General features: G+C 37.3%; 10 protein-coding genes and 1 pseudogene across 12 annotated transcripts; 6 read left to right on the forward strand and 5 right to left on the reverse strand.

Moving 5' to 3' along the window:
• The first annotated feature begins 4,504 nt into the window (after nt 1-4,504).
• On the forward strand, nt 4,505-12,043 carry LOC126693816 (GDSL esterase/lipase At2g30220-like). Its single transcript, XM_050389958.1, has 4 exons — nt 4,505-5,119; nt 5,325-5,589; nt 5,669-5,853; nt 11,624-12,043. The coding sequence occupies exons 1-4, from the start codon at nt 4,505-4,507 to the stop codon at nt 12,041-12,043; spliced, it is 1,485 nt and encodes a 494-aa protein (XP_050245915.1).
• A 10,554-nt stretch (nt 12,044-22,597) lies between these two features.
• Nucleotides 22,598-23,390, forward strand: LOC126693948 (GDSL esterase/lipase At2g30220-like; annotated as a pseudogene).
• A 1,804-nt stretch (nt 23,391-25,194) lies between these two features.
• Nucleotides 25,195-27,683, reverse strand: LOC126727522 (exocyst complex component EXO70B1). The gene has a single exon (XM_050433210.1). It carries the CDS (start codon nt 27,413-27,415, stop codon nt 25,532-25,534), a length of 1,884 nt encoding a protein of 627 aa, XP_050289167.1. The 5' UTR covers nt 27,416-27,683; the 3' UTR covers nt 25,195-25,531.
• Nucleotides 27,684-45,303: 17,620 nt separating this feature from the next.
• On the forward strand, nt 45,304-46,607 carry LOC126727538 (PRA1 family protein B3-like). Its single transcript, XM_050433245.1, has one exon. The coding sequence runs from the start codon at nt 45,564-45,566 to the stop codon at nt 46,260-46,262; it is 699 nt and encodes a 232-aa protein (XP_050289202.1). The 5' UTR covers nt 45,304-45,563; the 3' UTR covers nt 46,263-46,607.
• A 248-nt stretch (nt 46,608-46,855) lies between these two features.
• Nucleotides 46,856-57,111, reverse strand: LOC126727527 (sorting nexin 2B-like). 2 transcript variants are annotated; one of them, XM_050433231.1, is made up of 6 exons: nt 55,689-57,111; nt 55,166-55,375; nt 54,666-54,926; nt 52,532-52,618; nt 47,219-47,277; nt 46,856-47,119 (listed from the first exon to the last, which is right to left on the reverse strand). In XM_050433231.1, the coding sequence occupies exons 1-6, from the start codon at nt 56,805-56,807 to the stop codon at nt 47,113-47,115; spliced, it is 1,743 nt and encodes a 580-aa protein (XP_050289188.1). In that variant the 5' UTR covers nt 56,808-57,111; the 3' UTR covers nt 46,856-47,112. The 2 variants fall into 2 exon arrangements, with proteins under 2 accessions (XP_050289188.1, XP_050289180.1); XM_050433223.1 differs by having other exon boundaries at nt 46,856-47,277; nt 55,689-57,102.
• An 11,696-nt stretch (nt 57,112-68,807) lies between these two features.
• Nucleotides 68,808-81,260, forward strand: LOC126727545 (N-terminal acetyltransferase B complex auxiliary subunit NAA25). The gene is made up of 19 exons (XM_050433257.1): nt 68,808-69,223; nt 69,554-69,710; nt 69,790-69,908; nt 70,000-70,074; nt 70,370-70,463; nt 70,553-70,671; nt 72,383-72,453; nt 73,292-73,433; nt 73,555-73,730; nt 75,377-75,579; nt 76,033-76,163; nt 76,832-76,908; nt 77,170-77,244; nt 77,425-77,617; nt 78,303-78,422; nt 78,511-78,649; nt 78,799-78,839; nt 78,979-79,233; nt 80,206-81,260. The coding sequence occupies exons 1-19, from the start codon at nt 69,077-69,079 to the stop codon at nt 80,905-80,907; spliced, it is 3,036 nt and encodes a 1,011-aa protein (XP_050289214.1). The 5' UTR covers nt 68,808-69,076; the 3' UTR covers nt 80,908-81,260.
• Nucleotides 81,261-85,285: 4,025 nt separating this feature from the next.
• On the forward strand, nt 85,286-88,410 carry LOC126727551 (laccase-13-like). Its single transcript, XM_050433269.1, has 6 exons — nt 85,286-85,462; nt 85,559-85,710; nt 85,950-86,194; nt 86,341-86,469; nt 86,958-87,914; nt 88,029-88,410. Exons 1-6 carry the CDS (start codon nt 85,343-85,345, stop codon nt 88,157-88,159), a joined length of 1,734 nt encoding a protein of 577 aa, XP_050289226.1. The 5' UTR covers nt 85,286-85,342; the 3' UTR covers nt 88,160-88,410.
• A 310-nt stretch (nt 88,411-88,720) lies between these two features.
• Nucleotides 88,721-91,053, reverse strand: LOC126727560 (SWR1 complex subunit 6). 2 transcript variants are annotated; one of them, XM_050433289.1, is made up of 5 exons: nt 90,829-91,053; nt 89,986-90,106; nt 89,739-89,841; nt 89,197-89,306; nt 88,721-89,121 (listed from the first exon to the last, which is right to left on the reverse strand). In XM_050433289.1, the coding sequence occupies exons 2-5, from the start codon at nt 90,088-90,090 to the stop codon at nt 88,918-88,920; spliced, it is 522 nt and encodes a 173-aa protein (XP_050289246.1). In that variant the 5' UTR covers nt 90,091-90,106; nt 90,829-91,053; the 3' UTR covers nt 88,721-88,917. The 2 variants fall into 2 exon arrangements, with proteins under 2 accessions (XP_050289246.1, XP_050289238.1); XM_050433281.1 differs by having other exon boundaries at nt 89,986-90,092; nt 90,829-91,042.
• Nucleotides 91,054-117,800: 26,747 nt separating this feature from the next.
• On the forward strand, nt 117,801-118,721 carry LOC126694184 (uncharacterized). The gene is made up of 2 exons (XM_050390290.1): nt 117,801-118,075; nt 118,176-118,721. The coding sequence occupies exon 2, from the start codon at nt 118,194-118,196 to the stop codon at nt 118,719-118,721; it is 528 nt and encodes a 175-aa protein (XP_050246247.1). The 5' UTR covers nt 117,801-118,075; nt 118,176-118,193.
• An 832-nt stretch (nt 118,722-119,553) lies between these two features.
• Nucleotides 119,554-120,798, reverse strand: LOC126694254 (uncharacterized). The gene is made up of 4 exons (XM_050390399.1): nt 120,399-120,798; nt 119,995-120,350; nt 119,673-119,900; nt 119,554-119,601 (listed from the first exon to the last, which is right to left on the reverse strand). The coding sequence occupies exons 1-4, from the start codon at nt 120,796-120,798 to the stop codon at nt 119,554-119,556; spliced, it is 1,032 nt and encodes a 343-aa protein (XP_050246356.1).
• A 4,318-nt stretch (nt 120,799-125,116) lies between these two features.
• LOC126727567 (cation/H(+) antiporter 24) lies at nt 125,117-128,822 on the reverse strand. Its single transcript, XM_050433303.1, has 3 exons — nt 128,278-128,822; nt 127,080-128,087; nt 125,117-126,596 (listed from the first exon to the last, which is right to left on the reverse strand). Exons 1-3 carry the CDS (start codon nt 128,584-128,586, stop codon nt 125,427-125,429), a joined length of 2,487 nt encoding a protein of 828 aa, XP_050289260.1. The 5' UTR covers nt 128,587-128,822; the 3' UTR covers nt 125,117-125,426.
• Between the last annotated feature and the right edge of the window lie 15,357 nt (nt 128,823-144,179).

Raw genomic sequence — 144,179 nt, forward strand, 5'->3', positions numbered from 1 at the left:
TTTGATCTTGCAATGCATAACTTGAGATCTTATTATAGTTTCTTATAAATAGCGTATGCTTTATCAAATATACATTTGAGTTGTGTAAGTCAAAGTTGATTTAAAGAAGGAAGACGATGATGATTGTAAAATTGTTTACAATCGTTACTCATGCTTAGCCCCATTTGGAGGAGGTTGTGCTCAATATTTCTGATCGTACTTGATGCCAATTCCAAATTAATTTAGGTGCAGGAGTATTGCAATCTTGAATCTATTCTAACACTGATAAATTCATAGATATACATTAATTTTATACAAGTATAAAACTAATAAATTTTATAGTCGAAAATAGTATCGAAATATCTGATAAGTCAAGTATGTATTAACCCCTTGTAATGAATTAATCAATTAATTTAGTCAAGTTAATTAATTAATCCAATTAATATGCAATAGTGTGGTAGCACAAGTAAATCACCAACTAAGTTAATATGCAGAGGAAAATAAAGTTAACACGGTAATTTGTTTACGAATGGGGAAAACTTATACAATAAAAACTTCACCGGGTAATTTTAAAGTCACTACTCCCGAGAATCCACTATTATCACAACAAACGGTTACAATTAAAGGAATTTCAATACCTTATACCAACCTACAGTTGAACCCTTACCCCAATACCCAATTAGACTTGTTCTGTAGTGACAATCTCTCTTTTCAATGCACGACTTCCAATACATGACTAACCAATCGATGCACGGATCCAAATATGTGAGTAACCACCAACTTGAGAAGGATATTAGCTACAAAGTTCTTCAGTTCATCACACGTTGAAAATCAAGAAACTTCTTGGTTACAAAACCCTACGACGTACAAACGCAACAGCTTCTTAAAGAGATATTAGCTACAAAGTTCTTCAGTTCATCACACGTTGAAAATCAAGAAACTTCTTGGTTACAAAACCCTACGACGTACAAATGCAACAGCTTCTTGAAGAGAAAGATGAATTAGGGCATATGTCTTCGATTCACAATATGCTTATAAAAAACCTTTGCAATAAGTTGTATCAGCTATGACGGCCCTTAAAACAATCTTTCTATATATTTAGAGTTGTGAGAAAAGAAAGTTCAAACATGTATACACGAATTGGAGTGAAATCAGATCTGGAAAACTAATTTTCTTAAATCTCGATAGATAAGTTATCTGTCGAGAGTTGTAGAGCATCGGGCCGAAATAGTTTTTTAAACATCAATAGATACTAGTTGTCGAGCTACCTGTCGAGTTTTAAAAACCAGCAGTTCTTCACTTGAATCTTGGACAAGTTTGCATGGTTTTAACACTTGAACTTGAAACCTTGTTCCTTGAAATACTAAATATCCTAGATATACCCAATTACAAGTAGAGCGCGTTTTGTCAAAAGATTAGCCAATTCTATAATGACATGTTCCTAACATAATTCACATATGTCCTAACAAGATCTTATCTGATACCTGGAAACATGAAGCAAACACATAACCTATAGTTTTAAACCGGTGGTTACAAATGATGTGCATGAGTTAAAGCTTAACTTTTTGTACCAACATGCAGAGGCATGCATATAAATAATAAAAATGAGACGGTATATCTCACCTACTATGGATTTTTTTCTCGGAAGATTTCATATAAAATATACAGCAATTCTGCAATTATCTTCGCAAGTTCAATTGCGTTGTCCCTTTTTCTGTAGATCCTTTAATTAAGTTCCAACATATATACTGGCAGGAAGGGTTGCGTGTTATTGTTGCGTAGGGTTTGTGTGTGTAGAAATTCCTATAGTTAAGAAGCTTGAAATAACAAAAGAAATTATTCTGTGCATATGACAGGAAGGGGTGCAGTGTTATTTGTTAGAAAACAAGTAGTTTTTTTTTTTTTTTTTTTAAGTGTCCCAATTTTTATTTTTCTAAGCTCTAATCTTTTGTGGAATGTCATGCATAAATGACCACTTTCTGTTGTATATAAACTTTAATATGCGATTGAAAAAAGTTTCCGAAAAAAGTTTCATATTTTATTAAAAATATAGCAATTTTATAAATATATTCAATTATAATGTACCTGCAAAACTTTTGAAATGTACAATTGACTCCTAATATTTCACCCCGATTACAATATGCTATCAATAGTTTGTATTGGTATTGGAGTAATGTAAGGTACACGTAATTTGACACAATTTTATTCTACAACTTGTCACGTGACAAGTTGTAATTGGTAAAAGTGTATCTCCACATAGTCCACCATCACACCTTAACCAATCATAACTCGCCACGTTGCAAGTTGTGGCACAAAATTGTACCAAATTATTCCTTATTCTTTAGCATTACTCATCAGTATTGAGATTGATGAAAACTATAAGAATGTTAAAGATAGAGATCATCAAAATTAAACAAATAATTTTGAGCATTGTATCCGCTACCGTTGTTGTATTCGTTACCATTGAGCGTTGTATTCATATATATGAACAAAATGTGTTAAGTTCTAAAGATTTAGGTTTAAATGTTTAGAATCATGTTTTTATTGTGTTGGCAAACCAAGAACAAAACATATCTAGTTCATGTATTAGGCAATGCTTAAAAGTGTTGGTTTCAAATTTCAAGTTCAGCTGACTGTAGAAAAAGGAAGAAAATTTTTGTCAAGCTCGACCGATCTAGAATTAGACTCGACCAATCAAAAATTGCAAGCATAGTTTTTTTGCAGAATTTTTGAACAGGTCCAAGCCCGCAAAAATGTTTAGGGTTTCATTTAAACCTCTCCACATATAAAAGGGAAACCCTAACTACGTTTTTCAGACTTTTGAGAAGATTTGTGTGTTACTCTTTGTGAGATCTAAGAGGTTTTATACCTTCTAACTACACAAGAATCTACCAAAGCCAGAAATACAATCAAGTGTTGGTAGAACATAGTTGATGCATCAAGACCATTACTGATGGTGATCTTAAACCTTTGAATGGAATCTCAAAATCACAAGCAAGGCAACTTGTGTTGGTGCAAATCCCAGAAGAGAAGGGGTCTGTGAATTCAGAGCTTGCACGTGGTCGTGTCAATAAGTTACTACATGAGGTAGCAATAGATTTAGAGTTAAATCTGATTGTAAAAACTTCAATTCTCTTATAGTGAATTTGTTTACCTTGAGGATAGTTAGGTCAAATCATCTCCAAGTTTTTCCCTTAAAACGGTTCATTTAATCGGTTTTCCTAGATCATCATATCATGGTGTTATTAACTTTTTCGCTGTTTTGCATGATATGATTTATTTGTGTTTAACCTAGATCTAAATAATTAATCTAAGTAATCACTTGGTTAATATAATAGGTTAAACAATTTGGTTTTAAGGGTCTAAACGAACAAACAAAATGAGTGGTAGAGATCATGAAAATTGGACAACTAATTTTGATTGTATCCATTGTCAAATTTGTAGTTTAAAAACCAAATTCATACTTGGTTTTTCTATTTATATTGACTACATTAGTTGATTTACAAAATACACATGTTAAACATGTTTTAAATTGTACAAGAAATTTTATAAAAAATAATTGTGCATGTCAAACACTAGAAAATGTTATCAAGCTCATTTTTAATGTCATTATCAAATATAGGAAAATGAGACAGTTTTCCAGAAAATAAGATAGTTTTCCAGAAAATTATCTATTTTCCAGAAAATGTTAATGCTAAAACAAACAAAGTGTAGCTCAGTTTCGCACCTCTAACAACACTTATATGGATACAAATATTGTGTAAGGAAAGAAATTCTATTGTGCCTCCAAGCCATTAAAATCTCCATATTGTTCATTAAATTTCCTTCTTTCTTTCATTTGTTACCCTTTATTCTCCAGCAATTTTACGTAATTTGACAACTTTGGTTTACAATAATCCGACAAATTAGTAATTCAATTCAGCACTCCTAACAATACTTATATGGAGACAAATATTGTCTAATGAAAGAAATTCAATTGTGTTTCCAATTCATTAAAATTTTCGTGAGTAATGCTACAGCCACAAACTATTTTACAACATTTTTACAAAATGTTGATGTAGTCAATCTCTTATTGGCTTTCATTTAAGCCCATCATTAATAACACATTTTCATTTACTAATAATCACTCACCATATTAGCAGTTTGTAAAAAAATTTGTAAAATAATTTGTATCTTTAACATTATTCAATTTTCATATTCGTCATTAAATTTTCTTATTTCTTTCATTGTTTATACATTTATTCTCCAGCAATGTTTCGTAATTTGACAATTTTTGGCTAACAATAATTTGTCAAGTTATTAACTACATTATACACCTCGATTAGAGATTAATTTCATTAAATCAACAAGATTAAATAACTTGATATCTATCAAGATTATGCACCTCATGGGGAGATTAATTTTCTTATTAACAAGATTTGACATCTGAATGTTTTCGCAACTTGAAAATGGCCATAAATTAAATGTTCCACTTTTATATATACTAAAGCTACTTTATAGGGTATAATGTAAACCACTCAAAAAAATGAAAATCTTACTACCACCTTTCTCCATCATCATATTCATTCATATTTTATCCATTAGTACCACCACAAGCAAATCCTTAACCTTGCCCAAATTCCAAGCCATTTTCATCTTTGGTGATTCAACCGTAGATACTGGGAATAACAACTACATTCATACCGTTTTGAAAGCCAATCATGCCCCATATGGTAAAGATAGTCAAGTTCCTACAGGAAGGTTTTCTAATGGGAAACTGATTCCTGACCTAGTAGCAAGCTTGCTAGGAATCAAAGATAATGTCCCTCCTTTTCTTGATCCAAACATAACAAATGATGAACTCCGCACTGGTGTTTGTTTTGCATCAGCTGGATCAGGTTATGATAATTGGACAGTTGACATATCAAAGGTCATCCCAGTGATGAAGCAAATTGACTACTTCAAAAATTATATGGAAAGGCTAAAAGGGTTTGTCGGGAATGACGAGGCTATGAAGATAATCAATGGTTCTTTGGTCCTTATTAGTGCGGGAACTAATGACTTTATCTTAAATTTCTATGATATACCCTCAAGGAGGCTAGAGTTCACCATTGATGAATACCAAGATTTTTTGCTGGAAGGGATGAAAAACTTTGTTGAGGTAAAACATGCATCTGTCCTTCCTCCTTGAATGTTGTACCTAAATAACATTTGTTTGCCAAATAAGTTTAGAGACACAACATTTTTCATAATTTTATTTCAAAACTACTGATATGCTATGTGCCTAGCATTAGGGTTATTTTTCCCCCATGATTATTATTCTGCTATTAAAGCATTACTCTCTTCTTTGTTTTGTATATCTATAGGAGCTATACAACCTGGGATTGCGAACTATGATTATAGCAGGGCTTCCTCCGATAGGTTGTCTGCCCATTCAAATGACTTCAAGATTTAAACTACTTCCGAATGATAGAAGATGTTTGGAGAGCGAAAATTTACATTCTCGAACTTATAATCAAAAGTTGGTGAAACTGTTGCCCAAATTGCAAGAATCCCTTCCGGGGACATTATTTGCATATGCAGATGTGTATGAGCCCCTAAATGACATGATCAACAATCCACAAAAATATGGTACGTAAGGCACCCTCTCAAAGTTTTCTTGATATTTACAATTGTGTAACTTAGGACTAATTTTTTTGTGGTCCAACAGGCTTTGTGCAGACTAATAGAGGCTGCTGCGGAACTGGGTTTGTGGAAACAGGTCCATTGTGTAATGAATATAGTGAATTATGTGCAAATGCTTCCCAGTACTTGTTTTGGGATTGCATACATCCAAGCCAAGCAGGGTACCAGTACCTTAGTAATGACCTGGTTAAGAAAATCCTTTTACATCTGGTTAAAAAACCATTCCCTTCCTATCAAACACCATAGCCGTTGATTTATTCAACCATAAAAATTTACACTATATATTATGGGAATCTAATCATTTATTTTGTATCAAATTTGTTAAAGCATACTTCACAGTCATGTTTAAGTTAAATTAAATATCATTGCCTATCATGTCAGACATTTATTGCGCTCGCAATGGGAAAGAAATCACGTCATCCTATAATTACCTCAATCTAACTTGTATTCACCAAGTAAGCAAAATCCGTAAAAAATAAATAATTTTTAATCAAATTTGGCACAAGATAATTGATATATATCCCAATGGTTCCGGATATTTTTCATTGCATATACAATTAGTTCTTAAAAGGTTAAAATCAGTCGGTTGTAATGGGAAATGGGTAGTTGTTTAAGAAACAAAAAATTCTTAACTTATCACAATCTGACACATCATACTACCAATTATTAACTTCACGTACTACTATTGGGTTCTACTGTCACTATTCAAAAACTAACAGAAATCTGTCAATTGTCACTGACATATGTTAGCAATGACATAAGTAATCCAATCAGGTGCTGACATGTGTTATCTTGAAAATAAAAACATTTCGCCAATTAAATTATGTCATGTGTCTTGTGAAAAAGTCTTAAAACTCCTCCATTTAGGTTGTGACATGTGTCACTAATCAGATTTCGCCATGCGTCACTCAATTATTACCCCCAAACTCCTATAAATAGAAGTCTTTCTAAGGCATTTCTACAGACCAAAACATCAAGGAAGACTCCACACCACAAGCAGCATCAATAAGATTCAAAAGTATAGAAATTGTGCTGGAATCAAGGCCTAAAGCCTCCCAAAACTTCAACTTTCGAATATGAAGAACATTTGAAGAAAAATTATCCAAATCATCTTCTTATATCTTAAAGTTCACTAGAATCAAACTTAAAAGTCTCCAAAAACTTCAAAAAACCACAAATAGGTGAAACTCGCTTCAAATTCAAGCCTCCAAAGCCCTAAAGAATTTCCACTACAAATCTTCAAAGACGAAAAACGCATGAAGAACACAAAGAACATGAAAAATAAAGGATTTCTAACAAGCTCATAGTCAGAAATTCATTGTAATTTTGTTTCAAAGATCTTTTACTTATTCCTCAAACAAATTGAAGGATATTAATTTGGTATTTGAATCAAAATCACATTATCACAATTCCAATCAACATATCTTTCAAAGAGATCAAATCATAAGATTACTCTTTTGTAATCATAGATAATTAGACTGCACATTAATCAATACAAATTCACATTTGCAAAGCTATTTTACTTGTTTAATTTTTTTTCAAACTCGAAATTTAGTCATTTACAGTTGTTACACGTACTTAAGTTGTATACCCCTTGTTAGTCCACTGTTTATTAAACCCAGTAGTAAGATAAACATTGTGGATCAACTAATTTTCTATTTCCTCGAGTCTTTGAGATCTACCAAAGTGTTTGTCTATAATCTAGCTCACATGTACTCGATATAGTGTGTCTTCAGTGACAACTTTAAATAGAACTTCTTTTATAAGTAAGCTAGTTGAAGGTTTGTGCCTTACAAGGTTTTAGTCATGAATCTACATAAAATATATAATATTATTTAAAAATTATTATTATTTTTATATAATTTAGAAATAATAATTAAATGAATGATTATTATGTAATTTATGTATCATCAATTCCAAATTTTTTGTCCGTGTTAAAAAAGACTTACCTAAAGGTCAGTGAAGGCGAGGTACTCATCCATGTCAACGTAGTTCTTATTAATGTCAGGCGTGATGAGAACTACTCAACTGCTAGGATTAGATTTTAGGTATATATAACTTTGGATAAGAATGAAATTAAACATTTTTATGAGTTGTAGTAACCTTATTGGATAGTTAACTAATTTAGTTTTATTCTTCTCTTTTTTTTCCTCTTTAATTACATGTGGCAATTAAATTCTATATATCTACTTGACACAAAGACGTTGCAATTATATAGGATATTTATTTGGAGCAACTATGACTTATTTGATCCATATTTTATATATATACTAGCATTATGCCCGTACTTAATCGAAATTCATATGTCAATATTTTTTTTAATTAATATACTTAAAATTTGATAATAGAATAGATAATAAAAATATATGAATATTTTATTTTTAAGTTATATAATGAATGCATATTGTGTGAAACTAAGGTATTATAAAATGCACACATATATATAAAATGTGCATGCACGCACGCACACACATATAGAGCTTTAAGGCTCAATTAATCACCAATGAAAATTTAATTTAATAATTAAAAACTATCCAAAACCATAATTGAAATCATATTTAAGTGGAAACCTCAATTCAATAATTAAGAATAATCTAAACTACTAAACATTTAAAATAATGACAAATTTTGCAAAAAAAAATTAATGACAAATTCAAATCCACATAAGTTTGAAGCAAAGCTTAAAAATTTTGCTTCATAATATTGGCAAAAAATAATATACGGAAAAAAAAAATCATCTTATGCATTCTAAAAACAATCATATTTATTGCACACTTTTAATAAGATATATATATATATATATATATAATGGTAAATATGTTTATATCACGAATAAGATATTTTATTTCTTATATATAATTTTTTAATTATTTATTAAAAATAATAAAAAGATTTAATTATCTTAACCCAACAAAAAAGTTACTAATTTTATTTCTTCAAGGTGGGCTTCAACCATCTTGGTTCTTCAATTTTACTATTTCTTTTTTATTTCTCAAAAATTTCTCTCTAATTTATATTCATAGAAGAATATATGTTACCGATTAAAACTCATAAAATACATATTGATAATCATAGTGAAATACCATATCAAACCCTCAGAAAAACAAAATAGCTATCATAAACTGTATCAAAAAACACATGCAATAAAATCAATGCCTTACAAAGAATAAGAAAATTAAATAAAAAAATATGTTAATTCACAAACCTAGTTTCAAATTATTGGGGAGACATCCTCTAGCCATATGTGCACATCATTTTCATCTTTATCAAATTTAGTTGGTACGTTTGCTACCTCAAGAACATGGGTTCAAATCCTATTACAAATATATATATATATAAATATATATATATATATATATATATATATATATATATATTAAAGCTATGCAATTTTTCATATAAAGAAAAAAGAGATTGAAAGATTAAACTTGCTTAATTACCCAAAAAGATCAACCAAATAAAAAGTAACTTGAATGAAGCATAAAAAAGAAAGAAATATAAATGAAAAAAGTAAATTAAATGAAGTATCGAAAAGAAAGAAATATAAATCAACATATAAACTCAAAGTTAAAAAGAAATTCCTATTAAAAAAGAAAGTTACAGAGAAGAAATTAAAAATAACAATTATGGAGAAGAAATTGAAAGAATGAAGTCTAATATATGTGCAATGTTAGCAAAAATAGTGAAGGAAAAAAACAAAAGATAACAATAACTAAGTTTTTGTATTTATCTAAAAAATTGATAGAGATGTATAGAAAAAATTTAATAAGAATAATTATAATTTTGTGTCTATCATGAGGTATTTTTAAAAAAATAATAATAAATAATTTTTTTTATAAGAAATTAAACATTGAAGAATTTGGATTTAATGTTAACTAAAAAACACGTAAGCCCAACTAAATGTTATAAGATTGTTATTTGAATTTTTTTTTTTTTTTTTTTTTTTGGTTATTTATTCCAAACGAAAAAATTTTGAGAAAAAAATAATACTTTTTAAATTTTTTTCTTTATTATTAAGAAAATAGATGATGTAGGATAAATGTTTATCCAAAAAAATAATAATAATAACGTCAACTAGTAAAATGTTACTTTATAAAAATTAAATAAATAATAAATAAATAATGTAAGGACTCAATTTGTAACGATCCAAAACTGATATTGGGTTCGTACGTTAAAGGTCCAAACAATAAAATTTGTAGAGAGTGGGCTGAAAGACTAGGCCTTGGTCACCGGACAGTGGTTAGTCATGGTGTTAATGGTGGACGCACAGAGGTAAAATAAGTTTATCCATGGACCTAGTCCATTGAGCTTAATGTTCTTCTTCTTCCTTTCCCTTTTTTTCAGGTCTTTTTTGGCGCATGAACCCTTACATTATATAGTCCTTCTCAGTTGATCCTGACCTTCCATCTGTCAATCAAGCAGGTAACTACTTGAGTGCCTATCCCATCAGCCGCCTCCCCCCACTTTCTGTTAGTTGTAATAATCGAAACCACACTATTCAAAGGTATTTTCCCATCAATGTGGTTAGGACGTTTGTTGGCACATTCACTGCGAAGGTGACGTCTTTTTCTTGAATCACTCCCACACTTTACCCCGTGCGAGTCCCATTCTACTCGCCTTTTCTTCTGGGAGCGTTCCTTTGACGACGTGTCATTCTTCCCTTTTAGGCCTTGGGATGCCGAGGACAGGCTCATCCTCGACTGCACCTCTAGGCCATTTGGGCTTTCGCTGCTTGTCCTCAGCAACTGCTCTCCTCGGTGCCGGCCTTGGGCCCTAAAGGAAAATGAGTCGAGACCACGAATTCTCTGGCCCCACAATAGCCCCTCAAAATCCTGCTGTCCGGATCCTCGGAAGGAGAGGAGGGTTTTGATGACATCAAGCCCCCTGTCAAAACTTGTCAATCCTTGTCATCTATCACTTCCAGAGACTCTTCGTCTGCCTGAGACATGTTCCTAGAGCCTTGGAAGGTGAAACGTGTCTTCATTAAATGCGGGTGGCTATGTGCTTCCCACTTTCAACGGCGCGATGGTAATCCAACAGTGGACTTTTATGGGCAGGAAAATTTGTGCAGTTACTGTCGATGGGAGGTATAAATAATTTCTAGAACTGATTTATCTCCTCACTTTTGCACATAAGAATTCTAGTGCACATATCCTGGGTTCAGTCAAACTGTTATCCAAGTTCAAGTCTATCTCCAGCATAAAAAGCCTGTCCGAGGAACCTTTCCTCTTTTCTATAAGTTCTCTGCCCTCACTAACTCATGCTTTTTCTTTTCTGAGTTTATTTTTCTCTCGTTCCTCCCCTTCTCCCGTTACCCCCCAAGCCTGTTTAGTAGTTCCTAGAGATGGTTAAATTGAAAAAGTTGGTTGAGACCGAAAAGGCGATAAAAAAGTTCATCGCTGACTATAGGATTCCTCCCAATGTAAGTTTGAGGCACTGCAAGGAAGGGGAATGGCATCTTAAGAGAAGGACGAGCGAGATGGTAATTCCCTTTCTCGCCTTCGTAAAGGGGGGTATGAGAATCCCCATGGGGCCGATAATAAGGAGTTACCTTAGGCATTTCCGATTAGCTCCCACCCAATGCGTTGCCAATATGTTTAGGATTCAGGGTTGCGTGGATGCCTTAAACGAAAAAATGGAGCTAACACTAACCCATCATGACGTAAATTGGTGCTACAATCTCCAAAATTTGAGGGGCAAATCCTACTACATGAAGACAAGAGACGATAGGGTTCGGCTAATCCAATGCCTCCTCGAGTCCAACAAATGGTTAAACAAGGACTTTCTTATTGTATCTGGGGAATAGCACGATGGACTTCCTTACCTAATTGTGGAGGGAGAACTAGGTGGGGTGTAGAGAGTAGGAAGGTGACAATCCTTTGCGCTATCTTAATTTGGTGTGGTTTGGTTACTAACCATGTACATGCCTTTTTTTGTAGATCCTCACGCCTTTCACCGACACTTTCATCTGGTCAACCAGGTGGATTTGGAGACTGTTCTTCAAGCGACGGTTTTTGTAAATGATGAGGATGGTCAAGTCAGAGCCGCTCACAAAATCTTAGGGTACGATCCCATCCAAAAGTCATTTGCCAACCCAAAGCACGTGATTAACGCTAACAATCCTCGACTTCCAAAAATTACTGTAGTCGAGCATGAGTTTTTGATCTCTGAAGGATCTCTTGTCCCGAAGGACATCCCATTGGCAGGGTCTTCCTCGTCTCACCAAGCAGCGCAGGACGAAGGTGATTTGGGTCTATCCGAGGAGGGATTTGGAGTATTTGACCAAGCTGACCCATCCAAGGATCCTCCTAGTGATTTGGGTCTTGTCCGAAGCGGAATTGTTGTCAGTGGGAACATCCTTTCGAGCCGAGATAGGTCTAAAGAGAAAGCCCCCAACTAGTTTATTCGACCTCATTGAGGGTTAGCCGGGGAAGGGTGCACAAGGAAAGCCGCAATCCAGTGTTCCAACTCCCCCACCCCAGCCCCAGCCTGTCTAGACTAAATCTTCCTCTTCCAAGTCGCAACCACAATCTCCCTGCTCAAAATTTCCTGCTCCTCCTCAATCAGCTCTGCCTCCTCGACCTGAGTCCACTGACTCAAAGAGAAAGATGAGTCCCAAGGGTAAGGAACCAATAGATGGGGGGAAATCTCAATCCTCTCAAGAGGGGGACGAAGCCCCACAAGCCCAAAAGCAGTTAAAGATCAGGCATTAGGGCCGGGAGAAAGGGATCAATGCCCAATCTGCGCCGAGTGCTTGGCTTCCTGCCCCAATACTCCACGTGAAGCCATTGTTGGAAGACGCATTCATGAGGAATCTTGGAGACGGCAAAGGTGGTTATGTGGCCAACGCGCTAGAGAAGGCCCTACTGCTTCCCACTGATATGGGAGAATCGAAGAATATGAGGATGCAGGAGGTTGCCCTCAACGTGAAGAGGTACCTAGGTATGGTAAGGCTCCTAGAACCTATAACTCTGTCGATTCTTGCTCCTAGATTCTCATTCATAACATGTTTGTCTCAATTGGCAGGCTATCCAGGCTACCTATAGGATGGAGGAAGAAGTTAAGGAGCAGAGTAAGACCGCAGAGTTTAAGCGCAATAAACGTGTAAATGCTACGCGAACCCTCAAAAATTCCGAGTCCAACCTCACGAAAGCCAAGGAGGACTTAAAGGAGGCAACCAGAGCCAGGGATAGTGTTGAGGCAAGTTTCACTGGTGCCCAAAAACAGACCGAGGAACAGACGAGGCGTCTACTTGTTGCCAAGGAGCAATTGGAGATTGCCAAGGAGCAATTGGAGATTGCCAAGGAGCAGAACAATGATTTAAAGAAGAAACTGATCGAGGCAGACAATGCTAAGGGCGTGGCGGAATTTGCCAGGGATGAAGTCATGAGGGCCAAGACGGAGGCTGAGTTTGCCAGGACTGAGGCCGAAAATGCTAAGGACAAGGCCGAGGAGGAGGGTTACGAGGTGAGGGTGGCTGAAACCCAGGCCCTCCTTAAAACTCAAATCCCTGGAGTATGCAGGCTATACTACTCCCAGGTTTGGGATAAGGCCTTCAAACGAGCTGGGGTGGAGGCTTCGTCCGACTTGTGGAAGGCGGAGAGCGTATTTTATCCTCCAGCCATCCGTGAAACTGCCTCTGCCAGTTTTGAGACTATGAGCGTTTCATAGGAGGTTGAGGCTGCTCAGTCAAAAGCTGCTCAAATCATTGTCATTCCTAGCGAGTCGACTGAGGGAGGAGAGCCTCATGAGGCCACAAAAGCACCTGGAGGTCTGAGTCTTGAGATGCCTCAAGAAGCTACCAAGTCTACAGTCAGTGTTCAGATCTCTGGTGCCGAGGAGCCAGCCATCTTTGTTCAGCCCTTTCAGGCCATTCCCCTTACTGATGTCTCTAAGGGCATCGAGGTTAATCATGCTCAGCCTTCCCAGGAAGGGGATGTCTCCCAGGATCCCGAGGCTAATCCTGCTCAGCCTTCCTAAGGTGTGGCCAAAACAAAATTGAAGAAGTAGAAGCGCTGGCCAACTTTTGTATTTGTTTCTAGTTTAACTGTTAATTAGTTTCCCTTTTGTTTTGAAGACCTTAGAGTTTGCTTGTAATTAAATACTTTGACCGCATGTATGAAATTCTTTTCTTCCTTTGTTCTTTAAATTACATGTTCGTTATCCTTGCCGATATTTATTATTGTTGCGAATCTCATGGTTTTTGAACTAGTTATCTTAATATGTCTAAATGGTCGTGCATATGATATATTCAGGACCACAACCCGGAAATTCTAACTTACCCGCGCCCATGGGGCGTTGAACTTGTATCTGAACATACTTCTAGGGAACTAAAGACATCATCCGAGGTGCCATGTGTGTTGTTAGGCCGGACCTGATACTTAGATTTTCTTAGAATATCTAGCTTCCCCATAGGTTTGAGTCCGATGACCATGCAAGACCTTGATTCTGTTCAAAACTCAGATTTTCTTAAAGTAGTTGATTTCCCCATAATTTTGAGTTCGAGGATCATGTAAGACCTTGATTCTGTTCAAAACTCAGATTTTCTTAAAGTAGTTGGTTTCCCCATATGTTTGAGTCCGAGGACCATGCAATACCTTGGTTCTGTCCAAAACTTAGATTTTCTTTAAGTAGTTGGTTTTCCCATAGGTTTGAGTCCGAGGACCATGCAATACATTGGTTCTGTCCAAAACTTATAGTTTTTTTAAGTAGTTGGTTTCCCCATAGGTTTGAGTCCGATGACCATGCAAGACCTTGGTTCTATCCAAAACTTAGATTTTCTTTAAGTAGTTGGTTTCCCTATAGGTTTGAGTCCGATGACCATGCAAGACCTTGGTTCTATCCAAAACTTAGATTTTCTTTAAGTAGTTGGTTTCCCTATAGGTTTGAGTCCGATGACCATACAATACCTTGGTTTTGTCCAAAACTTATAATTTCTTTAAGTAGTTAATTTCCCCATAGGTTTGAGTTCGAGGACCATGCAATACCTTGGTTCTGTCCAAAACTTATAGTTTCTTTAAGTAGTTGGTTTCCCCATAGGTTTGAGTCCAAGGACCATGCAATACATTGGTTCTGTCCAAAACTTAGATTTTCTTTAAGTTTCGAGGACTAGCCCCTCGACCAAGGTGTGAGGCATTGACTTGATGTTGGAAACCCTTAGAACTGCCCGTGCTACTGGCGCTTCAAAGCGTAGCCCCTAGTGAAACTTTATACTAAGGCAACAACAACGAGCTGCTGGAAATGATGGAGGGGCTTTGGCAGACCCTTATTAGACAGGGGCTTGATCCTACCACCGCCTGTGCCAACGCACAAACCTTCCCACAGACGGTGCCAATTGTAAGGACTCAATTTGTAACGATCCCAAACTGATATTGTATTCGTACGTTAAAGGCCCAAACAATAAAATTTGTAAAGAGTGGGTTGAAAGGCTAGACCTTGGTCACCGGACAATGGTTAGTCATGGTGTTAATGGTGGACGCATAGAGGTAAAATAAGTTTGTCCATGGATCTAGTCCATTGAGCTTAATGTTCTTCTTCTTCCTTTCCCTTTTTTTTCAGGTCTTTTTTGGCGCATGAACCCTTACATTATATAGCCCTTCTCAGTTGATCCTGACCTTCCATCTGTTAGTCAAGCAGGTAACTACTTGAGTGCTTATCCCATCAGTCGCCTCCCCCCACTTTCTGTTAGTTGCAATAATCGAAGCCACACTATTCAGGGGTCTTTTCCCATCAATGTGGCCAGGACGTTTGTTGGTGCATTCACTGCAAAGGTGACGTCTTTTTCTTGAACCACTCCCACACTTTACCCCAGTGCGAGTTCCATTCTACTCGCCTTTTCTTCTGGGAGCACTTTAGAGGCTGCCTTTGGCAACGTGTCATTCTTCCCTTTTAGGCCTTGGGATGCCAAGGACAAGCTCATCCTTAACTGCACCTCTAGGCCATTTGGGCTTTCGCTGCTTGTCCTCGGCAACTACTCTCCTCGGCGCGGGCCTTGGGCCCTAATGGAAAGTGGGCCGGGACCACGAATTCTCTGGCCCCACAAATAAAAAGTTCATTAGAACATTTATTGTTACTTTATCCAAATAAATTGATAAAGATTTAAAAAAAAAAACAAAAAATAAATAAAAAATAAAAAATAAAAAACTTTTTTGTTTTTATCTAAAAACTTAAGTGAATGAATTTATTTAAAAAATCTAAAATTCTAAAAAATTCTTAATTTGCTTACGATCCAAATTCTTTCAGTTGTGAAGATGTTAGATTTTTAATAAATTAGAAATTATAGATAATTTAATAATAAAATGATTAAATGAAGAATTTGGGTTGTATTTATTATTAGTATTATTATCTAATGGAGTATTTTTATTTAATTAAACTTGGATGGATTATTTGGTTTAGTTAAAAAATATTTGCTTGATAGATACTGTTCCTACTTCACCGTCCTTTTGCTTCTCATTCACAACTTTTATTACACTATTTGACTCATCCAATAATTTACTGCAAATAACGGACACAAAAGGGATTAGATGAAGAATTTGGGTTGTAAGCAAATTAAAATTTTTATCAACTTAGAAATTATAGGGGAAGAAGATAATGAAAAAATATATATTTATTTATTATTTAAAAAAATGTGACAAAATTTCTGTAATTTGGTTAAGTCACTTGGTATAATCACGACTTCTAAACCCAACTTTTATTATATATATTATATGATATATATATATATATATATATATATTTATATATTTTGTTGCTTTTTGAGATGCAAAATTACTAATAGAGTTTTTGTATTTAATTTTCCTAGCATCTTTTTCTCAACAACAACATCAACAAAAAAAAAGTTTTGCTAGCATCTCCTTTTGAATTTATATTAATCCCATTAATCTTCTTATGACATTATCAATTCTAAGATTTTATCAATTTTAATTTTGAAATAGTTTACTATTACAAGTATTTTCAGTAAAATTTTATAAACAATACATTGGTTTTTTTTCATATTTCTAATTGATTTTTTTTTTTTTTTTTTGCACATTTCATTCATTTAACTTTTATTATATTTTCAATTTAGCCATTTCGTTTAGGTCCAAATTGTGCCAATACCCCCTCCCCTCCCCCTCCCCCTCCCCTCTTTTTTCCCTTTTTTTAAGAAGGAGCGGATAAGCCCCTTTAAAACAACCTAGTTTAGGTTTTCTAAGTTTTCAATTTTTTTTTTTTTTTAAAAAATGTCTAAAGTTTACAAAAACAACTAACATCGTTGGTCCTTACCGTTTACTAAGGAAGCACTATTAGTTGCAAAAATTTCAAATGAGCACAAGATAAAATAGCATTCTGTTAGGTAAAAACAATCATGTTAGTAAATGAGTTAATGATGGTTGATGGTTTGCTTTTGTGTCTTACAAAAAAAAGAATACCATAAGAAAACTAAGAGAGAGAGAGAGAGAGAGAGAGAGAGAGAATATTTTAAAGTGTATTAGAGACTTAGAGTTCTTTTGGGAGACCTTATTTTCATTTTATTTGAATTATATATAAATTTTTAAAACTTTAATAATAAAAAATATATAATATAAATATAAAATAAAAAAACTCTTAATTGTAAGTCACCCCTTTTTTTTTAATTCAATATCCCAATGATAAATAAACACCCCTAAATCAATACTTAGTGTTCGTTTGGGACAAGCTGAAAATTTCAGTTTATTTGCAATTTCAACTTATTTTTGCTATTATTTATGGGTCCTACTACACTTTTTGGTACTATTCATGAGTCTCACTGTACTATTCAGCTAACTTTTACTTTTAACAAAAAGTTTTCAATTTCAACTAAATAAGTTGTTTCCAAATTGACACTTAATGTTAAAAGATTGAAGGTGGTAGTAAGTGAGAGATGAAGAAAAAGATTGAGTGTGTTGTGATGTTGAATGTGAGAGTGGAGGACCTTTAAGCCGCTAGACCAAAGTTACTAGTGTTTAATAGACTACACTTTCGGTAATAAAGAATGAAAAATTATACTACCACAATCAATTTCATACTCATTTTCACAACTATTTGATGTGGTTGGTTATGAGCGATGAAAAAAAAATAAAAAAAATAAAAAAGGTTGTAAACTCATAAGAAAATGATAGACAATCAGTAACATAGAATAGTTGTGTAAATTGGTGTAAAATTAGTTATAGTCCTAAAATACTCCCAAAGAATTTAGTAAGAAGTTGATATTTTCCTAGATTTTCCTAATGTTAGCATATGGGCTTGGGTTCATATTCTAGCTTGGAGCAATGCCCTTGCTAGGGCCATCCACCAGAAACTAAAAATGACCCACCCGCTCAAACCGTCCGAGCCGACCCAAAAACCAGCCGATCCGACGCCCGTGACGATCGGCGGCGGGTCTTTGCCATGAAGAACCGATTCAGGCAGGTCGGATGGCGGGTTTTCTTCTCCAAAACTCGATGAACCCGATCCGACCGCCGAATCCCATGAAAGAAGACCGAATCTACCTAGATCCACTCAGATCCAATGAAGATTTGGTAGTTTTTGGTTAGATCTGGTGATGAGATGGAAGTTTTCGCTCAAATCTGGGCTTGAGGTGGTGTTTTTTGCTTTGATCCCGTGGTTGTCACACAAATCCGAAGAAAAATCAACAGATTCGGCGAAAGTTTTCATTCAAATCTGGGCTTGAGGTGGTCTTTCTTGCTTCGATCTCATGGTTGTCGCACAAATCTGACGAAAAATCAACAAATCCGGCGAAGATCCAGAGAAGATTTGGCAAGATCCGTCAAAGATTTGGCGATTTCCAGCGAAGATCTGGAGGTTAAAACTCACTCCAACTTCGACCGACCCGACCATTGTCCACCGGAGCCCGATCCAACTCGACCCAAGGTTGCCAGTGGTCGGCAGAGGGTCATTCAACATCCCACCCGATGTGAGCAGGTCGATTCTGGGTTGGGCACAAACCCGACCGGGACCGACCCGTGGACACCCCTAGCCTTTACTGCGATTAGCTGTGAGTATCGCAATTGTTTGTGTGTTAATGCCATGTGGACCCAAGTAATCCATTAGCAAACGGCACATCCATATGTAACAATTGGGCCCTTAAAACCCAAGCCCTAGTTAACTTGGGCCATATTTGTATTTTAGTCCATGAGTTTCGGCATTTAAGACTTTAACGTAGTTACCATGTAGCCCAAGAAATTGTGTCCAAACAAAACTTAGAGAGTAAGAACTTTATTAAGTGTATGCATCATTGGATCGGAAAAAGATCCAATTCATTTTATTTGAAATGAAAAGAGTACGTTTTACTATTAGGTTTATTTCCTACCGTCAACATTATACAAGATGACAAGTCATTTGAAATCTTAAATGAAGTGATACTATATTTATTTTTATACTTATAATATTTAATCTAAATCATTGATCATCACTAAACTTTTGAAGGAAATTACACTTTACCACCCTAAATTATACTTTGCACACTAAACTATTCGGATACACAATTTGTACTCTAAACTATGACATTTGTTACACTTTACACCCCAGCGTTAGTTTTACAGTTAAGTTGAATGAAAATATGAAGTATGTGACTTGCACATGTGTATTGCTTAAGTGGGACAAACGTAAAAGACCAAAAAACCCCTCTTCCCAATCAATTAAAAAGAAAACTTTTTTTTCATCTCTCTCACATGCAACAGCTCCTTTCCTCAAATCAAAACTTTTTTTTCATCTCTCTCATGTGCAACAGCTCCTTTCCTCAAATCAAAATCCCTACAACCCTAAATTCCCAAAGCAAAATTGTCTTCGGCATCACCATTGTTCCACCACCACGATGAAATCCCTAAAACTATGTTTTTGTTCTTTATAAATCTTTGTAATAGGAGGTAGAATAATTGGAATCCACTCCAAAGTTGAAGATTGTTGTTGATCACCATCCCATTAGAAGTGCTAGACATCACGGTGATACAAAGGAACTTACAAAGTGGCTTGGTGGATATGAAAAAGCCGAGTAAGACTCACATAAGCAATTAAAATTTTAAAAAACCCAAAACAACATGTAGGTAATGTTCCATTTAAAATGAGACACACAAACCGTTCAAGGACCAATTTCAATTTTCATCGCTACAACAAGCGCCAACCAAAACAATAAGTGAACAAAGTATAGTTCCCCATAATAGGTCTTAAACCAAAATCCAATCCAATTACATAACACAATTTAGAGATCTTGCGAAGACTAACCCAATTTTATTCCCATCTCCTTGTGTAGACTACAGTCTAAAAATTTGTATATTCTTAATGAATTTACGGTGGTGTTGAGAGAGAGATGAAGGGAAAAAAATTGTTTTTAATTGATTGGGAAGAGGGTTTTTTGGTCTTTTACATTTGCCCCCACTTAAGCGAGTCACATGTGCAAAGTCACATGCTTCATATTTTCGTCTAACTTAACGGTAAAACTAACATTGAGGTACAAAGTGTAACAAGGGTTATAATTTAGGGTGTAAACTATGCATCCAAATAGTTTAAAGTACAAAGTGTAATCTGGAATATAGTTTAGAGTGGTAAAGTGTAATTTTCCCAAACTTTTGGCATAAGTGGTACTCGTTAAACCAAATTGAAAGGTATGGTTTGGCCTAAATTACCAATGAGTATAGGGTTATAAATGAGTCAGGTTAAGCCAAGTATTACAGTTTGCTAAGATAGAGAGGGGAGGAGATGGGGAAGGGAAGGGGTAGTGGTGAATGAACCTTGTTTTAATATTTTTTTAAAAGAGGAGGGAGAGAGGTTTGGAGGGATATTTTACATTCTTAATCCATCTTTTTTAATTCCTCCAAATCAGAGGAATTTGGAGAGAAATAAAGTTTAAAAGATTAAATTGAAAACATGTGTAATTTGTAAAAGTTAAGTTTTTTTTTTTTTTTAATTTTGATAATTTGATAGTTAACTAAAGTGGATTTGAACCGATATTGAAAACATTAAAAGTTGTCAACCAATTGAATTACAAAGTTCTTGATAAAATTTAAAGTATATTATATAACATAAATACAACTTTAGATTACTAAAGTTTTTTATCCTTAAATAAGAAGTTCAAGATGAAATCTCACTTACGTGAAAGTTTTAGGAATTGAATAAGATGCTCTTCATATATATCCCATCAGTCAAATCGGTCTTTGGTGGAAAAAATAATAACAATAATTAAAATTAAAATTCAACTAGGTTTATGATAAGTCAAATACCGCTTTAAGTTATATTTATCGTTTCTCCTTGACTCTTATTTCAACTTACTAATTGACAACTATTAGATATTAAAGCTCAACCAATCGGAATCCAAAACAAACTAACTTAAAACAAATTCAGTTGGATGAATTTTTATTACTGTCTGCCTTCAATTTTTTTTTTTTGGGTTAAAAAAAAAAAATTAGGGGTTCGCTAGGTTTCGCTAGCCCTCGGGCAGGGCGCTAGAGTTGGATTTATATGCGAGCCAACTCGTTTGAATGTCCACCAACGGACTCCTGCTGGCAATGAGACTCGAACCTAAATCAACTTTGGGAATTATTACTCATAAAATTTGGCAATTAAATTAAACTTTTTTTATGGTAAACTACACTAAATAAACTTTGGGTCATGCTAACGAGTACTTTTAAGACAATAGCTAACAATCTATTTTAGAAAAATTTTGACACTATTTCTATGGAAAATGAAAAAAAAAATGTCAAAACATTAATTTTTTTTTTCTTTTCTCATAAAATTTTCTTTAAATGAATTATTAATCATTACCCTAAAAGCATCCATTAGCATTCCCATAAACTTTATTACCTTACCATATATGGCTTAACAACAGTGAAACCAACAAAAACTTACCTTAAAATTTCCACTTCCATAACTCGGATTTAAAATTTAAAACCAACAAAAAGGACAGCTCAAAACAATGCTTACAAATTCAATTCTGCACCTGACTAGGACGTTCACTCTTTATAATAAAATTAAATTACTTGCCATCTAGGTCACATTTTAAAGTACTTCAAATATGTTCACTTAGGCTGTGTTTGAATCGACTGAAAATCATTTCCGGAAATGATTTTCCGTAAAACTCACACGTTTGGCAGTGACGGAAAATAGATTTTCCGGAAAATCATTTCCGTTTGACCAAAATTTACACTTGTTGACCCGGAAATCATTTTACATACTTGTTTTACCTTCAAACGATTTCCGTAGCACGCGCAAAAGAGAGAAACACACTCAGCCAAAACGCAACAAAACACAAGAGGCGAACAAACGCAGCGAGAGAGAGAGAGATCAATCCAGACCCAGAAAGAGAACGAACCCAGAGCCCAGAGTCGTTCGACTTCGCCTTCGTGCCAATCGCCGTTCGAATCGCACCCTTCGTCGTCCCTAATCGCGAACCCAGATTCGTCGTCCCCGATCGCCGCAGTCGCAGCACCGATTCGTCGTCCCCGATAGCGATGGTCGCACCCCAAAACCGATCGTCCTTAACCCCAAAACCGATCGTCCTCCCTCTCTTCTTCTCTCAATTTGACCGGAATATGTTTTTTTTTTTTTCTGGGTTTTATTTGTGTTTTGGTGTTCTGTGTGATTTTGATTTTTGTTGTTATGGTGGTGATGTGGTGGTGGTGTTTTGGTGGTTGTGGCTTTTGATTACCAGAGTTTGTTGCCGTGAGTTGAATTACCGTGTGAAAAATTTGTAGGAAAATAGCATTTTCAACCATACAACCAAACACCAGAAAATATTTTCCATAACATTTTCTAAAATGTAATCAAACACTTAAAAATATTTTCCTTTCCAGAAAATAGCATTTTCGGAAAATAAGTATTTTCCGGAAAATCACTTACATGAAACAAACACAGCCTAAATTTAAAATGGCCAAAAATTAAATGTTCCAGAGTTATATATATTGATCTAACTTGCAAGGTCATTCACCAAAAACCACACGCAAGGTATTTCAGATTTCAAATAAAAATGCATATCTTACTACCACCTTTCTTCATCATATTTGTTCAAATTTTAACCATTACTACCAACATATGCAAAGCCTCAACCTTGCCAAAATTCCCAGCAATTCTAATATTTGGTGATTCATCAGTAGATACTGGTAATAACAACTATATCAACGCCATCTTTCAGAGTAATCATTACCCTTATGGTATAAATTTTCCTAGTCAAGTCCCTACAGGAAGGTTTTCTGATGGAAAACTCCCTTCTGATCTACTAGCAAACATGCTAGGGATCAAAGAGAGCGTTCCTCCCTTTCTAAATCCAAACCTATCAAATTATGAACTCCGTACCGGTGTCTGTTTTGCATCGGCTGGATCAGGGTTTGATGATTTGACAACTGCTGCATCTGGAGTCATACCAATTTCAACACAGATTAAACTCTTCAGGAATTATATCGCAAGGCTTAAAGGGGTTGTAGGGGAAGAGAAGGCTTTCAAGATAATCCATGGTTTCTGTCGTCTCTATTAGTGCAGGAACTAATGACTTCGGTATCAGTTTCTATAATTTTCCCATAAGAAGTCAGCAGTTCACTATCAATCAGTACCAAAATTTTGTGTTGGAAAAGTTGAAAGACTTTGTCAAGGTAAAACATGAGTCATGTTTTTCATCTAAGAACATAATTTCCCCCAACATTATTATACTGATGTTAATTGTTAAACTCTTCTTTGTTTTGTAAATTTATAGGAACTTTATAAACTATTGCGTACAATGCTTATAGGTTGGCTTCCTCCAATGGGGTTGTCTGCCTATTCAAATAACGGCAAGATATAAATATTTCAATGACAGAAAATGTTTGCAGGATCAAAATTTAGATTCTCGAAATTATAATAAGAAGATAGCTAAATTGTTACCTAAACTCCAAAAATCACTTCCAGGTGGTCTACTCTTATACGCAGATACGTATAAGCCGCTAATGAACATTATCAATAATCCACAAAAATATGGTAAGGCATTCTCACATAATTTTTTAAACTTGTACTACTGTGTAATTTAGGACTGAGACCTTTTTTTGGTGAAACAGGCTTTGTGGAAACTAACAGAGGCTGCTGTGGAACTGGGTTTGTGGAAATAGCTTCATTGTGTAACATAAACACTCCACTGTGTGGAAACCTTTCCCATTTCTTGTTTTGGGATAGTGTACATCCAAGCCAAGCAGGGTACAAGCACGTTGCTAGGTACCTAAAGAAGACAGTCCTTCCCCTCCTGTTAAAAGGCCTTTAATATATTCAATAATACAAATGAACAATTAATGGAAATGGATCTTCCTTTTTTCCATATCAAGCTTAATAGATATGGTTAGAAGCAAATGAAAAAGAAGGGACAATCACTGTTAAAAGTGGGGATCATTTACCATTGAAGTAGTTTGAGTTAAATAATAAAGATCCTTTCTTTTATGTTTGTACCATATTAGACATTAATTGCCCTCCCTATGGGCAAGAAAATATATTTGGTTTTAAATCACTTCAATCAAACTTGTATAAACCCAAAAGGAAAAATCTACTAGGTAAGAGTGACTAATCAAATTTGCGACTAGATAATAGGTAGATATCCCGACAATCTGGAATGTGCTTCATTGCATAAAAAAGGACTTGACTTAAGCACTAAAGCCGACACAATACGGACACATGTCTGAATTGTGTGCATTGGAGCAATGAAGCCAAACCTTACCCCGAAAATGGACATCAGTTCCTAACATCAACCTACTAAAAAAAGGGCATGAGCACTTGTTTGGTTTTCTAAAACACTAAATAAACAAATGAATTTTCCATAGCTATATCACCATACACTGCGCATTTGTCTTTCCTAAAGCATGTGGTAAAATCAACTTTGTTGATTTGCGCGTTTGAATGAGCTATTTTCATCATCTTAACTTGTTTATCTTCGCGTTTGAATGAGCTATTTTCATCATCTTAACTTGTTTATCTTGTTTATATTTTTAGCACCAAAAAAAGAGTTTATCCTGTTTATTGTATAAAAATACAATTGTACCTAGGAAATTTTGAAGTTTTAGAAAGCTGCACTTTATAAATAAACAAAATAAGCTATGGAAATATCTTAACCAAAAATAATAATACGTTATGGAAATAAGGTCATCCAAAGTCCAAACGAATTGAATCAGTATTCAAATTGAATATGTAAGTGTAACTTCAATTGATCCAAAAATACAGAGAAAGTACAACTGCAGTGTATTGTTGATAGTTATATCAAGATACACAGGGATGACCAGAGAAGAAAAGATTAAATAAGCTCTTGCTTCACCTTCTAGTAGTGCTGGAATCCTTGCAACTCTTTCTAGCATGGCATTGTTCAAGTCATTCACAATCAGGATTATGTTAACCCGAGCTTAAACAAGGAGATAAAATGTTCTCTTGCATTTTAGCTATATCTGCAAAAACTTAAAACTAGCATTTTCCAATAGAATCTGCACCATCATATCAAGTTGCTATCATCTTCCTTTTTTAGGTAAATGGATTTATTGGAAGTGAGCTGTTAACGTCTGTTAAAATTTAAGTTAAGATTCTATGCTATTTTAGGCATCTAGTAATTATGGAATCAGATAATAACCAAAATACTAATTTAAACATCAATTTCCAAACTCAATAGTTTCCAGCAAGTGTTTAAACTAATTTCCCAATCCACTAGTATCCAATACAACATTTGGAAAACTAAACTTGTAACAAACACTCTGATTAATCTGTCCCATGATTTTCATTCACAAGTTGGGTTGAAAAAAAAAAAAAACAGAAAAGAAAAGAAAAGAAAAGCTATGCTGATCACATACCAACATCTAGTACAAAGTCACAATTCATCTGGACTACATTCATACTACAACACAAAAATTTGCAACAAAACCTGCACTAAATAAATACATACAACACGGCTTTCGGTGGGTTACCTTCATTTCCGGCCACCGTGACCTTGAAACAAGTCGCCAATCCGAGCCTCCACTTCTTCCGCATTATACTTAATAAGCCTATCCGCATTCTTTCCTAGTTCAGGCACATTCTTAAACCGCCCGATAAAGTTGCCATACGCAGGCAACAATATCTTAGTTACCGAGATTCTCAACTCCTCCCTCATCTGATCATCATAAATGGCCCAACTAGTTTGAACTTTACATATCTCCTCAAAGTAAACATTAAACAATTTCAATTTCTCTTTGAATGTCTTTGAGGCCGCACTAGTAGCTAAGGAGCTACTGTCTACTTTCAATGCTCCTAAAACCTTATTCCACGAGCTTCTCTGGTAGCTCGAGTAGCATTGCCGAACCTTGGCGTTGTGTTTTCTAATCCAATCGTCTCCTAATAAGGCTCCCAATTCACTATCCTTTACCTTCTGAACTATGTACCTCCCATTATTCATCATGAAAACAGAGGACAAAGCAGAGTCCTTGTAGATCTTCGACTTTGCCTCCAAATTACTCTCCAACAGCTCCATAATCCAATCCATTTGAACTGACAACGAAGAAGACGAAGAGGATGACACTCCTTTTGATGGAACCACATTCTCGTCGAAGACTTGTTCGAGGGTTTGGCAAGATCGACAAGCGGCTCTGAGATAATTCATCACGTATCGAGTTATTGGATGGAGACCGCCGCCTGGTACGGCGGCCTTAGCCGGGTCCCGACGGATCAAATTCTCCAGTTCCATGAAAATCCCTCTGATCGCTTCACCTAACCTCTTCCAAATCGTTATAGCTTCGTTCCTCAAAACCACACAGTACTGATCAGAAAACACAGACTCGAATTCTGGCATTAAGTCTCTCAGAGTCTCGAACACGTCGAGGATTTTGAACAACCGCTCCGGCGACCGGCTTCCGATAGCGACAGCATCGGCGAAATTCAAGAGCTGAATCGTGGATCCTCTGCAGACCTCCATGAAAGAGAGATCGGAAGCGGAGGAGAAGCCGAAGAAGACGCGATCGCAGAGTCGACGCTCGCTAGGGAAGAGGATGCGAAGAGAGACATTGGCAGCTTTGATCCAGCGTTCGATCTCGTCCTCGAGGTCCTGCCATGGCATTTTGTGAACTTCCTCAATGCTCAGCTTCTTCAACCCTAGCCTCGACAAGCTCTCCTCGAGAAACTCACGCCTAAGGCTACTGTACACGTGCGAACACTCCTTGCCAAACCCGGCCGCCACCATTCGCTTCGCGATCTCATGGAGGTCGTTGATCGTAACAGAAGGAAGAACATCGATGATGATGTTGTAGTCCGTGATTGGCTGCGCCACAGGAATTTGGTTTTCCTCATCGTTTCTGATGATTCCTCCATCTTCGTCTTCGTCTTCGTCGTCCTCCGAGTCAAACGGCTCGCCGCTTCCGTACTCGCGACTGAGCTCAAACGACTCTCCGCCGCGTTCCATCAAGGACCGGAACTCTTCCTCCACGCGGAACATAGCCTGCTGCATAAGGTCCTCAGCGCGTACAATACACGCGCCAACGGACTTCTCTCCGGCCATGGGGCTCCAGTCCCTGATAGTAGCTATCAACTCGTCGATGGCGTCGAGAAAAGCGGAGGAGTCGGCGGAGTCAGCCCAGATCGGATGCTCCGCCGCGACGTACTGAGAGATCTGACGGTCCAGCAACTTGAGGCTGTGCTCGAGAGCGGCGCTCACTCTAGCATCCTCCTCCCCGTCTTTCTCAGACAACTTCTCGCGAGAAAACCTGCCGTCGAAAGTGGAGAAAATCTGCAAAATATCGTCCGCCATGGTATCGTTTCGGCCTAGCGTCTTCGCTATGTGCCGCGCCATAGCTAGCAATTTCTCCTCACCGTTCTCGGCCATAAATAAATAATGGTAATAAGGTTTTGATTTATTTATTAGCGTGAATCGGAAGAATCAATCGTAGAGAGTGGGGTTAATGAAAATATATGAGGAAGCTAAGTAGAAGAAGTGAGAAAGAAAGCGGAGGAGGCGTTAACTAGCGAGGATGGCCCATTGAGGAAACTGAGGAGAAGGGGGTAAGAAGTAGGGACAGTGAAGTTGTTGTATTTACGGAAATGTCCTTTGGGAAACGCGGTTTGGGGTTGTGAGTGGACAAAAGAAAAAGAAAAGTAAAAGTGGATAAAGTAGGAAGAGAGAGATATATAAAAAGAAGAAACAGTCAGTAGAGAAGAAGAGACGAGTTTGTGTTTGTTTGTTTGTGTGAGTGTGTGAGACTAGAGGGACAGGAACGTTGAATGCCTTTTGGGAAAAAGCATATTATAATTGAATAGTTCCAACTTTGAAAATTTTAAAAATAATTTATTATTATAGAAGGTTGAATTGAATGAATGGAAACTGCGTACGAAATTATGAGTTAACAAGGCGGTGGTCCGGATTAGGTTGAACTTTTTGAAGCGGAGACTTTCCTTTCTAGTTTCTATGACCATTTTATACGGTATATGAGTAAGAGTGTGGAAGATATCTTGGAAGGAGACCAAGTACAATGGGCCCTTCGCAATATCTTGTTGAACCTAAGCCCTTTTGAAAATTCTGCAAATTCAGTGGGCCTCTGTCCGTAATTGGGGCCTTTTTTTTCTTTTGTTTTGGTCCTCTTCTTTGTCTTCTCCTTTTTTTGGCGGAATTCCTTCCTTTGTTTTGCTTTTGTGAGTTTGTCCTTGGTTGTTGGATTCAAGACAAATTTTTCCATGTTCTAAAGTTATAGACTTATAATCAATCCATCCGATCAAACTTGGTGACCAAACACCCTCCACCGTGACATAACGGTCATGGTTGTTAAAATTAGGATCTAGAACGCTAGAATAATCACTCTACAATCTTTGGGAAAAAAATATGTAAGTTTAAAGGACCAAATTGATATGGAGATCTAGATGAAAACTAGTTGTTAGAATTCACTATTTACTTTTTGAATAAAAAAATGCTCTAAAGAACAAAAACCACGTGTCATATCAAATATTAAATTGGTCCAAAAATTTAAACGGTAGCTCAACTTTAGATTTTGATAATTTTTGCTTTCTAAATTACAAATGATGATTTTAAATTGGTACCATTGTCTCTCTTTAACATCTCTTTTAGATTTATTTTATTTTGAAAACTTAGTGTAATTGTTGATTAGAGCTATTCAAGTCAACTGCCTACTCAAACCACCTGATTAGACTCAATCTGTTCGCCATCAAATTCAACACTCTGGCAATCGACGGCAGATCTCCGCCTTCAAAAACCTATGTCGACAGTTCAAGTGGTGAGTCTTCTCTTTCAAAACTTGAGCCACCCAAATTGACCGTGATATAATATATGTTAGGGTTTTTCAACCATTTTAAAGTCTCTCCTCTCTTGATCTCTTCACTCTCAGTCTTTCCTCTCTCAATCTCTTTACTTTTTAGTGCAAATCTACAATTAGTACCTCCATCACAATGTTGCTAGCTTGTCTTCATCACTAATTCGTCTCCATCTCTAACGTCGCCACTCATTAATTCAAATCTACAATTCTCTCTCTCTCTCTCTCAAGTTCGATTTCTCTAGCTTTCGTTGTTCAATCTCATGGCCCTTTCACTATGGTTATGCTATTTCATATCTTTTTATTTTTGTTTGTGTTCTTTAGATGTGTGATCTACTGCTATTTAGGTTATAGACATGTTCTTCATACTTCATAGTTCAGTGTTTAATCTCTATATTTCAGTTGAAATCGAAGCCAACTATCGTCCACTCAAACCCTCTAACTCAACTCATGGTTATTTATGATTGACATCGAGTCTATAACTTCTTCACTCAACCTAATTAGGTCAGTTGTGAGTTAGTGATACCAGGATACAATTTGATTTGAAGTAAATAGCAAATTGAACTCTCTCAAAATTAAATTAAGCTCACCACTAAGGGGAAATCCAACAGGATACAAAATTTCACCACCCAATGGGAATTGCCTAAGATACAAGGCTAATAAACTCACAACTCAATGGTATTCACCCAAAGAGATACAGAGAATAGAAAACAATAATTCTGAATAATCACAATTTGAATATTTCATTTCAACCAACCACATATTATAGTGCTTAGAACATCCCTCTGAGCATGGGAAAATTAAAGAGTACTTGATTCCTAAAACATAGAGAATTGAAAGAAAATAAATGGCTAGTGATTTCCCATAAATGACAAATTTCTAAACTAATTTTTTTTTCTTAGAGAATTCTAAATTGACTAATTAAATGCATAGTGATGGTGTACTACGAAATAAGCCAACTCCAAGCTCATCCACAAGAGTCGTCCAAAGAAGAATGGGCACTTTATAGAACAATCGTCTATGAAAAGGTCGTCCATCAACAAAGATGCTTGGACGACCCCCAAACGGAAATTCCAAGCATGTTCCTCTACACAAGTTAATGAAATGAATCACATGTTTCTGTCCCGAAGCATAAGTAAAAATCGAAGTTCATTGTTACAAGTTCTTACTAAATACTTCTGTGGGGACCGTTTGATCTATAGGCCCCTAAAGTTCAAAATTGATTCAGGATTGTTGGGCCCGTGGCCCATCCGAGGATACATATCCGTCCGAGGACACCCTACTCCTCGGCAGTATGCGTCCGAGGACGGTCAGGACGTGGTCTTATTGCAACCAGACCTCAGAATTAGGTCACCGAAAAGGATAGAATAACCGACCAAGGGTGAAAGAGAAAAGGCAGACAAATATCTATAACTACAGCTGCCTCCGCATTAATGACCTCTCAACCAACTCTCTGGCCGCATTAATGTGGAGGTGATACCTGAACAGTAAGGAAGCAGCCTTATAGCTGCCCATAGGAAGTTCCAGGAGGTGTTAGATGGGACAGAAAGAAAGCCTCCGGACCCAACCTACACGTGTGCGGTAAGGATGGAACACAAAAGGGGGGTATATAAACTAAAAGAAGAACATAAAGAAGGGGGATTGGAACAGAACGAAAAAAGAAAAAAGGACATAAACAAAAAAGAAGCGAGCAAGAGCAAAAAAAAAGAATTGCATTGATCACTAAAGAAAACGATCGTTGTACCAACTGTAGACCTTTAACATACTTGAGAGTGAACCTTTTGAGGGTAGACCACAGTTAACCTAGTTCTTTACACCCACGCTCTACAAATTATATTGTTTGGGCCTTTTTACGAGCGAGCCCAACACCGTTGCGGTTCGTTACGAATCGTGTCCTTACAATTGGCGCCGTCTGTGGGAAGAGCTTGTGTTAGCTTTTACAACTTCTGGTACAACGTTTCCGATGGAAGGAGTGGAACTACCTCATCCTGCAGCGGGACCGCATCAGGATGATGTCAACCTGCATCAGGCGGAGTCAAGGGGCTCTCAGCATGGTGGTCCTCGAAGGAGTCCTGAACAGAGGGAAGTCCGGGAGGGGAGTGTACATACAACTTATACCACCAGGAGCCATTCACGCGGGAAGAGTCACGTCTCCCACGCGAAGCATGGTGGGAATCTGCAACGTGAGATCGCAGACTTGAAGAGAGAGTTGCGCCATGCACGGCGGGAACGTTCCCCACCTTGCTCTAAACCATCATCCGGGGAGTCGGATGGAACTAGCTACAGGCGGAGGTCGAGAACTCCGCAAAGCGAGACTTTCTCCTATGAAGAGAAACATCGCCATAGGCGTAGGCATAGAAGTCCAACTAGCAGGGGCTTGGGAAACGATGCCATGAACAAAACCCTAAGTCAAATTTCCAAGTCACCTTTTACAAGAAACATAGACGATGCTACCCATCCTCGGCGGTTCAACCAACCTACGTTCTCTCTGTATGATGGCCATTCAGATCCGGTGGAACATGTAAGCTATTACAACCAGAAGATGGCTATTCATTCCAGGGATGATGCTTTGATGTGCAAGATTTTTCCATCGAGTTTGGGCCAACGGCGATGAGGTGATTCAATGGTTTAACGGCCAATTCTGTCGGATCTTTCAAAACACTGACTCAGGCTTTTGGTGCTCGCTTTATTACATGCAGCCGGACTCCTCTGCCTTTGGGATCCTTGTTGACTTTGTCTATGCGAGAGGGTGAGACTCTCAAGAGCTATTCGGATAGGTACTGGGAAATGTTTAACGAAATAGAGGGGAAGAATGATCCTGTGGCTATAACCACTTTCAAAGCCGGTTTCCCAGCTGATCACGATTTGAGGAAATCCTTGACGGGTAAACCTGTCACCAGTGTGCGCCAGCTGATGGACAGAATAGAGAAGTACAAAAGGGTAGAGGAAGATCAACTTCAGGGGAAAGGAAAGGCCAAGATGATCCCTCAGGAGAGGAGGGATTTTAGGTCGGATCGTTATAATAACAGCCGACCGAGGAGGGACTTTGTTGGGCAGTCGGGCTCGGCGGACGCCCAGGTTGTTAATGCAGTATTTCGGGAGCCTGTTCAACAGGTCTTGGAGAAGATAAAGAACGAGCCATTCTTTAAATGGCCGAACAAGATGGCGGGAGAGCCTAGAAAACGCAACCCGAGTTTATATTGCCATTACCATCAGGACCATGGGCACACGACAGACAACTGCAGGAATTTATGGAACCACTTGGAGCAGTTAGTCCGTGAAGGGAAATTAAAACAACTCTTGCATCACTCCAGCGAAAGGGCGAGCCAAGCAGGTTCCGAGGTGCGTGGGGATGCTTCATCAAGGCTCCCCCTAGGTACGATTAACGTCATCTTTGCGGCCCCGGGAAGGACTGGATCTTGCCCCTCGAGAGTGTTGTTAGTGTCCCGACCCCCGGCCGAGGATCATTCTCAGGCATTGAAGAGAGCCAAGAGGCGTGTCCCCTTGATTTTGGGTTTTTCAAATGAAGATCTGGTTGGGACCATACAGCCCCACGAGGATGCCTTGGTGGTAACATTGAGGATTAGCGGGTACGATGTCCGAAGGGTGATGGTTGATTAGGGAAGCGCTGTGGATGTGATGTATCCAGATTTGTACAAAGGGCTAGGTTTGAAACCAGAGGACTTAAAAACTTATAATTCCCCTCTAGTGAGCTTTGAGGGAAGGTTGGTCACTCCTATGGGGCTAATCAGGCTGCCCGTGCAGTCAGGCACGGATGTGGTGGAGGTGGATTTTATTGTTGTAGATGTTTTTTCTCCGTACACGGCTATTGTGGGCAAACCTTGGCTTCACACCCTTAAAGCGGTTTCGTCCACCCTATATCAGAAGGTGAAGTACCCATCCGGAGACCAAGTGCTGGAGATCGTAGGGAGTCAGGCGGCTGCTCGGCAATGCCAAGTAGCGGCTATACAGCATCGGCCAGAGGCAAAAACCTCGGCTACCGCCGATAATGAGTTATAGCAATTAAAGCCCCTAGTATCGGGCTTAGAAGTGCCAAGCAATGGGGTAGAGTGTGAAGATTTGGAAAAGGCAGTTATCGCTGATGATCTAGAAAAATTCTTCCGGGTTGGGGCCAAGTTGCCTTCGCAGGAGAAAGCGAATTTGCTGGAGTTCCTCCGAGCCAATGTGGACATTTTTGCATGGGACCCATACGAGGCCCCAGGGGTGGACCCAAATTTCATTTGTCACCGACTCAACGTGAACCCTACCGTTGTCCCTAGGAGGCAACCTCCTCGGCGACCATCAAAGGAGCATGCCGAGGCAGTTAGAAGCGAAGTTGCCAAGCTCAAACAGGCTGGGGCTATCAAGGAAGTTTTTTACCCTCAATGGTTGGCCAATACGGTGGTAGTAAAAAAGAAGACTGGAAAATGGCGGGTGTGCGTGGACTTCACGGATCTTTAGAAGGCCTGCCCCAAAGATCCATTTCATATGCCGAAGATTGACCAGTTGGTGGATGCGACCGTGGGCCACCCTAGGATGAGTTTTCTGGATGCCTTTCAAGGGTATCACCAAATACCGTTGGCCGCCGACGATCAAGAAAAGACTGCTTTCGTGACCCCGATTGGGAACTACCATTACAAGGTGATGCCTTTCGGTTTGAAAAACGCTGGATCTACCTACCAACGCATGATGACGAAAATGTTTGAGCCACAACTGGGCAGAAATATTGAAGTTTATATCGATGATATGGTTGTAAAAAGTAAAGTAGCGTCCGAACATGTGGAGGACCTCACTAGTATCTTCGGGATACTGAGAGAACATAAGTTGCGCTTGAATGCTTCGAAGTGCTCCTTTGGTGTAGGTTCCGGGAAGTTCTTGGGGTACATGGTGACCCATAGAGGAATTGAGGTGAATCCAGACCAAATTAGGGCCATTAACGATTTGCAAGCACCTCGGAATCCAAAAGAGGTGCAGAAACTGACTGGGATGACTGCTGCGTTGAACCGGTTCATCTCCAGGTCGGCTGAGAGGTGTCGTCCTTTTTTCCGCCTGTTACATAAGTGGCAAGGATTCGAATGGACCGTGGAGTGTGCTGAAGCGTTCCAGCAGTTGAAAGATTACTTGTCCAGGCCACCTATCATGTCTAGCCCTGAAGTGGATGAGGTGTTGTATGCCTATTTGGCGATAGCTCCCCACGCAGTTAGTTTCGTCTTGATACGAGAAGACAATGGTGTCCAAAGGCCAATTTATTATGTAAGTAAATCCCTCCATGAAGCCGAGGTGAGATATCTGTCATTAGAAAAGGCCATACTGGTAGTGATCCATGCAACACGTAAACTTCCGCACTATTTTCAAACTCACACTGTGTTTATTTTGACACAACTGCCCCTTAAGTCCATACTCAGAAGTGCTGACTACACCAGTAGAATTGCCAAGTGGGGCACGATTCTGGGTGCTTTTGACATCAAATACATGCCCCGCACCTCTGTGAAAGGTCAAGTCCTCGCCGATCTGGTAGCTGAATTCGCTGAGTGCCCTGAGGAAATTAGTAGGAATCAAGATCACATGGATGAAAAATCGGTTGGCCTGATATCCGCACAAGGGGAGTCTATATGGAAAGTGTACGTGGATGGGGCCGCAAATCAACAGGGACCTGGATTGGGATTGGTGCTAATATCCCCCGAAGAGGTCGTCATCGAGAAGTCTCTAAGACTAAGGTTCTCGACTACTAACAATGAATCAGAATACGAAGCCTTGATAATGGGAATGAGCATGGTTCATAAAATGGGTGGAAAGGCAGTAAAACTATTCTCAGACTCGAGGTTGGTAGTCGGCCAAGTGACCGGAGAGCAGGAGGCCAGAGACCCAAGGATGCAAGGGTATCTGGACCGGGTTAGGCGTTTGCGAACGGAGTTCGAGTCTTTCGACGTATTACATATTCCACGAGGTGAAAATACCCATGCTGATTCCTTGGCGACCCTTGCCACCTCCTCGATACGAAATTTCCCTCGGGTGATTATCGTCGAAGACTTATGTACTCCCGCTTCACCAGAAAAAGAGGTTTGCCAAATCCATCAAGTTAGTTCGTCGACAAGCTAGATGGATCCCCTAATAAAATTTCTCGAAAGTGACTTATTGCCCGAAGATAAGCTGGAAGCTGAGAAAGTACGAAGGAGAGCTCCTCGGTACTGGTTATCCAAGGATAAAAAGTTATACAGACGGTCCTTCTCTGGGCCATACTTGCTCTGTGTGCCTCCTGAGACAGCAGAGTCAATCCTGGAAGAATTGCATGAGGGCATTTGTGGAAGCCACACAGGAGGAAGGTCTCTATCATGCCGAGCCCTCACACAAGGTTATTGGTGGCCAAATATGCGGAGAGAAGCGCAGGAGTATGTTAAGAAATGCGATCAGTGTCAGAGATATGCCCCGAATATCCACCAACCGGGAGGAGTTCTTAACCCTCTCTCAAGCCCGTGGCCTTTTGCGCAATGGGGGCTGGACATTGTTGGCCCTTTTCCTAAAGCCATAAGGAACAAGAAATACCTGCTGGTCGACACAGACTACTTCACTAAATGGTTGAAGCTGAGCCCTTGGCTAACATCAGGGACGTAGATGTGAAGAGGTTTGTCTGGAGGAACATTGTTACACGATTTGGAATTCCCCGAACTCTTGTCTCGGATAACGGACTCCAATTCGATAGCAATGCCTTTAGGGAATATTGTTCGGAGCTGGGAATAAGAAACAGATATTCCACTCCAGCTTATCCACAAGGCAACGGACAGGCTGAAGCTGTTAACAAGGTAATAGTCAATGGGCTTAAGAAGAGACTAGATGACGCGAAAGGAAAATGGGTGGAAGAATTGCCACATGTGCTTTGGACGTATCGGACAACACCCCGACGTTCGACGGGAGAAACTCCCTTCTCCATGACCTATGGGGCTGAGGCCGTCATACCCCTGGAAACTGGATTCCCAACGTTAAGGACCAGTACATTCTCTTCAGGTAATAATGATGCGATGTTGGAAAAAAGTTTAGACCTGATTGAAGAACGAAGGGAGAACGCGATGGTTCAATTAGCTTACTACCAGCATAAACTCAAGCAGGGCTACGATAGCAATGTGAGGATGAGGCCGTTAGCCATAGGAGATCTGGTGCTGAGGAAAGTCCTGGGGGCCACCAAGAATCCAAATTGGGGAAAACTGGGACCTAATTGGGAGGGGCCATATCGGATCACTTCTGTAGCAGGAATAGGAGCCTACTATCTAGAGGACCTCGATGAAAAACCTGTACTCCATCCTTGGAATGTAAATAATCTCAAGAGGTATTATTATTAATAAAAGTGTTTCAATTCAAGTATTTTCTTTTAAACTTACGTCAATCATACATCCTGTACTCCTGTATCCTATGATTTATATTGAATTGTTAAACAGAAACTAAGTTATGACAGGTCCTCGGATCGCAAACTTAGTGGAAATTAACATCCTATGATTTATATTGAATTGTTAAACAGAAACTAAGTTATGCCAGGTCCTCGGATCGCAAACTTAGTGGAAATTAACATCCTATGATTTATATTGAATTGTTAAACAGAAACTAAGTTATGCCAGGTCCTCAGATCGCAAACTTAGTGGAAATTAACATCCTATGATTTATATTGAATTGTTAAACAGAAATTAAGTTATGTCAGGTCCTCGGATCGCAAACTTAGTGGAAATTAACATCCTATGATTTATATTGAATTGTTAAACAGAAACTAAGTTATGCTAGGTCCTCGAATCGCAAACTTAGTGGAAATTAACATCCTACAATTTATATTAAAACATGGAACAGGGGCTAAGTTGCGCCAGGTCCTCGGTCCGCAAACTCGGTAGAAATTAGCCTTCTATGTTGTGTATTGAATTGTTGAATAGTAATGGAGTTGTGATAAATCTTCTAATCATAAACTTGACGGAAATAAGGCCCTGTAACATTCATTGAGGAGTCGGACAGAGAGCTTTGGATGCAAGATTGGCGCATAATAAAGAATGTAGTTAAAATGAACTTATGCAAAATTACAACGATAAAGTGAATGACTGTAAAGACAACATAGAGCCGCTAGAACGATAAGAAAATAAGCAAAAAAGTTCTCTATTAAGTGTCTATTTAAAGTTACAAGACAGGTTCTACTTTTTTAATTTCTACTGGATCTGCGGGGTCTGGCTGGCGAGTAGGTCTGCCTCTGAAGTTGCGATTCCATCTTTGGCTTTGGTAATGCCCTCAGTTGGTAGAACCGTGGAATCCAATTCCTATTGAAAACCCTGGGAGGCCACCTCCGCCTCCAAAGCGGTGGTGATCTTGTCTGGGGAAGTTCCTAGAGAGGCTAATCCCTCTTTAGTCGGTCCCGGTTGGCCGCAAGGAGGAGAATTACGAGGCAAAACCTCCTCGTTAAGGTTAATAACTGGAGAAGGAGCGTCAACCTGATAGGGTTGAGGAGCGGAGGGGCGTATCGCCTCGGGGTAATATACATTCTCTGGCCTACATAGCTCAGATGAGGTTTCAACCCCAGCACGGTTAAGAGCCTCGCTCCAAGTTCTTGCGCAGTAGATGCGGCATACCTCCGGCACCTCGGCTCTCAAAGCCTTCTCAGTTTCAGCTATCCCAATTTCGTAGCCTCTCTGCTCGGCTTCGTTCATTGCCTGTTCGGCGTTGATTTTCGCTTTCTCGGCTTGCTCTTTGAGCTTTTCAGCCTGCTCCCTTAGCTTCTGAGTTTCCTCTAAGTGCTTCTTAAGAACAAGAGCTTGCTCCTGAGTCTTCTTCAGCTCGGCATTCGCCTTGCGCAGAAGCCTTTCTTGTTCCTTGGCCTGCTTCTGGTAGCCTTCTGATATCGATTCAGCACTCTTGCAAGCTTCCTCTTCAACCTGTAGTTTTTTCCTTGCATCGACCAAATCCTGTTCAGATTTAGACAAGGTCTGTACAGCCATTACCCTTCTTTTCCTTTCACCATCTAGCTGATTGGAGTAAGCATTGAGCATCTCATCTAGCTTAAAAGTATTTTGGATGATCTGTAAAAAAAAAAAAAAGGGGGAGTTAATATTATCGTCAATGAAAAAGTGCGTATTAGTGAGTAACAATCATAGAATGAAACAATGTAAAGGACAGCTTCTCACCATGCCCAAGTATCGTTTGTTGTCAAGGATGAGTTCATTCATCCTCATATTCTTTATCTCGGCCATATCTTTTGGGAGCAATAAGGCTTCCTCTATGGCCGAGGCTACGTGACACCCAATGCCGCCGTTAAAGTCCCTTATAGAGGCATCGGCTCGCAGGGGCTCCCCACCGTGCATAGGTGCTGGCAACCACGCTTGTGGCTCAAGATGCGGGGAATTAGATTTCTCTTGGCCCCGCGTAGCTGGGTGCTTAGTTTTCTGCTGCTTTGCAGCTCGTTGGTCATCCTCCTCTCGAGTGGGACGAGACTTGCTCGTATCTGCCACCTCCTTGCCCTTCTGTTCCCTGCGCTTTTTCTGCTCGGCAGCGCTGGGAAGCGCTGGTTGTGGAGATAAACGAGGAGGATGGCGAGGAGCTGGAGGAGGAGACCTGGCTGGAAGAGATGAAGCCTGGGATGGTGTTGTTTTGGCAGGTGTAGACTTTCCCGGCTGATCTTCCATCAGCTCCAGCAAGCTTTTCTGGGGTTTCCTTTGTATCCCCATCTCGTCAGGGTCTTCCTCGGGGCTTGTGGGTTGATCAAAAATCCCGAAATCGTCCGAGGATTCAGATACTGTTACAACAGTTTCCTCATCTTTTCCCTTTTTCCTTCCCCTTTTTATTCCCTTTTTCTTGAGGGAAGGTAAGGGTGAAGAAGGTCCCGCCGAGACACTGGCCACGAAAAGAGGCTCTGCGCGAGGGGTGTATTGGGGAAGCGGAATACCCTCTGGAACGATAAACCCTTCGTAGGCAACACTGATACGGTGAAGCCGAGGATCACGTGCTCTAATCACGCACTTCGGCGCCTGAAAGGCAGAAGAAATGGGGGTATAGCCAAGAATTAAATGTGCTGCCCGGAGCTGACCATCAGCTTCGTTTACGTATATTTCAGCTTTTAATAACCTGTCTAGGCTCGCCTTATTGACTAATCTGAGATTGGGCTTCGTGTAGCGCCTATCTGCAAAACCGTTAATTCTAAAGTTAAAGTTGTAGGATACAAAAATAATGAAAGTAAGCAAAATGCGCTCACGAGCTAGATAGTGTAGATCCATAACTTCGCACCCACCTGGTGTTCCCTCTACTGTCGGACAAGGTAAACCATCGTGCCATTCCCCAGAAAAAATAAGGAAATCCTCTTTTAGATTCTTATTTGAAGTGGGGAGGCACTGAATTAGCCTTACTTCAGGATATCTCGACTTGAGATAGTAGTCCTGGTCAGCTAGGCGGTGAAGGTTGTACACCCAATTCACGTCATGATGGGTTAGCTTTAGATCCATTCTCCTATTCAGAGCGTCTATGCTTCCCAAGACCCTAAACATATTAGGAGCACACTGGGTGGGGGATAGCCTAAAGAAGTTGAGGTAACTCCTAGTAATACTACCCATGGGGATGGTCATCCCGCCCTCAATAAAGGCGATCATGGGGATGACTACTTCCCCAGTCTGCCTGGCATCAACCCACTCCCCTTGGGCTGCGTACCTCATCCCTACCGTTGGGGGGATCTTGTACTTAGAGCGAAAGTTTCTAATACCCTCCTCGGATTCAACAAGACATCGAAATGGATTCTTCTGTTTCCCCATTTTCCTAAAAAATTTAGTAGAAAAGATTTTTGGGCTTGAAACGAAAGTGGTAAAAACTTCAAGAGGACTTACAGGTTCAAAGGAAGGGCCTCGGACAACGTATGATTATTTGAAGTCGCCAGGAGAATGACGAAGACTGGAAGAAGGCAGGTTCAATGTATGAGCTCTGGAACCATGTAACCGTCGAAAGTAAAGTACAAATTTAATTAGAGAGCGCCTTTATAGTCATGTGAGGGGTGTGAGCGGTGAAATTCCCGCTCACAAAACAAGGGAAGCCCTCTGCCGTTTGATTTAGATCTCACCGTCGAACGTGAGAGACAGTGGAGTTGTCAAAATTTAATGCTGTCAAAATTGGGATGCTGAAGCGTCTGGGGCATGCCCCAAAACGCACGCAGGTACAGGTTTATGACGTCAAAATCCACCTTCTCTCCCGAGGAGTCGAAAAGTAGGATTTTGAGGGGCTATTGTGGGGACCGTTTGATCTATAGGCCCCTAAAGTTCAGAATTGATTCAGGATTGTTGGGCCCGTGGCCCATCCGAGGATACATATCCGTCCGAGGACACCCTACTCCTCGGCAGTATGTGTCCGAGGACGGTCAGGACGTGGTCTTATTGCAACCAGACCTTAGAATTAGGTCACCGTAAAGGATAGAATAATCGACCAAGGGTGAAAGAGATAAGGCAGACAAATATCTATAACTACAGCTACCTCCGCATTAATGACCTCTCAACCAACTCTCTGGCCGCATTAATGTGGAGGTGATACCTGAACAGTAAGGAAGCAGCCTTACAGCTGCCCATAGGAAGTTCCAGGAGGTGCTAAATGGGACAAAAAGAAAGCCTCCGGACCCAACCTACACGTGTACGGTAAGGATGGAACACAAAAGGGGGGTATATAAACTAAAAGAAGAACATGAAGAAGGGGGATCGGAACAGAACGAAAAAAGAAAAAAGGACATAAACAAAAAAGAAGCGAGCAAGAGCAGAAAAAAAGAATTGCATTGATCACTAAAGAAAACGATCGTTGTACCAACTGTAGACCTTTAACATACTTGAGAGTGAACCTTTTGAGGGGAGACCACAGTTAACCTTGTTCTTTACACCCACGCTCTACAAATTATATTGTTTGGGCCTTTTTACGAGCGAGCCCAACACCGTTGCGGTTCGTTACGAATCGTGTCCTTACAACTTCCAAAAACGGTTATGGAAAATAAGATCAAATAATCTAACTTCCATGGCGGTTGTGGAAGTTAACCCCAAATCCTTCGACCTCCTCAAAGATAGGGGAAGTTACTAAACAATTAACCACTTCTAATGTGCACTATATAAACACTCATTCACGACAAGAAAAGGTAAGTCTTAAACAATTCCCAAAAAGTTGGAACTCCAAAATTTGAGAGAGAAACTAACTTAATCATCGGAGGGTTCTTGGTGGGTCACCATCAATCTCCTTTGATTGTTTGTTTTCCTTTTCAGCCCTTCCAGATCATTGAAGCCCAAAGCATTCAGCCTACTAATTTTCTGTGCATCATCAAGCTTCAAATACAAAGGCAAGATCTATTGGCTCAATTTTGCACACTCTCGTGTCAGTTGGGCACAAACTCGACCCAAATTAACCCATGAACACCCCTATAATGTTGATTGGTAAACTATGCATAAGATTGAGAAGCAAACATAGTGAAGTCTAAGAGCAACTGCATTAAATGGTGCATAATTTTTGTCTATTTTGGAAAAATATATATATATATATATATATTTTTCTATATTACACACCCACATCAGTTTATCTATTATACACTCTATTTTTATATAAATAATATTTTTATATTCTGCTTTTATTATTATTTTATTAAAATAATAAAATACTTCTTATCTCACATGTCTCCTCTCCTCCCTCAAACTCTCCACACCTCTCTTTTTCCTAACCCATGAACTCATCCCTCAAAGTCTTTGCCTCTCTCTTATCCCCAACCTACAAGCTGAATTCTCTGCATCTCAAATCTCTCATCTTTCTCCTTCTTAGATCCCTTATCTCTCTCACCCCTTTCTCTTCTCAATTTTTTCTCATCCAAAACCCACACACTCACAGATTTCCTCTGAGCTTGCTCTCACTCTGTCACCGACCTCTATATGTGGCGATGGTGATGGGGCTACTCCATCTTCGTTGGCAATACCATTGATAATGAGATTGTGTGGGGATTTTGTACTTGGAGGGACAGATTTAAGTAGCTCAAGTTCTCATATCAGATCTCTCTCTCTCTCATGCTCATCAAATCTCAAAGATATGAAGAAATTTCTCTCTCTGTTGAAGCTTGCATTGTTGGATCTCTCTCATCTAATTTCAAGCGTTCTGCAACCATTGGGTTTGTATTTGATTTTGATTTTGGGTTTGGGTTATGGGTTTCCAGTTGATGGTTTAATTTTAAGTTGATTTTATGTGGATTTTAGGTTGATCAGGTTTGATTTTAGTTGAATTTTGGGTTTCCATTGTTTTAACGAGTTTTGGTGGTAGTGGTTGTTTTAACAGGTGATGGTAGTGATTGTTGGGTGGTGATGGTTGGACAATGTTGGGTGGATGGTGGGATTTGCATTTTGGTGGTAGTGCTCTTGCAAGTTCTATGAGACAGTGAGAGAACAAGCATAAAATAGATTTCCGCCACCAGCAATTATCGATCTCCGCTGCAGCATCGATGCATAAGCATCAAATAGTTTGTGTGTTTTTGTGCGTCTTTGTGTTGGTTTGTCTACGTGGGTGTGTTTGTGTGTATCAAAGGAAGAAGAAGATGATGAGGGAGAGAAGAAGTTTGAGTTGGTTTTGTAGATGGAGAAGAGAGAGAGAAAAAAAAAGGAGCGAAATGTGAAATTAATAAAATAATAGTATACATAGTTACAGTAATTGTGTATATATGCACGGTTACTATAGCAAATGTGTAAATATACACGGTTTTAGAATGACTAATGTGGAAGATTTTTGGGACAAAATGTGTAAAATTTGTTGTTTTTTGTATTTTGCAAAGTTTTACGTCTACTGATGCGGATACTCTAACAAACAACAAATAAACAAACAAACAAAAAACCATAGAGATGATATAAACATTGAGCTGGGCTCTTCGCTAGATAACCCTTCTCTTGCACACCATATGTATGTTAAATGTTTGTATGTTAGTAATTCTAATTAGCTTTTCAGTTATATTGAATGTTTTGGATTCAAGTTACACCTGGTATAACTCTAAGTAATGTTACACCACCCAATAACTTGTTAAAGAATTCATATTTTGAAAATCTTACCGTTGAATTACATGTTCTATATGTTCTTAACATTCACACCAACTTTCATGTCAATTGAATGTTCTTTACTATTCGATCAATAAACTCATCTTTTATGCATTATTTTAAATTACAAAACTTGAATTTAAACAATTGATTAATGACATGACTATTAATCTTTTATTACTTTGAAATTTTGCAAACATTGAGAATATATGAAGATAATGTAATCTAATAGTGGATTTGTCGAAATTCACATCCAATTAAAAAATATTGAATGGTGTAATATATATATATAAATATATCAAGTATGGAAGATCAAATGTAGGTTAACATGGTAAAATCCTAAATTTGAACAATAATCAAAAGAATTACGTAAAATGAAAATTGTTGTAGCTATCTCCAATATAAAGTTTCGTAGATTTAATTCTAGATTTTTTTTTTTTTTTTTTTTTTTTTTTTTTTTTTTTTTTTATGAAAGGAAAAATGAGTGGGGGGCGACCTGAGTTGACGTTTTTTACCTAAGCATGACTATAGTTGGTACCCTACTCGCTGGACTCAGGTCTACGGGAATAAGGGATCCGAATGAGCCATAATTGTGGACCTAGCCCCATTGAGGACTCTAGTGTGCATTAGCCGAGAGTATGGAGTTTTATTCCCAAGTGCTTCCTATTGCGAGATTTGAACCTGTGACCTCCACCTCCCAAACAAGGTATCATTGTATTTCTTAAATAAATAAATTTATTTTAGTATCTATAGGGGATCCGAGGACAGCACCTCTACTGGGCTACATGCGAGGAGTGTGTGAGCCCAGCAGGCAAGCCCTGGGATAGGAAACCTAGCATAACTTGAAAAAGGGGTTTGGACAAGGGCCCTTAACGACCCAAGGAACTATCTCAGATGTGACCGTCTCAAGATGAATGAGAGGAGCCCCCTCCCTTGGCTTGGAAGCATGAACCAAGGGAGGCAACAATGACAAGTATGGAAGGAGAGAGGGTGGGAAACTTGCTAGGGAAGGACTCATCACCTTTGTATTGAATACACTACACCAACTACGCCAGCCACATTAATGGCTGAATAACACCTGAATAGTGTAAGGACAGCCTGTAGCTCACTCAACACTTCCTCCAAAGGTTGGATGAAACACGTATCTAAGGGAAATCAACCACCTTCCACGTGGAAAGTCAGGATGAAAGGATGGCCATTATAAAAGGGGGAGAGATCCCAGTGAATAGGGATCGAAACTTAGAAATTAGAGAGAGAAAAAGACTTAAACTCGTATACCTCAAAGTGTAACAAGCATCCTCGGCTGATTGAGGAAGGAATCAATATATTTTTCTTTTCTTTTTATCAGTCTACTTGCTATTTCTTCCTATTTGGACTCTTCCATAGACTTCAACCCATTAAATAGTGAGCCCAAGTGTTGGTCCACTATTGCTATCTCTACAAATTAGTTTTAGTGGGCTCACATCTAAGCCCATCTATCCTGCTTGGGCTTACGTGTTTGTTTTTGCCCCATACAATATCATTGTATTATTTAATATAATTTTAAGAATTTTCTTAATTCTCTCTATCTTTAGCTAAATTAAGTGGCAACTTCATATATACGATCAGTGGCCACTTCATATAAATTCCTTAAATTTTTTTTTTTAGGAACTATAAATTCCTAAATTATAGAGCATATAAATCTATTAAATTTCCATCATCAACTCGTTTTATAAATTAAAGCAAGCTAAAAAGTAAAAAGTAAAAACTCGTTATTGGGGGGATGCTGCGCGCCTGCGCGGCGCCTCATGATCCTCTCCATTCATTTCGTCTCTTACGCCGTGGCCCATGTTAGAGTAACTGATGAAACAAGCAAAGGAGAATTTTTTTTCTAAATAACAATAAATATTAAAAAATTTAGTTAATTGTCACGTTTCAAAACAATGTTGAAAACTAGCATCTCGAGTGTCTAAAACTCGAGTTCCAAGATAAAAATCGAGTTTTTAAGTCTCGATTTGTAAGCGGATTAGTTTAAAGTGGGAAAAAATTAAGCTGAAAATCGAGTTTTAAAGACTCGATTTCCATAAATTGAATAAAAATGCCGCTATAGGTCTATAAAACGTCACTATAGAACTTAAAAACGCCACTATAGAACTCCATAAATCCGTACTTACGAAAAAAAAAATTTCCCAGGAAAACGCCGCTATAGGGCTTTAAAACGTCACTGAAAGGCTTAGAAACACCACTAAAGGTGAAATTTTTTTCGCATGAAACTCGAGTCTTAAAAACTCGAGATCTATGTGGCCTTTTCTAGTATGGATCTCGAGTTTCTAAAACTCGAGATGCTACTTTCTTTTATTGTTTCAAACGTTGTCTAACTAACTATATACAATGCTTTTGCATGGCTGTTTTGCACATTACCTCAAGCAAAGGAATCTTTGGATCTCAATTTAAAACAAACGGCTCATCAATCTCTCAAAATCGTAAATCCAATCAACACCGTCCATCCCATATCTGACGTCTCACAACTCCTAAAAACTCCCTTGCAATTCCCTTTTTTCTATAAACAGCAAATAAAAACACACCGCACTTTAATTCTTTCTCTTCCTCGTTGGCTCAGCCAAGTTCGAGCCTCTTAAAAGTGAAGGAAAGGCTTTTATTACCACCACATAAAATTAGTTATTACTTTCCTCTATTATCAATGGCCTCTCCAGCCGTACTTCCAATCTCAAATCCCCAATCAACCGGCGAATCGCAACCGTCCACTACGACAACATCATCATCATCATCGCCATCGCCATCGCCATCGCCGTACCTCAAAGTCAGAACCTTCCTCACGCGCCTGCTTGGCTACACGCGCCAGGCGCTCTCGAACCGCCGGCCTTGGATGGAGCTTGTGGACCGCACCGCGTTTTCGAGACCGGAGTCGCTCACCGAAGCCGCGTCGCGAGTACGCAAGAACTTCTCCTACTTCCGCGTGAACTACCTGACTCTACTCGCGCTCGTAGTCGCGGTCTCACTCCTCTCCCACCCTTTCACCCTCGTAATCCTCCTCTCCCTCCTCGCCGCCTGGCTCTTCCTCTACTCTTTCCGGCCGTCCGATCAGCCCCTCGTCATCATGGGCCGCACGTTCTCGGACTTCGAAACTCTTATCTGCTTGATAACGGTCACGGTGATCGTGATCTTTCTCACGAGCGTGGGGTCGTTGCTCATAACGGCCGGGATGGTTGGGATGGGGATCGTGTGTGCTCACGGCTCGTTTAGGCTTCCTGAGGATCTGTTTCTCGACGAACAAGAAACGTCGGGTGGTCCTGGCCTCTTCTCGTTCATTGGTGGCGCTGCCTCCTCCGCCGCCGCAGCTGCTGCAGCTGGGGGACCTAATATGATGTCGCGCGTTTGAACGCCCAGATCTGCGTTAATGTTTTGGATCAGATCCAGATCTACTATACGCGGCATGAATTGAACTTTAAAGAGTTCTTTTTTTTTTTTTTTCTTTTTTTAGCACTTGGGTAATTGTTTTATTTCTTGAGAAGTTTTTTTTTTTTTTTTTGAATTTGAATTTGAATACAAATTTGTTATTGTGCTAAATTTTAGATCCCATACTGTTATTACAGGTTGTTGTTGTAGTGTAAAGTCTTCTGGATTTTTTTATCCATGCAGTGAGAGATCAAATTAAATATTTGGATAGAGAGAAGAGCTTGTATTATAGAGGATCATAAATGAATGATTAAAGATTTTTTTCCAATTTGCTTTTTTTTATCTTTTTTTTTTTTCAAACATTATTGAAATGGGTTATTTTTTAAAAAGGCACGTTTTAAATTAATTATGCCAAAATATCATATGATTATTGAGAGTAACCAATATCAAATCCCCTTTTGGATAAGTACAATTATCCAACCAAATATCAGATTCAAAAACAAAAATTGGGCATCCATAATGTCTTCAGACCAAAAGGAACATGAATGAACATTGAAAAGAGAGAGAAGGGGAGAGTAGCCACCAAAAAAAGGCTATCATAATTAATGGTCGCAATGTGATCCCAATATGCAATATCATCAACTCAAAAGAGTTACCTTTAAAAAAAAAAAAAAAAAAAAAAAAGAAAAGGTAACAAGCAATTTACAACGCGAAATCTAAAGTTTCAAGGCGTGTTTACAACCTCTCTAAAACAGTTACAACTTCAACTTGAGGGAAATCAAATTTTTTAACCTACAAAATGCTCCTTTTTCTTTATTGCTCTGAATGTAATGCTATTTCCTGAAATTGGACATCAATAAATATAAAGAAAAGAGAACCAAAAAAAAACTGAAGATTTGAATTTACAGCCACGCAGCTCAAGAGCTCTCCTTTTCATACCGACTAGTCTCCTCCGCAACCTTTGCCCACACGTTGGAAATTTTCTCAGCATATCCAACCTATAAAATTCACAATAGAGACTTGTACATAAGGAGTTGGGACAAAGATTTTAAATAAAAAGTAAATATACATTGCATGTGACAAGCCAGTACTAGAGGCATTAGAGAAAATGCATTATTTTAACCTAATATAACACAAGTCAGAAAAATGAACCACCCTCAACAAAATGGTTCCAGTAGCAGTAGCACGAAAATAAGTCAGACGTCGCTTCACTAAGTGAAAACCAGAACCCATATAAGAACAACTCTAGATACTTAGGCTGCGTTTGGCTCTATGTAAATCGAATTCCGAGTGTAAAATGAATACAGAGGAAAATGAAATCCGGGTGTTTGGTTCTGCAACGGAAAATAGTCCGGAAAACTCTTTCCCATGTTTGGTAACATTCTAAAAATGCTATTTTCCTACAAATTTTTCACATTTTCTCAACCATTTTCTCAGCTTCCAAACAAATTTTATAACAGAAAATTTCAAAATATACACTTTAACACAACCAAAAATCAAAATAAAAACATTGAGCAAGAGGAAAAAAGAGTGAGATCTAAGGGAGAAAGAGTGATAGATTGAGGGAAAGAGAGATAGATCGGGAAAGAGAGAGATCGAAGTGGATGGAGGACGGCGGTAGCCAGATCGAGTGGGTTTGGGGTGGAGTGGAGTGAGCTGGTGGTTGATGGCGGCCAGATCGGCAACGTTGAGCAAGAGGGAGAACGAGATCGATGTGTCGAGAACGAGCTCAGTCTGGTTTCACACTCATCTCTCTCTCTCTCTCTCTCTCTCTCTCTCTCTCTCTCCCCACTTTTTTAGTCTGTAAAATGTGGTTTGAAGGTAAAACAACTAATGAAATGGTTTTACGGGGTGAGAAGGGGTATTTTACGGTCAAAGTGTAAAACATTTTCAGTTTGACCATATTTTTAGTTGGTGCCAAACACACACAAGGGTGTAAAATACTTTCCTAAACCAGTTTTCATGTGAAACAAACACAGCCTTAGTGTGGAAGGCTGGGAAAATCTGTGTCAACCGAAGAAGAAGGAAGGCTTGGGTTTTAGAAAAACAAAGAATTTCAACTCTGCCCTCGTTGCCAAATTGGCATGGATGGTTGCATCTAAAAGTGATAGCCTGTGTATGAAGGTTTTGAGAAGTAAAAACAAAGTAGGGCAGGATTGGCTAAGAAAGGAACCTCCCAAGAGTGCATCTAAAGTTTGGAAAGGTATTGAGAATGCAACAAAAAAAAAAAAAAAATCATAGTCAAGGGTGCTTGCTTCATCGTTGGTGACGGTCAGTCCATTAATATTTGGCTAGATCCTTGGGTTCCTTGGTTTGAAGACTTCGAACCCAGACCTAAAGATGACTCAATTATCCAAGTTCCCATTATGGTCTCAAGCCTTATCAGCCCTTTAACCAAATCCTGGTGTGAGAATAGGCTGATGGAGCTATTTGATGATGAGTCCATTGAAGCTATCAAAAGAATCCAAATCCCCATTAGGCCAAGGCAAGATAGTTTAATGTGGATTAAGGGTCATAAGGGCTGCTTCTCTGTCAAATCAGCCTACAGATTGTGTCAAGATCAACCACAGAGCACAAGTATCATGTTAAAAAAATTGGCAGGGTATTTGGAATCTAAAAATTCAAGAGAGGTTAAAAATGTTTTTACGGAGAATTGGAGTCCATGTGTTGCCTACAAAGGAAAATCTACACCATAGATTAGGTATTGCTGACACTGATTGTGTTTTCTGTAAGAAGAGCACTGAAACAGCCCAGCATCTGTTCTTTCACCTGCAAAGTATCTAGAGCTATTTGGTTTGGCTGTAACTGGAGTCTTAGAACTGACAAACTCAAATCAATAGCCCTGAAGATATTATAAACTGTCCTAAAACCCCAAACCTTGACTCCACATACTGGGCACTCCCATCCAAATGACCGCATCTCACTTAAAATAGCCCACACCTTAGAAGTTATATGGTTTTTGAGAAATGAGGTATTTCACAATAATGTCCAGGAGGTGAATCTTGCCAAAATCATTAGCTCATTGGAGGTCAGAGTTGCTGAAGCTGTTGGGGATGTAGGATGCAAGGAGGTCAGTAATTGTGAAAGACAGTTGCGCTGGAAAAAACCACCAACTGGTTTTATTAAGTTAAATGTAGATTCAGCTGTGTCCCAGTCAGTACTTCCATAGCAGATATGGCAAGAAATGAGGCTAGTGGTGTTGTCAAAGCTTGGGCTAGGACACTCCCAAAATGTGAACCAATTGAAGCAGAAGCAGCTGCCATTGTATGGGTACTAAATCTTGCCATGGAGGAAAAATTCCAAGATATTGTGATTGAAGGAGATGCAAAGCTATGTTTTGATGCAATTAATGGGGATGTCCAGAACTGTCACTAGAACGCAAAGACCTTGTTGGACAATGCTATTGAGCTCAAAGCCTATTTTGCTAATTGTTGTTTATGTTGGGTAAAGAGAGAATGTAATGCTGTAGCTCATGCTCTACCTAAGGCTGTTTCTCCCCTTTCTCCTGTTCTCAAGTGTTATAATTACTCCCTACCCCCTGATGTGTGGGATGCTTGGAAAAGAGACATGCTGCTTGTAAATTCTATTTCTTTGGCTGTTTAATGCTATGGAATGTTTGTTTATCAAAAAAAGTGAGAACCACCCTGACCATTCTGCCCCAGAAAAGCAAAAACTATATTCTGAGTGCAATATAACAATCATTTTCTGAACAGAATATAAGTTAGCCCATGAGATTTACCTTCAATAACAACAACCAAGTCTTAATCCCAAAATTTTGGGACAGTTAGCTACATGTATTCTTTTCCATCATTTTATTATATTTTTTTGATTACTTTCTTAATTGACATGTCCTTTTACTTTCTTTCTTTTTTTATAAGCATGTCCTTTTTTTTCTTTATTACAAGTATCTGTTTTTTTTTTACTTCTATTAATGTTATTTTCGGTCTTCCTCTACCTTTGTTCATCCTCTCAAATTGAATCAACTCACTCTTTCCCATTACTGCATTAAATTAATTGCTCCCCTTTGAACATGATCAACAATCTCATACAACTTTTCCTTGCCTTTTCATCAATAGGGGTCTCCATTTCCTTTTAAGTGAATTTTCTCATTTCAAATTATATCTTTCCTTGCATTTCCACTTTTCCATCTTAACATTCTCATCTCAATTACATTCATTTTATGAATATGTTACTTCTTAACAATCCAACATTCAACATCATACAATACTCTTGATGCATTTCTCCACTTCAACCACCCTACTCTCATCCTATGATTCACATACTCTTCAATCTCTCCATCTTTATGACTTATTAATCCAAGATATCGAAAGCTCTCACTCTTTAATATCTTTTAACTATCAAGTTTTACAACCCCTTCATCTTTGTTTCTACTTTTACTAAACTTACATTCCATGTACTCTATTTTAGTCCTACTTAACCATATTTAGATTCTAAAGCACCTCACCAGATTTCTAACTTGATACTAATTCCATGTCTAGTTTCATCCACTAACACTATATCATATGCAAAAAGCATACACCAAGAGACTTCTCTTGAATGAGCCCATTCATCACTAGTATAAAGAGATATGGACCTAATGTTGATCCTTGATGGAAACCTATAGTAATAGAAAATTGACTTGCGATGCCACCACTTGTTTTCACACTAGTTAAAACTTCACTGTACATATACTCAATCAACTTAATACACTTTGAGGAATTCTTTTATATTCTAAAACTTACCACATAAGCTCTCTAGGTTCCCTATCACATGCTTTCTCAAGGTCAATAAAAAGCATATGAAGATCTTCACGGGCCTCTCTATATTTTTTCATTAGGCATCTAAGCACAAAATAGATTCCATGGTAGATCACTCTAGAATAAAATCAAATTGATTCTTAAATATTATTGTTTCGTGTCTTAACCTATGTTCAATCATTCTCTCTCAATGTTTCATAGAGTGACTCCATAGATTTAATTCCACAATAACTGTACAGTTTTGAATATCTCCCTTGTTCTTGCATATATGTATTAGAGTACTTCTCCTCAGCTCACTAGGCATTTTGTTAACACTTAAAATCTTATTGAAAATGTTTGTCAACCAACATACACCCACATCACCCAAGCACTTCAAAACTTCAATGGGGATTTCATCCTGTCCCAGGACTTTTTCTAATTTTTAGAATATTTTTAAAACCTTGAACTTAATAAAACACATATAGATTTACTACCGTATATATTCCATATCATATATTACCAACTATGCTGTGGTGTGTCTGTATGCATACCCAGTCAGTCACCAACATATATGCAATCCAGCTCTTAGACTCACCAGATAGCTTCTTTAAATCTATAAGATATTTTATCTATTTTCAAACAATTATCTCTCATTCAATCCCTATAAACAGAATCTAAATAAAAATTCTGTCCCAGAATCTGCGTAAAGCACTCTCTTGATTTTTGAGGAAACTTCATTGATATGCTCCCTCCATAAAAGCTTCTCTTTCAAACATATCTTGATACTAAAGTATCCAACTATGAAGCAATGCACATGCTTCACGTCCCAAGGCACCTCTTGTTGGACTCTCATTTGGATTTCCTAACCCTCGACTAAAATACAGAACACACAGCATTTGGTCAAAAAGGTCCATAAATTAAAACATCCATGAAACCTATCCCCATGACCATAAGCAGAACACCTCTTCACCAAAAAAGAAAGAAATAGAGTTCTTGTGATTTACTCAAGCTTCCCAAGCTCTAATCAGAAGCTAAATGTATCAAGGAGTCTACGCTTACATGCCACTGGTTACTAGCTATGAAATTAAACATTTTTGAAAGAAAATGGTCAAATGAATAGGAAAACAAAAAAAAGAGATTTTTTTTCCAAAAACCGGCTTAAATTTCTCTTAACAGAGCCCGTCATCTTCCTGCCTAAACAATCCAGATGAATTCAAGCAAGAACAAACCTAATCCACATAGTAAATCATAATTGGGTTTTTTTTTTTTTTTTTGGGGGGGGGGGGGGGGGGGGGAAGGGTTATGATCAAGGAGACAATATGTCCTACGTAAGTATTATTATTGCAGATGTATTAGGTTAGTAATTTGAGGCTGAATGCTGCTAGGTCTTGGTGGTTGTAGTTCATTGTTTTATTATTCTTCTATGGAAATGAAATCACTCATTCATCCAAGAAAAAGACAACATGTTCCCATATAGCTCAATCATCCTACATGTACAGTAAGAAAATTAATTTACCTGATTGAGCACAAACCCCTTCAACATAGTCAAGAAGTCAGCCTTTCTCTCTCTGTCAAGCCTTTCAAGTTCAGTCCTGTTGTTTTCCTGCATTTATATAATTATTTTTTGATAAAGTGCATTTATATAATTATTAAGCCATGGAAATGATTTAATCAACAACAGAAAAACATGAATGTGGTCAATATCAAGATCATGTGATTCAAAATGGGAAGGCAACTAAAGATAGAGATTTAGAACAAATTTGGAAAAAGGATATCCAATATTAACCAAACAAAGGATAGATTTTAGGACACTGCTGAATTTGAAATAACCCATATGCCAATAAGTGAACAATGGATCAAAACAAGATGAAAAGACATACAGAAGTGAAATAAAGAGTTCCCGTTGCATGATTTCATAATCTCATAACTTTTCAACACATCTGTAATTAGATTCACTTCCTTATTTGGAATTATATGACCATGCGAAATCATAGTGACAAGATACAACTGGATAATCCATGACAGAACTTAAAGCTTCCAAAACCAAATTCTTTCATCCTGACAACAAACTAACAACTTACATCCAGAAAGAAATAGTAAAAATCAATCTTGGTACAGTTCAATCCTAGCTAGAAATTAGTAAAACAGGATGCAAGAGAGCCAGGCCTCCAGATCAGATGCATGTCTGCTTGCCATAGCTTGAAAATTTTATTGGTCATGGTTAACAAGACTAAACAGTAGCCATATGCAAGTGCAATTTGCTAAAGTCTGGCTGCACTTTACATCATTGGTCAAGTGAAATGCAATGAAAAAATGGGTTATTAATTAGACAATTAAAACAATAACCAGACAATAACTGTGGAACTTATGGCACAACACATGTATAGAGACACCATAATAATTATCTGAAAAATAAGGATTGTTCCTCTCCCCTAATGTCTTGACTATCATTTCAACAACCATATTGGATGATCTAGCTAAGGTAGCATATGATAAATGTCCTTCAGAACTTATGGACGAAGTATAACCCGTGCCCAATTTGTTATATTAATTTCACTGATTCTGATATTTCTTCAAGGAATATCTCCACAACTTTAAGGTTAAGCGACTCATCAACTAGCACCATGTAACCTACTCAAATGAAAGGGACCTTATGATGCAGGAGGCAGCAAGAAGGATTTATTATATTTTATTTGATTTTTATGTATCAAGGGCAATTATGTAATTTCCTAATATTCTGGAATGGGCTGTGCTTGTAGTCTATTGGGTCTTACTTTAGTTTTATTTTAAGTTTGGTTATTTAGTTGGGCTTATTAGTAAAAGCCTGAGTCCAAGTCCAAGTCTTATTAGGGTTTTAAGAAATCCTAGTTGAAGGATTAGGTATTAGTTTTCCATTTAAAGAGTTGTAGTATTTTCTATTGAGTTGGTTAATAATGAATGTTTTCAGAATTTAAGAGCTATGAAGCTTTCTTTTATGGTTTGTGTGATGCAACCTTTTCCAAGGTGTGATGCCAAGGAACCCTAGGTGTGATGCTTAGGAAGTCTAGGTGTGATTCCTAGAATTTATCTATTTTCTTTAATTTTACTATTCACGGTTACTGTTCACAACAACCCAAATCTTGATTTTCACCTTTGTTTTCATTCCAAAACCCCACTAATCCTTGTCCCCTTTGTAAACCCTATAATCCCTATTATTTTCTAGCCTATTCCCCACCAAAACCTAACCCTAATTCTTCAAAACCCAAGCTATACCAGATCTGCCTCTGGTGTCCTAAATCAGATTTTGTTGTTCCCCCTTGTCCTACGTCACCTTACTATCTATCGGCCATCATACTTTTCACGGCCAATAATAGAAAAGATAAAATAACCTATTAGTTACCATCTTTTATGAAGTGCTTCCACTTTCAACAAGTTTAGCATTGGATATAAAATACCACAAGACTAATTTCCCTTGTTAGGAATAGGAAATACTAAAAAGTAGATGTTGATGGATGCATTAGAATTCAAAATGTCAGGTCAGAAAGCCTAAAACAAGATCTACTGAATGTATAGAATAGGAGTAAAAATGAAGATATTCATAAATTCCACCAAGTCAAAGAGATTAGCCACAATCAAGATATGTTGAAAAACCTTTCATGATAGATTGATACCTTGATCCGCTCATATTCTCTAATTGCAACGTTTTTAGCATCCTCAGTGACTCTTATTGTATCCTTTAACTCATCTATCTTCCGAACCCTTGATTTGTCACCACCAAATATCTTAGATGATGCAGCTTCAAGTTTTTCAGCCTTTGATTCCAATGAAGATAAATCTGATAGAAGAGTCTGCACCGTGAGTAACGCACTTGACCTATCTGTGAATGCATTGTGGACAGCTAACATTAATCCTAGATATTCGTGAAGCATATCCTGCAATATGTAAAAACAAATATCCTTAAAACAGTGGAAGACTTCCTATTGAGCAAAAGACCCTAAACAGAAACGTTTATTATTACTCATAAAGTTGACAGATGGCTTGGACTAATACAATCACTAAGGACAGCTTCTTAATCAATTGCCAAGCTTTTCGTCAAAATAACATATAAGGACAATTTAACACAGTCGTCATACTTTGAATCATCTTCTAGTACAAAGGTTTTGCAATTTACCAAATGCTTGACAGTCTGAGCGTTTAACTCCCGGTAGAATCTGCTTGCTTTGACAGCAGCAGTTGCAAAACCTTTCATGTCAGCAGCCCGCACTCTTTGAGAGTTGAACACTGCCTCCTCATTCTCAAATTTCGTCAGCTTAATAAATGCTAACCCCAATTCACCCAGTGTCTCTCCCATATCTTGCTGAGCCTTGACAAGTGCTTCAGCCTAATATATAATTCATTCACAACATGAGAAAACAACCCAACAATCACATACATAAATAAATAAATAAAAAGTCGCAGTGCACAAAGCTCCCACCTTTTGCGGGTCCAGAACAGGTGATTCATAAATTATACATAAATACAAATTTGCATAAATTCGCAAGACGTGCAGATATTACCATACCATACATAAATGACATAAAATACCATACCAAATCAATCCAATAATAACTCTAGTTTAATACATAGATTCATATTCCTAAAACTAGATTTGAATGCTACCAAAATATCCATAATGAGCTTAAGATGCATATAACCTGCTGTGAAGCATTGCTGAGTTGTAGCTCCAGATCATTCACTCTCTCTTTCTTTTCCAAGAACTCCTTGTCTTCCTCTACCACAGCAGGTTTCGAGCCAATCCAATCATTGGCCATGGATTGCTTCAACTCCTTGAACAACCTCAACAAGTCCCTCCCTCCTTTAGCCGGCTGCACCACCTCGTGCGGCGCCAATACGGTGCTCTCCCCCATCAACTGCTTCGGCAGCTTCACCGCCCCATCGAGCATCCTCGAAGCCACATCAGTCGTCGTCGGCAATGGCAGCTTCCCCTGAACCTGCAAAAACACCTTCAGCTCATCGCTTCTCCTGATCATCGGATGCGCCGCGAGTCTCCGGAGGTACTTCTCCAATGCCACCCTCCTCTGCTCCACGAATTCCTGTTTCTGCATCACCTGGCTCTCCACCACACTCTTGTCCGGCCGGGGCGGTATGAATAGCCCTCGGTACGACTCCGATAACCGATCCGCCAACGTCACCACGTCGCGAAACCGTCTCCGGACGCCGAATTCGGATCCTCCAAAATCCGAAATGTTCGTTCTCGTCGAGATCAGATACGTCACGTACGTATTCCCGCCCGGCACGATCGAATTCGAATTCTCCTGCTCTTTCTGCGGATTCGACACCGTGATTTTCAAATACTCCGAACTCGACGACGACGACGACGAAGACGGCGATCTCGAATACCTGCCGGAAAAATCCGAATTCCGGCTAGGGCTTTCCACGCCGTTGACGTCGCTGACATTATCCCCTTCGAAGGGACAGAAAATCACGTCGGAGTAAGCGGGCGGCTCGATGTAGGAGCTCTCGGGGGCGTTAGGGTTTCGGAGATCGCGAAACCGCGGAGGCGATAGCAAGGGATCGGACTCCGCCGAAGTAACGAGGATCGGCGAAGAGAGAGGGTGGTGCGTATCGGAGAGCGACGACATGGCGCTGCGGTAAGCGGAATACGACTTGCCGTTGATGCTGCTATTGCTGTTGTTATTGTTATTGTCGTTGCCGTTGTTATTCAAAGGGTCGTCGAGCACGAGATTTTCCATTTCTTCTCTGGAAGCGTAGAGATGAGCTTCTTCGAAGCCCTCGTTCTCCGAGCCCATCATTTCCTTCAAACAAAATTAAAGAATTTGGTTTTTGATTTGTGTGGGAAGGAATGGGTTCGTATCATATGTGGTGATAACGTGCAACTAGACTAGAGTATAGAGAAAGATCGAGCGAGAAAAGAGACGCACGTGGAAGAGCTGAAGAAGGTTAATGTAGATTTTTAGTTGGATTGTTTGGGTTGGATAATTGGATAGGTTAGTTTTGTTTGGTTTGGTTTGGTTTTTTAGGCTAAGTTGGAGAGGATCGGGTACATGTGTGTCTACCTTTTCATCTTAGTGACACGTTTTTTATGTACCGTTTTCGTTTATCTTTTTCTGCAACTTGTTCCCATCAGTCCCCCCCGCCGCCTGATCTGACAAGTCACAGCTCACAGCCTTTTTTTCTCTTCTGTTTCACCCGCTTCCTTTTTTTCTTTTTTTCTTTTTTTGACTTATCTAATTAACGACCATCAATTCCTGATAATCAGCGTCTCCGGTTCTATAGCCGGCTATCTGTAATTTGCCAACCCCACTATTCTTCTTTCATCTATTTGGTGGAAGTATTGGTTTAGAACACTAATTTTGGATCTCACAGTTTAGTACAATGGCAAAATACCTTGGGATGTCCCATCAAAAAAAAAAAACCTGGGGTGGGTGGTTGTTTTTCTATGCATAAAGCTCATAGGCCCTTGGCCCATGAAGAAAGAGAAAGGAGCAGAGTGACAGGCCTAGCCCAAGGTATTGATGCGATGGACCATCTAGACATTGTAAGAGAAAGAAGGTTCGAGCCCACTTAAAAACATGAAATTCTAACCCAACAATATTATTTTCTGCAAACCAGTGCCGGGATGATGAGATGCCAACCTCAGCTTACTCGACAATATGAAATGAGCCAAGGAAGGATTGCGGTATGATGGGAACACGACCGATGAACTAAAGAAGATGGCGCCTAAATCTAACAAGAGTCACATTCGCATTTAGTCCAAAGAATATAATAAAAGCAGATTCCTATTATTTGTCTTATCGTACTTCAGCGTTTTGTAGTCTGATAAGCTTTTTAGTTCTCCTATTATAGACTTTCAACCCATATATCATAAATTATTTGTGTCGATCAATTACTCGACTCCCAGTCTATTGACCCACACATACCTTACACTATCTGTAAGTTTTTGTGGGAGGGAGGGATCCAAACAAAAAATGAAGCCCATAGGTCCAGTCCGAGAAAAGGCAAAAGCCCATTAAAGTGTCAATCAAAGCCTGACACGTAGAAGGAGTCCAAGGAAGTCTAACATGAAGATGAGCTAGTTCAAGCTAAATATCCGAGCAGAGGTCCAAGGACGAGATATGGGAGGACCCATTGTCCGAGGAGTCCAAGGAACGATAGCACCTCGGGATGCCCTAGCTGTCCACCTGCACCCTCAAGAAAGACACCATGGAAGACATTAGAGAAGTGCAAATAAAGAAGAGAGGAAATATCTGTAGAAGGTAACCATTACCTCCAAATTAAATACTCTATACCTACTGAGTTGACCACATTTATGAGGAAAAGACACCTGAACAGTGATTCCACAGCTCACAACACTCTCTATCACCTCTAGAAAGGTCCTAATGGGACAAACACCCAAATTATTCCCTTGAGACATGTAGGTGGAAGGCTGAGATGCAATAGAAAATATTGTATAAGAAAAAGAACCCCTCTAGAAAAGGGGATTTGGCAAGTAAAAACTAGACAAGTGAGAATTAAGTATAAACTGTAAAGACAGATGTGCGTGCCCAAAATTTACCTTGATGGACAGGGCTAGTAATTGGGCTCACAATCTATTTGTATTATGGGCTTTGTGTTTCCTACTATAGGTAGTTCCTTACAAGACTACCAAATGACACCTCTCCGTTTTCACAAATTCTCTCACTTTTCTTCTCTAAGTTACTCTCACTCACTCTCGTTATGGCATCAACTTTCTCCTCACTTCTTCCTCTCTCTTTTTCCACAGAATTTCCAACCCCTTCTTTTCATTCTATTCTCCTATTTATAGCTTGAGGTGGGTGGAGGCGTTATGATTACTTTCTGACCTCACTCGTGTTGGGGGGGGGGGGGTCCAATCTGATTATTCTTGATAAGATATGCTCTATTGGGAACGGTGGTAATGGCATTGGAACTGGTTCCAACCTCCAAAAGACTACTCAACAACAATATTCCCCAAGGCAATACTGGGCTGCTGAGAACATAGGCTGTTCTAAGCAAGCACATTCCCGATCAAGTTATAATTGATTGGCATGGGCTTGCTTTTGATACGTTTAAGACAAGATGGACTCATTATGATATTTGGGTTCAAATTGGGCCTTTAAGTGTGTCCGAACCAAGGCCAAAGGTCTAGTGGGCATGGGAAAGTTTTTAACGTCCATATCCCAAATATTAGCTAGCGCCTCAACCTCCGCCCACTTTGTGAAATAATCCACGGCTACCAAAACAAACCTTTGATTCCCTATGACTCGGGGAAATGGACCAATAATATCTAGCCCCCATTGCGCGAAGGGCTAGGGACTACTGATGGGGTTCAAATTCCCTACTCGCTGGTGGATCAAAGGAGCATGTTTTTTACACTGCTCACATTTCCGAACATACTCTACAACATCTTTGTGCATTTGTGGCCACCAGAATCTCTGGGTCATTACTCGGTAGGCCAACGTATGTCCCCCCACATGGCTACCGCATACCCCCTCATGGCTACCACATACCCCCTCATAAAGCTCAATCAAGAGCTCTTCAACCTTGCTCGGGTGCAGGCATTGTAGGTAAGGTCCTCCAAAAGACCTCCGGTACAACTTGTGATCTGTCGACAACCAGTACCGTGCAGCCATCCAGCGCACTTTGTATGCCTCTTTTCCTTCCGCTGGTAGTCGATCTGCAGCCAAAAAGTCTATGATTGGATTCATCCAACATGGCTTAGGCATAGCTATCATCGAAACATTTATCCTCGCATCAATACTTGGCTCTGCCACTACCTCTACTTTGATTAGTTAGGGTACCTCCTCGGTCAAATATGAAGCCAACGTTGCCAAGGAGTCGGCATGCCGGTTCTGGCCCCTGGTTATTTAAACCACTTTTACCTTCTGAAACTAATTTATGGTCTGCTTTACCAATCGTAAATACTCCATCATCCATGGATCTTTGGCCTTAAAGCTACCCTGCACCTTATTAACTATCAATCGAGAATCTGAGTAAACCTCCACTTCCCGTGCATTTAGATTCAAAGCAGCTCTCAATCCAGCCAGTAGGGCCTCATACTCAGCCTTGTTATTAGAAGCCTTAAAACCCAACCTAAAGGAATGTTCTACTCTTATTCCTTCTGGTGTGATAATAATAATTCCATCCCTAACCACCAGTGCGCTTGACGCGCCATCCACAAATACCTTCCATGGGCAAGTTTCTACATGACAAACTATCTCTACCTCCCTTCTCGAGGAGAACTCTGCAACAAAATCAACAAGGACTTGACCCTTAACTGAACTGTAAGACCTGTACCTTATGTCAAAAGATCTTAACCGAGTTCCCCACTTAGCTATCCTGCCCGTGAAGTCAGACCTTTTCAATAATAACTTTAAAGGATACTTAGTCAGTACATAAATAGTATGAGCCTGAAAATAATAGGGTAATCTCCTCGTAGCATGTACTAACGCCAACACCAACTTTTCCAGGGGCAAATATCTCGTCTCGACGTCGACTTAAGTTTTGCTAACATAATACACCGGCTGCTGTACACCTTGGTCCTTTAACAATACAAAACTTACAGCATGTTCGGACACCGAAAGATACATAAATAAATCCTCGCTGGGCTTAGGAGCTGATAACATAGGTGCTTGCGTTAAATACCTTTTTAAGTCTTGAAAAACCACTTCACATTCCTAGGTCTAATTAAATCCCTTCCATTTTTTCAAAAGCTGGTAAAATGGGCGGCACCGATCTGTAAACTTGGAAATGAATTGATTTAGTGCGGCCAACATGCCAGTTAGTACTTGGACCTCCTTAGGATTGCTTAACAACTTGAGGCACTCCACAACCTTGATTTGATTGGGATTAATCTCTATCCTTTAGTAAGTAATCATATACCCAATAAATTTGCCAGTTTCTACTCTAAAAGCACACTTGTCGGCATTAAGGCGTAACTTATGCCGTCGGAGTACTTCAAACACTTCAATAAGATTATCAATGTGCCCCTGCTCTTTTTTACTTTTGACCACCATATCGTCAATATACACTTCCACCATTCACCCAATCTTATCCCTGAACATCCTCATCATCATTCGCTGATAGATGGCTCCAGCATTCTTTAAGCCAAATGGCATCACGGTATAATGGTAATTGGCATCAGGAGAGATGAACGCCGTTTTTTCTTGATCCTCGGTAGCCAGGGTGATTTGATGATAACCCTAGAAAGCATCTAGAAAACTTATCCTTGGGTGTCCGTACGTTGCACCACCAACTGATCAATTTTCGGCATAGGGAAAGGGTCCTTTGGGCATGCTCAGTTCAAATCAATAAAATCCACGCAAACCCTCCATTTCCCATTCTTTTTTTTCACCACCACGGTATTGGCTAGCCACTCTGGGAAGAAAACTTCCTTTATTGCCCCATACTTCCTTCGACCTCCTAACCTCTTGTTTGATTGCCTCGATGAGCTCTTTAGCCGACCTTCTTGGTTTCCGCTTATTGGGGGGAAATAATGGGTCTACATTGAGCTTGTGAACTATAAATTCGGGGTCCACCCCGGGCACTTCGTACGGGCTCTAGGCAAAAACATCCACATTTTGTATAAGGAATAACAACATCTCCACCTTATCCTTATCTGTCATTCTTACTCCTATCTGAAAACTCTTATCTTTGTTTGGCAATATCTTAACTCTTACTAAATCCTCGGCACAGCTATCCCCATTTTCCTCCTGGGGTTCCTATAATTGTTACAAAGGAACCTCCTTGGTTGGTTCCTTTTGCTTGATTTCCCAATTAACAAAGACCACTAAGTATTGTCTGGCCACTTACTGACTCCCTTTTAATGTGGCAATTCCATGATCGGTATGAAACTTAACCTTGACATGCAAAGTGGATAGAACCGCTCCCATTGCATGAATTCATGGCCTTCCTAGAATTGCCATGTATGGAGAGAATGAATCAACCATTATGAAGGTCACCATCACCTCCTTACCCTCCATATTCACGAGAAGCAAAATCTGCCCTTCCGGGATTACCATCCGACCATCAAATCTGACCAATAGGGTATCATACTTTGACAAATCTTCCTTCTCCAAACCAAGCCCCTCGAACAAATCAGGATACATTACCTTAGCACCACTTCCCTGATCTACCAGCACTCTCTTCACTATAAAGCCATTTATTCGGGCGATAACTACCAATGTGTAGTCGTATGGGTAAGTTATACCTTCCAGATCATCATCATTAAAAAGCAATGGACTCCTAAGTATACTTCATCTTCTTTTATGAAGACTGCTCGTCCTGTTTACTTTACACCGAAACCATTGTCAATACCCTCTTCTTCCGAGTCACCAAAGTACCCTTGGAAACTGCATGGATGACTTCTATCACTCTTAAGGGGGGTGGGAGAGGATTCTCCCATGGTCGAGTTCCCTGCCCGGTCTCTTGAGTCCTCGGCTCCACTATGAATTCCTTTAAATGTCTAGCCCTTACTAATTACTCCAAATGATCCTTCAACACCCTACACTGCTCGGTAATGTGTCTTTTGTCCTTGTGGTAATTATAATATAGATTCTAATTCCTCCTTGTGGGATCACCTCCCATCTTGTTCAGCCACCAAAAATATGGATCACTTTTGATCCGATCCACAATCCTGTGCACTGGTTCCTTGAACGTCATGTTCACTTTCCCAGCTTGAGCACTCGGCTCCTGAATTTTGAAGTCTTTCCAGGATCTTGATTGGAAACCCCCTTGCTTGGGCTGACTAATGACTAGGGCCTTGCCATTACTCTATTGTCGGTCATCTTCCAACCTCTTGTACTCCTCAATACGCCTCATCAGTTGCCTCATATTCTCGGGAGGTCTCATGGTTAACGATTTCTATAATTTAAAGTCCTCTGGCAGCCCCATCCAGAATGTACTTGCCGCCACTTTCTTGTTGCCCCTGCCGATATCATTGTATAATTCCCAATATCTATTGGCATAACTTCGAAGGGTTTCCCCGACTCCCATTTTCATTGACAACAGTGCACCCATGGGCTAAGGCACATGGCTGCATGTCATAAATCTAATCCCAAACTCTTCAATCAACTACCTAAACTGCGAATCAAGCACTTCCTCAACTCGTTGAACCATCTTAGAGCAGTAGGTCCGAGACTTAAGGGGAATACTTTACACATTAATGCATCATTATGACTATGCAAAGACATCATTTGAATGTAATGACTTACATGCTCTACAGGATTAGTCTTCCCGTCGTAAGAATTGAACGGAGGTCTGGTAAATCTGCTCGGTATAGGCGTTCTCTCAATCTCCTTCGAGAAAGGTGACTGGGCTGCTTTATGTAAAGCCCAGCTCATGGCATCCACTGCAGCATTTCTGGGTCACTGTCTCTCTAGGGAGACTGAATCCTTATCCTTTTTCTCCCGAGAACGTTCTCGATGTCGATGGGAACTAAACTGATATGACGCCTCCTTATGTCCGCTTCCTACACTCACAGATCCCTCCCCGTGCTCTCCATGGTTTCTTCTTTGACGTCTACCTCGTGCTTCCAACTCCAATTCTCTTACCAACCTCTGTAGACGCTCAAGCTCTTTGTCCCTCCTATCATGATCTGCATGCATAGACGCACCAGATACTGTTCGGTGTGTTTGAAACGACCCCTCCCAGAGACTAGACTGCTCTTCCCCTTGTTCATATTCCTTATCTTCACTCCCCTTTTGCCTCCTTTCCCGCCAACTGGATCCTTAAAAAGATCCTCTAGAGCCAGTTTTAGCATAACTTCCTGATTGCCTCTTGGACATTCTCCTTTTATGTGAGTCTCGACAAAACTACAGCTATGTAGGAGATCCCCACAGACTGTGCCAATTGTGCATGCCCAAAATTTACCTTGATGGATAGGGCTAGTAATTGGGCTCACAATCTATTTGTATCATGGGTTTTGTGTTTCCTACTATGGGTAGTTCCTTACTAGACTACCAAATGACACCTTTCCATTTTCACAAATTCTCTCCCTTTTCTTCTCTTAGTTACTCTCACTCACTCTTGTTGTGGTATAAACTTTCTCCTCACTTCTTCCTCTCTCTTTTCCATAGAATTGCCAATCCTTTCTTCTCATTCTATTCTCCTATTTATAGCTTGAGCTGGGTGGAGGCGTTATGATTACTTTCTAATCTCACTCGTGTGAGTGGGGTCCAACCTGATTATTCCCGATAAGAATATGCTCTGTTGGGAACGGTGGTAATGGCATTGGAACTGGTTCCAGCCTTTAAAAGACTACTCGACAACAATATTCCTTACGGCAATATAGGGCTGCCAAAAACATAGGCTGTTCTGAGCAAGCACTTTCCTGATCAAGTTATAATTGATCAGCATGGGCTTGCTTTTGATACGTTTAAGACAAGATGGACTCATTATGGTATTTGGGCTCAGATTGGGCCTTAAAGTGTGTCTGAACCAAGGCCGAAGATCTAATGGGCATAGGATCATGTACTATACCATAAGGCTAGGGCCTAAGGTTCAATAGGCCTGGGATCATTCTTTGTACAACAAACATTGACTTTTTACGAACAATCCATCCTTGGACGAGCCCGAGGAAGTGTTTATACTGAATTTGTGCCTCATTTGTTCACAGTATAATTCTTATTCTTTTAATCTCAAACTTGGATCTTACTTAGTGTTGCAATTGACTCAGAAAGCTCACTCTCTTACAAATTAATTGTGTTGGGCTTAAAATATTGGGTACTACTATTCTGAGTGGGCTTGGGCTATCTTTTGGTCCTTACAGTTTTTTTTTTTTAATCATTGTCTTTGTTTAAAATTAATATCTTGCTTAGACATTAAATTTTTAACATAGGACAATTTAACATGTTTGTATATGTTGCTTATACATTTAATATGCTTGAATGTAAAACATTAAGGGCATTCCCTTAAAAAATATCAAGAGCAAAGCCCTCTTCTTTTTAATTGTAAGAATAGTATAATGAGGCTTGTTTCTAAAGTTTATTAACTTCAATGGCAATATTGGAAGGTACTACCTAATTTAGTTTGCAAGATCAATTAACATCATAGTAGAGGCCCTTAGAAAAGAAATGTTACATCCATAATATTTTCACAACAAATTTGAAGTGTCAAGTGTTATTAGTTGTTATTGGTAGGCAACAAAGTAATTTCAGTGGTGGGTTCAAATGAGAACTACAACTTACTATCTATGATTTATTATAAAAGTGTTGTGAAAATTACGTGTATGTAGCACTTCTTGCTCTTATAATCATGTTGTAAAAATATATCAAGATTTTATTATGAAGATTTGTATGGATTGCAACTTTTTAAATTTAACATTAACATTCAAGAATCTCATAACTTGATTCTCAAAAAAAAAGAATCTCATAACTTAGTAACATTTATTACTCTCTTTTAAAAGGAGGATTGTGGTTCAATTCTCCCCTCATAGATGCTTTTTATAATAAAAAAGGGTATGATGGGATGATCGAAGGTGACTTCCCTACGTAGGCATAACCATAGTAGTATTTTACTTGTTGGGACAACTCTTAAAATATAAAGGAACTGATTGAGTCATAGCTTGACATAGCCATACCAAAGGCATTAGTGGACAATTGGTTGGTGTCGTGAAAATAATTAAAGTCCTTCCTATTTTAGGATTCGACACCAAGACTACCATCAGTGACGACTCTAGGAATTTTATTCAGCGGGGTTATTAAGAAACTTAAACCAAAAAAAATTTAATAACAAAAAAAAAAATAATTTGAATATATTGAGTTATTGACAAAAAAAGAAAAGAAAAAAAGAAGCAAATATATGAAGTTTTACAATTTTCTTATGAGTTTTCATATTTTAAAATCATTACAATATAGTTTACTATCAATTGTCATTATTTATTGTTAATGTTGGTAAGTGTGGCCATTTTATTTTGTTAAGTTTGTATAATATTTTTATTTTTTATGAAGTTGTCATTATCTATTTGTCATTATTTTTATAAAAAAATGTTTCAAATTAAATAACAAAACTCAACCCATTGTCACTGTATTAAATTGGCCCACACAGCCACATTCATCCATACATAAATAATATACTAAATATCTACATAACTAATAAAATGCTTAAACAATTACTAGTTTTACTATTTGGTTCTTGAATCACTAACTTAATAACAAAAATTTATTTGACATGATAATAATATACACTAACAAACCCTCCGTATTTTTTAATTATTAAATTATATAAAGTTATATTATATTTGTAGTACACAACACACATTCACATGCATTACAATTCACACAAATAACATAATAAAAAAAAAATAATAATAACACACACAATCAGTATTAGACACACACTCACACATATATAACATAAATTTATAATAAAAAGAGACATCTACAACTTACAAACAATCTCTTTTTACTTTTAGAGAGACCTATGATCTATGTTGTTGTTTGATTTTAGGCTGAGCTGATTTGTGGTTAGGGCAAGATTTAAGTCAAAGTGTACAAACATATCTTCAGGAGTAAATTATACTAATTAAAAAAATTATATATAAATTAAAAAAAAAAATTCAAGTCAGGGGGTTCAATTGAACCCCTTGAGCATAAAGTAACGCCACCCATGACTACCATCCACCAAATCTCATGGGGATAAGCTTAATGTCCATGGATGGAGCCATGTTTTGGCCTGCGCCCTTTAATATTTATTTATTTTTTAAAATAACATATATACACATACCCCCCCCCCCCCCCCTCCTCTAACAATATCATTCTCCCTCTTAAAGACCATGACAAAATTCAATGGATCTAAAATCAAATAAAAAAATTAGTAAGCCCAACAACTCAACCAATTTTACCAAAAACAAATGGCCAAGCCTTTATATTTTTTTTTAACATTTTGTTAATAATAAATGGATGGTTATTGGGAGTTTCATAATCATTTTTTATCTATTAATTTATACTTCAACCTTCCCTAACTTCAAGTCCAGTTCCATTCCTGTGAATACTACTAGGCCAATAGCCTCTTACTAGATATTTATATTATCCAATTTTCCATTTAAACAAAACACCAAGGGCAGTCGCATTGATTTGCTTAAAATTTTATGTTTATTTTAACATAAAAACCTATATTTTTAAAAAAAAAATTACACAATCACTTTTCAAAAATAATTGCATAAGATTATCTATTCTAATTCCAATATAATATTCATTTTCAATATTTTTTTTATTATTCTTTCAACCTTCTCTCTCAACCTCTCTCTCACAACTATCACTGGGCATTGCCACAACCACCATAAGCCGTACAACGACCACAACCACCACCACCACTACAACCACCACAAGATGAGTCCAAATCTTCTATTTCACTCTTCTTGCTCCACTATATACTCCACAAATAAAAATATGCCACATGTCCATCTAATTTATTATTTGCTAAATTTATGCCTTATATTATTTCAATTACCTAAATATGATGGGTTATTTATTTATTTATTTTAGAAAATTGAAATAATATAAGGCATAAATTTAGCATTTAATAAATTAGATGGACATGTGACATATTTTTATTTGTGGAGTATATAGTGGAGTAAGAGGAGTGAGATAGAAGATTTGGACCCCCACAAGACACATAACACCACATTAGACATGTTAAAGTAAACCCCAAACCATGACTTACACCCACAACAACACAAACAACAAATATAAGGAAATTTCAAACCAAATCCACCAAATCCATTCAAATTTTTGATTCACATAACTCAGATGCATTTGAAATCAAAATCCAAACTGAGCACATGCAAGCAACATTAGATCTTAACAACCAAATCTAAATCCCCAAATCCACAGATTAAGCAAAAAGAATCTAATCCCTAAACGCATAGATCAAATAAAGAGAAAATATAAGAAGAATGTCAATAAACCATTACTGTAAACCATCGTAGTTATGGTCATTGGGGTTTAGCTATGACTAAACTCAGTGCAATACAAGTAAAGATAACAAGATGAATGAAAGTGGATGAGATTGGAAAGGCTTTGCGGTGAGGAATGAAGGAAAACCACGGTGGTGGCGGCGAGTGGCGGTGAGAAATGACCGGCCATGGAAGCTTTGAGAGAGAGAGAGTCTGAGATTAGAGAAGGAGAAAGAGTGATAGGGGGGGTTCCAGTGGGAGGGAGAGAGAAAAGAATAAAATAAAAGATTGATTTACACGAAAACAATAACCGTATATATTTACAAGGTTATTATAGCAAATATGTATATTTACACATTTATACCATCACAAATGTAGTTAGTTTTTGGGGAAGAATACAAATTTAACTAATTTTTGTATTATAGAATGTAGATAGATTGGTGTGAATACTCTAAGTTTGTGTTTAGGTACAATTTATAAGTTAGTTTTTTGTTTTTTAATTTTCATGTACAATTTTTTAGAGTCTTAAATAAGATGTTTCCGGGATAAAAGTATGCATAGGAAGGATCTTTATACTATCCAATTTTCCAATTTTATTTTTTTGGATAGATATCCAATTATCCAACTAAACAAAGCCCTACGGTCCTACACTCCTACTGTCTACTGTATATTTATACCTATCCAATTATCCAAATAAACAAAAAAACTACTAATAAAAGTATAAAAATAAAAACCCAATCTATGCCAAAAAATAATTCTATCCAAAGTCAAAAACATAAAAAAAAAAAAAAAATCCTATGCCAAAAATAAGGAAACGCGGCCACCGAAATGACAAATCGACCCTTAATAAAAAGTTAAAAGTTAAAACATGGCGTGCGAAGTCTAATTCTGACGAGGTGCAGACTCGTTTTCAATCAAGTGCGATCTACTACTTACTTATACCTGCTTCCAAACAGTCAGATTAGGTTTTCTTCCCCGTTTCCGTTTCTCAAAAAATCCTTTCTTCACAGACCCAAAGAGTTAAAAACAGCCACCAAGCCCCAAAACATTGATTACAGTGATGGATAGATAGATACTACTACTACCACTACTACTAAAATTACTTACTAGTTACAGAGTGTACCATTTCTCGATCTCCAGCCCAAACCCTAACTAACCTTGTCCCCGATAATGGCTTCCAAGTTTGGCTTGGCGGGTGGGATACCGGAGCGAAGGGTCCGACCCATTTGGGACGCTATCGATTCGCGGCAGTTCAAGAACGCTCTCAAGCAATCCACCACACTTCTCTCCAAATTCCCTAACTCACCTTACGCTCTTGTAATGTTTCGTTTCCTCTCTTTTTTATCCTCTTTTGTTTTTCCTTTTTGTACTGTTATAACTTGTGGTGTGTGTATATATTTATGCAAGTTGCAATGCTATACTTTATTGTTAAAATTGCTTGGAGTTTATTAGCAATGTGGATTATTTGCTGTTTTGATTAACTTGAGAGATAATAAGATTGAAGTTGGAACATTCAAATAACAATTTCTAGGTTCGATGAGCTCGATAAATGTTTTAATCTGAACTTTCATTAAAGTAGATAAAAAGACAATGTACAAATGTTAATGTTCAAATGTCATTTGTGACGGTATTGTTTCCGTTCTGCAGGCGCTTAAAGCTCTGATTTTAGAAAGGATGGGGAAACCCGATGAAGCGCTAACTGTTTGCTTAAGTGCCAAAGATTTGTTGTATAAGAACGACTCCGTTTTGATGGACGATCTCACTCTCAGCACGCTGCAGATTGTTTTCCAACGACTTGATCACTGTCAGTACTTGTTTTGAAGTAACCTGTTTATATGCATTTCATTGTTTTTTGAGTTATCTCATAATTCTCTGTAAATCAGTGGACTTGGCTACGAGCTGTTACGAATATGCTTGTGGGAAATTTCCAAACAATTTAGAGCTAATGATGGGCCTTTTCAACTGCTATGTTCGTGAGTACTCTTTTGTGAAGCAGCAGCAGGTAATTTATCATAATGTTGAGCTTTTGTTTATGCATTGTTATGGGACAAAGTTACTGAAACTTTACTTATTCTGGTCTTGTCTTCTGGCAGACAGCTATCAAAATGTATAAGCTTGTTGGCGAAGAAAGGTTTTTGCTCTGGGCAATTTGTAGCATTCAATTACAGGTTCTGCCAGCTTTCTCTTTTGTTTGTTGTCCAATTAATGTGTGCATTTTTTTTTTTTTTTTTTTTTTTTTTGTTATTCTAGCAATTACTTAGGAGACTGATCATTGATCCTAGGACCATATAATATCAAATATCACCCCCACCCAAAATAAAAAAGAAAAAGAAAAAGAAAAACCTGGCACAATTGATCTACTGGGTTTCATATTATTTGTCTATTGAAGTTAGATCTTCTCTACAAATTATACCTTGTTTTCTATGTACGCTACTGATTCTATGGGGTCTGAACTTCTGGTAGGTGTTTTGTGGTAATGGGGGAGAGAAGTTATTGCTTTTAGCTGAAGGTTTAATCAAGAAGCATGTTGCCTCCCATAGCTTGCACGAGCCTGAAGGTTTTCTTAATTCTTATCCTTACCTATTTATCTTGGAATTTAAATAAGAATGATTAATCTCATTACTGAATGATTGGAGTCTATTTCAGCTCTTATTGTCTACATTTCCGTATTGGAGCAGCAAGCTAAGTATGGTGATGCTTTAGAAATTCTCTCTGGGAAATTAGGATCATTGCTAATGATCGAAGTAGATAAGCTGCGCATACAGGTACTTTCTTTAGCTTTCATTTTTTAGTGTTTTGCTTTAGTATCATGTAATTTATGAATTCAAATGTTTTCATGTATGTATGTATATTTTTGTACTCTTTTGTTGGTAGTTTTCTTCTTTAGAGGACTAGGTTAAGAAGCAGAAATTTTTGTAAGAAAGGAAGAAAAAAAGAGAGGAGAAGATGGATGCGAGCATGAATGAACGAGGTGTCCTAGAGGAAGGCTAGATTGAGAAGAAGATTGCAGGACATAAAATACAGCCTTCTCTCATGCACTACTTACTTGTTCATAGGCTCTCTCTCTCTTTGTGAAGTGAAATATGCAATACAAAGAGATGGCAGTTGAAGAAGATAATAACTACTAAAGAATAAAATAAAATTAAACCATGTTGGAAAAAATGCTTATAACCTCAAGCAGTTGCGCACTCCTAATAGAGATAGTATACTAATTGTTTAGGAAAATGATGTGTGGTCTCATTTTAAGGAATTTTAATTTTTTAAACTTATTTGTCCTCATTTTTTATTTTGGTAGGTCTTTTAGATTTCCACTTTTCTATATTCTCCAAAATATCTAGTTAACGTTTTTAAATTTTATTCAAAAAGTCCACTTCCAATTATGCATACTGGCATCTTCAGAAGCCCTACGTCTATGTTCAAGGTTTTTTTTTTTTTTAAATTATTTTATTTATTTAAATAAAGAAGGTATGGTAGCTAACAGTCTAAAACACAAGCTTAGTGAGGCTAAATGTGGCCTTCTAGATGCTCTATGATTAGGAAGATATGTGAGTTGTCATTGTTATGAATGAACTGTACATTGATGTACATTACACCTGCTAATGAGCTCTAGCTCAAATGGCACTTCCTTCTGCCATACAAATGGATGGAGAGTGAGTTGGTTGGTTCAAAACCCAAGTACATGTGTAACATACCAATTAAAAACCTGCAGTACACCCAAACTTGCTGCCATTTATGTGATGTGGCCTTATCAATATAGGGGGATTTTTTGTTCTTTGCATTGTTACTTAATTATAGGATGCATGCTACTGAATTGATGCATCATCTATTTTTTTTGCTCAAATATGACGTTTAAAATTTGAGCATTGAAAGTTTAATACCTGATATAAATATATATATATATATATATATATATTTAGCCAATTGAAATGGGAATCTTGTTTTTATTTTTATTTTTATAAATTTTAATTTTTATGGAGAGAAAGAATGTTACAAATCGACCATTGCAATGCTGGATAAAAGTGTCGTTTGAATTTATCTAGTCATTATTGCTTTATATGAAAGACCAAACATGTCAATAATTGGAAATGGTAAGCAAGTTTGGTTCTTAGTTGTGTAAATTTACACTCAGCTTTAGTAATTTGGTGATTGTTGATGAGCTGATACAATACTTTATTGCCCGCTTATGATTTCCTTCAATACTAGTGAAGCTTGCAGAATGACTTCCCTTGCTCTTGTTATAATGTTGGCTATGCTTTGACTTCCTCAATTTTTGGTTTTATTTTATCACGTTGCCGCCCTTGCATGAATTCCATGGCATGAAATATGTTGCATGTAATTTAATAATTTATTTGAACCGTCTTTACTGTCCAAAGTTTCAAATATATAATGCATATCTGGCTCACATGGATGGTTGAAACTCATCTAGTACTTTTTGCTTTCCTTATCAACTTTTGGACTTTGATTTTAAGTTGACAGGGGAGGCTTCTTGCTCGGGCAGGTGACTATGCTGCTGCTGCCAGTATATTTCAGAAAATCCTAGAATTGTGGTATGTTTGTGGAAACTTGCACAGTGCCAATATTATAAACTGTTCAATTGGCATTAGACAAAAGGGTATTTACATAGTGTGTGATTTATTGCCATAAATTTGCATTAAAATCATGATAAAACATATAAATAAAGATTAGCTAGTGCTCCCTATATGGCTCCCTGGTGTTTTATTTATTTTTAATTAATTTGAAGATAAGGTAATGTAATGGAATAGATTCCTAAAAATATATTCTTTAGTTTATAATTGGCAATTTAGGTATTAGAAAACTGATTTTGATGCTCCCAGTGCTTGTTTCTTTTTGTAGAGTTGTAGTCTTGTAATTTAACTTAGATTAGGACTCTGTGCTGCTATCTTGTGGGACAAAGCTTATGATCTGCCCTTGTATTGTGGCCTATCATACATGGTTGACTACTGATCACTGGGTCTTTTTGTCCTCATCCTTGCATAAATTGATAGATGGGATCTCTATGTAAACTTCCTCTGTACTTGAGGTCTCTTCTTTTTCTATTAAAATATACTCATGAAAGAAGGTTTTATCATCAATTAATCATGTCAAATTGTTCTTAAATGCACATTTCATTTGCTAGTTAGACCTCCCTTCTCCGCCCTCTCCCTCCTTTTTCCTGTCCTTGTGTTCACCTGTGAAGGTTTTTCTTTTGTTTGTTACTAGTACCATGGCTTTTGAAATGGCTTGTTTGCTCCTTTTTCAGTGCATTACTAAATTAAGTTGAAACTTCTAGAACATCTCGGCTCAAATTCATTTTTCAAATAATCTCTACTTGTCTATATTTGGTAGTATGGATTGCAATTCTGACATGTTTCTCCCCTCTGGCAGCCCTGATGATTGGGAGTGTTTCTTACATTATTTAGGCTGTTTGCTGGAGGATGATAGTAACTGGTCTAATGGGGTCCTCAGCGATCCAATTCATCCACCAAAATTCATTGACTGCAAGCTTTCACACTTGGCAGATGAAGTGGTGTGTGTATACACTTGAATTCTGATGTGTCATTATATGTTTGGTCATTTAACATATTTCAAGTAGCACTTTTGCTGCAATCTTTTGTGCAGAATTTAATTTGCTTAAATTTTTAATGCAGTTTGATTCTTGTATGTCAAATGCCGTAGCTTTTATACAAAAGTTACAAGCAGACACCAGTAATAACATTTTAAGGGGTCCATACTTGGCAAACCTTGAAGTTGAAAGGAGGAAGCACCTATATGGAAAGGGGGATGATGACAAGATAATGGAGGCCTTGATGCAATATTTTTTCAGGTATGGTTTTGCATTTCAATTGGCAACTGCCGTATTGCAAATCATCCTTCCCAGTCCTATACTTTATTTCACCAATGATCATATAATTCCTGAAAAAAGACATGCATAAGGGATCAAGGGATATTCGACTAAATGGCTCAACACGAACCCAACTCATTTAATAATCGTGTCATGATCCTTCAACCCTAACCCGACTTGTTAATAAGGCAGATTGACCTGACCCAACTCACTTGACACGCTTAATAAATGGGTTGTGTTGGGTTGACGCGAATGTGACACGACCTATTTCAACCTGCTTAATATTAAATATAACATCCATCTAGAAAAAAATATATATATTTACATTCCAAAAGTAGTGTATACACTTCAAGTCTTCAACCCATTTCAATTTCCAATTGTATTCCTTCTAAGTTTTTGTAATTTCTTACTTTTCTTTTTAAGTTTAAAATATAGGTTGGATATAAAAATTATTTGACAAATCTAAAATAAAATGAATATTATTTGTTATATAAGTTAAACGGGGTGTGTTAAATGTGTCATTTCGGGTTGACACAAATAAATTAGCGTGTTAAATATGTCTATTGCGGGTCACGTGGGTTGACTTGCTTATGACTCGTTTCATATCGTGTTGCGTTCGGGTTGACTTGTTTATGATCTATACCCGCTAAGGCCCAACCCTAACCTGCAAAAACCCGTGTCGGGTTCATGTCGTGTTCGCGGGTTGGGTTAAACATTGACACCCCTAAATTTTAGTTATCAATTGTATATTTTTACTATTGGTCCATTGGATTTAATTCAAGTCTTATTAGTTAATTAGGTTATTAGTATTTTTTTAAAATTTTTTTTATTTCCGTGAGTCAAGGTTATTTTGTTATTTCAATAATTGATATTTGATACAAGTCAATTAGGATTAGGGGTTCAGTCCTAGTAATCTATATAAGCACGTTCTTGAACTCATGTAAGACAAGTTTATGATGATTAAAATTTCAGTTGGAATTTTCTATTGGCCTGGTGTTGACTCCAACGAACTCTATGTTGATTTTTAGGTTTTCTATCCCACCTGGTGCTGACTCCCTATGCATTGATTACTAGGTTTATCTTATTTTTCATCTATGTTTTCCCTGCAAATTTCTTTAGAGAATTTAGTTCTACGTCAAATTTGGCATCAAAGCTCGTAATTCTGCATCACTTTTCTTTTGTTTCAATCTCCGAAGTGGTGTGGCATAGAGCCCATATATTTCATGTCTTCATATATCTTGTGAACTTATACGGCCAAATTGAGTTGAGTTATATTATCTTGTGGTCTGTTAATATGCCATCTCTGGTTGCTTTCCTGTGTGTATTAATTGTAAGTTTCTTTTTTTTTTTTTTTTTTTTTTTTTTTTTTTTTTTTTGTGATAGTTGATTCTATTAATTTATCAGTCTCCTTGGTGTTGTTCATCACAGTTAGGGTTATCAAGTTGATGAATATGGGTGGATTACTTATTTTTGTGTCTACTTTGTAAATTCTAAAAAGTTCCTGTTAATTTGTTTTCCACTCTAGTTGTGTTTAATATGTTATAAACTTTTATTTTGTTAGTGAACAATATTCATAATGTGACAGTTATGATTCTATATTTTGGAGCTTCTTTTCTTGTTAAACACAGGTTTGGTCACTTGGCTTGCTTCACTTCTGATGTTGAGGTTTTTCTTGAAGTTCTGACTCATGATAAGAAAACAGAGTTTTTGGAGATGTTAATGAAAAACTCTGAATCTAATTCAGCAGTGCCAACCAAAGAGCTTGGGAAGTCAATTACCCTTTTAAAAGTTCAAGAACTGATTGGGAAGATGTACAGGCTCCCCAAGAGTGGTAGGTCTCTTGCCTTTTAATCTTAAATTTCTGCAATTTCATTTTCCTGGGTGATACCATCATACACCCTCTTTTTTTTTTGGTGGGGGGTGGGGGGGTTGTTAGTGCCACCTAAGATTAACTATGATTGGACCACATATTTTCTCAACTCCATTGTCAAATGCTGTGGCTGGTGTTTAGCTTGGTTGCATTGTCATGCTTCATCATGGTCAATGTGCTGAATCTTAACAGTGAAAAATACAGTGAACCGCATAAACAAGCTAAACACACACGCGCACACACACACAGACACACACACACATATATTATTAGTAAATATCAATGGCTGGGCAGCTTATTTATATTTACCAATAAATGTTTTTTTATATGTGGCTCATTGGAGTATGCTATGTGTTTTACTGTGTGAACTTTGTCATTGAGTTTTCTGCTTAACCTGGAGCTGTTCCTCCCCAGAACTTGAGGGCTCTGCTGTACAGATGGCGGAGATGTATTGTAAAAACCTTCCACTTTCGAAGGACTTGGATCCACAAGAGAGTATGCATGGGGAAGAGTTGCTATCTATGGTGTGCAATATATTGGTTCAGGTATCTCATGCTACATTCAGAAAGTCATCCCTGTGTTGTATGTACAAATTCGTGTTAGAGCTTTTTTATATGTGTCCATTGGTGGATTTTAGAAAGTCCTTGCCTGTTACTCACTTCATTGGTGCAATAACTACTATCATAGCATAGTAAAACTTTAGGTTCATGAATGAAATGATTCTTTTTTGATTAAGTTTGTTTTTATTTTTTTGATGGAATATTAAAAAATAGACTACATTACACTTTTGGCCTTTAAAGTTTGAAGTTGTTTTCATTATGGTCCTATTTGTTTCAAAATTTTCATTTTGGCTCTCTACGTTTGATTCCTTTTTAATATTGGCCCCGACTTCCATCTCTGTTAGTACTCTGACTGTTATGTCTGGATTAATGGTCATATTACTAAGCATTCATTTTACACTAAAATGGTTAGATTACTAACGGAGATGGACGGCAGGGCCAATATGAAAACGGAATCAAACATGAAGAGCCAAAATGGAAAATTTGAAATGTAAGGCCTAAATAAAAGCTACCCCAAAAGGGCCAAAAATGTACTTTATTCTAAAAAAATATGATGTTAGGAGCATGGTCCTTCATTCTTAATTTGTAATGATTTTTATAAATTAAGAGTTTCCCCGTGGTTAATGCTAATACTGAGTTCTTTTTTGGTTTAGTTATTTTGGCGTACTGGGGATCTTGGCTATTTTGTGGAGGCAATTATGGTTTTGGAGTTTGGTTTGAGCATCCGAAGGTCAGGAACTGTTTCAAGTTCTTGATTACTATTGTCTATTGGTATCATTCATTGAGCGGTTTATGGCATTGAAATACTAATTTTTTTTAATTATTATTTATTTTTTTACACAACAGAGAGATTTTTGTATGTCATACAATCTTTGCATTTTTTTTAGTATAGCATCACTTTCAGTCTGGAAGCTATTTTATTCTGTATTATGTTGGGGAGTTATCTATTACAAAGATAACATTTTTTTTTTTGTTTCCTTTTATGTGGCAGATTTGTATGGCAGTACAAGATCTTGTTGTTACATTTGTATTCTCACATGGGTGCCCTCTCATTAGCATATGAATGGTAAAGTAATTAAATTGATTTGAATTTACATGTCAGTTGATTGAATAGCATTATCTTCCACTCGGCTCATATTCTGAGTTAGTGGCTACATGTTTGGGCTTGCTTTTGATGAACATGTGACACTTATGTAGTCCCTTTTCATATTTTTCAAGTATAATAGCATCTGTTTCCTCCTTTTAGGTATAAATCTCTGGATGTGAAGAATATCTTGATGGAAAGTGTTTCACACCACATTTTACCCCAGATGTTGGTATCTCCCCTCTGGGTAGATTTAAATAATCTTCTAAAAGATTATCTCAAGTTTATGGATGACCACTTCAGAGAATCTGCAGATCTTACATTTCTTGCATATCGCCATAGAAATTACTCAAAAGTACGAACAAATTGTCAGTATACTTATTTTTTTGGACCTACTTTACTGCAAATAACGTGTTACATGGTTCAAAGATTTACTGGAAGTGATAGGTTTATTATTTTTCTTTATATATGTTTTATTAGTTTATATACTAGACAAGGCATGGTTTGTCAGCATTTTTTTTCTTCCATGTTGCTCTTAAAATGTCTGCAGGAACTCTCTTTCAAATCCTTTCAGGTTTATACTTTTGTGTTTGCTTCATTCTTATCTGTGCTGAGAGTTCAGCATGTCTATATTACATTTTAAAATACAAATTTTAGAACAATTTGGTTCTAGTAGAGAAACAAATGTGAAAGGGTCAAGGGTAACTTCTATTGAATACCAGCACCCCTCCGTGAGGCTAAAAAAATTAAGAAAGAAAGAAAGAAATTTGTGATTTCAGGACTCATCCAATGCATATTTGTCTGTGATGGGTAACTGACTTCCAAAAGATCTAACTCTATGAGGTCCTTATTTACATTATCTTACTCTGTCTCTCATGTGGAATTTAGAAGGGTAATTTGTAGCATGCACAAGGACATATATGCTTCACTTTATATATTTCTTGTTGCTTAAGCTTTCATTTTCCATTTTGTTGCCACAATGCAGTTTATGATTGTGACTATAGAATGAAGCAATTCTGCCATACTATGTCCTGTTTCAGGTAATTGAATTTGTTCAGTTTAAAGAACGTTTGCAACACTCAAATCAGTATTTAGTGGCTAGGGTTGAAGCACCCATTCTACAGCTAAAGAAGAATGCTGATAATGTTGAAGAAGCAGAGGTATTTTTTATTTTTATGACTTTAACATGTCATTACCTACTCTCAGTTAATGCATTTGATGATATATTATATATGTATGTTCCTTCAGTGTGTTCTTGATAGCTTGAAATGTGGGATTCACTTCCGTGAGCTCTCTAATGAGATTGGATCCAAATCTTTGACCTTCAATGAAGACTTGCAGTCCCGTCCTTGGTGGACCCCAACTTCAGAAAAGAACTATCTTTTAGGTTAGTATAACATACATCTTGTTTCCAATTGTTGTTGAGCTGTTGAAGTTACAATTCTTGGGCATGAGAAAGTTTAGGTCATCTGAATTCATCCCATACTTGCACTGAATGATATTTTCTTGAACTAAATTGACGTTTGTTGTTATCAGGTCCATTTGAAGGAATTTCTTATTGTCCTAGAGAAAATTCGGTAATTTGCATATAATGTTTGGTGGTGAAAAGAACTTGTCTTTCAATTTAGATTTTTTCATATCACTAATGTCCCATTTTTGTATTTGATTGCCTGCTTTAATTTTGGATTTTTCCTTTTCTTCTGGCGTGGAAACTAGACAAAGGAACGGGAAGCAAATCTACGGAGAGTTATTGAGAGGAAGTCTCTTCTTCCTCGAATGGTATATCTGTCTATACAAAGTGCTTCAACTTTACTAAAGGAGAATATTGAAGTGAATGGATCTGTTTCCGACCCTAAAATTTCCTCGGAACTGAAGCTTCTGCTTGAAAGATATGCGAAATTGTTGGGATTATCTTTAAGTGATGCAATAGAAGTTGTTGTGGGGGTTTCTAGTGGCCTAAAACCTTCTTCGGTATGATTTAATTTACAATCAAGCTCCATTTTTATTTTATTTTTACAAGCATTTTCATTCATTATATAAATTTTCTTTATCAAATGCAAGGACACTTGTTTGGTTTACATTATAATATGCTGTATCTTGTACACACATGCACTAAAACCCATGAATTCATCTCTCTTTTGTAATGAGTATGGATGTGTGTTTGAAATTTGAGAGCTTGTGACCTTTTCTTTTTGAAATTTAGGACTATATTTACTTATCAAAAAATAAATTTAGGATTATATCTAAAAAGGACAAAGTTTGACTACAAACTTAGTTATAGTTTAAAGCTACAAATTCCTTTAAAAAAATTAACATTGCTACATATTTTGAAAATCTAACCGTTGAATTGTATGTTCTTTATCCTTTTAATACACATCAAATTTTGTGCCATTCAGATGTTATTTACTATATGATCAATAAACCTATGTTTTATGCATAATTTTAGACTATAAAAATTTGCAATTTAAACAATTGATTGATGATATAGTTATTGATCTTTGATCATTTGGAAATTTTGCAAACATGGAAGATATAAGAAACAAATGTAATTTAATGGTGGATTTGTCAAAGTTTAAATCCAATAAAAAGATATTGAGTGAAGTTGTAGTTTTAGGCTACAATCAAGTTTGTAGCTAAACTTTATCCATTTAGAAATCATTTGATTCTATAAATGTACAAAATTAATTATGTTTTATGTAAACACTGCATTTTATCTTATAATTCATGTGAGAAATGGAATTACATAATTTTTTAGTCATGTTATCTTGTCCCAATATTTGTGGTTTTGATGAAGATTCATGGATTGCACAGAGGAAAGGTTTTTTCTACTTTTTTTTGGGTTCACAGTCTTGACTTTATATACAAATAACAAATATTCATTTCCATGAATGGAATTCGACCATGCTAACTGGATAAGTTCATAAAATTTTGCATCTGCTGCAGGCTATAACTCCAGACTTGATCAATTGGTTAAATTTTGCTGTGTTTTTGAATGCATGGAACTTGAGTTCCCATGAACTAGCACAGCCAGATGGAGAAGGACATAGGCCTGGTACTTGGCAAATTGTGGATTCTCTGCTGGAGAAGTACATTTCAGAGGTGGTCAGATCTATTGATCCCATAATTTGTGCTCCTTGGATTGATCTTCCAATTTTAGTGCAATTGGTTACAGAACCATTGGCTTGGCATAGTCTTGTACTCCAGTCTTGTGTCCGGTCATCTCTGCCATCTGGAAAGAAGAAAAAGAAAGGTGGACAGGATCTGTCTAACTCTCCTCTGACTCATGCAATACGAGAGTCAATCCAATCTTTATATGGTACTGTAGAAAATGTTATGAAATGGTTAAGAGAACAGATCAAAAGGCCAGAGGATGAAAATTTGGAAATTATACTGTCCTTTGTTCAGAAGACAGGACAGAATGAGGGGCCTGGGCAGGTTTTTAAGATTCTAGAAACTTATGTATCATCTGTAAATGATGCAGAACTTGGTGAACGGATCTCTGAAGCAGTGAAGTCTTGGAGTCCTGCTGATGTTGCAAGGAAAATAATAACCGGGAAGTGTACAGTATTATCTGAGTTTCTTAAAATTTGTGAATCAAAATTTAAGTCACTAAAGACCTTGAAACAGCAGATATCTCAAGTCTGAAGTTGGATTCATGCATTTAACTTTGAACATTGAGCATCGGATGATTTCATCCTCCAACAGTTAACACTCTATCCTAGCAGGAGGTTGGTGGAATAGTTTCTGAGTGCTGTTATTAATGCACTGTTCTTAATCAACTTTTATCTGGTGAACTCCATATTGCCAGCTCTGTGTGGTGAAGTTGGTTGAGAACTGGTTTATGAGTAGTTTTCAAAATTTTCCTGGATGATTTGCTTGACGGAGTGTACACCAAATAAACTCACATTCTTTTTCCCAAAATGTTTCATGTTTCTCGTAGCTTGTTGCACTGTATTTTAAACGTAAATTTTGGCAATGTATTATCCATTTCATTGGTATTTCATATTGTAGTTTTTTTTTTTTTTTTTTTTTTTTTGGGATAAAAAAAAATTGTAGATCGTTGTAATTACTCTACTCTTTTGGAATATGGCAAAATCATTAGTTATGCTTTGTACGGTGTATGATGATTAGGGAATTGGTGTTGAGAAAGTTTGACTTCAAACTGACTTAGAGGATTTTACATAACATGTATTTTTAGTCAGATGATCTTCTTAAGTGTTATAAATCGTGGCATATTGGGTAGAAAGAGATTCTTTTAAACTAGTTTGAAAGAAAACCTAGGGTAATGTGATAGTAGGTAGAACGACAGCAATGTAGCAGACTAAGATAGATTATCAAAAAGAACAATGCAGTACTGAGTACTCACAGATCATAGCTGAATTTTATTATTTATATATTTTTTTTGTGAATCTGGGTTGGTGGGTTATTGGTTTGGTGTTGTTATCTAATCTTTATGCATATTGTCAAATATGAATCAATGTGGATATCATTTTTCATTTCCTCAGTCAAGGCAGTTATGTGATGCCATATCCTTGTCTGTATTTTCTATAATCTACTTCAACCTTGTCAAGGTATTAATTTCTAATGGTTAGTAAGTGAAGCTGTTAAGTAGTGATGAGTATTTTCTTTAATCTACTTCAATCTTGTCAAGGTATTAATTTCTAATGGCAGTAAGTGAAGCTGTTAAGTGGTGATGATTGTGCTGTTGACACCGTGACAAACCCATTGGAATGAAAATGACCTCATGAATAAAATGTAAACGGTTCTAACAAAGAAAGTCTACGGGTATGTATTAATGCAAAGACACTTCATATTCCACATTTACATGCTGGGGATAGACTAATAACATTAATAAAATGATGATAACATTTTCTCTTTCAAGTCAGTTGTGTGGCTACCTAATTCATCTTAAGTAATATGTAGTAGAGAGTAGTAGGTCTCAAGTACCATCACTTTCGTTACATAGAAAATTTGGGAGAGACCTATCAAACCTGCTTCATTTCCAATATTTTGTACGTAATATAGTAGAAAGATACTTGCCATTTGAATCAGTGCCTTGATTGATGTTTAAACAATATTGATTTATGTCGATAAACTATGGACTTCAGCCATGGTGAGGCTGTTCAGAGATTCGATGCTACTCCACTAAACCAATTCCCATTTTTCTTCCTATTTATTTATTATTATTTTTTGCCTTTTGGGTAACAAACAAATTCTTATTTGTTTCTGTTTTAGATGACGATAATAAACAATATAACAAACACTTCCTTTTCTCTTCAAACAAACATTATTTTAATGTTATTACATCATATACGATATAATAAAAGTTTGGACTTAAAATTGTAATTACGTTAAGTGGATATTCAATTTAATTGCCATATGTATTGCTTTAATTTATGAATTATTAAATTATATATATATTTTAACTTTTACAATAGAAACGTTTGTAATCTAATAAAGTTAGCTCCTAAAACTAAAAGTTGTGGTTTGACAAAGTGGCTATAATCTCATTAATAATCAAATTAATCGTTAGATGGTTAAATTTAGGTAAAGTTCTATTACTTAAGTTTCAAGAAATTGAAAAATTTATTCCAACTAAAAATCTATTGATATTAATTATTAGGATGATTTAATTTAGATAAATATTATCTAAATTTCAAGAAATTTAAAATTTTAGTCCAACTAAATTTCTATTACTCAAATTGTCTCAAAGACCCCAGGTTCAAGCTCTCTTCGTATAGAATACTGCAAATCCTTACTATTAAAACAAAAAGTCCGTCAAATATAATGGAGCTGATGACTTTGTGTTTTTTCTTCTGTGTAAAATTGACGTTGTCAAACCTAGAGGACTTTGTGGTATGGAACTATTAAATTTTGTCTAATAACGGAAAAGTGGATAGCTAAGACAAGGAGTACACTTGTTATACTTTTCTTCCTCCTAAAATAAGTCATACCTAACCTAACCAAAATTCAACCTTTACCCTAACTAACTGTTCTTTGATAAGGATAAGCATACCTTGGTTTGTATAACATCAAAATATATTCAATATATACAAATACAAATAATGTGAACTCAACTAATGCTCAGATAACATAACATCTTGGTCCACAAGGAGCATAGGCTCGTGGATCGTTGAGCTAACAATGTATCTTTCAATTATTTACTTTTGTTTTTGGGCAAGTAATTATTTACCAAACACAACTTAAAGTTCAGTGAGGTAGAAACTCTTGTTTAGAATATATCCAACTAGAAAAAATCTGCTTCCCAAAAAAAAAAAAAAAAACTAGAAAAATTTAGTACCATAAACTATTACATTTCTTTGTCACAATTTTGATGCGGTAAAGTGTGAGTAGTGAAGAAAAAAAATGGTGAGTTCATGTGTAAGTGATAGACAACCATTCATAGTCTATCATGTTAGAGTTGTGACAAAAAGTTGTGGAATATATATATATATATATATATTTTTTTTAAAATTTAAAATTTATTGTTCTAGTATTAAGTTTGTTGATCTTAGAGATAGGAATAGTACAAAGAAACATGAGATGTCATTAAAAAAGAAAATAATTTTTTTTAAAAGAGATTTTGTTTTATAAGTAATTTTTTTTGAGAGATTGATTAGAATGATAGTTTCCTAAAATGATTTTTGATTGGTGTATTGGCTATTTCTTTGAAATTTGTGGGTCAAATAATGGCTATTGCTTTGATTTTTCTTTGATTTTATTTTTTTTAAAATTTAAAATTTAAATGTTTAAGAGGACAAAAGTTTCAATAAAGTAAAAACATATCTCATAATTAATGAAGAAGCTAAAAATATATTATAGATACCATATGATTACTTAATTTAAATTTAACTTTTATATAAAACATATCTCAAATTAAGAATTCTTTTGTAATATTAATTTAGTTATAACTTATATTTAACAAAATATAAAATTTTTTAATAATCTTTTCAAGCAAAATTAAAAACGTATACATAACTTTTGTTATAAGTAAGTTTTCAAACACATACATAATTATATGTGAGTATGTGTATGTACGTGTGTATGCAGAAGCATTTTGAGTTTCATATTATTTTATTTTGGTTCTAGAAGTTGGCCATTTCAAAAATAGATTTCTAACTCCATTCCTGATTTGAACAATTCGGTGGTGTAAATACTCAATCAATTTTCAACAAAACAGGAATCAACCCGGGGCAGGGGTTAGAGAAAACAACGAAGTCTTTTAGTTGACTATGAGCCTTGAATACAGTTAGTAGCTTTCTACAAGAAGTTTCTTAGAAAAAATAATAATAACAAATAATAAAATTCTACAAGAAAATCAATGAAAGAGACACCTGCAGTCATCAATGAGGCCAAAGAGGATAGATAAAATTTCACATAACCATTCAAAAAGAGATCACCACTAACGAGATAGTTCAATCATCAAAGAGTAGTGTTATGGACAATGATTTCAAAACAAAGCGTAGGTGGCAAGCTATTATCGGTTCCCATTTAGACTCACTATTGACATTACTTTTTTAACTTACTATTAACAACTTCTCCTCCAAGCTTTGTTGGGAACATATTGTTACATAATGAACTAATGAAATCCTAAAGTTCCACAGATTTGTTGTAGAATGTTTGCTTTAGCGGATTAACTAGGAAGCAAATACATCTATAATTCTATCCCATAGACTAGCTTTGATAAGAAGACTTACAGTAGGACATTAAATTATGATAAAAATTTAAGCTGGGAAATCCCTAACAGTAATATGTGACTGTCACAATTTGCTTTCGCTCTCCTAACTTGCATTTTGTACAGAATCTCTCTCCCTTTTGTTTTTTCTTGATCGAGTGAAGGGCCTAGTGGGTGCAACAAATACCCTTTATGGTTGTACTAAAAGTCCTCAAGTCTTAATATCTTAACCTGTATCACTGTTGACTTAAAACCAAATCTGCCAAATAAGCACTCTTTCAAAATAAAAAAAATGAGTATTATCATACTCATTTCCCGCTTTTTGACACTATATATAGTTGGTCTCTCTTATGGTGGTAACTCACACAAGCACTCCAGTTTTATTCAACAAAGGCTGAGAAAACAATGGAGGCTTACAATCTCACTGTTAAGCCATGGGGCTCTTGCTTATTACTTGGCCTATTTGCTGCGATCACTTTCCTTTCTTCCTTTGCAAATGCTGAGACTCACTACCGTGAATTTGTTGTATGTCTTTTCTTCATTTCATGAACTTATTATTATTATCCCTAATGGAATGTAGTTGGTTATAAATTACTCTTTTTTTGTGTGTGACTGATATAGATTCAAGCAAAACCAGTGAGGAGGCTGTGCAGAATTCACAACATAATTACTGTAAATGGACAATTCCCAGGGCCAGCCTTGGAAGTGAGAAATGGAGATTCCCTTGTGATCAAAGTAGTGAACATTGCCCAATACAACATTACCCTCCACTGGTAAAATGATTATAATTTCTATGTACATCAATATCACACATGTAGCTTGTTCCTAGACATATATAACAGCAGCTAACATACGTCTATTAACTGCCTAATTATTTTCCCTCCATTTGCAATCTTCTTTATTTTTGAGAAACTTTGTAGAAAATTTTCAATCTACTACCAAACACTGCATACATACTTGAAATTCATGATGCTTGTAACGTTGATGTGAATAATTGAATTTCATCATTCAGGCATGGAATTCGACAGCTTAGAAATCCATGGGCAGATGGTCCTAGTTATGTGACTCAGTGTCCCATCCGACCAGGAGGAACTTACACATACCGTTTCACAATCATAAATCAGGAGGGTACTCTGTGGTGGCATGCTCATAGTGAATGGCTCAGAGCCACTGTTTATGGAGCTCTCAACATCCATCCCAAATTGGGCTCTCCATATCCCTTCTCGACGCCCAAGCAAGAATACACCCTTCTTCTTGGTAACAACTAAAGACCTCTTACTAAACCCTCTAGTTTTTCCTACATGGCTCTCACCACTAATCCTTAATGCTATAGATTTTGTTCAGTCTTGTCAGTGAATTTTGAGCAAATGATAAAACTATAATGGTTTATGATGGTTTATCAGGAGAATGGTTCGATAGAAACCCCATGGATGTCTTAAAGCAGGCACTTTTCACAGGAGCAGCTCCTAATGTTTCTGATGCATATACCATTAATGGTCAACCCGGTGATTTGTATAGATGCTCCGGCAAAGGTATGGAGTAACCTTATTTGTAGCCAAAAACTTAAAATTTACAGAAGGAAAAGAAGATAAAAGGAAATTTTTTTTTTTTTTTTGCTCCCTTCTTAATATTGAAGATTAATTTGAGTCAAGTGGCAGTATGATCACATGAAAGAAAAGATAACTAACAGTGCATATTTGAATAGGATAGACCTCAAACTCTGATTTCTCATATTGAGATTATCAAACTTTTGGGACACAATTATTCACAAATTTTAACTTGACATGTTATATTTGGTACAATAATAAAAACAATACTGGTGAAAAGTGATGTTACTTCAATCATAACTTGTCACCTTAACAAGTAATGAAAAAGGTTGCGTTCCTAATATTTTTGTGCAATTATAACTAAAAACGAAACCATAGAGCAAACCTCACTTTATTTTGTGATAATACTTTTATATTTTGTTTTTATTAGAGAGTAACATGAAGTGGGTAATATAACTAAATTCATAATGCAGAAACTGTGAGAATTCCCATAGAATCAGGCGAGACAGTTCTATTGCGAATCGTCAACGCTGCACTCAATCAAGAACTCTTCTTTGCCATCGCCAACCACCAAATGACTGTTGTTGGTGTCGATGCAGCATACACCAAGCCTTTCACAACCAGGGTAATCATGATAGGACCTGGTCAGACAACCAATGTCCTCCTCACTGCAGATCAGCCCCCAGCTCACTACTACATAGCAGCACGTGCCTATAACACTGCGATGAATGCAGCCTTTGACAACACCACCACCACAGCAATCCTTGAATACAAATCTGCTTCCTGCGGTACCAAAAAGGGGCAATCTTCAAGACCAATCCTCCCACAACTACCTGCCTACAATGATACAGCGACTGCAACTGCTTTCACAGCTGGGATTAAGAGCCCTTCTCTGGTCAAAGTTCCCACAGCCATTGACGAGAACCTATTTTTCACAGTGGGGTTAGGACTAAACAATTGTACACGTCCTAACAGCCCCCGTTGTCAAGGACCAAATGGAACCCGCTTTACTGCCAGCATAAACAACGTTTCTTTTGTATTTCCAACAACCAACTCCTTAATGCAAGCCTATTACCAAGGTGTACCTGGTATCTTCACCACAGACTTTCCGCCTGTCCCCCCCATACAATTTAATTATACAGGCAACGTGAACCGTGGGCTGTGGCAACCTGTTCCAGGAACTAAGCTGTATAAGTTGAAGTATGGTTCCAAAGTACAAGTTGTCTTTCAGGATACCAGTATTGTCACAACAGAGGACCATCCAATTCATCTTCATGGATATCAATTCTTCGTTGTTGGATCAGGTTTTGGTAACTTCAACCCAAGCACAGATACAGCCAAGTTCAACTTCATCGACCCACCACAAAGGAATACCATTGGATCAAACCCTGGTGGATGGGTAGCCATTCGATTTGTGGCAGATAATCCAGGTGATATACTAAATCTAAGTATAAATACACTAATATGTCTCAGTCTGCCTCACTTTGACCACTAATAAATCCACTGCTCTGATGTTTTCCATGTATTTACTTGGTCCAAAACAGGAATTTGGCTATTGCACTGTCACATAGACTCACATCTCAGGTGGGGTTTGGCAATGTCTTTCCTAGTTGAGAATGGAGTAGGGCAATCTCAGTCTATAATACCTCCCCCAGCCGATCTGCCCCAATGCTAAGACCATTGACAAAGCATCACCAGTCATTACATCTAATTTCAAAGTTGACGGAGTTTCTGTTTTCTAGTATTTTTTGTATACAAGTATCTGTTCAGTTGAATTTGATGCCATTGGTTTTTTAGTAGTAAGTAAAGCATTGGTACTGCTCCACTGAGCAGCTGATTTGTCAAGTTTCTTGATTGAGTGTCTTATTTTCAAAATCAAAGAATTGGATTTCCAATTCATGATAAATAAGAAATATCTATTTTTCATTCCAGCTTTCTAATGATAAGTTTATAAAACATACCACAAATGAAACAGATGTAAGGAGCTAGAGATAATCATTCACCAAATCCACTTGAAGAACCCATGAAGTAGATTTTGCTGCTCTCATGTGATGATGACCATTGTCATCGAGTCAACTATATTCTGATTGGCTGTAGTCATTTTATAACCCAGTGAAAATTGCAAGAATCAGCTAAACAGAGTTGCCAACGACCTGGAATATGCACCAAGCATGTTGCATGAGTAAGGAGTAATTTCAAGAAATTGAAGGAAAACAAAAATTAATTAACAGCAACAATCCAAAAAGTCCCCCTCTATATATTGAACTAAACTGCAAGAATACAAAATGTACAGGCCAATGGCACAAAACACCCTCTTTCCTAGGGAAACTAAATAGGGAAAGAACGTAACAATATCCACATAGCTCTGTATATAGCAATGAGCATCAAGTTTCATGAATTTACAGATTTTGGCTCGTTAAAATCTCCCACCAGTTAGGCAACAAATTTCAGACAACGAGTATCATTATGTATATTCTGGCAACGGCCTGAACAAAAGCGCATCCCACACTTCACACATGTATAGCTGGCAGCATATCCACAAACAGTACAGAAATGGCGGCGAGAGGTAGAGCTCGGAGGTCCCACTGCTGCCTTCAAATAGGAGGGAACATGAGGAGGCAAGGATTCCAGGCTTGCCTGCAGTTGCAACCAATGAGTAACTCAAAAGCAATTTAAAATTAAAAACAGGTTGGGCAGCATTTCCATTATTACCTCATTTAATAGCTCCAGAAATGTTCTCGGGGCTTTCCTGGCATTCTCAAGTGCTTTGGCCTGTCGGGTTTTACGTTTTGTGCCCTTGGACTGCCTCTTTTGCATATAACCTGCAACAAGAGGTCCAAAAATGAAAATATAAACTAAGTGAACATATCCACCAACAAGGTGAAATAGACAGGCAATTTTCAGTGCTACCCTATCTAAATAGGAACTTTGGTTATAACCATACACCAAACTTGACCTTATAATCCCATTCAGACCAACCCTCTATGATTGATTACTGAGACGAATCAACTTCAGTGATGAGAGAGAGAGAGAGAGAGAGAGAGAGATTTGGTTTCAGGAATCTACATGCTCTCAATACAGGACATCTGTTTTATGGCTGTAGGTATATGCTCTAAGAATAATATAAAGAATCAAAAGCTGAGATTTACCCATTCACTCTAGTAAATAAAGTTTTGGGGAAGCAATATAAAACAACGAAAGAATGCACAAAAAAGAATATAGAAAAAAGACTAGAGAGCTAAAATGAATTAGACCTTGATCATCATCGTCAAGAGAAGCATCACTGTCTTCATTGATTTCTATCTGTTCTATTCCTGCATTGTCATTCTCTAAAGCTTCAAGGCGAGCAAGAGCGGCCTAAACACCCAATTTTTAAGCAACTAATCAATGTTGATATAATGTATAATCTCCTATTTCATCAACCGTCACAAACTTGTGCATAGTAAAGAAACCACAGCCAAAATTTTTTTTTTTTTTTTTAATCAAATGGATATGACATACATGTGTGCGGTTGTCACTACTTGCAAGGGCAGCAGCCATTCTTGGAGCAACCTTACGAGTTCGGCTGGACATGCGTCGAAACGGGTTGGAATTATCATCATCCATTGCTGCAAAGAGATATCTGAATCAGAGAAAATATTCATTGAAAAATTCCTTTGCCTTTTCTTTTGGGTGTAAATTGCATTTTTGGTCCCTCAAATATAAGGTTTCTTCCATTTTGGTCCTTGAAATTTCAAAAATGGAATATCTTGGTTAATCCATTTATTTTTCTATTTACATGACTAATCACTTCTCCCAAACCCCACAAAAGTGCTTGAAATTTCGGGGACCAAAATCTGAACCTTTCAAATTTGAAGAACCAAAATGGAACTTACCCCAAATTTCAGGAAGCAAAAATGCAATATAACCAGTTTTATTTTATGTAGTTTGTTTTTTTTATATATTGAAGCAGAAGCTATGGAGTATGGACCAAAAATGAAAGACATATAAACCTCTCAAAGACTATGTGATAAAGTAAATTTGGATTTTGAGCATATCAACACTGAGTAAAGTGGCCAAGAGAGCCCAGTTGCCCAGTGGCATTGACTGGTCTCCTTTAACAATTTATCAAAAAACACAATGAGTAAAGGTAAAACCTTGATTTGAATTGAATTGAAGTTGTTGCCAAATCACACTTAACTCTCTAATGAAAGGCATTTATATCAGTTTCAGAGCTTTCAATTCTACATGGGTACATCAAAATTAAAGATAGGTCATCTTCAATATTGTATATAATTACGCATACCCAAAGAAAAATCATGTCTTGGACAAAACGAAGAAAATGAGAAATCATGTGAAACTTACCGTCGCCTTGGACCGGACCTGCTGGGTGGGTTCACGGTGAGCCGAGGGCTGGTTTGGGTTGGGTTTTGAGCTGAATGGGTTCGTTGGGTCCTTCAACAAGGGGAGCGGCTCACCTCCAGTTTTTATTTCTCCAGTTTCTCAGATTCGGTGTAGTGGGTTACTGCTGAAGAGTGGGGTAAAAGAGAAATAGATGATAATTTGATGTGGCCTTAGTTTTTACCATTAGATTTTATAGACGCCACCGTGTCGTTCATCTGTTTAAAAACAGGAGAAAACATGAGACACTAAACTGGAGAGGAGCCGGACCCGGGTTGTTGGGGTTTTGAGTTGTTGATTTAAGAGTTGAGTTGCTTCCAAAACGGTGTCGTAATACAACCTGGACTTTGTGTTTTTCGATTTTGGGCGGAAACCACGCCATTTTGGAAGCTGGCAGCAGTGCCTTTTGCTTTCTTTGAAACTGTGTCGTTTTGCCCGGCTGATTTGGCAACAAATACAAAAAATGTGAGCATAAGGTGAGGTTTTGTTTACATAATCAAAACTTGAGAGTTTAAAATTTAAATAATCCCAAATTTTAGGAGTGTAATTTGTAATTCACATGTAATTTTATCAAATCAATTCTTTGGTCAATTTTCGTTAGAGAGCTACTGTTAAATGTTCCAAAATGATGTCGTTCTGATATTTTTATTTAAAAAAACTAATATAAAAATATTTTTGGTAGGATTTTTTTTTTTTTAAAAGAAGAAAATAATTTAATTTAAAAATTTCAACTTGGAGCAGGTCTACCACCTCCATTCCCTTCCCTATCAAGGAGCAGCAAATTGTCTTTATTTAGATGAAGTTTCTTCATGTTATTTTACATCCATCATCATATGATTACGTTTAGCATCATATATATGATTGTTTAGCATAAATGTATATGAATGAGATTTATTGTTTTAAGCTGATGTTAAATATTTCCATTAATCCCTGAGAAACGTTATATTCACAATATTTTTACCACAAATTCTAAACGGTAGATTGTTATTAGTTGTTACTGATAAGTAAAAAAGTAATTTCAGTGGTGGGTTTTAAATTCAAACCAATAACAATTTACTATTTAGGATTTGTTATGATAATGTTGTTGATGTAACACTTCTCTTAATTCCTAGGAGAGTAGGAGACTAATTTACAGAATACGCAAGGTGAGTGTTATAAGAGCCCAAAAATGCTAGGCCCACTTAGAATAGTGGGATTAGTTTTTTCAGTTCCAGTGCAACTAATTTGTTAAAGTATGAGCTTGCGAGATCAACTTCAATGCTCTTTTATGATCTTGATGTTAGGTTAGTGGAGTTAGGGCTTAAAGAGTGGTAAAAAGAAGTACGAAATGTGGAAATAACATTTCCTCGGGTCTGGCCGATGAGGCAATGTTCATAAAAAGTGTTCAAGTTCTTAATATAGGATGATGTATTACAGTTTCTATTCTTTTTTCAATTTTTCCTCCTCTTCCTTGAAGGGATTTCTTTCCTTTATATAGTCCCTCCGATTGCATTTGAGCCCTCCACCTGTACAGCTCAAGGCATTAGTTTAGACGCTTGTCCCATCAGGGCTCTACTGGAGATGGTAGAGTGTGCTATGAGCTGCGAGATTACTGTTCAGGGGTCATTCCTTCATTAATGCAACTGGTTGAGTTAGTACAGTGCATTGAATGTGGAGGTGATGGCTACTTTACCTAGATATTTCCTCTCTTCTTTACTTGCATGTCTCTATGGTCTTCCTTGGTATCCTGTCCTCTGGTGCAAGTGGCTAGCTGAAAAAATCTCGAGGAGTGCTCTCTTTTCGAGCTTCTCAGATGATGGGCCTCTACGTCTTCCCTCCTCGGATTCTTATCCACGTGTCTAGCCTAGACTGGTATGCGAATGAGCCTTTTTCCATCCCTAGATTGGGCCCGTGTGTTCTATTCTGCGTTCGGATCTTGCCCTCCCACAATAGCCTTTCAAAATTCCACTCCTACAACTGTCCTAGAGAGTGGGGTTTTGACAAGACCTAGGTGGTGTCACATGTGTTGGGAGTGTTCCCATGTGAGAGTGTCTTTTCATCTGCTTTGTACATGTTCCTAACACTTTAGCATTTGCAATGCTACAGTAAATGCAATAGGCGACATCATGTTCCTCACGTTCTACGGCAAGATGAAGATCCAAGGGCTGTAGTTTTTTTGGGATTTTGAGCGGGAATTTTACCGCTCATTTTTCACCTCTATATAAGGGGGATGGGGATCACTTTTCCCCATTTCAATAATCCTTCTTTTACCATCAAAGAAGCAATCTGAGGTGCCCTATTTCCCATATTTGTGTCTTAAGCCTTCACATAGCTTAGAGTCCCCCCCCCCCCCTTTTTTTCTTTTATATTCATCTTTATTTTTTATTTTTTATTTTTTATTTTAAAAAAAAATAAGGATAGGTAGATTTGCTATCTTAGTCGATACGCCTGAGGGGAGGGAGGCTTTTAAAGCTAAATATTACATTCCTGCCGGGGTAGAAATAGAGCACTACCACTTAGGGGAATGACACACTATAAGGCCTTCTAGTGCCGTAGCTATCCCCATGATTGCCTTCATAGAAGGTGGGATGCAAATCCCTTGGGCAAGGTAACGAGGGATTTTTTAATTTTTTATAGACTTTGCCTAACCTAGTGCACTTCGAACGTCTTTATAATACAAGGTAGTGTAGACATGTTAAATTGTAAGATGGGAGTCAACCTGACCCATCATGATGTCAACTAGATGTACAATTGTCAAAATAGCAAGGAAACATGATACTACTTTAAGACTAGGGTACCCTCGGTTAAGATGATCTCCTGCCTTCCCGAATCCAACAAGGGTATGGATAAGGACTTTTTGATTGTCTTGGGTGAATGACATGATAGTTTACATTGTCCTACACGAGATGGGAAGCCAGGTGGGATGTTTATAGGCCCGAGCAAAGTATTTTACTCTTAGTTCATAGAGTATCATTCTCTCCATTTTTTTTTTGTTGTTGTTGTTTATTTGCTTATCTATAGGAACATGTGCTCTTCTTTCTTTTCCTCTTCTATCTTCTTTATTTTTATTTTTATTTTTATTATTATTATTTTAACGTAGCTAACCTTCGACCATCCTTTTCTTTACTTTGCTGCAGATAAAAAATTTACTGCTCCCAATCACAACTTGGTGAATTGTGAGGACCTTAATAGAATATTGAAGTCTGAGATTTTCCTCCACAAAGATGGTTAGCTTCGTGCCGCCCATGTTATTCTAGGGTACACTCCGATCCCTAATAGCTTTCAGTCCCCCAAGCACATGATCAAAGCCAAGGATCCTCGCTTAGCAAAGATTGACGTAGCCATCCCTGTGTTTCTTACTGGTCCACCTCTGAAGGGAACTTAGGACATTGAACTAACTACTCAGCAAGTTGCTGAGATTATCCAAGCCGAGGAGGAAGTAATACCTTTAAACAAAGAGCCACAAGAGCTTGCTTGGAAGCCTGTGATTATTGATCTAAAGGAAGATTTTATATTGTTTGACTAGTCCGACCTTGCTGAGTCTTCCAAAGCCAGTTCAAAGCGTCAAGTCACTGTCCAAGTAAGCACCGACCAAGAGATTACGTATGTACCTGAAGGCATGGTGCTACAAAAAAGGACCCCCAACTTGCTGGCTTTATTGGAGTCTCATGTTGGGAACACCACTTCGAGGTAACCATGAATCCTCGGCCTCCTACCCCCCTCCCATCTCGGACTTCTGCCGCTGAGCCTAGAGAGAAAAAGAGAAAAAGGGACAAGAAGTTTGGAAAGGAGGTTTCTGAAGAAGGTGAGATCTAGCCTTCTATGGAGTAGGAGCCTCCTAAGGGGTCCAAGGTCCTTAGGGGGCAGTAGAAGAAAGTTTCTACCGAAGGCTCGGGCTCTGAGGTCGCAACTGACCACCACATAAGAGCCCCCCTCTAGTACTAGATGGTGCCCCCTTGCCTGCTAATTCATCCATCAGGGATTTTTAGCAGGAGAAGGTCGGCTATGTGGCCAACTCCCTTGAGCAAGCTATGCTCCTCCTCCAAGACATGCTGACCTCAGAAGCTTGAAGAAGCATGAGGTGTTTTTGACTTTGAAGAGGGATCTTGCCATGGTTATTTTTTGTATTCATGTTCTTAGTTACATCCCTTTTATCATTTTTATATTATTTTATTTATTTTTTAACTTCACTTCTTGTCCCTCTTTATTTGTACAAGCAGTTCAAGCGGCTCATGTTGCCGAAGAATGGGTAGACCATGCCCATTCTAAACTTAAGGATGAAGAGGCACGTTGCATTGCCACCTTTAAGGCCAAGGTTGTTTCTGAGAAGAAGACCAAGGAATCCCTCCTCAAGCTAGCTGAGGCTGAGAGGGATAGAAAAAATGCCGAAGCAGCCTTGGTGAGGGTAGAAAAACAGGCCAAGGACCAACGACTCCATCTCAAGAAGGCTGAGGAATAGCTGGTTATTGCTTAAGAGAAGATCGAGATCCAACAAAAAGATTTAGAGGGCAAAGAGGAAGAGATTGAGAAGGCAGAGCAGGCTGTATATGATCTGGGCAAAAAAGAAATGGAGGCAATCTTGAAATCTCAGATCACGACTGTTTGCCGAGGATATTGCCTCCAAGTTTGGGCAGAGGCCTTGAATGTTTCCGAGGTTAAGGAACTCGGATAAGGTTATCTTTGCCTTAGCTTTGAGAGAAACAGCCAAGGTTCCTACTTAAGGGACGAGCTTCGCTACTCCGACCTCTTAGCCCATGGTGGAGAGAGAGAAAGGAAGTGATGCTGCTGATCCAAAGCCTGCTGCATAGAAAGGACACTTCTCCCCCCTTTTGTTTCCAGTTTTACTTTTTTCTGTTGTGCCTTGTAATCCTCTTATGTACCCCGTTTCGGTAACTTTATATGTGCAACTCTATTTTACTTCTCATGAATATTATCCCCATCCAATACTTTTATTATTATTATTATTATTATTATTATTATTATTTTGTTTTGCAATACTTTATCCGAGGTATATGTTCTGAGATTCAATTGAATATTTAACTAATTTTAATAAGGGTTAGCCTATTCGAGACATGCGATCCAAAGGGTCACACATGGTTGAGGTGCTGCTGAACGCTTAGTTTAATTTTATAAGAGTTAATTTATCCAAGGCATGTGACCCGAGGAGTTGAATATGACTAAGATTCTATTTAAAACTTAGTCAATTTTGTAAGAGTTAATTTATCCAAGACATGTGACTCGAGGAATTGAATATTATTTAACACTTAGCCAATTTTAATAAAAGTTAATTTACCTAAGGCATGTGACCCGAGGAGTCGAACATGGCCGAGGTTCTGTTTAACACTTAGCCATTTTAAATAAGAGTTAATTTACCCAAGGCATGTGACCCGAGGAGTCAAACATGGCCAAGGTTCTGTTTAACATTTAGCCAATTTTAATAAAAGTTAATTTACCCAAGGCATGTGATCCGAGGAGTCAAACATGGCCGAGGTTCTGTTTAACACTTAGCCAATTTTAATAAGAGTTAATTTACCTATGGCATGTGATCTGAGAAGTCGAACATGACCAAGTTCTATTTAACACTTATTTATAGTGAGAGAAGTAATGTAAAGATATTGATAAAAGTAGAATTTTGATAGCAAAGAGAGGAAATTGAATAACTTCGCAACCATTCATTAATAATAGTGTCTTCGTAGGTTATTTACATTTCAAGGATGTGAGACGACATTTTCATCTAAGTCTTCCAAACGATAGGCCCCTATTCCTGCCACTAAGGTTGTGTGATAGGATCCTTCCTAGTTAGGCCTGAGTTTTCCCCATGTTGGATTCTTGGTATTCCCTACGACTTTTCTTAGGACCAGGTCCCCTAGCACAAACACTTTTGTCTTGATAACCCTGTCATATCCTTGTCTGAGCTTCTACTGATAATGAGCCATTTGAATCGTTACAACTTCCCTTCTTTCCTCGACCAAATCTAGGCTAGCTGAGAGGAGTCGCCCATTTTCATCGGTATTAAACTAGCTAGTCCTCAACGTCGGGAATCTTGCCTTTAGAGGGATGACTGCTTCGGAGCCATACATCATTGAAAGGGGGTCTCTCTTGTTGACCTTCTAGGTGTGGTGTGGTAAGTCCATAGCACATATGGTAGCTTGTCCACCTATCTTCCCTTTACTTCATCTAATCTTTTCTTTAGTCCATTCATTATGACCTTGTTGTTGGTTTCAGCTTGCCCATTACCTTGAGGGTAGGCAGGGGTGGAATATCTATTTTTGATGACCAATTCTTAAATCTTCAAAAAGTTTTACTATCAAACTGAAGCCCATTGTCTGAGATCAGTGTATGTGGAACTCCAAATTTGGTGACAATGTTTCTTCAGACAAACTTCTTCACATCTTGATCTCGGATGTTGGAAAGAGGTTCAGCCTCGATCCATTTCATGAAGTAAAATAAGTTCCTATGAGGAGCCATCTTCGGTTTCCAGTTGCCTTTGGGAAAGGATCAACTATATATAAGCCCCATTATGAAAAAGGCCATGGATAGGAAAGAGGATTCAAGGTTCCTCCTGGCTGATGGATGTTCGGGGCATACCTTTGGCACTAGTCACACTTCTTGACATATTCTTGGGCGGACTTTTGCATGCTGGGCCACCAGTATCCCTAGGTGAGGGCTTTATGTGATAGGGACCTTCCTCCAATATGACTACCACAAATTCCTTCGTGAAGTACTTCCAATAGTGCCTCCACTGCTTCAGGATGGATATAAAGCAAATATGGCCCGGAGTATGATTGTTTGTATAGCTTCTACTCTTCCGAGAGCCAGTATCACGGTGCCTTTCTTCGAACTTTCTCGGCCTCGGTTTTGTCCTCGGGCAGTATCTCGTCTGTAGGCGTAAGGGAAGGGAAAATTGGAAGGAGTCGCCACCTAGTTATATGGTGTAGGAACCATGAATATAATGACCTTTCGAGGAAAGACCTTTGATCTTACTACTAGAGTTTGGGTTCAGAGTTTAGGTACGCTCTTGGAAAGGTGTTAGGCATCCAAGATCGCCCAACCCTAAGGTTGACCTCCCATCATTGTGTCCTATATCTTAACCCCATTAAAAACCTTTTAAATACTTATATTCTAGACTCACACATACACACACACTAACATGCATCTAGCAAACAACATGGCATCTTTAACCCTAAACACATAGTTATCCATCTATCTAAACAAAAGAGAGCCCAACATATAAAAGAGAACCCTAGCATTCATCTAAAACAAAACAGCAACTTAAACATGGCAGCAAGCATATCATTAAACAAAACATATCAAAAACAAAATGTTAACATATTAGAAACCCTAATCAACACAGAAATAGAGCAGAAACCAAAAATGTAAAATCTAGCAACCTATCATGCTTAAAAATATGAAGAAAACCTAAAACTAACCTAAAAAAATATGTGTAAACATAAACTAAGCAAAAGAAAAAGATTAAAACAAAGATTAAGGCAAAAAAGAAAAAGGAAAGTTTTAAAGCATACCTTAAAGCAAAAGCTCATACGCTTTATTTTTTTCTGTTCCTCTTAGTCAAATCTATTACAATTGAATGAAATAATGATTAGTAATCTTAAACTCAAAGGATTGGGACCAAAAAAGGTCCCAACTTGAGGGTGTTTTATGAAAAACTCCATTTTAACCCATTATTTTCTAGTGAATCTTAGGTTTTTCTCGTGGGATTTTCGTGTCTTTTGAAAATGTACCATGTAAGGATTTTTATAGTTGAAAAGATGGGCTTTGGAACAGTTGCCAGACAATGTGAGATTCATTCCAAACCTCAGACACTATTACAGAAAACTTGCATTTCTTATACTTCTAAAACCCTAGCTGCGTACATAGGAATATGCCTGCGTATGCATGCTTTGGCTCGTGTACGCAAGTTGTGACCCACGTACGCAGGCTGCGGGCTTTTTTGGTCATTTTATTTACAAAAATAGATTTTTGCTCATTCAAAAGGTTATGTTTTCCATTTTAACACTCCTTAAGTCAACTTAATATCTGATTGGGCTCTAAACTGGGCTTAGGCCTTAGAGTTTGAGCATCATCGGGAAACGTGGGCCTAAGTCGTAAGGGATACAAAATGCGGTTTCTTCATATGCTCCTCTTTTGATTCGTGAGCTTCGCTAATGAAATAAATAGAATAAGAGATAAAAAATTTTGCTTCGACGTATGGCTTGGGCACAACCCACACACACGACACACATCATGCATACATGGGGCAAGGTGCAACTTCAAAGAGCTGCGTGGGACTTCGGATATGTCCGAAGTCCCACCTTTGTTGCTTGGGAAATGAGAAATGACAGGTTCACTATCCTAGAACTTGTTTTGCCATTTGCAAATAAATGGTGAGTGACTCACTATCCTAGAGTAACTAAAAAGAAAAAAGAAAACAAACAAGGGTGCTCTTACGAGCTAACCCAACAAACAACAAAAGTATATAGTCTCTGTGGTGTCCATCCGGGGTTCTTGCCTTAAACTTCTTCGGGTGACTTATTCCTCTTGTCTTCTTCACTTCTTTCTCTACCTTTTTTGGTGAGGCTCTTGATGTGCTTGAACTATTGAGGAAGAGTCTTCTGCTTCCTTTTATGAGGATAATACTTGATACATTTGGGAAGAATCTTCTGCTTGCTTCAATGGGAATACTTTGCTTGAGATGCTTGAAACGTTGAGGGAGAGTCTTCTACTTCCTTACTGAGGATGATATTTGACATGCTTGACCTGCTGGGGGATGGTTCTTGAGTTGCTTGAACCACTAGGAATGGGCTTGATCCACTAGGGAGCTTTTTGATGTGCTTGATCCACTGGGTGAATTCTTTGGTAATTTATGTCTAATTGTGGAAGTCATTGAGATGTCCTTTTTTTTTTTTGAAAGAAAAGAAGAAAAGAAAATTTTTAATTTTTTTTATTGTTCATGGCTAAACTACACGTAGTTTAGTCATCAAGTGTGTTCCCACCTTTTCATTTTCTCCAATGGTTACCAACCGTTTCTTTTCTTCTTTTCTTCTTCGTTCTCTTCATCTCCCCTACCTCTTCACATTCTTCGTAACTCCTCTCTCTTTTCTTTCAACAAAAACCTCCCTTCATCCCTTCTTTTCTTCACTTATTGACTCCCTTATCCTCTCAAATTTTCTTAGTTTCTCACTCTCTCCCTTTCTCTCATCATCTTCTCCAATGGCACCGAAGGCCAAGAAATCCTCCTACATCCTATCTATTGATGCCTTCCATCTCACCCGTTGGAGCGGAGCCACGAGGTTGGTGGAACCTCCACCATTGACATACCAGCCAGAGAACCACATTCTCATGGGTGAATCTGTAAGTTTTTCATTTTTTTTATCATTTTCAAGTTCCTCTCTGATCTTTGGTTTGAATGTGTTTTTGGTTATCTAAATGCTTGGGTTTTGTTGTGGGAAGGGTTTAGATGAAAACCTAATGTCTTAAGAGGGGTAGGAACATGTCTAGGATTGATTTTGGATGGTGTCTCCTTGAAAATGTCGAAGAACTACTTCTGTTTGTGTTCTTGTGTGCGTGGCCTCAAGCCTGCGTATGCAGCTTGCATTCATGAGTACGTAGGTATGTTCTTGAGGTTATGCGTACGTGGGAATGAACCTGCATATGCGAGGTCTTGTCTGCATGCGTGACTCACTATTTTTTACTTCTCTTTCAACCGTTTCACCTCTATATGCAATTCTAACATCCTTTTTTTTTTTTTTTTGTCATTTTTGCATTTGAATATCGTTGCATCATTCTTTTTACCTTCACTCATGCATCATAATACCATTTTCTTTGAATTTCACTTGAATCATGAATCTAATGACATCACTCCTTTTTTTTTTTTTTTTTTTTGTGTAGTTATCATCCCCTTATGCTAGTAGGGGAAGCACCAAAACTAGAGGCTATGTATAGGAGGTGGGCTTTGAGCCTATCATTGGCCTTCTTCCAGAGAAGTCTACGAGTGCTACCTTGGTGCAGTGCCTCATTGAGAGGTGGTGGGACACTACCCACACCTTTCATTTATTCGAGTGGGAGATGCCAGTGACTCCCTATGACTTCTTCTGCATGACCAACCTTAGTTTCGAGGGGGCCATCATTAGTTTGGATGACGTGTCAGGCGTGCAGCTGGGCATCGACATGTTGGGGAGGAAGTACTTCATTGAGACCATCCACTACTTTGACCTGGTGTTAGATTACATGTTCCTCCCACAAAGGACCACGGAGGAATGTGTCCGTATGGCTAAGGCTTTCCTTCTCCATTTGATGGGGGACTACCTCTTTGCTAATGGTGGGCAAATGGTGTCTATAAGGTGGCTAATCCTCTTCCAGGATTTTGGGGAGACACAAAGGGCCAACTGGGGGTAAGCATGTCTTGCTTATCTTTACTCCACCCTCGACACTCTCAACTGGGGCACTTTGCGGCAACTTGTGGGGCCTTGGAAGCTCCTTGAAGTCAGTTCTCTTTTTACTCTTAATACTTCCACTTGTAGCTTGTAGTCTTGCAAACTGTACTATCTTGAAAATTGTCCTCTTGTATATATCATCTTGCAAATTGTCATCTTGCATCTCGTCATCTATCATCTAACCTGTGACTTGTGTTTCTTTTTTGCAATGGTGGGTTGTTAGTTATGGCCTCATAACTCCGGGCACCGACCTAGTTTTGAAGGATTTTCCTCGAGTGAGGGCCCACCTTGCTAGGTTGACTTCCGATGAGGTAAGTTAATTATTTCTAGTCTTTCACGCTTCTTAATGCATTCTTCTTCGGATATCCTTCTCTTAAGCTTATGTTATTATAGGTTAATTGGACCCTATGGGTCGGCTAGCCCTTTCCTGCTTCTCAAGTCTTAGAGCCTGTTGCTCTCATCGCTTTAGAGATCACCTGACCTTTTGAAGGAGCGGGCTTGAGGGCGCTATATTTGGCGGAGAGGGTGAGGTGCCAGTTGGTGGGTATGGATGACCCACAAATTTCGAGGGGCCCTTCTGAGTTCATACTTGCCCTACACTCCATGACTGATGCAGAGTACAACTCGTGGAGGAGTGGTATTTCCTACGCCAAGTGGCTTCTTGAGGGGTTGGACTATGATGTGTTCAACATCACTCGTCTCATGCCTTCTCTCACTGCCCAGGTATATGCTGAAACTCTTTTTCTTCTTCTTTCTTTTTCTTTGCATGTCATGACTACTGATACAGGGAATTGTAATAGGGGGGACCTGCTGTTGGTGAGCCCATTGATCCTCCACACATCCCTTGGACAATCTATGCTTATGGCTCGGATGGCTTTGCTCGAGAGTGCGTCGTGCCCTGTAATCCTAATGTCATGGGCTATCCCTTCCCTCCTAACACTCGAGTGGTGAGTTCTTTCTTCTTTTTGTTCTTTGTTTTTGCCATTTCTTTTCTTGTTTCATTCACTAACCCTTCTATCTTCAAACTGCAGCCCACTATCCAAGAGCATGAGGAATTGGTATGGTTGGTTGGGAACCTTAAGTTGGAGGTGACCAACTACTCGAGGGATTTGTATGGTCTTGGAGGAGCGGCCCACCCTGAGCAGTGGTGATGATGATGGTGGTGGCGAGGAGGAGGACCTGGAGGCAACTCCTAGCTACCAACCAAGGAAGAGGCGGCACCGTTGATTACATGCAGTCACAGCCTATACACACAGCTTTTTCTTTTTCTCTTTTGCTTTTAATATTTTTCTTTATTCCTTTTAGCAAACATTTGGGGTTTGGTTTGAGACAAAGGATTGTATTAAGAACATCTTTTTACATTTATGTTTTTGATTGGAGCTCAACACTTAATTTACAAGTATAATGATAAATTGTCTGTTTCTATACAACTTTGCTTCTTTAATGCTTGCAACCTTATGCTTGGAACATGTCTTGAATGATTCTTTAGGTCATAGGAACCCTAGGAATGCTTGGGAGTGGAAAAGTTCTGCTTAAAATAGGGGAACATGGGCTTCTGCCAAGCGCCATGCGTACGTGGAGGTAAGCCTGCGTTCGTAGCTTTGACTTTGCGTACGCAGGGTTAACTCTGCGCACGTGGGCCGCGAATCAAAAAAACCCTAGCCAACTTACTTAGGTATAAAAGTAGCCGTTTGGGTCCAAAACCCTCACCAACGTATTTCCAACTCAGAGAACACTTCTTTGAGGTCTCCCAATGGTAGCAAACTCTTCCCTCAATGTCTCCATTTGGATTAGGAAGCTTGGTCTTGATTTCAAGGATTTTGTTGCTCCTTATGGCCTTTCTTGTGTCTTCCCTTACCATCAAATTAGGGTGGATGAGCCTCTTCTTCATGCTGCTACTAACTATTGGGTTCCTCCTCGGCATGTATTCCGTTTCAACGGAATAGAATTATGGCCCACTATTGAGGAATTTGCTGCTATCCTGGGTGAATCGGAGATTGATGATCTTATCTTTCCTACCATGGGTGGGGATCTTCCTTCCTTGCTGTGAGTGGTGTTGGGTGTCCCTGAAACCAGAGCCAATAGGTGGTGTGTTTTTGGCAAACTCAACCTTAGGCTGGTCTTTGATTACTTTTCCGGTTCAAGCCTCCCTAAGGGTGAAAGGCCACAATCATACTACCTTCGTGCCTTTTGCTTATGTGCCATTGCAAGATATTTCTTGGTTTAATAGTCACATTGTGTGCTTATGAGCTAAAGATAGGTAATCCAGTGGGCTTGTTCTTGGCGGAAACCCTCAATGGCTTGGTCGCCTTTCAAAGGAAGGAAGCGAGTTTCTTTGCGAGAATCCTCTTCTTCTTCTTCTTCAGGTATGATCCTTAACTTTTGCCTAGGTTCTCAACCTAGTGGGATTCCTCTAATTTTGCATAGATTGCCTTTTTGTTTTCAACCCATCAAGGTACCTTATATCGTCTTTCATATTTTTTTTCTTTTTCTCACTCACGTTCTCCACTCCCTTTTTTCATTTTTATTTTCTTTTTTTTCTCTCTCTTTCTTTCCTTTCTTTTCTTCCCCCTCTCTTCCCTCATCTTTTTTGCAGATATGGCTACAAGAGAGGCTTTGGTTGCTTCATCCTCATACTGTGCCCTTCAGCACCTACCTTCCTTGGCATCTTAGGGACCGCTGGCTTCGAAATGTCCTAGGCTTTGAAGCATACATGGAGTTTATGGGTTGCCTTAAGGAGACAGACATTCAGTGGGCCGTGGAATGGTGGCATATCTCAAGCATGGTTCATAGTTGCTGCAAGGACCATTGTGTGACTCTAGTTGGGCTCTGTTGTTGCTCTTACTACTCCACTTGTCGTATCTCAAGGCAATTTGGAGAGCGCCAAGGAGCTCTTGATGATGAGGGTGCCTTCCACACCGCGTTGTTCACAAATAGGATCTTGGGCAGGATTAGTGAAGCTTGGCCACGTCGTAGGGTGACGAAAGACATTGTTCCTCCTAAATACATCTACCCTACTGCAAGCTACAAGCAATGGTTGAAGGATGACATGAAGTGGATTTTGAAGGATGATAAGGCTTACGTGAAGACTAGCAAGAAGATAAGAAGGACTGAGTGACCGCCTTGATATGCCCTATGTTTTACTTTTTTGCACTTTTATGATTCTCCTGTTTTTGTTTCTGAATTTAATAAAGGATTGGATGTTCCAAATCCCTTACGAAAGCAAACTTGTTATCTTTTAATTTGAGCAATGAGAGAATTTCCCTTTTTATTATCTTTGCTTATTGTTATCTTCTTTATTCATTTTTTTTCTTTTCTTTTCTTTTTCCTTTCCCATGTAATTTTTGCTCATGATGTCCTTTGAGGAATTTTTGCCATGCCCATGGTCTTTTCCCTTAACTTTTGCCTAGATTGCCCTTTCGGGTTTTCAATTTAGCGGGGTTCTTTTGTCTTAATTTTTGCCTAGGCCGCCTTTTCGGGTCTTCAAACTAGTAGGCTTTTTTCTTTTATTTATTTATTTAGATGTAGTATTTCTGGAGTCTATCTATGTTAATAGGGTGAAGCATCTCTTCCCCATCCAAATATGTGATTCGTGTAGCACCTCTCGACATGATCTTCTTAATGATAAAAGGCCTAGACCACCTTGGTTTCATTTTTCCTCTTGGATAAAAAGTCTCATCTCTAAGCACCTTCAGGACCAAGTCCCCTTCTTAAAGGTTTCTTGGTTTCACTCTCTTGTTGAATGCCTTAGCAATCCTTTTTTTGTACCCTTGTGCATGGTATTGTGCCATAGCTCTCTTCTCATCTATCAAAGCCAATTGTTCATATCTCGCTTTAGCCCAATCCTCTTTTAGGACCTTAGTTTCTATCAATACCCTCAAAGATTGTATCTCCACCTCAATAGGAAGCACTACCTCACTACCACAGACCAGAGAGCAAGGTGTTGCCCCCGTTGATGCTCGGATAGAAGTTCTATAACCCCATAGGGCAAAAGGAAGCTTCTCAGCCCAATATTTTTACGTCACTTCCATCTTGGCTAGGATATTCTTCACATTCTTATTGGCTGCTTCTACGGCCCCATTAGCTTATGGTCGGTATGGTGAAGACTTGTGATGCTCAATGCTATATTCTTCCATGACCTTTCGGACTTCGCCTTCAAAGTGGGAACCATTATCGGAAATGATCTCTTGGGGTACCCCAAACCGACATATGATGTTGTTTTCTAAAAATCGAGCCACATGCTTAGCCTTCAACATGGAGTAGGAGGTTGCTTCCACCCACTTAGTGAAGTAGTCAATTGCCACTAAAATGTACTTATGCCTGTTTGAAGCCTTAGAAGCCATTTTTCCAATCACATCTATGCCCCAAACTGAGAAAGGCCATGGAGAAGTCATGCTTTACAATTCACTAAGTGGTACATGGTTCAAGTTGGTGTGTGTCTGACAATCATTGCAACTTTTCACATAGTCGGTCTCCATTGTACTCTAGTAGTACCCCATCCTTAGGATCTTCTTGGCTAACATCCTTCCATTCATGTGAGGGCCACAAATTCCTTGATGAACCTCTTCCATTACCCTTTCAGCCCCTTCTCTCTTCAAGCAACAAAGGTGTACATTGTCATAGGACCTTCTATAGAGTTGTCCCCCACATAGGATGTATTGGGTTGCCATCATCCTAATGGAACGACGTTCTCTCTTGTTAGCACTATCTGAATATGCCCTTAGTTCCAAGAACTTCATGATGTCATATTATCATGGAGCTTCCTCTTCCTTTACGGCCATTACTGAAGCTTCGGACTTTCTTTTGTGCACTTCCTCACAACTTTGTTCAATTTCCAAGGGTCGTGTCCATACTCCCTTAGGTATTTCAACCATGGAGGCTAAAGTAGCTAGGGCATCTACAAACTGATTTTGAGCTCTAGGGATGATTGTGTACTTAATCTTATCAAAGGTCTTGTTCAAGTCTTCCAAGTATTGTTGATAAGGCTTCAAATGTTCTTCCTTCACTTTCCACAACTTCTGTGCTTGAGCAATAACCAAAGTTGAATTCTTGAAAACTTTGGCTTCTTTCACCCTCAAATCTTGAAGGGCTTCCATTCCGGTGATGCAAGCTTCATATTTGGCCATGTTATTAGTCACTTCAAAGTTCAATTTAATTGCCAAAGGTATGTGAGATCCCTCAGGAGTGATCAAGAATATTCCTATCCCATTTCCATATTGGTTTGCAGCTCTGTCAAAGTACATCTTCCATGTCCCTAGCTCAACATCCAAAATATTCTTATCCGGAAAATCCTCTTTACCGTCCTCCCCCTCTATGCGATTCTCGGCATAAAAATCTGACACGACACTTCCCTTAATAGTTTTCCTAGCCATGTACTTCAAATCAAATTCTGCCAATAAGATTAACCATCTTGACAATCTTCCATTCAAAGCACGCTTCTCAAAAAGGTACTTCAATGGGTCCATTCTTGCTACCACCCATATTTGAAAGGGTAAAACGATGTGCCTCAACTTCTGTACAGCCAAAACAAGTGCAAAGCATGACTTTTCTATGGGAGTGTACCTAGTCTCGTAATCATGGAATCTCTTGCTTAAGTAATATATTGCCCTCTCATTCTTCTCATCATCTTCTTGTGCAAGCATACTTCCAACTGCATTCTCTATGATGGAAAGTTGTAGGAGTAAAGGTTTCCCATGTTGTGGAGGTACTAAAATAGGTGGGTGGAGGAGATATTGCTTGATGAGTTCAAAGGCTTTTTGGCACTCATCGTTCTATGTGTGTGGTTCATTCTTCCTTAGGAGCTTAAAGATGGGCTCACTAGTGGAGGTGAGCTTGGCAATGAATCGACTAATGTATTGTAGTCGACCCAAGAAACACCTAATCTCTTTTTCACTTTTGGGTGGAGGCATCTCCAATATGGCTTTGATCTTGGATGGGTCAACTTCTATTCCTCTATCACTCACTAAGAACCCTAACAACTTTCTAGCAGTTACTCCAAAGGTGCACTTTTGTGGGTTCAATCTCAATTTGTATTCTTTAATCCTTTCAAAGAACTTCCTCAAGTTCGTGGTGTAGTTCTCCCTATCCTTGGATTTCATTATCATATCATCAACATATACCTTTACCTCATTATGCATCATATCATGTAGCAAGGCCATAGCCATCCTTTGATAAGTTGCCTTAGCATTCTTGAGGCCAAACGACATTACCATGTAACAATAAATTCCCCATTTGGTAGTGAAAGTGGTTTTGGTCATATCTTTAGGAGCCATCTTGATTTGGTTGTATCTCGAAAAACCATCCATGAAAGACATCAAGACACTTTCTGCCAGGTTATCCACTAATACATCAATGTGGGGGAGGGGGAAGTCATCCTTAAGGTATGCCTTATTCAAGTCTCTAAAATCCACACACATCCTTACCTTTCCATCATTCTTAGGTACAGGCACAACATTGGCTATCCACTTAGCTTGGTTTACGCGTTTGATGAACCCTACCTTTAGTTGCTTGGTGACTTTCTCTTTGATTTTTAAGAGCCATTCGGTCCTCATTCTTCCCAATTTTTGCTTGACAAATATCACATGGTCATGAGTATCAATGTGATGTTGAGCTATCTCAGGGTCAATTCTAGGCATATCTTCATAGGACCATGCAAACATCTCTTGAAATTCCGTGAGGAGTTCTTGAAGATCTTTCTTTTCTTTTTCATTTAGATTTGAGCCAATTTTAATTAAGCATGGATTCTCATCATTGCCCAAATTAAAAGTTTCAAGAGTTGGTTTCATAGGTTCAATTTTGTTTTCCAATTGTTTATTAATTTCATTTTCAAATTCATTTGAATCATTTAAGTGCAGAGTTTCAATGTTATAGGACACATCAAAGTAAGCCAAACCAGAATTCATCTTATTGAAAAGTACATTGAAACTTACATTACAAGACTCTTTCCCCATGTTCTCAAGAAACCCAACCCAAGTCCAATTATTAATGGGCCCTATAGTAGGCATGATGAATTCTTTCTTCTTTCTTTCTTAAGGCTTGCTGTTCCTTTTTTTGTTTTTTTAGCCCGTCTTCTTTCTTCAAGGGTTCCCACGTGTGCATAGCTTCGGTCATGTTATATAGATCTTTGCCCTCATTGGGGAAGTCTCTTCTTGTCTCGCTAAGGAACCAATCGCTGTCATCCCCACTCCAGTAGTTGATCATCTCGTCATCTCCTCCTTCTTCATTCCTTATTAGGTATTGGTCATCATCAAAATAGGGGTCCATGTTGCACTCGAGTATGAAACGAGTCGGGGTGACTTGGGTTGTCCCTACCTTCGAGGTCCATTCTGGCCAATCATGAGCCTCCTATGATCTCGTGTCTCCTGATTCGAAAAAGTTATTGACATGGAACCTTTTGGAAGTCCATGGTCTCGGAACATCCTTTAGCTGCGGCTTGAAGTTGGGTAGAGGTAGGCGGACCTTTCCTTTTTCCATCACGCGATTGATGCCTTCTTGGGTCAACCCACTTAGTTCATGCTCAGCCTTGCGTTTCTTAGCTTCCTCTTTCTCAATTTCAGAAAGGTGACCTATTATCTTGTTGAGGACCTCAGCTTATGCCTCAACACATTCGAGCATCTTTTGCATGAAGACCTTCTTGCTTGTAGCGTCCATCTGTCCCTCTCGATAAGCCTTCAATTTGGGTATCTCACCTTCAATTGGACTTGGATTGGAGTGATGTTTGAAAAGAAGCCCCATTAAGTTCAAGTCCTAATTAAAAGGTTCCTTTTAACTTTTAGATGTTCTTAGAAAATTCTTAAGTTCGTTTTAATGAAGGCCCAATTACAATATCACTCACTTTCCTTTCACAGATCCTTGCCCCTTGTTCCATTCGGCTTTAGTCCATTTACAATAAAGCTCTCACCTTACTCTCGTGAGCTTTCATTAGAATGTACTTAGGAATCTTCAACCCTTTGTCTCAAACTTAGGCCTACAATGTATTCATTACCTTTGGGCTTCTCATTCTTTATTCATTATTTCATCACTTTTTTCTTGAAATGGCCCTCTAGCTAGAATATTTTGTAGCATTCCTCTCAAAGTCCATGAAGTTCTCATCATTTTGGGCCTAAGCATGCAACAAGGAAGCCTAAGATTAGGGAAGTTCATATTGGCTTTGTAGGATCTTGGATGTTAGGTCCATAGCGTATTTGTCACCTTAGGCCCAAAGTCCTCTTTTTCGAAAGGGCTTTTTCCACTTGGGACTATGATAGCAATTAGGCTACGGTCTTATGAACCTTTCAAGTTAAGCTACAACTTTGGATTTAGGGACAAGTCTCTTATATGTGAGAACTTCTTTTCTTTTATCCCATAACATCTTAGAGTATACCATAACTTTAGGATCATCCATTCCATTTTCATACCTTTTATTTGTCCTTTAGGATTAAATGAACACATGATATATGGTTGAACAAACAAGAGATATATAAAGGGTAACCTTCATGGTAGGATTTAGGATCTAGGATCTCTCTAGTGTGGGTAGGCTCCTTAAGGCTAAAAGGATAGACAAATAGGTCACTCACAACTAGGTGGGCTATGATTCTAATTGAGGGCCTAAGTGGACCCCATAGTGGATTGGTAGCAAACCTTTAATGTACTTAAGGCCCATTATAGGCAATGGCACTGATTGTGAGTTGGTGGGATAAACTTCGAAAAATTTAGGCCCAAATGGAGTCTTCCATCTTCCCACTTATCACCAACAAAGGTCAAGGGACAAAGAGAACAAGTGATGTTTGTGCAAAACAAGTATTGAAACAATTTTTATTTAAGTTAAGACACACAACACATGGGAATTAAACTCACCATCCCCAATGGAGTGGCCACTGTGGGCATAAGGGAAAGGAAAATTAAATGGAGTCACCACCTAGTTATATGGTCTAGGAACCATGAATATAGCATCCTTTTGAGGATGGACCTTTGATCTTACTACCAGATTTTGGGTTTGGAGTTTAGGTATACTCTTGGGATGGTGTTAGGCACCCAAGATCGCCCAACCCTAAGGTTAGCCTCCCATCATTGTGTCCAATATCTTAACCCTATTAAAAACCATTTAAATACTTGTAGTCTAGAGTCACACACACACACTAACATGCATCTAGCAAACAACATGGCATCTTTAACCCTAAACACATACTTACCCATCTATCCAAACAAAAGAGAGCCAAACATATAAAAAAGAACCCTAGCATTCATCTAAAACAAAATAGCAACTTAAACATGGCAGCAAGCGTATCATCAAACAAAACATAGCAAAAACAAAATGTTAACATATTAGAAACCCTAATCATACATCTAAAAACCCTAACATAAATGCATAAACAATGCTAATGCATGACTTACCCTTTACTTACCTCTTAGCAACACAACACCTATGGCATCAATGAATGAACATGTGAATGAATGGCATAGTATTAAAACTAAGAAAACCCTATCCTAAACCCTAATCTAAACATGTGATAACAACCAACATGTTAAAAATAAAAAAGGTAAGCAAACATTTTATGGGGTTAAAAACATGTGAAAAGAGGCTATGCAGACAAACATGTGAAGGCAGAACAAAACAAAAAAAGAATTAGGATTTTTTGGGTAACGGTATCACACATACTAGAACAGGTCTGTGTATGCATGAGTTCAGTCTATGTGTGTGGGCTAGATCATGCGTACGCAGATCCTTACTCGGAAACCCTAATTAACACAGAAATAGAGCAGAAAACAAAAACGTAAAATCTAGCAACCTATCATGCTTAAAGATATGAAGAAAACCTAAAACTAACCTAAACAAACATGTGCAAACATAAGCTAAGCAAAAGAAATAGATTAAAACAAAGATTAAGGCAGAAAAGAAAAAAGAAAAGTTTTAAAGCATACCTTAAAGCAAAAGCTCCTAGGCTTGATTTTTTACCATTCCCCTCAGTCAAATCTATCACAATTTAATGAAATAATGATTAGTAATCTTAAACTCAAAGGATTGGGACCAGAAAAGGTCCTAATCAAATAAAAAGAGACTTGAGAGTGTTTTGTGAAAAACTCCATTTTGATCCACTATTTTCTAGTAAATCTTAGGTTTTTCCTGTGGGATTTCTGTGTCTTTTGAAAATGTACTATGTAAGACTTTTTATATTTGAAAAAATGGGGTTTGGAATGGCTCTCAGATGATGTGAGATTCATTCTAAACCTTAGCCATTATTGTAGAAAACTTGCATTTTTTATACTTCTGAAACCCTAGTTGCATACGCAGGAATGTAGCTGCGTACGCAGGAATGTGCTTGTGTATGCATGGTTTAGCTCGCGTAAGCGGACCGCGACCCACATACGTAGATTGAGGGCTACTTTGGTCATTTTATTTCCAAAAATAGATTTTTGCACATTCAAAAGTTTATGTTTTTCATACTTCGCTTCATTATTCGTGGCTGGAAAGCTAAGCCTTAGAGATTTCTCCATAGTTACTTGTTCAAGAGATACTAGAATGATTCCAATCCCAAACCCCTTCTGGTTAGCTACCCTGTCCAAATAGAGTTCCTAGAATGGAGGATAGGATGTGGAAATCAATGAAACCTTTACGTCAAGAGTCCTTTCCACCTCGGCTTCAGATTTTCCCACCCCCTTAGTGAATTCTACCACCGGGTTGGCCAAAACCTACCTTTTTCCAGCTGTATGGTGTAAATACTTGATATCAAATGCTCCTAACATAGTTTCCCACTTGGTTATTCTTCCTGTATAGTTCGACCTCCAAAGTAGTGCTTGTAAGGGAGCTGGGTGAGGACCACAACTGTATGCGCTTGGAAGTAATAAGGGAGCTTTCTCGTGGCATGTATGATGGCCAGAATAGCTTTCTCAAGGGGTAGATATTGAGTTTCTGCCTCTTGAAGGGACTTACTTATGTAATAGACGGGCTTCTGCACCCCAGTGTTTGTTCGAACTACGACTAGGCTTATTGCATGGGCTATAACGGCTATATAGGCGCACAAAACCTCTTCCTTTTTAGGCCTGGACAGGATGGGTAGATATGCCAAGTATTTCTTCAATTCTTCAAAGGCCTTGTTACATTTCTTGGTCTACGTGAAATCTTTCCACTTATGAAGCAATTAAAAAAATGGTCTGCAGCGATCAGTCAACAGAGAGATGAACCTATTCAGGGCTACGATCATCCCAGCCAACTTTTGTACCTCTTTTGGATTCTAAGGTGGGTGCAGATTATGGATGGATCTAATTTGGTCGGGGTTAACCTCAATCCTTCGATGAGTCATCATGTACCCCAGAAATTTCCCTAAACTCAGACCGAAGGAACATTTAGAAGTGTTGAGATGCAACTTATGTTTTCTAAGTATTGAAAATACTTCTTCCAAATCACTTAAGTGCTCAGATACCTGCTTGCTCTTTACAACCATGTCGTCTACGTAAGCCTCGACATTCTAGCCTAGCTGGGCTTCAAACATTCTCATTACCATTCTCTGATAAGTAGATCTAGCGTTCTTCAGGCCGAAAGACATCACTCAATAGTGATAATTCTCGGTAGGGGTTAGGAATGCAGTCTTTTCTTGGTCTGGCAATGCCAATTGTATTTGATGATAGCCCTGGATGGCATCCATAAAACTCATCCAAGAATGGCCGAATGTTGCGTCGATAGGTTGATTGATTCGGGGGACTAGACAGGGATCTTTGGGGTAGGCCTTGTTTAAAAAGGTGAAGTCTACACAAACCTTGCATTTTCCTGACTTCTTCTTAACAACCATAGTATTGGCCATTTGGGATAAAAAGCCTCTTTGATTGCTCCAGCTTGTTTGAGCTTATTCACCTCCTCTTTTACTGCCTCGACATGTTCTTTGGAAGAGTGTCGAGGTTGCTACCTTTTCGGTATGATAGCTGGGTTCACATTAAGATGGTGGCATATAAATTCTGGATCTATGCCCAGTGCCTCATATGTGCTCCATATGAAAACATTTAAGTTACTCCTCAAGAAAACCAGCAATTCCTCCTTCTTGGCTGGGGGTAATTGGGTCCCAACTTGAAAAAATTTATCCTCGTTTAACCCAATGATAACTTTCTCCAACTCTTCACACTGCAAACTACCTATTATTGCCTTAACTAAGTCTTTAGGCTCTGCGACCGTTGATTGCTACAAAACATTATCTGGGCCGAAAGAGCCCATTTCAGCTGATTGGTGCCTAATAGCAACAACCATGCACTGCCTGGCCATTGTTTGGCTCCTCACCAACTCCCCCACTCGGCCTTTGGTGGGGTACTTCACCTTCATATGCAAGGTAGAGGAGACCACTCCCATTGTATAAAGCCACGGGCTTGCTAGAATTGCGGTGTAAGGTGAATTAGTGTCAACTACAATGAATTCCACTTCAACCGCTTCCTTGCTTGTATGCACCAGGAGCTTAATCATTCCCTTGGGGATCACAGTTCTTCCATTAAATCCCACCAATGGTGAGTCATATCTATTGAGGTTCTTGGACTTCAAGTTCAACCCCTTATATAAGTCAAGGTACATGATCTAGGCTCTACTTCCTTGGTCCACCAACACTCTTCTCACATCAAACCCTCTAATCTGGAGGGTAACCATTAATGCATCATCGTGGGGTTGAAAGGTCCCCACTCTATCATCATTTGAGAAGCCCAGGATCGGCTACGGTTTTCCTTAGTCCTCTTGGACCCTTTAACCTGCTCTTCAAGCTCCGGTTGTGATGTGATGGACATAATTCTAGAGGAGGAATTTGCCTCCCTATTTGGCGTGACAAGAATGACACTAATAGTTCCCAATGGTGGGTGTGGAACAACCTTTCTCTGGTATCCCTGCCCGGTCTGGCTCCCTTGCCCAGGGAACTGATGCATGAACTGCTTCAGCTTCCCTGCCTTGACTAATTGCTTTAGATAGTCACGCAGGGTTCTGCAGTCCTTGGTTGTATGCCTCCAATCCTGATGATAATGGCAGTATAGACTTTGATTCCACTTGGTGGGGTCCCCTCCCATCTTGTTGGGCCATTTGAAATAAGGCTCATTTTTTATCTTTTCAAGAATTCGATATATGGGCTCCTTGAACACCGAGCTAACCACAGAGGTGTTAGCTTGAGGAAGTTGGCTGAAAAAGTCTCTCCTTGGCCAGTTAAGGCCATATTTATTAGGCTGAGGATCCCTCCTTTCGGGCGTGAAAACCTTGGAGGGATTTCCTTAAGTCATGATTCATGGGGGGCCTCACCTTGAAGGTCCTGACAGCTACATCCTTGAAATCTCCATCGATTTTATTAAAAAGCTCACAGTATCTATCGAAATAGGTCTTTAATGTCTCCCCCTCCCTCATGGCCATGGATAATAAAGAATCCAAAGGTCTAGGGATCCTATTGTAAGTCACAAATCTGGCCCCGAACGCCCTGGTCAACTCCTTGTAAGAGCTTATCGAGCCCTCCTCCAATCCATCAAACCATCTCATAGCGGGGGGGTTCAAGGCTTGAGGGGAATACTTTGCACATGAGAGCCTCGTTTTTGGAGTGAATGGCCATCCTTTGGTTAAGGTGGCTCACGTGTTCTATTGGGTCGGTTCTTTCATTATAAATGGTGAAGGTGGGCTAAGCAAAACAATGAGGAAGTTTGGCCATTTCGATGCGGTGTCTGAAAGGTGACCTAGAAATTTGGCTCAAGGCCCTACTCATAGCATTTTTTCCCATGTTTCCAGGGGGTGAGTTTCTATTTCTTCTCCTACGATGCTTTTCCCCACCATCAAAGTGGGAGGACGTTGTGAAAGACTCACTCAGGGGAGTTCTAGATCTTTGCCTGTAACTATGGTCCTCTTCTAAGCTAGAGCTTTGGCTTAAGGGAGGTGTTCTATCCTCCTTGACATGCACTCTACGTTGAGGCTGTTTACGTAGACGATCAATCTTCAACCTAAGGTTTCACGTCTCTTGCTCGTGTGAAACATGATTCCTTGGTCTCAAGTGACTTCGACTGATGTGGTCCGAGTAAACAGGCTCGACCCTGACGCTAGGTGTCTAATCCATCTCTCGGCCCCTTCTTCTTTCTAAGTTAACAAATTGGTCAACTCGTTAAGAAACCACAGATTCTTCTTTGTCTTGCTTAGAGCTTGCCATTTCTTCCTTCTGCTGTCAAGGAATAGACCACAAATATTAAAGATGACCCTTCCTACAGACGACACCAATTGTAAGAACCCAAAAATGCTAGGCTCACTTAGAATAGTGGAATTAGATTTTTCAGGTTCAGTGCAACTAATTTGTTAGAGTATGGGCTTGCGAGATCAACTTCAATACTCTTTGATTAGGTTAGTGGAGTTAGGGCTTAGAGAGTGGTAAAAAGATGTACTAAATGTGGAAATAACACTTCCTCAGGTTTGGCTGAGGAGGCAATGTTCATAAAAAGTGTTCAAGTTCTTAATATAGGATGGTGTTCTACAGTTTCTATTCTTTTTTCAATTTTTCCTCCTCTTCCTTGGAGGGATTTCTTTCCTTTATATAGTCCCTCCCATTGCATCTAAGCCCTCCACCTATACTGCTCAAGGCATTAGTTTGGATGCTTGTCCCATCAGGGCTCTGCTGGAGGTGGTAGAGTGTGCTGTGATCTGTGAGATTACTGTTCAGGGGTCGTTCCTTCATTAATGCGGCCAGTTGGGTTGGTACATTGCATTGAATACAGAGGTAATGGCTACTTTACCTAGATATTTTCTCTCTTTTTTACTTGCACGTCTCTATGGTCTTCCTCGGTATCCTGTCCTTTGGTGCAAGTGGCTAGCTGAAGAATTCCCGAGAAGTGCTCGCTCTTCAGGCTCTTCGGATGATGGGCCACTACGTCTTCCCTCCTTGAATTCTTATCCACGTGTCTAGCTTGGACTGGTGTGCGAATGAGCCTTTTTCCATCCCCGGATTGGGCTCGTGTGTTCTATTTTGCATTCGGATCTTGTCCTCTCACAAGTTTTTAACACATTTCCTTGTGTTTTCTTGATTTTATTCATAAATAATTTACTGTTTTAATATAAATCTCTCAATCTATGTGATGAATATCGTTATATAAGGCTCCATTATGAGACTCCCTGTCTAGGTCCCAAAACGATGCCGTTTTGATATTTTTATTAAAAAAAAACTAATATAAAAATAGTTTTGCTGGGAATTTAAAAAAAGAAAGAAAAAGAAATTGGTTTTGAATTTTCAACTTGGAGCAAATCTACCACCTCCAGCCCCTCCCTCCCTCCCTTCCTCCCCATCAAGGAGCAGCAAATTTGTCTTTATTTAGATGAAGTTTCCTCATGTTATTTTACATCTTTTCATCATATGATTATGTTTAACATAAATGTATATGAATGAGATTGCTTGTTCTAAAGATGATGTTAGTATGACCATTAATTCTTGAGAAATGCTATATTTACAATAGATTCTAAGGGGCAAATTGTTATTAATTAGTTGTTACTGATGGGCAAAAAAAGTAATTTTAGTAGTGAGTTCCAAATTAGAATTAGTAACAATTTACCACCTTGGATTTGTCGTGAAAATGTTGTGAACGTAACACTTCTCTTAATTTCTAGGATAGTAGGAGACTAATTTACAGAACAGGAAAGATGAGTGTTTAACACATTTTCTTGTGTTTTCTTGATTTTATCCATAAATAATTAACTATTTTAGTATAAATCATTCAATCTATGTGATGAATATTGTTATATATATGAGCCTCCATTATGAGATTCTCTATCTATGGGAATATCCAAACATTTTTCAAGCTCCTTGGGTTATGGTTCTCATAGAATGAGAATTTAGGGGATGCATTTACTTGTGTGATCTTGTATCTATACTACTATTTAAGAAGCTTTCCTTATTTGAGATTCTCGATTTTAATGCCCAAAATACCCTCAATCTATTTTCTTACAAGATTTTCAACTAACAGAATAAAAAAAATAAATAAATAAAAAATTTGCTGGTTGAATTCCACTTTCCATGTTTTACTTTTAATATGCCAATTACGCTTTCCACTTTTTCAATTACCAAATTCATTTTTTTTTCCTTTTACAATTGATTATATTTAAATTTCCTTTCCCATGTTTTACTCCTAAAAAAATGCTTTTTAATTTATTCAATTTTTTTTTTCTTTTTTTTCCTTTTACAACCGATTACATCTAATTATTAAAAAACTACATTTTAGGATTAAAATAAAATTTATAAATGCCATAAATAAAATTAAAAAAAAAATAACACCAAAATATAAAAGAACGTGGATTTTTGAGCCTTTCCTTTAACAAAAATAAATAATAATAATAACCTAACACAAAAAAATGTGATCCTTTTACCGCAACAAAAATAATAAAAACTATTAAAATTTTGTAATTTGTTTTGTTATAGATCTATACTAAGTGGCTACATTTTAGGACTATCATAAACACATGACAAAACCATGTCCTTTTTTCTCAAAAAAAAAACCCACATCCATTTTTACTTACATAAAAAAATTTATTCCATAAAAAATGTTAAGGATAATTACACATAATTCACCTGTGGTTTGAGCGAAAATCACTTTGCCTACCCGTGGTTTGAAAAGTATCACTTAACCCACCTGAGGTATGTTTCCGTCACTCTCCGTAACCCACCTCGGTCTCTGCCGTTACAAAAACACCTTGTAACCCCAAAACAGAACATAACGCGAATCAAAACCCCCAAAACTCAAACACGTTTCGAGAGAGACACCCAAGGTGCAATCAGGCTTGTTCTTCGCGGTTTGGAGCGTGTGGAGAGGGAGAAAGCACTTCTTTTGCATCATCGAACCTGGGCAAGGTATGTGTGATGTTTTTTCATCTGCATTTGGGTCTGTTCCTGATTTAGGGTTTCAGATTTTGTTCAAGTGTGAACTTACTGTGTGAAAGTCTAAATCCAGGAATCGTGGTATGTTGAGATGTCTTCATCAAGTGGTAATTTCTCGGGTTCATGTGGACATATGTGCAATGAGCAGACTTGTGTTTTGAGAACAAGTTTGAGTTTGCACAATTTTGGGAGGAGGTTCTTGGGTTGTAGCCGTTATAAGGTTGGTCCTAAGTGTCCTTTCTTTGTTTGGATTGATAACCCAACCTGTCCTCGTGGGAATGAAGCTGCACCTTTGGCTCTAGAGAAGATGTCTAGGCTTCAGACTGCTCTCCAACTTGCAAATGAGAGGGAAAGGACAGCTCTGGAAACGGCAGAAGAAGCTAGGCAAATGGCAGAAAAGGCTCTTGAAGAGGAAGCCAAAGCCAAGGAGAGGGAGAGAAAGGCTCGAGCTGTCTGTGCAAAAGCTAAGGAAAAAGCCATTCTTGCTGAAGAGAAGCAAAGAATGTGGAAGTCTGCATGCATTTTGTCATGGATCTTTTTTGTTATTGTTATGTTGTTGTGTTTTGGCTCAATTGAGTTCTCTGGAGTGAAGAGACCTAGATTGTTGCCCCTGAAGTAGTTACTTAGTTAGTAGAGATAGTTATGGCAATGGTGTTAATGAATTTGTATTGTAATAGCACTAGCCTACTGATGTAATGTTTTGATGTGTCAATGAATGAAGAATTGGTCAATTCTGAGTATTTTGTGCATATCCTAACAACCATTCAATGGAAGAAGTAATGGTCAATTATCAATTTGGCTGTGCATACCATAACAACCATTCCACAATAAAAACTTTCATACACTGTATTAGAAAAGTATACTTGGACATAATTTGTAGTAGCAATAAATAAACTTCCATATAATTTGGCTGTGCATACCATAACAACCATTCCACAATAAAAACTTCCCATACACTCTATTAGAAAAATATACTTGGACACAATTTGTAGTAGCAATAAATAAACTTTCATATAATTTGGTTGTGCATACCATTCCACAATAAAAATAATATACTTGGACACAATTTGTAGTAGCAATAAATAAACTTCCATATAATCTAGTTTGGACAAATATTGTTCCATACAAACTGTAATATCACAACTTCCATATTGTACCTTAATTACAAAAAAGCACATTCCAAGGCCAGCAGTGATTGTTTTTTACACTAATTAGTAATTACAAAAAAGCACATTCCAAGGCCAGCAGTGACTGTTTTTTACACTAATTGATAATTACAAAAGGCCAACAGTGGTCTTCACAAAAAAAAAAAAACCAAAAAGGCCCACATGTTCCCACTAGGTTTACTTCCAATGCTGGCATGCGTACCCACTAGCTTCATTCATTTCTTGCCTTTACTCTTTCCTCTTTCCACCCACTGGATTCATTTTTGGTGGCCTTTGTGCAGCAAGCTATCCTCTAGTCCTCACACCACCAGTGCTCCCACTTGCATGTGAAGGCTACAAAATAAAAAATAGATCCACTTGTTAAAAAATATCCCAAGCTACACAACCATCCAGGACTAAGTTACCTGTGAAGATCTTGGTAAGGTATCCCAGGTCTCCCTAGGTGTGTGAAACTCTGGTTGCGAGGAAGAGAACCATCCTGCTCTCTTGTGAGATGGCCTAGGTTGATTTCCTTGCTGTGAGGATGAAGGCTGAGTGGCAGACATCATGTTGTAGGTCTGTGTAGGCTGCTGGGATGGTGGCTGAGGTGCAGGCTGATGTGCAGATCTAGGTGCAGACACCCCTTCCCTTGCCTGCAACAAAACCCAGTTTCAATACAGTGTCTATTGTAAGTTTAAAAACAAGTTTTTTTTTTTGTTTTTTGCCATTTAAATCCTAATTACTTACAGCTTTTTCTCTTTGAAGTCTCTGTCTCCTCTGCCATGGTGTCTCCCCAGTGATGCCAGCCTTGCACCCTCTTGAGTTATGCCCTTCCTTTTTGCATTTCCCACATCTTACAGGTCTATTCTGTCTACTTGCTTTGTAAGGGTTCCTAGGCTCATCAGAAGCTCTCTTTCTTTGCTTGGGTGGTCTGCCTGGTGGTTTGTATATGTGAGGTGCCAGGGGAGCAGGCTGTCCAGTCTCAGCCCATTCTGACTGGCCAGGCATGGGAGGAAGTACCTCCTTGTATATCTCCATGTAAGTTTCTTTGAAGTAGCATGGGTGGGTATAGTCTTCTGGTGTCTCAATGTTTGTATAAATGGCTGTTATGGCATGTTTGCAGGGAATGCCATTTAAATCCTAAGACCTACAGCTACATGTCTTCTTCACCAAATCAACTACATGCCTCTCATACTGACTGCCTACCTCATAAAGGAAACTACCAGCTGGGGTAGCACTAAATGCCTTACTTTCAACCTTCAATTTCTCCAACCTATCTTGTATGCTTGGACACAACTTTCCAGCATACTTCTGTATCCCTTCCCTTTTTGTGTAAAGCCTAGTCATAAGTCTAACCCTAATCCACTCCAACATTGCCAAGATAGGCTTGTCCCTAGACTTCAATATCATTGCATTAAAAGACTCACTCAAATTATTTACCAAACAATCTGTTAAGGCCCTATGAGTGAAGTGTGACCTTGTCCACTGTGCAGGTGCAATGTTTGCAAGATACTCATATGCCTTTTCATCCAAATCCCTTATGTATTGCATGCATCTCTCAAACTCCCTTACTGTTGTGGCAGCAGCACACCTCCACAATGCATCCTTCAGCTCTAATCCCTTGTGATCAACTTTGAAATTGTTGTAGATGTGTTTCACACAGTATCTATGCTCCACGGTAGGGAATAGTGTCTCTATTGCAGGTATAAGCCCCTGTAAATAAGCAAGCAAACAAACAAACAAAACAAGTTAGTTCAGCAAACAAAGTCAACTATTCAAGTGTAACTGAACAAAACAAAACTTGCATACCTTTTGCCTATCAGAAATGAAGACCAACTGAAGCTCCTCTGGCCTCCCTATATCATCAGCAAAAATTTCCAAAAACCATATCCAAGACTCCCTGGTTTCTTGTTCCACAACAGCCATGGCTACTGGAAAAATGTTGTCATTTGCATCCTTGGCAGTGGCAGATAAGATTTGTCCACCAAATCTGTGCTTTATGTGACAACCATCTAAACCTATAAATGGCCTGCATCCACCTAAAAATCATACCTTCTGAGCATTGAACCTAACATACATCCTTTTAAATTTTGGCTGGGAAGTCTCCTCAGCCATTTCTGTCTGCAATATAACCCTACTCCCCTTGTCTACAGTGGTTATCATTTGTGCATAGTCCCTAAGGACACCATATTGCAGTTGCTCATCTCCATTTATCAAATCCTTTGCCTTTCTCTTTGACCTATACACTTGGTTTACACTTAGGTCAACAGATAAATTTTGCATCACATGGTTGTGTACACCACTCACCTCCCAATTTGGATTTTTGCTAAAATCCTCAATGAACCTCTTAGCAACATAAGCTGATGTTGCTTGGCTGTTTTTGAAAGACTTGGGACAAGTACAGTCATCAGTCAAGGTCTTAATTTGAAATGTTAGCTCTCCACTTATTTGAGATGCATAACATCTCCACCCACACCCATTCTTGCAGTGAACTGATATCTTGGTCTTCTCATTAAGCTTGAATTTGATGTCAACAGGTTTTTTGATTGCATACTCCCTCAAAGCAGCTCTGAACACCTTTGCATTAGGGAACTTCATCTCCTTCTTCAGTACAACATTTCTCATGTCACTCTTAGCATTAAACTCCACTTGCTCAGGTTCCTGCTCATCATCAGACCCATCCATGCTTACCAGGTCATCCTCAAGGGCTGGCTCAGCCCACTCAGGGTCTGTGTGGGGTGCATTGCTTGATTCTGGGGCTGTGTGGGGTGCATTGCTTGATTCTGGGTTTGTATTGGGAGCAGAACCTTGTGGAGCTGATTTTTGAGCAGCAAATACATCATCACCAAAGCCATCCCCCTCTAGGCCTTCATTTAGCCAATCATCATCATCATCATCATCATCTCCTTCAACATTCTGTTCTTCATCTCTTGCATCAATGTCAACATCCTCAACATCTTCTTCATCATCACTCTCATCATCATTCTCATCATCTTCATCATCATCACTATCCAATTCTATTTCAACCCTTGCTGCATCACCACTTACATCACCACCTGCATGACCACCTACACCATCTGCCACTCCCCCTACATCACCACCTACACCACCTGCCACTCCCCCTGCCACTCCCCCTGCATCACCACCTACGCCACCATCTGCCACTCCCCCTGCATCAGGATACTCAACTGCCAATGGCTCCACATCTATGTCAGTATAGATTATGATTTTTTCAGCATACCATGCCTTATGAAGGTTAGTCATGTTTACAACATCTGTATCTGTTTCTATGTCTCTTAAATCATGCTGTAGATCACCATCAGGAATTAAATACTTATATCTACTGTGTTCCTTAGGAGCACCAACTAGATGGCATAAATCCCTAATTTCAAAGTAACTCAACTTGTCAGGGTCAATCTCTGTCAGTAAACGTACAGACCCACCCACATATTGTATGGTTGGCTCCTCCACAAAACATCCCCCAACATGAATTTCAAGGTCAAATGTGACATCATCCATCTGCAATTAAAATAAGTCTCAATGTTTACACACACTGACATGCAGAAAGTGAGAAGAAGCCAAAAGAGACAACAAGGCAACAAATTGACAACAACACACGGACAAAGGACCACATAAAGCACATGCAAAACCAGACTCCCAACAAATTCATAGGGACCACACTACCCACACTTCACAAACAAGTGCAATCATTGACAAAATGCATTATAGAAACAACAATAGCAAAATGCATATCCTAAGCGATTCTACACATAAATCGCAAAATGCTAATTTAACATACAAAAAAAATTTTACTGTGCAGATGAACAGCAAAACCTAACTACGTGGGTGGGTCACCATAAAAAAATGACATCAAGAAGCCAAATGCAGATGAAAAAACATCACACATACCTTGCCCAGGTTCGATGATGCAAAAGAAGTGCTTTCTCCCTCTCCACACGCTCCAAACCGCGAAGAACAAGCCTGATTGCACCTTGGGTGTCTCTCTCGAAAAGTGTTTGAGTTTTGGGGGTTTTGATTCGCGTTATGTTCTGTTTTGGGGTTACAAGGTGTTTTTGTAACGGCAGAGACCGAGGTGGGTTACGGAGAGTGACGGAAACATACCTCAGGTGGGTTAAGTGATACTTTTCAAACCACGGGTAGGCAAAGTGATTTTCGCTCAAACCACAGGTGGGTTATGTGTAATTATCCCAAAATGTTATGTAGAGTTTCTTGGTTTTAAAGGTAATTGTTAAATCCTGAATTTAAGCTCTTTTTTACTATTGTTATGGGTGTGTAGTAAGTGGCTAAATTTTAGGATTGAAGATAAGTAGATAACTTCCATCAATAAATCAAAATTTTCTCTTAAAAAAATATAAGAAACAATTGAGGAAAGATGTGTAAATAAAATTTTGGATAAATGAATCACTTAAAAATGAAGAACTCTTTTTCTATACTTCACTAAAAACAAAAACCAAAAAAAAAAAAAAAAAGTTTAGATATATATGCCCACAAATACGAGACTAAATTCAAGATTTAGATCTTCTAGATTTCCTAAGGTACTCTACTAATAGATTTCTTTAAATTCTAACCACTCTTTTATGATTTAAAGGTCTAGATTTTACTATGTCAGCATTTCCCTAACAATACTCTTAAAATAATAAAATAATGTTGCAAACAAATCAATTAAGATTATTATTAGTGGAATACTGACATGGCAAAATCTAGACCATTAAATCATTAAAGAATGGTTAAGATTTAAGGAAATCTATTTGGTAGAGTACTCTGAAAAATCTAGAGGATTTGAATCCTTGAATTTAGTACTGATAATAAAAAGGAATAGATATGGAGTTGAACTCCATATCTATTCAGTACTGATAATATATATATATATATATAATATAGATTTTAACTCAGTACTGATGAAAAATTATTTCATTTGCAAACGCATAATATGAATAATACTCATCAAGGAGCGGCAAATTTGTCTTTATTTAGATGAAGTTTCCTCTTGTTATTTTACATCTTTTAATCATATGATTATGTTTAGCATAAATGTATATGAATGAGATTGCTTGTTCTAAAAATGATGTTAAATATGACCATTAATTATTGAGAAATGCTATATTTACAACACTTTTATAACAAATTTTAAGTGGCAGATTGTTATTAATTAGTTGTTACTGATAGGCAAAAAAAAAAAAAAAAAATTAGTAGTGAGTTTCAAATTAGAACTAGTAACAATTTATCACTTAAGATTTGTCGTGAAAATGTTGTAAACGTAACACTTCTCTTAATTCCTAGGATAGTAGGAGACTAATTTATGGAACAGGCAAGATGAGTGTTTAATACATTTTCTTGTGTTTTCTTGATTTTATCCATAAATAATTAACTGTTCGAGTATAAATCTCTCAATCTATGTTATGATTATTGTTATATATGTGAGCCACCATTATGAGATTCTCCATCTAGGGGGAATGTCCAAACACTTTTCAAGCTCCTTGGGTTGTGGTTCTCATAGAATGAGAATTTAGGAGATGCGTTCACTTGTGTGGTCCTGTATTATTCTTAATTCAACCATCATCAAACAACGAACCACTAGACGGTGGGATCTAACTAGATGATAATATAAAATCAAGTGTACGGTTGCATTGAGTTACATCGAAATTTAGAGTACATCAACTTTCTATCAGTTCACCATTTTTCGAGTACATTTTCAAAACCAAAAATGATTTTCAATTTGTCCAAATTTATCAAATAATCAAAACTATTGATATCATCCTATGTGTATCATTGCTTATACATATGCATGAAATCATAGGACGTGTCCCCAAATTTGTAGTAACTATAATATTTCTATACAATATGAAGGATAGAGCAAACTCTTTTCATGTCAATCAACGGAGAAGGTGTCACGTATATATCTCATTCACTTTTTCTTTGTTCCATCTCAATTCCATGAATTTGTCAAACCCTCCACTTAAAAGATAGCAATCCTAGGTATACTTAAGAGGTATTTTGTTGCTTTTACTACTTGCGAAACATGATTTAATTTCTAAATTACCTGATCAGCTGGCTTCTAGTCCCCAAGCTTTTAACCCTGAGGTTTGGGAAGCCTTCTGGCTATACAATATCAGAAATACGAAAATTATACGTATATGAAGGAAACAGTACATGCATAGCTAGCATAAATTACATGGAAATATTCCTAGTGAACAAGGCGTAGTCCCCACATTGCTTCTCATAACTTGCTGTTGCATCACTAGCACAGAGGCAGAGCTACCAAGATCTCCAGAAGTGAGATAGTCACCAATCACACCTAGTTCCTGATTTACACTCCACTTTGTTAATCCCTCAAGGAGTACTGGATTTATCCCATGTTTCCTTCCCACAATCCAAAGGTCATACGATTCAGAATTCATGGCCTGAATAGCTGCAATAGTTTCATCTCCATCCCTCACCACCACCTCTCTATAAACCACCCTATCATTTTTCTCATTTTTAACCCAAAACCATGTAACTAACCCATCATCAAGCTTTTTCTCCATCTCATTATCTCCATTAAAGTTATAGGAAAGAAAGCGTATCACAGTAAGAGAGATGCTCCGGTTCCCAGCCATTCTATCTGCAAAAACAAGAGCTTCTCGAGCATCTGCTCCTCCTAAAAATAGCAAAACAAAATGGTGGTGGACAGAATTCTCCGTGGATATGGCTGGAACAGCCCTTTGAAAATTACCTTTGTCAAAAAGAATTCCAACAGAACAAGGTGCATGAGCTAAGACATTGGAGTTCACAGACCTGACTCCAGCTAGTACAATTTCTGCTCCTCCAATATCCCAGTGTTCCTTGTGGAATGGTAAGATGACGAGAGTAGCTTTGCATTCAAGAGCAAGCTTGCAAATATCTTGGAACATGGTTTTTTTCGGTGACACAGCTGTGAATGTACGGAGATTGAGGTAAGCATTTTGGCTTTCCTGATAAAGCTTTAGGGCACCGAGGATAGCCTCAGAGGATCCATATTTGGAAGGCAATTTCTGTTCTTCGTGATCTATAAACAAGGGGGCAGCACGACCAACAAGCTCAATGAGATGGAGAGCAAAGATTGAGAATGGGCTAGTGACAGTAGGATTGGAGACCTCAACAAGTTTGATGAGGCCATTCACGCTTTCCAGGTCATGCATGCATAGAACTATACGAACTTCATTTTCTGGAGAGGTATGTTGAATGGTTCTCCTTTTATTCACCATGTATGGCTTTGTTGGATCATAGAGGATGCTGATCAAAGCTGTACATGTTCCAGTCACCGCTGCTGTTAATAGTATTAGCAAAGAGAAACCTGGCTGACCTATAATCTGTATGCATACATCCAAAACAGCAAAGCAAGAGAGATGAGATGAGAACGGCCAAAAAAAAGAAAAAAAAAAAGAAAGAACGAAGGTAACTTACATTTTCTTCTTTTAAAAAAAAAAAGAAATCTATTTCGTAGAACGTCAATTGCATGTTTGCATGTAATTTGGAAGCTTTTCAGTTTTGGTAAAGAAGGAAAACACAAGTGAAATTGCATTTAATTGGTTAGACGAGCAAACTTGATTTATTTACATTTTTTTTTTCAAAGAAAATGAAAACTAAAAACATTTTGGATAAAATATTTCTATGGACATAATATGATTCACAATCACTAATATGACTTGTTATATAGTTGATGCATAATAAACACGATATTAGCATTAGATCCAAATAAAAGCAACGTTTTAATCGTAATAAGCTGTGTTAATAGTTAGTGAAAAAAATCAGTACCCTATATATATGAATATATTGAGTGTGAGAGAGCATACCACTTTATCCATCCAATGGAGATATAATAAAATCTCGACTTGGCCTCTTAAGCTCAAAATGAAGCTCATAGTGAAACTCTCCCTTAATGGGACGTTAACGAAGACAGCAGCCATGGCGGTCACAAGCAGCTTGGAAAAGTAGCCAATCAGAGCCAGAGCAAACAATGGCGATAAGTGCACCCAGCCAGCAGCAGTCATGGAATATACATCTGTGGTAATCCCAATAAAAATAAATGCAATTGGCATGAGCAACTCAAAAATAAGAGTTTCACACCTTGCCACAAGGGTCGATCCCAGTGGAGGGCCATCCGGTATAACCAGTCCCAACATCATTGGCCCTGTAGCAATGGCGACCCCAAAAAAATCTGTGAGAAACCCCATAACTAAAACCAATAACAAAATTGCAACCACATAGCCTTGATCAACTGGATCCCCTTCAGGAGTATGGTCAACGATCCACTGCATTCCTCGCCCAACGAAAATGACACAGAAAGCCACTAAAACCGCCAAAGATATCAAATACCATAACGCAGCCATGGGCTTTGTTTCCCCTTGTTTTGCTGCCTCAAACGCATAAAAAGCATTAAGCCCTATTGCATCGCAAATCATCGACGTGGATAGTGACATTCGTCCAACCTCGGAGCTTAGGAGATTTAGCTCTTCAAGAATAGTATATATGCACGGAAATGATGTTATAGCCATGGAAGAAGAAATTGCTCCAATCGAAGCAAATTTTGCAAGATCTTTATCCATGGACTGGCGCATAATCATTGCAGCAAGTACAACTATTATTAAGGGAAACACCATTCCGGCAAATGCAATATACATTTCCTTTTTTCCTGCTTTTTTTACTAGGGATAGATCCATTTTCACACCGATTACAAAAACGAAATACATAAAACCCATTATTCCAATATTTCTCAACACGTATTGGGTATTATCTGGGAACATACATGAGAAGAACTTTTTGTTGTGGCCTAGAACGGAGGGACCGATGATTATACCGCCCTTGACAACATTAAACCATCAACAACAAAAAATACTGAAAGTTAGTGGCTAGAAATATATGTGCTTTTAATACAAGGCTAAACTTCCAACTTAATTAGACCCAAAAAAAAAAAAAAAAATCTCTAGCTATAAAGTATGTATCATAACATTCATGAAAAAAAAAAAACCTAAAACTAAAACTAAAACTTACAATGATCTCTGCGACAATCCTAGGCTGTTTGAGAGGCTTCAAAAGAAAGCGAAGGATCTGAATGATAACGATAACAAGGGTTATCTCAAGCAACAATAGTGTGAAGGAGGAATTCAAGGGATTCTCTCCATAAAAAATGCCATAGGGGTGAGTGCTTTGAATGCTATGGCAAGTGAGAATCATTTCGGGAGATTGGATGACATTAGTAGGTGCATGCAACTCAGCCACCTGAACTTTCATGGTGCTACGAAAGCCGTCAGAATGGTTACTAGGAGCCAAATAACGATAGATTGGGTAAACCCTAACCATCAGAATAATGCAAAATTAACAAAATTGAGAGAGAGACAGAGAGAAGAGCTGCAGGGATGTGGACATGCTTTAAAAGAGGGTGAAGACATGGAGAAATTATAAGGTTATTGGTGGACCACGTCATTTATCCATAATTTCATTAAAAGACTTCCACTTGTTTAAAATTCCTGAGTTAGTAATCAGTTTCTTTTATTAAATTTTTTTAACTCAATAATTTTAAATATGTGGAAGTCATTTAATGGAATGGTAGAACACGTCACTTATTCAATATGAGGACCTTATAGTTTCTGGAAGAGTTGAACCTTATTTTAACGGTTGAACATTTCTATGATTTCATAAAATCAATGCTCTTGGATACAATAAATTGAAAAGATTGTTTTTTCTCAACCAAAAAAAAAAAAAAAAAAAAAAAAGAAGAAGAAAAGATGGTTAAATTTATTGGGGCGGTGTAATGGATTCAATAAATTTTACTATATAAGTCTTAACAAATTTTTTACCAATTAAAAAAAAAAAAAATCCTTGACCAAATCCTAATTTTGATCATTTTTTTTTTGTGGTAAATATTATATATTCTTGTCAACAAATTGTGGTGATCTAATCTTCTAAAAATGGAAGTTTCTATTATTGCTATTAATAAAAGAATTATATGTTGATTTGCTTAATTAAGTAAGTAAATTTTTTTTTGTAGGCTTCAGTTAGTTCAATTGGTAAAGTCTCTTATGATTGAATATGAGATTTGCGGTTTAATCTCCGCTTAGTTATCATTAGGAGTAAACATCATAGGTTGAAACTCTTTCAAAAAAATTAAAAAAAAAAAGTTTTTTTTTTCCTAGTTAAGGAGAATACTAAGTTACTAACTAGAAGTACAGGGGCATTGACCATTGAACTATGGTAGAGAAAAAAAAGGATTAAACCGAGCGGGACCACTGAAAATGGGCCGTGGCCCATTCCATAAAACCAAAAGATATGATGGGGGCCCAAAGCATTGGGCCCCCATACTCTGCCATAAGAGGATAATGATTTTCCTCAAAAGAAGGCGGCTTTTACGTTGGTGGTAGCGGAGAGAATTTATTTGTGTTCAGGTGTGTTATTATATAAGGTTTTTATAGCCATCACCATTATTTGTCAGGGTACAAAATTAAATGAATGAAAGAATGCAGGACCCCGAGTCATTGAGCCCATCCTCTATAGTCTTTATTATGTATTGTTTGGACCACTCTTGTCCTTAATATCTTTATTTATTTTCTTTTTAATACATCTGCTCAGTTGTTGTGAACTTTATTTCCAATATATTGGACCAGTGAAATTTTTATTAAAGTTGAGTTTCAATTATTTTAGTTTTTACCATGGCTTTTAAGTAGAGTTTGTAGTGTATTTTTATGATAGAACTCATTTCTCTCTCCCTTGTGTGTTTATATTTGTTTATAAAAAATAAAAAAAAAGTTTTCACAAATTTTCTTTTTTTGAGAGAATTTCAATCTATGGTGTTCGTTCCTTATAATAGTTTTTTATTATCGAATCAAGACACCAATTAGTTTTTAGTGTCTCTTATTCAATTATAAGTGATTTCACAAATAAATATATATACACATTTGAATGTAACCGACTTCTAGGGTTGTTAAAAACGTTATAGAGGAAATCAATTATGACGACACATAAAAAGATGTGTTGACCAAACCTTAACAATGGGTTGGCGACGAGAAAAATATGATAGCGATTAGCATGGCTTTTTGTTCGGAAAAAATAGGAGATAACTGTCAAAACCAATCTGGCAACTTTCCATATTATTATTATGTAAAGCATACATCATGAAGTAACCGCTAAGAAGTAAAAACTTTGAGCCCTTTTTGATATCCAACCATTTCTCATAGGCTTTTTACAGTGCTGATGAAAAGTAAATAAGGTCTTGCAAGTCCATACGGGAAAACTTTTTTAAAGGTTCACGGAGTACTGGTTTATCATGAATCTGATTTAATAGTTCAGTTTCAGTAAAACAATAATTTTTTTACAAATTCTAAATTGCAAGATGTTATTAATAGATAAAAAAATAATATCAAGAGTGGATCTAAGTTCTAACTAATAATAACTTATTAATTATATAATTTGTTATGAAATTATAATGAAAATGTTCTAAATGTAACATTACTCGTTCAATTTCCTACACTCACAATTTGTGTAATAATTTTTATCACGTTAAAGTGGTCAAATATTTTTTCTCACTATCAAACCCGTCATAAAACAAAAGTTTGGCAACAAAAGTTGTTCTTAGACTCTCTCCCTATCAAAAATAATAATCACATGTTGATAAGCAGTATATCTTTCTAACGTGTAAGGTTTTTTTTTTTTTTTTTTTTTTTTTTTTTTTTTTTTTTTTTTTTAATGAGAGTTTCAATCTATAGCATCAGATGGTATTTTTTATCATCAAATCAAAACACTAATTAGTTTTTTGTGTAGACGAGAATTGAACTCTAGATTTCTTATACAACCATCGGAGACTTTACCAGTTAAGCTAACTGAAACCTACTTCCATTGCGTAAGTTAGATGACAAAGCTATGAGAAGTATGCATAACTGTTAATGTGAAAAAATAACATATTTTGGTTAACATAATTCATGTTGAGGATAATAATTCCAATAAAATAGTGATTAGGTAAGACTAACCATCAGGAATCATCATTACATGACTGAATTACTAAAAATTAGTAGTAATGTAATTTCACTGGCAAATGCTTTCGTTGCCAAAAATCATCTTAATCACAACCAAATCTATCTTGTTGAGACTTTCACTTTATAAACAGAGATATTTAAAAAAAGAAAAAATTGGGTAGAAACAGAAATATTAATTGCTAAGACCATAATATTGCTTATTAAGCTGCCTACTTTAAATGAGATGGACCTTTAAACATTTGATCTCTTTCTGTTAGGGTCTCCTCCCCAGGTTCTAGAGGCGGTTTGGGCCCTTCTTCCTATTGATTTATATTAACCTTACTTACAAAGAAATAAGTATAAAATAAGTTAAGATTTAAAATTTTTTTAATCCACATTAAAACACTCACATTAGTCAAACTATAATAGCATATAATAGTATAAGGGTAAATTTGCATACTCAACTTCAAAAATCATTTATGATAAATTTGTATAAATTTAGATTGTTACTATAACGTGTTACTAAATCATTCACAATTACTACTCACATGAATCTATTTTTTAATATGTTTTTACTCTAATACAAAAAGAGCGATTACTATTCACATGAATCTATTTTTTAATATGCTTTTACTCATACAAAAAAAAAAAGGGAAAGAGATGATATGAGAAAATAATAAAAAATGATAAAAAAAATAATATTTAAAAAATATATAATATAAAATAGATAATTTAATATAAATGTTTTTAAAAATTGATTATATTAAATTAAAAAAAATTAATACTAAAATAGACAAATTTTAACCAACCGATTCGAAATGCAAATTTGTGAAAAAGTACGAAAAGTAAATATGTTCATTACATCTGCATCAAAATAATAATAATAGTTAACTGCTAAAGTGGGTACAATTTAAGTCTAATAAACTGTTGCAAAGTACCCTCTGCCAAGCGACACGTGATGGGTTAATAGTGTTTTTCAGTTTTCAAAACAATTTCAAATCAAGTGCCATTTTCATTTTTGGGTTTGATAAATCAGGTACCCCTTAACAATATTTACCCAGAAAATATTCAAAAGAGGTATACACAATGGTTTTATTTTATTTTACTTTTTTGAGATAACTATCAACTGAAATTTTATTCAGGAGCTTTAAAGTCAGCTAACAAAGCAGAAACATCTGAAAAAGTAGACTCCAAAGGTTTTAGAATTCACACAGTACCGAAAACCTTTTTCGGAAACTACCCCTCCCCTCTCTCTTCTTCTTCTTCTTCTTTTCTTTTTTTTAAATTTATTTTTCGCTTATTTTTTGGGTAAAAATAGTTGTCCGCTAATAATTATAGAAGGTATTTACCATTTGACCCGCCAGCAAATATGAGCAAAGAAAAAGTACTGATAATTAAATTTTTATTACCTTTTCATTTTTCCTCCAAAAATAGTATTAATTCTTTTAATAAATGTTTTAATAACATTCATTAACAGGATTCCATGAGTAATTCCAGAACCACCTTTTTTTTTTTTTTTTTCGTAACTATCTAAAGAAATAGATTGCCAGCTGCTATATGAACATATATATCACACTGTCATATACAAAAATATAATAATTGTGGTGCAAAAAATATGTGATCCCAGCTTTTTTGAGCGAATATACAAAACACAAGCTATTTGTTTTTTTGAGCAAATATACTTGAGTGGATGTAAGCTTGTTTTGCCCTTCCCAACGAAAGCTTTTATTGGCTTAGTGCAGAGGTCCCAAATGCAAGCCTCATCAGGCATCAGGAATGCATTTATTCATGCAGCGTGTAAACTTTTCTTTTTTCTTTTTTCTTTTTTGGGCTGAGGATACCATTTTGAAGATCTTAATGCTAACAAAGTTTATTGGTCTAATAATACGGCCGAATATTATAAAAGAAAATTAAGTATTTGGTCTATCATCACCAGTTCACCGCACCAGCTGAGGATACTCATTGAATCCTCTCCACCTGGAGAGAGAGATATAAATTAAATTAGAAATGTCTCTAGCTTTCCTCAAAGGATATATAGCCTTCTTGAATGGCCAAAACAGCTTTTGCAGTTAAAAAGGTAAGGGCAAAAGTTCCTAAAGAATGAGGAAGTGGGGGTTTCTGTTCAAGCACATTACCTTCTGGGGATAAAGTTCTTTAAAAAATATGTGCAATGATAACATGAGAAGGTTTAATGATCTTATTACAGGTAAGTTGGTTTCTTTGTCCCCAAACAATTAGACACACCTTGTACCCTAAAGTTAGATCATAGTTCTCAATACTTGCAAGAGGTCCAAAAACTCATGAGTCCCAACCATACACGTGGCCTAAATGGCCAACCAGATGATCCACACTGCGTCAGGAACAGGGGATGGATAATAATCTAACATTTTAAAAATATATACATTCAAATTTGTAAGTCAAACTCAACATCATCTTCTTTCTGAAATGCAAAATTTAGCAAGTGCTATAGTTTTTTACTCTTTTTTTTTTGGGAAAACACCAAGTTCCTTTAGTTATTAGTTATTACATGGGGAATGAAAAAATAAGAATTTAAAATAATCAGTGGTATAGTGAGAAATATTATATATATATATATATATATCAAATTGCTTTTAATAGAGAAATAATTATGAGAGTGATGAACAAGTGATTATAGAAAAGAAAGTGACGAGACCGTGACCTGAACGAAGTTGGAAAGGAGTCAACATCCACAGTTACTCCCCCAATTTACTGAAAAGTGAAAAAGCCTGCAAAATTTTCAGTCAGATGAGAAAACCCTAGCTCAGCTCCCATAATTACTTGAAAGCCTTATAGCTAGAGCTCAGACTCTGCCAATAAAACCTAGCAGAAACAGAAACAGAAACGTAAAATTAGACTTTAATATATAAGTTAAATAAGAATCTAAACTGGTTTCACGGGTAGGTTCTTCGGGAGGAGCTGGGCTAGCTAGGGTTTCAGACTTACTAGTCAAACTGAAAGAAAGAAAAAACCAAAAAGAAACCAGGAATACCCATGTTTAAATAAGACATGAAAAGCCATTAAAAGCCAAATTCAGAGAATACATCTTTTTAGAATTAATTATTAAAAAAAAAAAAAACCCCAGTTAAAGGTAAAAGTATGAACGAAGAAATCCAGCAAAAAATTGATAAAATCCAGGGAAGTTTGGGAGAGGGGGGGGGGGGGGGGGGGGGTGGGGGGGTCTGGATGTGAAGTGAAAAGGATCAGATCATTTTCATAGTTCCTACTAGTTTACTACAAAATATATGAAGTACAAGTTCATGGTACTATAAAAAAAGAGTCAGCTTTATCCGTTCAAAAATACACAGATGTAACCCATAAACAATACAAAGTGGTATAATATATAGCCAGATGCTCAAAATTATAGATATAAGACTACCCATCTTAAAAGTAGTTCACAAAATTTGTATTTTAAGAGAGTTGAGAAAGTAAAGTACGACTGTAAAGTGAGAACAGCACCAAATAAACAAAACCCATCCCAGCTGTAATACTAAGGAGATAAAGAAGAACAAACCATACAATTCAAAGGCCAAGTTTCGTTAATAGTGTTAAACGAAAGGGGAAAAAACACAAAAAGAAAGAGAAACTAAAATACAGAAATATAATTTCTATTTTAAAAAAGCTGGAGAGCTCCTAATCATTTGCCTTGTATGATTATATACCAACTGAAAATTAAACAAAGAACACGAACGAGGTTAAAAAGAGTGGGTTTTTTTCGTCTCAATAGCAAGGAAAATTACATGTATAGATGTATGCTAAAATTAATGTTACATACCCAGAAGCCAAAATATGGTCCATGATCGGAGCTGAGGCTATAGCTAGCTATAGCTAGAGCAGAGATAGTAAGAAGAAGCCGTGAAACTCAGGATAGATAGCGCCAAAGATCACAGTTATAATATGATGATGATGAAGATCATAATTATAATTCCTGGCGCTATCCCTCCTGAGCTTTACAGATTCTTCTATACTGTTTATAGTATGCAATCAGAGAGACTAGACCAAAGAAAAGCCTATTCTTGAAAAGCCTACACATTTGAAAAGTGCTGGAATTCACATGGTGAGGAATGAGAGGAGAGGGAGCGTATTTATAAGAGGAAGGGACGTAAGATAAACTTGTTGGAAAATAAAAAAATAAGAGAACTGTTAAACACGGCTGTTACACGCGTATTTACTATTTACACACAAAAGAAAAATTGCCTTCAAGTCACGATCGCATTTACACATACAACTTTCGAGTGACGATTTCAGTTTCTTTAGTTAATTTTTTATTTTATTTATATAAATATGTGTAATAAAGTGTATGTAATAAACACGGCTGAAGCTGCTAGAAAATGAGTGAATTCAGTAGAACATGAGTTGAAACAACTTCTGGACCAAGAAAAATAGGGAGTTTTTAGTTGGTGTGGAGGGACGGTTTTTTTTACTTTTCTAAAATTTTATTTTATTTTATATTTTATTAAGAATTTTTTAATAAGCATTATCGTTTCCTTACATGGTACGCTGCCGACTACGATATTCGTTCTAAAGTCTTGGGATACGGTAAGGGGAGGGATTCAATGGACTCTGGTTATTCTACACACAAATAGCCTTAATTTTCTCCACTTTTTGCAGTTTTGCCGGTGGGTGACCCTCATTTTCTCATTTTTATGCCGGAAAAAGGTTGCAATGGGGGAAGGGAATGCCTTAGTGCATCGATATTTTAATTTTAGTCTCAATCACCTTATAATAGATACTCATATATTATTTATAAAATAAAAAAACAAAAAGATACTCATATATCATCTATTACCAAAAATTAAAAGAAAAAAAAAACTTATATATTATCTAAAGTCTAATTTGTAACCTCGGGGGACAATTGAGTGATGAGTTAAATAAATTTAAAGAACGTGTATAGTTAATTCGGAATTATCAAATTTCATTTTATCATAGCATTGGTCTACGTATAAAATTTTTAAAATGTCACGTGAGCATTGAGTGGAGCAGTCTAGGCAAAAGACCAAGACAAAACTTTTTTTATATAAAAATAAATAAATAAAAATCTAAATCAATTTTAAAAATCTAAGTCAGTTTTGGCCGGAATAATACTTTTTTTTTTCTTTTTCTTTTTAACAATGGGAGCAATTAATGGATTTTTTAAAATAGGAATGGGAGTAAGAGATTACTGTTTCCTTATCATTTAAACTTCTGCATTATGTTGTGACGTGGGAGTAGTAGGACTACATTGATATTAATGAGATTTACCACTTTTCAAATTCATAATTCCTAAACTAGCAAATATAATGGGTTGCAAGAATTATTTACCCATAAACTATGTCCTCGTACCATTTAAACCCCCACATTATGTTATGATGTGAGACTTATCGGGTACTAATGGAATTTACCCTACTCAAACTCATAATTTCAAAACTTGCAAGTATAATATGTCACAAGAGGTATTTACCGGTAAGCCATCTCCCTAGTTCGTCCTTTGTTGAAAATCTTTTTCAGTCTCTCTAAGCAAATAGTATGTGAATTGAAAAATATTCATATACCGGTAAAAGGGCCCTCTGATATTGTAAATTATATTTTCAAGATATCTATTTATAACCTTTATCTTAGGGATTATCAAAAAACAAAAACAAACAAAAAAATCTTTTTAATTTTTTGAGAAGAAAAAAACAAAAAAACTTGATCGACCTAGACTGTAACTTTTTTTTTTCTTTATCTGAATGATCCTAGACTGAAATTTATCAAAACACACTTGACTTCTCTGCATTCTCGGTATTTTCACAATTTTTTTTTTTTTTTTTGTGTGGTGAAAAGAGGGATTTATTAATTTATTAAAAAAAACTACTTCATCTCTCTTAGGTTATGTTTGGCATTGGCTTAAAAAGTCATCTTTTTTTACTATACAACTTATTTTTGTTATTATTCATGAGTCTCCTTGCACTTTTGGGTACTATTTATGAGTCTTACTGTACTATTTCAGCTACCTTTTAACTTTATTTACCATATTTTCAGCAAAAAAAATTCAATTTCAGTTATATAAGTTGCTTTTAAATATAGACTCCTAAAGTCATTTTAGATAAATGGCTAGATAATACAAAAATTTAATAATGATTATATTTTTTTAGTTTGCTTTTTTGCTCTCTACCCTTCTTAGCCAAGCGGTTAGCAACTCCATTAGTCTCACAAAAAACATGAGGTAGATGACGGTCCATTCTCAATCCAAGAAAGTCTTGCAAAAAAAATAAATAAATAAAAGGAGCCAAAGATGAGCTATGACACCAAAAGAGGTTAGCCAAAATTAAGAACAGAGTCAATATCTAAGTTTATAAATTAAATCCTAATTCCCACACTAATCGAAGCCCCTCTCCCTTACAGCCCATAGTTCAGCTGCATTAACTTTGATCTGTATTTGTTCTCATCAATGAATTATATTCATGTATTTCTTTATGGCATTGAAGTTTATTGCTAACTTTAATTACATGAATCATTGTACTTTATTCTCTATTTGACAAAGGATGATTCTCAAAGACTGTTTAAATCATATGGCTGGGGGAAAGAGTTGCATGATCCTTTTGAAGAGGATGCCTCATTGAATTTATTTTTCTCTTTGTATTTGAATACTACTAGAAAGTATCAATTTTTTTACTTTCTAAATTATACGTTGGGTGGGTTAACTATCATTAAATCAATGCTCAATCAAATGCCCTTCACCATCCCAACATCACTTTGTGGTTATACTTTCCGGAGTATTTGTCAAAAGTAATCATTATTATGAGTTAATAATCTCATTACAGTCGGCAACATGATTCTTGTCATTGTCTTCAAGTTCACTCAGACTATGTATGATCGTAAAATTAGTGATTCAATAATAAAAAATAATAATCTCCAGCGTTTAGCTCTAGTTTTTGTTTGAGTACTTACTGATACAGTCTAATGACATTTTGATATTGTGATTTCCATCATCATATATATTTAACTAGGCAGGATTTTTTCGATGTGCATGTCTTGTTCATTTGTCACTACTTCTTCGTTAACGAGCATCCAAGGATAAAAGTTGAAATATATTTTTCCTTCTTAAAAAATATATAAAGTTGAATTATACAATACAACCTACCTTGAATTTGTGAACCCCCGGTAGACATTTTTTTTTTCTTTTTGAAATTATACATTTAAAAAGAAATTATGCTGGGGTGAGCATTTTGGGTTCTTAGAGTATTTAACTTGTCTTTTTGTGTGTAATTTCTCCATCCTACGCACACCGGTTAATTATAAGAATGAATCCCTAAAGTAAAAACTTGAACTTAAGATGTCATAGATGACATAAGACTTAAAAACTACTCAACTAATCTCTATGGGGCGAAACTATACATTATTGATTTAAGGTTCTAGGTTCAATGAACTTGTAGACTATGTAACACATTGATGGATTACTATCGAATGTGTTCAAACACCATGAAGCATATGCCATCCAAAGAATCCCTATTTCTCTCACCAAGCACAATACAAACTGATTTTGATAACTACTTAGGGAGATTTAATAGTCAAAAGTGCCAATTTTGTTGCCCTAAGATTGAAACAAAAAAGTACAATTCGGTAGTGCTCTCATAGGAATGCACAAAAATCTCTTCTTCTTCTTCTTTTTGTGCATTTCAGGAACATGAATATAGAAAAAAAAAAAAATATATATATATATATATATATATATTCATGTGGAGGGCATGTATTAATATCTTACTAACAAAATTGAATTTGTAAAAGAAAATGGAATTACTTTGCACATGGGAAACTTCAGTAGATCTTGTAAGGCTTAAATATTATTGTTTGATTCTATGTGACAAAAATTAGAGTAAAAATGAAATGGAAGTGGTGTAATTTGATTGGATTAAAAGTCTGTCCAAGAGAAGAGCTACTATTGAAAATCTAAATACAGAAATTTCGCTTAAGTGAAATCAAGTTCACTCAATTCAAATTCAAAATCATTGGAGCAAATCACTCAAGGTAGAAACATTGATTCAGACAGAAACTTCACTAATACTTCGCCTAATTTTTACTTGAGCAAAATCATTGGTATGCAGTCGGAATTCTAATAGAAAAAGTGTCATGGTTCAACTTTAACCCTAAATTATGCATCTACATAAATAATGTTATGCACGAATTTTACACTATGTTTGGTTTAAGGGGAAGAGGAGGGAAAGGAAGGGAAATTAAGCCTTTTCCTCTGTTTGGATAGCACGAGAGGACAGAGAATGAACTAAATTTGATGAAAAATTTATCACTTGGACCCACATTTTTCTGTTCTCCCTTATTCTTTTTCTCTTCTCTTCCATTCCCTTTGCTCAAACCAAACATAAAGTTAGAGTGAAGAAAGACTACCATACAACTAAAAAACTCAAATCTTGAAGCCCTATTCCTGTGCCTAAATAGAGAAAACCTCCATGTGCCTAGGGCAAAAACAAAAAAATATATATATAATCTTTGATTTTTTAAAAAAAAAAAGAAAAGAAAAGAGAATTCTTCTTTAAAAGAGGAGATATTCTTTTCAAATAAGTTCACTGCAGCAAATCCTCGAGGGTTTCTTTGGAGTGTCAGGGGTTCTAACTTGTAGAGAAAATCCCAATAAAAAGATTACATAGAGTTTAATAACTACAGAGTGTTGTGGGTATAGACTATTATAATTGTTTTTTTATAATGAATTTTCAATGGGATTGGATGTTTTCTGCTTCATTCAACATTTTTGTGTGTTACATAATATTATTCTTGTACAATATATACATCAATAAATATGTTGTTTAGCTGGGTCAAAACAGATTTGTCAATCCCAATAACATACTAGAACTTATCAAGAGGTGTCTGCGTTAATATAAACAACTCCAAAAACATCTTACCTGTTTCCTAAATTTTTTTTAAAAGATCACTTCAAATTTTGAATAGGGTAGTGACAACATAAATTACAAACTGGTGTCCGCCTCCAAGTGGTTTCTACAAGGTCAATTGGGTTTCAATCTTACTGGAGGATATCGATTGCATAGTCACTGGAGTAATAATGAGAAATGCAATAAGGGGGGCCGCTGCAACATTGTGTCGAATGGGAAAACTAGTCCATGTCAACCAAGCACTTCAACAACAATAACTAAAATCTCTCGAGAATGGGCATATCATATCATATTGGAAAATGTTTTACTAAAAATATATTTGGAGTATTGGGCTTCATGCCTCTAACTACCAATGTAAAAATGATGTGTTTTGTTATGTGCAATTCATATGTACATTGCATATAATAAAGTCTAATATTATCTTTCTATTAGTAGTTGGAGTTTAAGGCTCCAAATATGTTTGGAGGCAAACTTTATATATAAATATATATATATATATATATATATATATATATATATATTAAATGGTTAGTGTATGAATTGAGGAACAGTCTTGGCTTTCTAGTAGAGGCTATACGAAATAATATAACTCCTTTCTTGGATTAAAAAAATAGTTATCCAATTAAGAAAGAAAGAAAAAAAAAATTATAGCTAATAAATGAAAATGCAATACTATTCCTAAACTTCTTGTATTACTTATTAGAACAATCGTACTTGGCGAAAAAAACAAAGCTTGTGGTTTAGTAAATAATCTAAGTCACTCAATAGGGAGAACCTAGGTTTGAGTTACCTCACAATTGTTATTAAAAAAAAGGGATTAAAATCACCTATTCTAATACTATGATAAATTAAATTGTTAATTATAAAATGATAAATTTAAACATTTTACCATATTTCTAAAAAATTCATCGGTAAAAAACTCAAAAGCTTAATCATATCGTTCAAATGCTTGAGAAGGATTAATTTTTCAACACTTTAGGCTATGAAAAAAAAGTATGATTGTAGACACCCCATCGTCGCGGTCGCTTACAATGATATACGTAAAAGTTGAATGGCAATTGTAAGGAAAATGGAGACACCATTGAATGATAAAGTTTATATTTAGGGAAAGATCCAAAAGAAAAACTATACAGGAGGAGGCAATTTTTATTTTATGACACGGAGATATATCACACCTCTCTTACACAATGGAATATTTATTGTGACTAGAATATCCCAAAGGAAAACTAGGAGCGTGGAAGCAATTTTTATTTAATGTTGCTGGGAAATTCATAAATCACACCCCTCTCACATGGGAATGAGCGGCCCATTCCCACATGAGAGAGGTAATATACTAATATCAAATAACTTCTCGAATAGAAGGGGGTGATGGTTGAGGTGTACGAATTCCAGTTCAAAAGTTGGAGAAAATTATCAATTCATATCTAGTTATTCTACCATCACATCATTTGCCACTTCTTAATACAATGGCCATATGTGAGTTGTAGACAATCGCTTTCTCATAAACCCATCACTTATTCTTTATCACTTATGATCGATCACCTCAGGATTGTGCCACAAAAATTGTGCCATTGGACCTTTTGATTCATATTTGGTTACTTTACTAAGGTCTGACAAATGTTTAATAAGATCTAATCATATATTTTAAAAAAATAAAAACATCATTGGATATGGTATTCAATACCACTTAAACATCATCTTGGAGTTCTCTTCAAAGTAGAAGGCTACCTCCTGAATTCAATGTGTATAGAAAGAATCATTTCCATATGGGGATCATTTGTTTACACATGTATAAGCCTAACCCTCTTCTAAATATATTTTCTTCTTTTAAAAAAAGGTCATGTTGTTTGCCTGTTTAGAAAATGAATATCTCTAAAAGATAATATTAAAAATATTTATAATTCGATTATAAAAGATTTAATAAGAAAGTTAATGTATTTTGTCACATCAAACAAAAATAAATTACCATTTTTCTCGTTTAAAAATTTATTCACTAGTTTGAAAGGTTTAATTTTTAATCATCTTATATATATTGCATTATTTGCAAAAAGTTACGATTTTGTTTTTCGCTAAATCATGAAGGAACATAAATAAGAGGATCAAAAAGGTAATCAAGTACAAAAATGAATATTTAATAATGTATTTAATAATGAATATTTAATAATGTATCGCTCCTATTTGGGTAGAATGAAATGGTCAAACTCTTTTCATGATCATACGTGTATTGCGCATATTTTCATTCACCTAACTCCCTTAACTCTATTTGGTCCACACCAGAATAATCTGGATAAATCTTCTGATGCACGCTCAATCACACCCAATTTAACCATTTATTGATGGATAAAACTACGAGCTGTAAACACTTTATACTCATTATGAGTTCTTTCACTTATACGAGCACAAGTTTTTTTTTTTTTTTTTAATCATCGGGCCTTATAGCCTATCGATATTCGGTTCCGTTTGTAACCGTTAGCTTGGAGATTCTATCCCCCGCAATTACCTAGCAAAAAAAAAAAAAAAAACCAAATACAAGTTTTTTTTAATAATTTTTCATGTGATAAACTGTAACTTATTGTGTTATCACTTTTATATAAATCTTTTTTTTTTTTTTTTCACCATGGTCAATCGCATAAAAAGTTAAGACAAGAATTATATATATATATATATATATATATATATATATATATATTTTGTGATATTAGATCTTTTGCTTGACTAGGGACTATGGAGTGGAGTTGTGGTGTGCCTTTATGTTAGAACCCATTTCTCTCTTATTTATGTGTGTATATGTTTATTTTTTTAAAAAAAAGAATGGGTAATTGTCCCACATTACTTAAGAAAATGTGTTGTGTATAGTACAACTTGCCCACCCTCTCTTAAAAGTTACCACGGGTTTTGAGTGGAGTTGTGGTGTGTCTTTGTGTTAGAACCCCTTTCCCTCTCCTTTATGTGTGTGTGTGTGTTTTTTTCTCAAAAAAAAAAGGGTAATTGTCCAACATTACTTAAGAGAGTGTGTTGTGTGTAGTATAACTTGCCCCTTACTCCCTTAAAAGTTACCATAACTTTTGAGTAGAGTTGTGGTGTGTCTTTGTGTTAGAACCCCTTTTCCTCTCCTTTATGTATATGTGTGTGTTTGTTTCTCAAAAAAAAGAAAAATAGAAAAAAAAAAAGACTAGGGACGGATTTAAAACTTAGAGTTAGAGGAAGAAGTTTTATTGTTAGCTATGTTGGGTTTTGTGGAGCCTAATTATGTTTGAACCAGTTGACGACTCGAATAATGTTGCGTGGTTTTTAATAGAAGATTTTTTGAGGCTTAGTCTATGGAGTGGCTTGGGCTGACAGGCCCAAGTCGTAGCACTCATGGACAAGCCTCTTAGAGGTCCAGGGGCAACACTCTCGAGAAAATTTTTTGGCCTGTTTGTAGCCGATGTAGAAAACGTGTTTTTGGTGATTTGGGTTTCGTCGTTGTAGTTTTTGAGAGAGAAAAAAAAACTGTATTGCCACACTTTGTATTTTTTTCTGATAATAGTGAAATCCCTACAACTCCGTGGATGTAGGCAAATTACCGAACCACGTAAATATTATCTTGTGCATGTGATTGTTTTTCTTTGGTGTGTGTTTTCTCTATTTTTTTTTTTTTTTTTTTTTTTTTTTTGTTTCTCACATGTTGAGAATTTTGGGATAATTCCCTACAAGCTAAATGCAGTGGCTTCAACTTTTAGCTCTATTGCTTAGCCAGCAAAGGTTTTCTTTTATTATTATTATTATTATTATTATTTTTTATGTGTGTGTAGAGTGTCTTTTGTTGGTATGGACAATTTTTTTTAAAAAAAAGTTTTTTAAAGGGCTAAGTTGTTTGTTTTTGGTAAAATTGGTTGATTAATAAAAAATTATTGTTTTTAGCTTTGCTATTGCCTATTGGTAATTTTTGTTGTTGGGCTAATAATTTGGGCTTGTATATATATATTTTAAATATTTTAGATCTATAATTTTTTTATTGACTTTAAAAGAAGGAAAATACTAAATCTACAAATTTTTTTACAAATTTATGTTGTGATTAATGGTTATT

The sequence above is a fragment of the Quercus robur genome, chromosome 1 (assembly GCF_932294415.1).
Source record: "Quercus robur chromosome 1, dhQueRobu3.1, whole genome shotgun sequence".
In the NCBI taxonomy this organism is placed as follows: domain Eukaryota; kingdom Viridiplantae; phylum Streptophyta; class Magnoliopsida; order Fagales; family Fagaceae; genus Quercus; species Quercus robur.

Coding starts and splice junctions, on each gene's coding strand:
- LOC126727538 (XM_050433245.1), top strand. CDS start 45,564: ATGGCCTCTCCAGCCGTACTTCCAATCTCAAATCCCCAATCAACCGGC.
- LOC126694184 (XM_050390290.1), top strand. CDS start 118,194: ATGTCTTCATCAAGTGGTAATTTCTCGGGTTCATGTGGACATATGTGC.
- LOC126694254 (XM_050390399.1), bottom strand. CDS start 120,798: ATGCAATACATAAGGGATTTGGATGAAAAGGCATATGAGTATCTTGCA. Junction 119,901..119,994: donor GACTTCAAAGAGAAAAAGCT/GTAAGTAATTAG, acceptor GTTTTGTTGCAG/GCAAGGGAAGGGGTGTCTGC. Junction 119,602..119,672: donor CCTTACCAAGATCTTCACAG/GTAACTTAGTCC, acceptor TTTATTTTGTAG/CCTTCACATGCAAGTGGGAG.
- LOC126727527 (XM_050433223.1), bottom strand. CDS start 56,807: ATGATGGGCTCGGAGAACGAGGGCTTCGAAGAAGCTCATCTCTACGCT. Junction 52,619..54,665: donor GAGAATATGAGCGGATCAAG/GTATCAATCTAT, acceptor ATATAAATGCAG/GAAAACAACAGGACTGAACT. Junction 47,278..52,531: donor AGGGGTTTGTGCTCAATCAG/GTAAATTAATTT, acceptor TGAATTTTATAG/GTTGGATATGCTGAGAAAAT.
- LOC126727522 (XM_050433210.1), bottom strand. CDS start 27,415: ATGGCCGAGAACGGTGAGGAGAAATTGCTAGCTATGGCGCGGCACATA.
- LOC126727560 (XM_050433289.1), bottom strand. CDS start 90,090: ATGGATGATGATAATTCCAACCCGTTTCGACGCATGTCCAGCCGAACT. Junction 89,842..89,985: donor GTAGTGACAACCGCACACAT/GTATGTCATATC, acceptor TTGGGTGTTTAG/GCCGCTCTTGCTCGCCTTGA. Junction 89,122..89,196: donor TTCTGGAGCTATTAAATGAG/GTAATAATGGAA, acceptor TTGCAACTGCAG/GCAAGCCTGGAATCCTTGCC.
- LOC126727567 (XM_050433303.1), bottom strand. CDS start 128,586: ATGGTTAGGGTTTACCCAATCTATCGTTATTTGGCTCCTAGTAACCAT. Junction 128,088..128,277: donor GGATTGTCGCAGAGATCATT/GTAAGTTTTAGT, acceptor AATGTTGTCAAG/GGCGGTATAATCATCGGTCC. Junction 126,597..127,079: donor TCCATTGGATGGATAAAGTG/GTATGCTCTCTC, acceptor GTATGCATACAG/ATTATAGGTCAGCCAGGTTT.
- LOC126727551 (XM_050433269.1), top strand. CDS start 85,343: ATGGAGGCTTACAATCTCACTGTTAAGCCATGGGGCTCTTGCTTATTA. Junction 86,195..86,340: donor AGAATACACCCTTCTTCTTG/GTAACAACTAAA, acceptor ATGGTTTATCAG/GAGAATGGTTCGATAGAAAC. Junction 87,915..88,028: donor ATTTGTGGCAGATAATCCAG/GTGATATACTAA, acceptor GGTCCAAAACAG/GAATTTGGCTATTGCACTGT.
- LOC126727545 (XM_050433257.1), top strand. CDS start 69,077: ATGGCTTCCAAGTTTGGCTTGGCGGGTGGGATACCGGAGCGAAGGGTC. Junction 69,711..69,789: donor TTTCCAACGACTTGATCACT/GTCAGTACTTGT, acceptor TCTGTAAATCAG/TGGACTTGGCTACGAGCTGT. Junction 79,234..80,205: donor GTGGCCTAAAACCTTCTTCG/GTATGATTTAAT, acceptor CATCTGCTGCAG/GCTATAACTCCAGACTTGAT.
- LOC126693816 (XM_050389958.1), top strand. CDS start 4,505: ATGAAAATCTTACTACCACCTTTCTCCATCATCATATTCATTCATATT. Junction 5,590..5,668: donor CAACAATCCACAAAAATATG/GTACGTAAGGCA, acceptor GTGGTCCAACAG/GCTTTGTGCAGACTAATAGA. Junction 5,854..11,623: donor AGAAAATCCTTTTACATCTG/GTTAAAAAACCA, acceptor CTGGTCAACCAG/GTGGATTTGGAGACTGTTCT.